We start from the raw sequence: 144,179 nt of genomic DNA, 5'->3' as shown, positions 1-144,179 counted from the left end.
TTGGAGCTCTATTTAGAACTGTCGTACTTATTTACATTTTGCGGAAATTGACAAAGAATGTTTTCGATACGAAAATTTTTTCGAGTATTGTTGTTTTTTTCGCTAAATTCTGCAGAACTATTGAAATTTTGTACAAAGAACTCTAGAACTATGGCATATCTGTCAAGAACTCTGAAACAAATATACATTTCTGAAAAAAAGGGTGCCAACTTCACAGTAAGTGAAAAGATTTTCTCCTTAAATTACAATTATCTCGGAAACTATTAGCTGCACAAAAAAATGTTACTGGGATTTTCGATAGAACTCTTGGAGCTCTATTCAGAACTGTGCTCAGAACTGTCGTACTTATTTACATTTTGTGGAAATTGACAAAGAATATTTTCGTAACAAAAATTTTTTCGAGTTTTGTTTTTTTTTCGATAAATTCTGCAGAACTATTGAAATTTTGTACAAAGAACTCTAGAACTATGGCATATCTGTCAAGAACTCTGAAAAAAATATACATTTCTGAAAAAAAGGGTGCCAACTTCACAGTAAGTGAAAAGATTTTCTCCTTAAATTGCAATTATCTAGGAAACTATTAGCTGCACAAAAAAATGTTACTGGGATTTTCGATAGAACTCTCGGTGCTCTATTCAGAACTGTGCTCAGAACTGTCGTACTTATTTACATTTTGCGGAAATTGACAAAGAATGTTTTCGATACGAAAATTTTTTCGAGTATTGTTGTTTTTTTCGCTAAATTCTGCATAACTATTGAAATTTTGTACAAAGAACTCTAGAACTATTTCATATCTATCAAGAACTCTGAAAAAAATATAGATTTCTGAAAAAAAGGTTGCTAACTTCACACGACTGGCAGGTTTCCAGGCCGGGCAGCCCGCGTTCCCATGGGGCGCCGCCTACCGCAGCCCCCCACCATCAGCTCCACGACCGCTAATGTGAGATTCCTGCTGGAGGTCGAACGTAAATGTGCGTCCACACCGAAGGTTGAGGAGTCATTGTCCATCAGTTACTCGAAACTACGGTGTACGGTTGAGTTTTCGGACGTTTGCAAAAGAACTCCTACTGAATTTCAACAAAACTACAGTAAGAATTGTCACAGCATATGTATGGAAATATTTATGACTATTTTTAGTAGAGATGAGATGAAAATGTTGTCTTCCTTGTTGACAGAAGGTTTTATTGGCCCAAAGGGAGAATGTCTATGTTTTTGACTATTATTTCTAAAAAAGTCGATACAGTTTATATCTATTGAATATTTTTACGTTACAACGCTTATAGGGACATTCGAGTGGGCCATAACAAGTGATAATGAGAAATAAAGTTGTTTCGGAAAGCGCGCTCTACACTTCAAAGAGGAGCGTCTCCTAACCGCTTTGAGGGCAATCATTTTGGTTGATATCATGCACAGTTAGTGAAACTATTAAATCACTTTGAGAGCAACATCACAAAGAACGCCGTTGAGAGTGTGGCATGCACGAAGAGTACGGAGGCCACTCCTGGGGTCAGACTGCTGCCCCGTGACGTCAACGTACTGCCTCCTTCGTGCTGAGGCCTTCACAATTGGTGCTAATGTGATATTCTGCGAGCTGCAGAAACCAAACTATTCCGTCTAGGGAATGTGTGCGTTCATTATGCCACTGGCTTGACTATTTCACATATTCTGCAGAAATAAGCGTATTTTCCACCTCTGTGTGACTTAAATTATTTCCCATTTCAACACCTCAATTTTAAAGTAAGAGTACCACAATTAGTCAGCCTTGTTTTAGATTTTATGGCATGATGCTAATAGCAGAATTTCAATGGTCAAGTGTTTTGGGCTAAAGTAGAAGAAACGCTTGTTGTTACAGGTGAAGACGATTTTTGTGGTAATAAATATAGATATGTATTCGGAATATTCAACATCTACATCTACATACATACTCCGCAATCCACCATATGGTGCGTGGCGGAGGGTACCTTGTACCACAACTAGCATCTTCTCTCCCTGTTCCACTCCCAAACACAACGAGGGAAAAATGAATGCCTACATGCCTCTGAACGAGCCCTAATCTCTCTTACCTTATCTTTCTGGTCTTTCAGCGAAATATAAGTTAGCGACAGTGAAATTGTACTGCAGTCAGCCTCAAATGTTGGTTCTCTAAATTTCCTCAGACGCGATTCACGAAAAGAACGCCTCCTTTCCTCCAGAGACTCCCACCCGAGTTCCTGAAGCATTTCCGTAACACTCGCGTGATGATCAAACCTACCAGTAACAAATCTAGCAGCCCGCCTCTGAATTGCTTCTATGTCCTCCCTCCATCTGACCTGATAACGATCCCAAACGCTCGAGCAGTACCCAAGATTAGGTCGTATTAGTGTTTTATAAGCGGTCTCCTTTACAGATGAACCACATCTTCCCAAAATTCTACCCATGAATCAAACACGACTATCCGCCTTCCCCATAACTGCCATTACATGCTTGTCCCACTTCATATCGCTTTGCAATGTTACGCCCAAATATTTAATCGACGTGACTGTGTCAAGCGCTACACTACTAATGGAGTATTCAAACATTACGGGATCCTTTTTCCTATTCATCTGCATTAATTTACATTTACCTATATTTAGAGTTAGCTGCCATTCTTTACACCAATCACAAATCCTGTCGAAGTCACCTCGTATCCTCCGACAGTCACTCGACGACAACACCTTCCCGTACACCACAGCATCATCAGCAAACAGCCGCACATTGCTATCCACCCTATCCAAAAGATCATTTATGTAGATAGAAAACAACAGCGGACCTACCACATTTCCATGGGGCACTCCAGATGATACCCTCACCTCCGATGAACACTCACCATCGAGGACAACGTACTGGGTTAAGAAGTCTTCGAACCACTCACATATTTTGGAACCAATCCCATATGCTCGTACCTTAGTTAGAAGTCTGCAGTGGGACACCGAGTCAAACGCTTTCCGGAAGTCAAGGAATATGGCATCCGTCTGATACCCTTCATCTATGATTCGCAAGATATCATGTGAAAAGAGGGCGAGTTGCGTTTCGCAGGAGCGATGCTTTCTAAAGCCGTGCTGATGCATGGACAGCAGCTTCTCTGTCTCAAGGAAATTCATTATATTCGAACTGAGAATATATTCGAGAATCCTGCTACAAACCGATGTTAAGGATATTGATCTGTAATTTGCAGGATGCGTCCTCCTACCCTTCTTATATACAGGCGTCACCTGCGCTTCTTTCCCGTCGCTCGGGACTTTACGTTGGGCAAGAGACTTGCGATAAATGCAAGCTAAGTAAGGAGCCAATGCAGTAGAGTACTCTCTGTAAAACCGAATTGGAATCCCATCAAGACCTGGCGATTTATTTATTTATATTCATCCGAGTGTTTCTCTAACGGCAGCTGTGCTCCGAGAGGCATCCAGTGGATCTGCTTGACGAAGGGTCTCTGTCGCTCTGTTGTCGATGGTACGCTACAGGTAATGAGGATGAATAAACTGGCACTGCCAGAGGAACGCCGCTGTGTCAGCACTACCTTCGCTACCGTAACGCTCCCCCTTAGGCTCCGATCCGTGTCCCTGGTAACGCCACTGTGGATCACTTTAATCTTACATCTCAGATGTACAGCGATAACATATTAAGCTGAGATCAAAAAGTGAAGAACTGTCAGTCGTCCTACTGATCGAATTTATATCTTGTTTACTTGTTTAATCGTCACAAGTACTGCAGAAATGTGACACATATGTGACCACACAGCGCATTTCAGGGCGATGACGTGGTCCCAAGGTGCGGCCGCTTCCAGAGTGATCCTGCAGGGGCATACTTCTAGCGACAAGAAAGTACTGAGCAGAAAGCGTGAGAGAACGTGAGAGGGAGTAGAATGGTAGAGACAGTCCAGGGGCGAGTAAGAAAACAGTGGCTGCCTTTAGGTTGAAAATGCCGTGTCGCTTATTACTTTTACCTTCAGTAGACATGGATAACGTAGAAAAGAGTTACACGTGCCTCTTCTAAACTGCAGACGGATCGCCTGGTAACGTTACAGGAGGATATTAAAAGTTAAAAACTAAAATAAAAGTTTTAAGTACCATCAGACTGCCTAGGCGACCTTCATACTACAATACTACAGAACTCACCACCCAGTAGGCTCCTGCAGGTCATTGCTAACAAAGGTTCGGAATATTTGGGGGCCGGCCGCGGTGGCCGAGCGCTTCTAGGCGTTACAGTTTGAAACCGCGCGACCGCTGCAGTCGCAGGTTCGAATCCTGCCTCGGGCATGGATGTGTGTGCTGTCCTTAGGTTAGTTAGGTTTAGGTAGTTCTAAGTTCTAGGAGACTGATGACCTTTGAAGTTAAGTCCCATAGTGCTCAGAGCCATTCGAACGAATATCTGGGGAAATTCAGCTTGTTAGGAGATTAGTGAGCGTCAGGGAGCTGTCATGTAGGAAGATAACGTCCCAGTCACGTTTTGGGATCAGCAACTAACCATACACATAACTGCATTTCTTCAACATAGCCCAGCAGTGGGGCTCGGTTGGGTTGTTTGGGGCAAGAGACGAAACTGCGAGGTCATCGGTCCCATCAGATTAGGGAAGGAAGTCGGCTTTGCCCTTTCAAAGGAACCATCCCGGAATTTGCCTGGAGCGATTTAGGGAAATCACGGAAAACCTAAATCAGTATGGCCGGACGCGGGATTGAACCGTCGTCCTCCCGAATGCGATTCCAGTGTGCTAACAACTGCGCCACCTCGCTCGGTTGCCCAGCGGTTACTTCAGGTTATGGTACAACAGAAGGTGATAACAGCATTGCTCTGATGTATTTTGGTGAGATGAGGTAAGGAACACCTATGAGACTATAACGGATAAGTCAGTGAGGGGTGTTCTTCTGCTAAAAGTTCACTTTCAAAATATGGCTCTGAGCACTATGGGACTCAACTGCGGAGGTCATCAGTCCCCTAGAACTTAGAACTACTTAAACCTAACTAACCTAAGGACATCACACACATCCATGCCCGAGGCAGGATTCGAACCTGCGACCGTAGTGGTCGCGCGGTTCCAGACTGTAGCGCCAGAACCGCTCGGCCACCAGCGCCCGGCAGTTCACTTTCACTGATGTAGGAAGTGTACCCTTCACTGCTAAGGTGTGTACTAAATAACTGTGCGTTTTTTAAAGTACACCTTTTATGGCCCTTGTGTGTCAGTGCTGCAGACACTTAAGATCATTTGGGGCTTCTAAAGTAAATAGTGGGTAATGAATGAACCGTGATCCTGCTGGAAGTTAGTGTCCCATTCGTGGCGCGTGGAGCAATCTAGGTATACGCTATACATTGGTATCTTCTGTAAAGTATTCCAGCAGAATTTTAGGTGACGGTACACCACACATTTTAACATAATTTCGTCCTTTATAGTACTGCCAGGTGAGCAATGGGAGAGTGTTACATAATGCAATAAGTGAGTGAGGTGGGTTGTCATGCTGAAAGTGGATATCTCGCTGAGGTGAACTTTTGACAGCCAAACAGACAGATTGTATATACCACAAGAGAGCGTTTCCCTTAAATGCAAGAACTGGCAATTACTTTAGAGTAAGATTCCTTGTAAGATGTTAACTAGTAGGGGACCTGTATGACATTGCTAACGAAAATTAGGATAATTTATAAGAGTGGATCCTGTAAGGATGTTTTGCAGCAGCGCAGCGTTATTATTATTATTATTTTTTTTCTGGAAGATTATTTCCAACTCGTGTTGTGGTAAAAGCAGCAGAAATGGGTGGATGTATCCCACACAGTTCTGCATTCCTTCAAGGCTAGTGATACTGCATCCAGCTGCTGTCAACAACAGATTGGCTACTCAAATGTTTTTTCGTTCAGTTGGGTGTTTTTCATTTAAAAGAAACAACCAGGTGAAATTAATCCCTGTGTCCACATTTTCACTCTCTCTTTGGATCTGAGTGAGCATTTGACATGACAGCAGACTCTGACGGTCACGTCTCTTATACGAATGTTAGCGCTGAGTCCCTGGGTCTCAGCGACTGAACTGACATTCTTTTCTGAGCCTCGTTTCCGTCCGGGTGCAGGGCGGCTTCCTCGGAACTGGCTGCACGTCGCCGCCACAGGCAGCCTGGGGCGCCAGGTGTTCAGCCGGTGCGAGGAGGTGGCGTTGCCGGCTGGTGGGGGGACAGGCCACCTCCTCACACTGGCTGCGCACCTGGCAGAGCAGGGGGCTGGCGTGGAAAGCCAGTCTGAGTAGGGACCTAGATCTAGGTAGGTAGGACTCTATGGACATCCTCACACTTTTTTAGTAAAACACAAAACAAACGGATTTGCAAACCTGACGCTATCCTCAAATAATGGCTCTGAGCACTATGGGACTTAACATCTGTGGCCATCAGTCCCATAGAACTTAGAACTACTTAAACCTCACTAACCTAAGGACATCACACACATCCATGCTCGAGGCAGGATTCGAACCTGCGACTGTAGCAGTCACGCGGTTCCAGACTGAAGCTCCTAGAACCGCACGGCCACACCGGCCGGCTCGCTTTCCTCAAAATGAGCGATAAGCTGATAAGGATGTTGGCCTTATTGGAATTTTTCCTTTCTGCATGCTTCAAGAGGAACTAAGGTTTATCGGAATGTGGGTCACTTTTGGAGGAGACACAAGATATTCTGAAGAAAGTCTGTAGAACTCACTTTGAGTCATGAATCTAGGAGTACATTACAACCCTGAACACATGGCTGTCACAGAAACCACAGAGACTAGTTTAGACTAATTACTATGCACACAGAAGCACTTAACCAATAATTCTTCCCACACTTCTGCACATGAATGGAATCAGAGAAAGTGAATGGATGTCCTACTGGCATGCACTTCACAGTGGTTTGTAGGTTATGGATGTAGGTACAGATGAGTAAAAATCAGTTTGGGAGGAACAAGAGTAGTTGATTCGTTTTGTTAGAAGTAAGGTTAACTTACAGGGAAGTTAGGGTCACTACGGGTAGGGTGAGGGTAACTTTGGGGGAGTGAGGGTCACTTTCGGAAGACTGAGGGCTACTGAGAGGAATGAGGGCCACTTTGAGGAGTGAGGAACACTTTTGCAAGACTGAGGGTTGCTATGGGGGAATGAGAACAGTTCCTTTGGGAGGAGTGAGGATCAGCTCAGACATTATTTTACCCTCTTATTACACACAATGCAATGCTCAAAGATTGTCCTGTTTGCCACTACAAGGATGCTGCAATTACTTTGTGTCTTAATATAAGGAGGGGCTGAGGTGAATAATAGCATGGGGCATTGTCCAGCTGGAAGGTTATATGTAATAGTTGGTGAAGAAACGGAAGCAGAATGGCCTTGGTCAGTACTGATCATATAATTCTTCATAATGTGCCCACAGCCTTACTGCGGTGGTAACACTGGCTCTCACCAAAGTTAAGCAGTCGGGCTGCCAAGTGCTGTTGACAAGCTGGGTGTACACAGCGAGGCCAGTTGAGGAGCTATTTGGTTGAGAAATAACGATACTGGTCACGAAAACTGACAGTGGCCAGAGTGTGGTGTGCTGACCACAAGGCTTCCTGTATCTGCATGTGGTCACGCCTGTGGATGACTGGCGGCCCATCGGTACTGTTGAGCCTTCGAGGCCAGTTCGGATGGTGTTTGTTTCTGTTTCTTTCTCACAATGTTGTACTCAAATGTCTTTTAGTGTGTTCGTGTTACGAAGGTGAGGAACATAAAGATGTTTGCCGGGCAGAGTGGCCGAGCGGTTCTAGGCGCTACAGTCTGGAACCGTGCGACGGCAACGGTCGCAGGTTCGAATCCTGCCTTGGGCATGGATGCGTGTGATGTCCTTCGGTTGGTTAGGTTTAAGTAGTTCTAAGTTTTAGGGGACTGATGACCTCAGCAGTTGAGTCCCATAGTGCTCAGAGCCATCTGAACCAACCATAAAGATGTTTGGATCTGAATTTCAGTAGAAGTAAGGAATGGCACGTGTTCAGGTGGAAGTTACCCTATAACCAGCGCTATAGCATTGGAATGAGGCTGGCACTGATGTATACTGTTTACTTCAATGTTTCCTCTGCTGTCTGTATTTTCTGCCACCTTTCCCTGCAACAGGATACCCAAATTAGGTATAGTATTTCACAGGAAGCAAACTGAGGAATATAAGAAATTATTGAGCTTCATTACTGGCGTAGTCAAGCTGGATGATCATGCAAGTTGTTGATGTGGAAGCAGAATGGGCTTGGCTCATCATGCTGACTTCGGTGTTCTCTGAACATAGAGAATATTTTACGTCACTGTTCCCCACAACACTATAGCCAAATATGGCGTTGTAAAGAAGCAGAAACTGTAAGGAAGGATTACACTCAATGGCAGCATAGTCAAAAGCTGCGATAATGTCCAAATAGAAGACCATATCTCACCGGTATTCTAGAAACAGAAGGACATTAGTATTATTTTATTCTCCTTATTACAGTCATTCTGCAACGAGCATATAGATTATTTTATGCCAGTTTTCCACACAGTTTCATTCCCAAATGTGGTACTGTATGTCATCTTATGCAAGCTGAGAACTGTAAGGAATGGCTGAACTGAATTAGAGGGTAAGAAAGATTTGTGGCATTTTTCATGTGTAGGATAATGTCTAACAAATGTCCGCCTGCTTAGCTGGGTGGTGACGTGCTTTCCTCCCATGCAAGGGGGCCTGGCTCGATTCCCGGCTTTGTTGGAGATTTTCTCCGCTCGTGGACTGGGTGTTGTGTTGTCCTCATCATCATTTCATCCTCATCACCGGCGCGCAGGTCGCTCAATGTGGCGTCGACTGATATAAGACTTGCACTTGGCGGCCGGACTTCCACGGACGTCGCCTCCCGGCCAACGATGCCGTTTGCTCATTTCGTTTCATTTTGTCTAACAAATGTTCCACGAACCCAAACCGAATAGGCTCGGTTTATTTCCTTCACTTCAATGTTTCCTCAACGAACACTTGGAGGATTATGTACCGCCGGCCCTGGTGTCCGAGCGGTTCTAGGCGCTTCAGTCCGGAACCGCGCGACCGCTACGGTCGCAGGTTCGAATCCTGCCTCGGGCATGGATGTGTGTGATGTCCTTAGGTTAGTTAGGTTTAAGTAGTTCTAAGTTCTAGGGGACTGATGACCTCAGCAGTTGAGTCCCATAGTGCTCAGAGCCATTTGATTATGTACCACTGCTCGCCTCAAATGACACACAAATGCGTTATTGACTGACACGGTAACGGAGCTGAAGACCGTGAGGAAGTGCTGACCTGATTCTCAGCGTAAGTAAGGGCTGGGGAACTGTACAGTTTTCAGATCTTAGCGCAAGTTGCAAGAACGGAATTAGAATAAGTTTGTTTTATGCGCTCAAATAATTGTCTTTTCAACAAACATAAACGTAGTTTTATGCCGCTGTCACCCACAAAGTTATACATAAGTGAGGTACTGAATCTAACCATAGGGAAGCCGAGGACCACAGAGAAATATGGAGCTCATTTACAGGGTATGTATATAATCTGTCATTGTCGAGCTAGAAGATCGTGTCTCATGTCACAGAATCGGAAATCATAATGCGCTTTATTTCTGCTACTCGCTACAATATTTTTTCAACAGTCATACAGGATATTTCATGCCAACGATACCATGATGCCCAAATGTGGAACAACACGTCACTGTAAGGAAGCAGAGGAAAAACAGGAAGGAGGAAGTGAATTACACCATAAGTAAGGATTGGGACATTATTCAACTTGCCGACCATGTTCCACAATATTCTGGAAACTGTGTGCCCAGACTGTGAAAATTATTTTTGTTTTTGTGATTAAATATTTACATGCTTTTTTAATAAATTCCAGTATTGTTTGGAAATCAGTGCGTAAACTTTTGCATAGGTTCTGGGCCTATCAATTTCGATTGCGTCATAATTTACTGGATAAATATTAGTCACACCTCAGTTCGTAATCACGATTGAGCCTTGCATCCAGTTATTATGACTGCGTGGCGTAAATTCTGTTATAAGCAGTGACCTAGAAGAAAATCATCTCATCATGATAAGTGTCTGTAACAACATATTTTCACACCACACAGTCAAATGCTCACCTGTGAATGACTATCATTAAATATTTATAACTACAGTGGTTTAACAGTGCATAATCACGCACCATTCCTTTATAATATGACTTGAAAATATGTCTTTGTTGGTTGGTAGCCAGGCCAGCTGAAAAAATTAGTAATTTATTGTACACCTAATTGTTTCGATGTAAATAAAATCCCCTCCACGTACGTAGGCTGCTGTGAAATGTTATACTAGAAGCACGAGTAGTTGCTTGACTCTAAAGAAGCGTATTAAAATTCAAATTTGCCGCGTAATGGCGGCCGTCTTGCAGCGCCTGCGATGCTACGTTGTTTCGACTGCCCAGCGTGCTGACATTGCCGTAAATGCTTCCTTATTTGACACAGGACGGTTACAACCACGAAATGAAAGCATTAAATAACAATTTAAGTCAAAATCTATTTCACAGTTAATAACACATTGTAGAGTCGTACAGACCTGGAAGACACAGAGCTATCTTATAATGATGACAAAGACTAAGAAAGAGCGCCAGAGAGAGAGTGTCGAGGAGAGAGGGGTTATCACAGTGTCGTTTCAATTTATGCACTAAACTGTTGGAGTCACAAATGCAAATATACTGTTTCGTAGCACGTTATATCAAGTGTAATGTCACTGGTTTTTTCCAAAGTAACACTTCGTAGAATTAACAACCTTATAGTCCATGTTCGTTTTCTTTTTCAATCGTTATTAAATTATACAGACTTTTTGTCATTAAAGTCACTCAAAACATTATAACGTAACAAATATAAAAGTGTTTGTGACAGATACATATGGGGACACTATAAAACGGAAGCAGATTGTGCTTGGTTCATGATATGCCTTCACTGTTCCCTCAAGAGCAATCTTCGGATGCCACTTTAAGCTGCTACTATTCCGGTCAACATGTAAAGCCGATTGGGTGTCTCACTGTAATGATGCCGAGGAACATAAGGACATATTGACAAATTGAAGTGAATATCTGCAGTAGCAAGGAATGAAGCTTGAAAATTGTGTCCCAGTAATCTCGAAGAAACAGTGTGGTCTTCCTCATGCCGCTCACTTCATTATTATCTCAACAAACTCCAGAGGTTGTTGCAGGCCACTGTTCCTTACAACATGATACTGTAAGCTGGACCTGTGTGTCACTATAATGAAACTGGGGAACGAGGCATAGGACATTGCTGAATATTAGCGTAAGTAATCAGTGCTGTATTGTTTAGTTGGAAACACTTGTTGCCCATGGTATAGTAACTAAAATTAATTTAGAAGAGTACAGTGGTATGTAAATGATGAAACAGTATTCAGCTTAAACGTCATTCTTCGCTCCTGTTGAATTTTCTCCTAGAAAACAGGAATCATGTGAGATTATTGTTATCTACGGGTTGGTACCTCATGTCAATTCTGTATTTCACGAAGGGGAGCTGAGGAATTTTGATGAGAGTTGTAAAGTGTAACTTTGTGACTGGTGGATTATACCTCCAGAGTCAAGTTTACTAAAGTTGCAAGTATTAGAGCAAAATATGCTTCATATTCACTGTGCTCTTCAAGGATTCCTTAGCTAACTAAACAAGTTAAAATAAGTCATTGATCTCTTCATAAGGTACCCAAAAAGGTTTAGCATCTGACATGAATGGTAGTGGAAAACACGTTTAACGATGAGTAGAGAAACAATTTGAGAGAAAAATTGTTGACTGTCCAGCTGGTAGATCAGGTGTCATTGATGTGGTAATGAAAGTTAATTGTGCTTTATTAATAGTGTACAATTCACTGTTTGATTATCAAACAACAGAAGTTATTTTAAGTTAATTTTCCCTAAAACGTATTACCGAAGGTGGCACTACAGTAATAGGTAGTTGAGGAGCACATGCATGGGGATTGAGAAGTGAGACACTGTAATTAATGAGTGGTACATTATCCACCTGAAAAGGCACGTGTCACCAAAAATGTAAGAACTGAAGCAAATTGGGGTTTGTTTGTACTGTACACTTCAATGTTCACTCAACAAACACAAGAGACTGTCTTAAGACACTGTTCCTTGCAGCATGGCAGCTAATGATTCTACTGTAAATCAAACTAACGGAGCTGAGAAGTTATAGCGATGGTGGACAACAACAATATTTTTATTAAATAATGCTGCATGCTGTATCTTGGAGATTATTTTAAACAAAACGGAATGGGCTTTATTTTTTATTGCTCACTTCAATGATCACAGAACAAACTGAATAAGTTACTGTGTAAAAGTGTTCCTTACAACAATGGGCCGAAATTATTCATGAGTTCTGCAGTAATAGATCCCTGGATGGCGAGGCTTGAAACGTGCAATATTATAAGTAAAGAATGGAACTTCACAGACTTGAAAGGTAATAAGTCAGTGATATGGTAGGAATGGAACATAAATGGGCTTTTGTTGTCTTCCACATCTGATACTTCCTGTAGGAAATACATGAACTGATTTCAGGTTAATGTCCACTACAGCGTGAAATACTAAGCAGATCCTGTGTGTCACAGATAGGGAGCTGAGGAGCATGTGTGACGACTGAGAAGACTGATGCTGTAAGTACTGAATCGTGTAGTGCCCTGTAGGCCTGGAAAATTATGCGTCGATGATGTTGTGGGACAGACGCAAAAAAATGTGCTTTATTTATACTAAACACTTCGACACTGCGTTATAAACTGAGAGTTTTACCAGGTTATCGCCCCTACAGTGTATTACCGAAATGCGGTGTTGTTTACCACATGAAAGGTGCTGCATAACACACGTGAGCGTTCAGGAGAGTAACTCCATAATTAGGAGATGGGCACATTGTCTTGCTGGAAAATCGTATTTTACGTTGCGGGAACTGAATCAGAATGGAGTTAATGCTTCATAGCTCAATGTTCGTTCAACACCGGTGTATTTGCTTTCTTGTATTTATATAATTATTTATCACGTTCTGTGGTACCACGTGTGCTACTGATACTTAATCACGAGACTAGGCAGAACATAGCTCACAGAAAAATGAGGAGAAAATATATAAAAGCGGTATTAAGGAGTCAATAAAACACAAAAACAGAAGCTATATGAGCAAGTAGCACATTATAGAGATAACTTCTCAATCACTCTGAGAAAATCCTGTATGGAACAGCTGCAGAGTGCCACGAGGAAACACTTCCTTTTCGATTTGAATACTTGGGGTTTATCACTTAACATTTCCTGTGCTGATGGGAGTCTATTGTAAATGGAGCCTACTGAATACTGGACACTTGTCTGTCCAAATCTAGAGGTAGTGTTACCCGAGTCTACATCGTGCTCTGTCTAATGTCCACTGAATGGTTGTAACAGTTTCTTCTGAAGCAGTCAGCATCTCCTGCAACTATTCCCATGATGGAATATGTGTATGGGGGCGGCGAACTAAAATTCTGAGACACCTAAAAAAGTGGCCTACACGAAGTTTGCACGTTGACAGCGCAGCTTATGCAAGGTCTGAAATGTCCAGCCAGTTTAAATCTGCTTGCCAGACAGACTCGAAAGTCACACTTGCATAGCTAAGTCTGTAGAGCGCTTGCCCACTAAAGGCAATGAAGAGTCCCAGATTCGAGTACCAGCCCAGCAAACAGTTTTAATCTGTCAGGGCGTTTCACATCGCCGCACAATTCGTTGAAGAGCATGAAATAATTCTGGGTATTTGTAATTGACGAGATTAGTATTGTACGTAAGGGAAGAGAAAGTTTCCAGTCAAAACATGACTTGTCGATTGTCTTGTGGCAAGGAAAGAAGAATATGCTTTATTTACATGACAGTGTTCTCTCAACTTACAGAAGAAGCCATTTTACATCTACATCTACATCTACATCTATACTCCGCGAGCCACCTTACGGTGTGTGGCGGAGGGTACTTATTGTACCACTATCTGATCCCCCCTTCCCTGTTCCATTCACGAATTGTGCGTGGGAAGAACGACTGCTTGTAAGTCTCCGTATTTGCTCTAATTTCTCGGATCTTTTCGTTGTGATCATTACGCGAGATATATGTGGGCGGTAGTAATATGTTGCCCATCTCTTCCCGGAATGTGCTCTCTCGTAATTTCGATAATAAACCTCTCCGTATTGCGTAACGCCTTTCTTGAAGTGTCTGCCACTGGAGCTTGTTCAGCATCTCCGTAACGCTCTCGCGCTGACTAAATGTCCCCATGACGAATCGCGCTGCTTTTCGCTGGATCATGTCTATCTCTTCTATTAATCCAACCTGGTAAGGGTCCCATACTGATGAGCAATACTCAAGAATCGGACGAACAAGCGTTTTGTAAGCTACTTCTTTCGTCGATGAGTCACATTTTCTTAGAATTCTTCCTATGAATCTCAACCTGGCGCCTGCTTTTCCCACTATTTGTTTTATGTGATCATTCCACTTCAGATCGCTCCGGATAGTAACTCCTAAGTATTTTACGGTCGTTACCGCTTCCAATGATTTACCACCTATGGCATAATCGTACTGGAATGGATTTCTGCCCCTATGTATGCGCATTATATTACATTTATCTACATTTAGGGAAAGCTGCCAGCTGTCGCACCATTCATTAATCCTCTGCAGGTCTTCCTGGAGTACGTACGAGTCTTCTGATGTTGCTACTTTCTTGTAGACAACCGTGTCATCTGCAAATAGCCTCACGGAGCTACCGATGTTGTCAACTAAGTCATTTATGTATATTGTAAACAATAAAGGTCCTATCACGCTTCCTTGCGGTACTCCCGAAATTACCTCTACATCTGCAGATGCTGTTTCCTACAGCATGTTACACAAAGTTGCTCGAGAATTCACAGTGGCAGAGCTGCGGAAGGTACAGGTAACCGCAGGATGTATCGTCAGTTTGCAGGGATATGATAGGAATGCTCATTCGAAACAAAATGTCTAGTAAACAAGGTCTCTAAAAATGCATACGTAAGAGATATGAGCACTTCTTAATTCGCGACTCTGCAAAACAAATGACTTCTACTGTGAACTCTTTGCTTACCTTATTCTGGGAGGAGGTATTATTGAGCAAATAAGGGAAAAAGTGCAGTAAACACGGGCTCTGAATACATACTTCAAATTATGTGCACTTGTTCGTTATAAGAGGTGTGTTCCACAGTAGCGCAGATGAACAAGTTGCCGTAGCTCTGAAAGTATACACTTTAAATCCCTATTTTGCTTGATTTGGTCGATAGTACCACCTCTCAGATCGTCGAAAGCAGCTTGGATATCCAAAAGGAAGAATTTCTAATAGCTCTTAAGCTATGCGCTTTAGAGCTGATGTTGACTAGACCATTTTTACTTCACGTGATCGTTCCTATGATGTTCTTGAATACTGAGAACTTTTCTTCTGATATATTGTATGTGATGTCTGAGAAGAGGTACGATGTAAGCAAATAATTGGGGTGTGTACAGGTAGAATACCATATATTGCCGATGTGTTAATGAAGCAGAGTATTTCTTATTAATGCTGTACATGGTATTCTTCCGTTCGCAATCTCAGAAGGTGTTTTAGGTTTCGGTTATTTACTCAGTGGCACCAATTTTACGTTCTGTGAGTCACATTGGGGGGCTTGAGAGACGCACATGAAAGTTTGACAGAGCACCAGTGGAGGTGGAGAGCAGTGCAGCGTGTGAGCGGATCTCCAGGAGGGCCGCCGAGCGCCACACGCCTCCAGTACGTCGGCTGAGCCCCGGGCCTTGCAGGGCTTTCTCTACTGGGTGGGGCGTGGCCTCGCCCCCTGCCCGCCTCTCACCTGACTCTCCCAGCCAGCTGCAGAGGGAGTCCACAGCTCGGTAAGTGCTGCCAGCCATTCCCGCTAGAAGAGCCACACACCACGGTGTCCTGTACTCGGCCACAGCTGGCTCTGCCTCTGGCTTGAAACCACCTAATGGAAAGGCAAGGAAATAACATTATTTCTGTAAGGTCCAGAACATCTGAAATCGCATAGTACTTACTGAACAGAATTATGTAGTTGCCTATAAATCAGGTTCCTTACCAATCCTCAGGTAAATTGTGTGATTAGCAAAGAAACAAGCCAATAGCCAAGAAACGTCCATTACTTTTATCACATCACATTGCAGGTATCTGAAGTATGAAGAAGGTGCAATCTTTATATAAGGGGCGTTCAAAAATAAACGAGGCGCAAATCGGTGACTGGAGGGTAATATTTTGGCGTGTGTAACGAGGTGTGGTTCTGACCAGAGCGTGGAAGTTCGTAACCTCTCGCTAGAGGGCACGCGTGCACGTCACGTGACTATACAGAGCTAGCAGCAACATGCATCAGTCGTCCAACGCTGCCAGTAGCATTGTAAACAGTGACATGGATTCGTCAAAAGAAGAGCAAAGAGGTGTTGTTCGTTTTCTGACAGCGGAAGGTGTAGGAGGAACCGACATTCATAGACGAATGTCACTGCATGTCCCTTGCAAGGGTCAAGGTGTGGCACAAGCGCTTCAGGGAAGGATGCGTGTCGTTAGCCGATGATGCACGGTCTGGAGCACCACACAGCATTACCGATGACATCGTCCAGCTGGTGGATGCACTCATTACCCAGGACCACCGAGTGACAGTGGAAGCCATAGTTACCGTGGTAGGATTGAGCATTGAAGTGTTCACACCGCCATGAAGGAACGACTGCACAAGCGCAACGTGTGAGCCCAGTGAGTGCCCCACAGTCTTCAACTACACCAGGAAGCATGTCGAATGGCCCACTGTCTTGCTCATCTGCAGCGCTATGCAGCGGAATGCATTCCTGGCTGGAGTTGAGTCATGGTGTCATCACGTCGAACCAGAATCAAAACAAAGTCTCCAGTGGAAGTATCCAGACCTACCACCACCGAAAACGCCCAAGGCTATACACGCGAGTGCAGGAAAGGTTACGCTGACGTTCTTCTCTGACCAAGATGGCCCCCTTCTAATTCACTACCTGCAGCACGAGGCAACAATGAATGCCCAGAGTTACTCGCAAACCTTGACCACCCTTCACCGAACGATCAGAACAAAACGACCAGGCAATCTCACCAGTGGTGTCATTCTGCTCCAAGACAATGCAAAACCTCATACAGCCAACACAGTAGCGGCAGACATTCAGATGGGAGGCTCTCGGCCACCCTCCATAGAGTCCGGATCTCTCCGCTGTATTACGCCAGTTTTGGTACCCCTTAAAAAGGCTCTGAGGGGCAAACGATTCACCTCGGATCACGATGTCCAGCTGCACGTGCGGAACTGGTTAACATTGCAGCCCCGGGAATTTTATGAGACAACCATTCACCGCCTTGTGTCACAGTGCGACAAGTGTCTGAACAGCCAGGGTCAATATTTCTAAAATACAGGTATTGGTTTATGTAATTATGCCTCCAGCTCGTTTCTTTTTGAACGCCCCCTGTGGAATGTTTTGCATGTAAGGAATAACCAGATTCCCTGTGGAAAAACTTTAGTGCAGCTTCTTTGCAATTACAGCCTCTTCTTTTCTCAAAGAGTATTTGCTCATAAGTTTTCATCTATAGTAAATGTGGTGGCAAAAAGGTAGGCAGACTGTAATATTAAAGCAAATAAAAGTTAAATGTAACAGGAGAATGGTTAATCTCAGGAAATAAGAAACTTAATTCCGTGTTTGAAGAGCTAGTGTCAGTTATTTGGTTTTAATATACATGGCGTGACATTTGAAACTGATTGCCACAATATTTGGCGAAATATTCAAAAAAAAGTTCTAATAAACGTTTTTCACCTCGAAGAGGGACACCGATTAGCATAACGCTCGGCCCTAGGGGTGGGAGGGGGCGGTGACGTTGAAATCTTAAATATAAACCCCTATATTTTACTGCAGATTTGGATTCTCCGTGAAAAAATATGTAGCTTTTGTATGAAACTTTTCTTTCTTTTCATGATAGATGGCGCCGTAATCGGAACACATGAATATGGGGTGACAATTGCTGCAAAACGATAATATCTCACAAAAATACACAATGCCTCTCACAAGTGTTTCAGAGCAGCAAATTTTCGAAATGTTGACCATTGTTTCTAATGCATATTGCAGCTCTGTGTCTGAGTGACAAACCGACATGTCTCTGTGCTAATGTTTGCACATTCACTGCGAATTCATTACCGCATATCTTCGGGGGTTGTTAGTACATCCATGTAAATTCTCTCTTTTAGCCATCCCCACAGGAAAAAATCGGCACAAATCGAATTGGGTGAACGTGCAGGCCACATTTGAGGACCTTCTCGTCCAATCCATGTACTCAGATAGTTTCGATTTAAAACTCCTCGGGCTAGTCGTGATTAATGCGCTGGGCATCCGTCGTATTGAAACCACATATCCAATTTCGTATCACGTGGAACATAGCCCATTAGTATGGCTAAAACATTATCCCTAATGTCGCTGTACATTTGACCAATCACATTACCTTCTATGAAATATGGGCCAATTACCTGCGTACCTAAAATACCGCACCAAACGTTGGCACTTAATGCACGTTGATGTTCAACCTGCCTTACCCAACGGGGACCAATAATGCATATTATGTCGATTCACTTGACCACGATTCGTAAAATTTGATTCTCAGAGAAAAATATCTGTGAAATAAAATTATCATTGACTGCTAGTTGTTCCTGTATCCAGTTGCAGAAATTCACAAGATTGTGAAAACTGTCACGATGCAGTTCTTGATGCAGTGATGAATGAAATGGGTGCCATTTGTGTGCATTCAGTATGCGTAGGACACTTCTTTGCGAAATTCCTGGACGTCCCGCAATTTGCAGAGGACTCATGTGAGGATTTGCAGCTACCGCAGCTAAGACATTCACTGTGTTATTTTCGATGTCACAGGCCGCGGTTAGACTCTTTGACTAGGTCCAACACTTCCCGTTTCAGTAAACAGATGGACAACACTGCGAAACGTCGTTGCAGACGGAACATTCCTATCGGGGAACAGAGTAGCATACCTTTGACGTGGTTCCTCAACATTTCTCGGAGCCTGAAAGTAGGCGGCAAATATATCGACCCTCTCTGCAATCGTTGACATCGTGTAACAATTGCTGAGAGATGTGTTCAGTCCGAATTATTGAAGTAACATGCAAAGTCTGACCAAGGACTGAGGGCATGATCGCGGTCTGTACGTCATTGGATTGTGGGAAGTGTCATATGATAGCGTTATCAAAAATATACTTCGACTGTCCCAATAGGATGTGTATTTGTTTGAGATAGTATAGTTTTGCGACAACTGTCACCTCATTTCCGTGTTTGCCAATTACAGCTCCATATATCATAAAACGGAAGAAATGTTTCATGCAAAAATTACATATTTTTTACGGATAATCCATATCCACAATAAAAAATAGGGGTTCCTAATTAAGATTTCAAAGTCACCTCCCCCCCTCCCCCTCTCGCCCTCGGGGGTGATGCACGGGGTGCGGTCGAGTATTATGTTAATGAATATCCCACTTCGAGGTGAACAACGTTTATTACCAATCTATTTTAATACAATGTGTATTTCGACCAATATTCCAGCAAAAAGTTTTAAATGCCTCACCCAGTGTACAAGGACTTTGATTTGACTTGAGACAACGTGTGGTACGAAAACTCGTACTAGGTGAAAAATTAATATTAGAAAAGGGGCCATCTGTCTGTGCTACGAGCCTGTTTTCGCAAATAACGACCGACGCATTTGCTTCTACAGGTGTTTCACAATGTTTTGACGATTTAAAATATAATAATAGGTAAAAAGACGAGGGCTAGTAGAAATCCTTGGCTGACAGAATAAATATTGAATTTAATTGACGGAAGGAGAAAATATAAAAATGCAGTAAATGAAATAGGAAAAAAGGAATACAAACGTCTCAAAAATGAGATCGACAGGAAGTGCAAAATGGCTAAGCAGGGATGGCTGGAGGACAAATGTAAGGATGTAGAGGCTTATCTCACTAGGGGTAAGATAGATACTGCCTACAGGAAAATTAAAGAGACCTTTGGAGAAAAGAGAACCACTTGTATGAATATCAAGAATTCAGATGGAAACCCAGTTCTAAGCAAACAAGGGAAACCAGAAAGGTGGAAGGAGTACATAGAGGGTCTATACAAGGGAGATGTACTTGAGGGCAATGTTATAGAAATGGAAGAGGATGTAGATGAAGATGAAATGGGAGATATCATACTGCGTGAAGAGTTTGATAGAGCACTGAAGGATTGTAAGTAGGCTGTTTATATTTTCTTATTGGCAACGTTACGTAGCGCTCTGTATGAAAATCACTGGCTGTGCTGTGTGCAGTCTGTGGCTAGTTTGCATTGTTGTCTGCCACTGTAGTGTTGGGCAGCTGGATGTGAACAGCGCATAGCGTTGCGCAGTTGGAGGTGAGCCGCCAGCAGTGGTGGATGTGGGGAGAGAGATGGCGGAGTATTGAAATTTGTAAGACTGGATGTCAACTATGACTATTAAGGTAAGTACATTGTTTGTTCTCTATCAAAATCTTTCATTTGCTAACTATGCCTATCAGTAGTTAGTGCCTTCAGTAGTTTGAATATTTTATTTAGCTGGCAGTAGTGGCGCTCGCTGTATGGCAGTAGTTCGAGTAATGAAGATTTTTGGTGAGGTAAGTGATTTGTGAAAGGTATAGGTTAATGTTAGTCAGGGCCATTCTTTTGTAGGGATTATTGAAAGTCAGATTGCGTTGCGCTAAAAATATTGTGTGACAGTTTAAGCACAGTCATGTATAATTGTTCTAAGGGGACGTTTCAGGATCTAAGTCGAAACAAGGCCCCGTGAGTAGACAACGTTCTGTTAGAACTACTGACGGCCTTAGGAGAGCCAGTCATGACAAAACTCTACCATCTGGTGAGCAAAATGTATGAGACAGACGAAATACCCTCAGCCTTCAAGAAAAATACAATAATTCCAATCCCAAAGAAAGCAGGCGTTGACAGATGTGAAAATTACCGTACTATCAGTTTAATAAGTCACAGCGGCAAAATACTAACGCGAATTCTTTACAGACGAATGGAAAAACTGGTAGAAGCCGACCTCCGGGAAGATCAGTTTGGATTCGGTAGAAATGTTGGAACACGTGAGGCAATACTGACCCTTCGACTTATCTTAGAAGAAAGATTAAGGAAAGGCAAAACCTACGTTTCCAGCATTTGTAGCCTCAGAGAAAGCTTTTGACAATGTTGACTGGGATACTCACTTTCAAATTCTGAAGGTGGCAGGGGTAAAATACAGGGAGCGAAAGGCTATTTACAATTTGTACAGAAATCAGATGGCAGTTATAAGAGGGACATGAAAGGGAAGCAGTGACTGGGAAGGGAGTGAGACAGGGTTGTAGCCCCTCCTCGATGTTGTTTAATCTGTATATTGAGCAAGCAGTAAAAGAAACAATAGAAAAATTCGGAACAGGTTTTAAAATCCATGGAGAAGAAATAAAAACTTTAAGGTTCGCCGATGACATTGTAATTCTGTCAGAGACAGCAAAGGACTTGGAAAAGCAGTTGAACGGAATGGACAGTGTCTTGAAAGGAGGATATAAGATGAACATGAACAAAAGCAAAACGAGGATAATGGAATGTAATCGAATTAAGTCGGGTGATGCTGAGGGAATCAGATTGGGAAATGAGACACGTAAAGTAGTAAAGGAGTTTTGCTATTTGGGGAGCAAAATAACTGATGATGGTCGAAGTAGAGAGGATATAAAATGTAGACTGGCAATGGCAAAGAAAGCGTTTCTGAAGAAGAGAAATTTGTTAACGTCAAGTATTGCTTTAAGTGTCAGGAAGTCGTTTCTGAAAGTATTTGTATGGAGTGTAGCCATGTATGGAAGTGAAACGTGGACGACAAATAGTTTAGAGAAGAATAGAATAGAAGCTTTCGAAATGTGGTGCTACAGAAGAATACTAAAGATTAGATAGGTAGATCACATAACTAATGAGGAGGTATTGAATAGACTTGGGGAGAAGAGGAGTTTGTGGCACAACTTGACTAGAAGAAGGGATCGGTTGGTAGGACATGTTCTGAGGCATCAAGGGATCACCAATTTAGTATTGGAAGGCAGAGTGGAGGGTAAAAATCGTAGAGGGAGACCAAGAGATGAATACACTAAGCAGATTCAGAAGGATGTAGGCTGCAGTAGGTACTGGGAAATGAAGAAGCTTGCACAGGATAGAGTAGCATGGAGAGCTGCATCAAACCAGTCTCAGGACTGAAGACCACAACAACACACGGCCGCTCCAGGATACATTGCTATCTCCCGTGATCCGGTTTGCGGAAGAGAGTAGAACCGTACATACCACGACCTCTCATGGAGACCTTCTGTATACTCCTTCCACATTTCCGCTTTCCCTTCTTTCCTTATGACTGGTTTTCCATCAGAGCTCTTGATATTCATATAGCTGCTTCTGTTTTCTCCAGAGGCCCGTTTCATTTTACAGTAGCGGTATTTGTCTTTCCATAGTGATGCACGACTCTAAATCCTTACAAGAAACTTATTTCTCAGAAATATCAACGGATAACCGTATTATTTGCACTGTGCAATCATATTTGCAACACTAAAGCATATTTAGAACATAGATGTCTACCGTCACAAAGGTTTTTATTTACTATGTAAATGAAATGTAGAATGAAATGTGCCTACTCTCAATTGCAAGAACAGGCACACTTAATATTTGTCGACTATAGCGCCATCTACGACGAATGAGAAACAATGGTTTGAGTAAACCGTACGTATACTCTGGCGTAGAATCCGAATATACAGTTAAGAACCAGGGTTCCCATAGTGGCCGCCGATAACGGTTTCCTTATACCGGCGGACCGGCAAAGCTAACCCCCACTCGGTCGGGGGCCCGCTGTACAAGTGCGCTCCGCGGGTAGCCGTTGTTGCAGGCGCTTGACGTAGAGACAGTAAGGCATTCCGAATCCTGTACTCCACTCGCGAATCAGAACTCGTGGCGTCATGCCGACATGTTTCTGACGATGAAACGCAGCACTTGTGTTTATTTCAGTATTTTTACAGTTTTCTGGAATTTAGGTTGTGATGCACGAGCGATCTGTTGTTTTCCCCAACCTACGTTAGACAGAGGCGAAGATTTGGTTCCTTGTTGGCGAATCCTTGAAAATTTATCGTAATGTTTGCATTTCATGAAATAAAACTTCCTTATTCTTTTTTATCGTTCTGCGACGTCACGTTTCATTTGTGATTTGCTGATCAAAGAGAAGCGATCACAAACCACAATATTTTTGCTCTATTCAAGTCTGCAGCGCCGGCCGGGGTGGCCGAGCGGTTCTAGGCGCTACAGTCTGCTAGCGCGCGACCGCTGCGGTCGCAGGTTCGAATCCTCCCTCGGACATGGATGTGTGTGATGTCGTTAGGTTAGCTAAGTTTAAGTAGTTCTAAGTTCTAGGGGACTGATGGCCACAGGAGTTAAATCCCATAGTGCTCAAAGCCATTTGATCCCAACTCTGCAATGCTTTGTCTGGCTGTCACGTGTTATTATTTGCCTGATAAGAGGCAAAGCAACGCATGGGAGGTCTTTGAGATCCGTCGTGTTCTCTGCGGCTTGTTGTGCAGAAGAGACGTCGCAATCGTGCTTGCGCATCAGTCGTGTCTTACGTGACCAAAGAATGAATGATGCTGATTGACTGTCACTTGCCAACTTCTTTATCTGACGTTCAAACGACACAATTGAAGTGCAGTGTAAATTTTTATATGCGGCTTATAACGACGGCAGAATCTAGATTTTATTTGTGCCATTTCCAGTGCAATATTTGCGAGAATCGAGGTAGATTTGTTATTAGAGCACTGAATCACGTCGGAATTACATTTGTGGCGGCATTTGCTAATTATATTTGACTAAAACCTATAGCAAATATTATTTCGTTTAGGCAGATACTGCTACAGAAGCCTTATCCGTTACTGATTGTAAGTTACTGTTTGGGAATTATCGGTAGCCACTGACGTTAGATTTACCGACATTTTAGCATGATAAAGTACTGAAAATCTTGAAGACTTCTGAAATGTCGTGTATCATTTAGACTACATATCGTCATAAAACGCAAATTTGAGTACCAAAACTATGAAATTGCTAACTTTAACTTCGCAAACAGGTAGATCAGCACAGCAACTGTCCAGTTTGCTCCCCGCATCCAATCGCAGCACAGGACGCGTGATGTCACATAAAAGTGACTGTCTTCACACGTGAGGGACAGGATGATTAAACAAAAGTTCCACGAATATTATGAACAATGCGTAACCCGAAATCTGAGCTCCAAATGGCTCTCACTTTCGTGACACTGAAGTATGTGTGTGTGTGTGTGTGTGTGGTGGTTACCGTTTTTATACTCGTCTATCACAAAATGTGCAACGGAATTGAAGCACCGTATTGAGGACCTGCCCAAAACGTCTCGTGAGTAGCGAGATCAGTTGGCTGAATTGTCGGGAAATGTGACGTTGACGGATGAAGAGTGGCCGGAGCCAAAACAGTTTCAGAAAAAGGCCGCCATTTAATCGAGAATGTGTGGAAATCGCTCTGAGGCACACATCGATTGCCCATAATAACGGAGTAAGATCGCTGGTGACTTACGAATGTGTACAATGTTTCTGGGTGCTTTTAATTCTTCACGTGTTCTGTCCACCAGCAGAATATTTGACAGTGTGGTGTCTCACACGATACTTGGGCTGGCAGTAACGCTACTGTACCACTGGGTGCTCATAATCTGAAGTTGAGCCACTCACAGGGGTCCAGTGTGGACTGCAACTATTGTATGGCAGCGAAACTTGGTATACTAAAGCCCCCTTGCGGAACCGATTTACACTGGAAAGAAATTATTTCCGATTATGGCCACCAAATGGCTCTATGAACGGAAGAAAGACGTATAGAAATGTTTCCATATGTAATGGATTGGCAACGGAACGTGGGCAGGAAGGGTCAAACAAGTGAGAAGGGCAGATGTAGATCTTGTTATTAACCGCCAGTTGAACAATTTGTTCAGTATGAGCACCGAAGACTTCGGCGAGACGTTGCACAACGACAGATTCGCACCTGGTAACTAAAATCGGAACTGATTTCCTCCGGCGCAGACTGGTTTCGCATTAACGCCTCAGCATACCTGCCAAGTTTCGTTGCCATACGATAATTACAGACCACAGTGAACTTCGGTGAGTGGCTGCATTTTACTTACGACCACCCGGTACTTCTATGCCTCTGCTGAAGAAAAAAGCGATTCGCGAAAATTTCGCTTTCGCATTTGTGGCCCATTTGGTCATAAACCATTTAGTAGTTAGCCAGTTAAAAAAGTCTTCAGTTGTCTGAGTTCCGTCTTGTTTCACCTTTTTGAAGCATCAACACTCCTTAAGTTCTGCAAATACCCGTCTTCCCAGTACAGGCAACTGGAGCAGGTCGCAGCTACCGATAGGGGGCGTCGACATTGCCCCGTGGCGTAATGATGTACTCTGTGACGTCATATATACTTACGGATACAACAGAACGCGGTGATGTTTACATGGCTGCTATATTACGTATTTTTTCTAATATAGGTTGTGGTGGAAAAGTGATGTGTTGCATAGACCGAGGTCTAGCCTGGGTTGACAGGTTACAGTACGGTTGTCAGTTAGCGGAGCCAAAGAAATTGAGTGTTACAGTAACGATAATTATTGCTGTGTCACATATTTCATGCACGTTAGATTTCGACGAGTTATGTCCGTTTTGATGTCGTCATGGATCGAAACACAGTTGGAACGGCAGGTTCAGTATTTTTCAGCATTGGGCACAGTTCGTAGCCAGCGTAAACGTACGTTTACACCTGTGTAAATTTGCGTGTGCACAAGACGGACGCAGACTCTGCACAAAGAGGCATCGGTGCAGCCAGCCTCGTACGCCTGTTGACACGTGGGCGCGGGCAGTCAACACGTCCCTTGCTGTCCCGTCCACGGTTTTGTTTCGGTTGCTCTGTTTTGCTGCGTCGCACTATTAAGTCCCAGTTTTTTGCGTGCTTTCAAATTTACGTTAACCAAATGGCCGAGTGGTCTAAAAAGGAACAAATGGATCTGAAGAATATTATCGTGCATACTTATGACGCGAGTTATCGGTAACATCTAGTGTGACTTCTGAATGATATAATGGATAATCGAGTTGAACTTTTTACTGCTAATGTTATGAGGAAACGTGCTTTCCAATGCAGTGGTAACGCGTATCAATTACTAATGGCCTTTTGAATAATATTCATGTTGATTTGAGACACACTATATAGTGCCCGCTATCTATCGCTGCATTCTCGAAAACAAACAGCATGAGAAACTAGGCTGTAGTAAAATTATAAAGATTACAACTTAATTAGAGCAGTCAACCACGAATATGATATGCAAAGATTATTTACACAAAACCATTACCGGTTTCCGATTTTCAAAAACAAGTTGTTAGGTGGCTTTCAAAAGCATTACTTGCGATAACCTCCATTTAAAAGAATATTCGTTTCTGTGCAAAATATCAAACCTTCACGATCGGTTTTTGTCTGGAAATGTGAAATTATCGACTAAATTTTCCCATGCAAATGACATCGGAGCTTTGTGTTCGGGCACTACATTACTAGATGAAAGGCAACAGTGAAATCAGCTACAGAATCAGTATGCCTTAAATGAAAAATAAACAGGACGCAGGATCATTCGTGAGTGGTAACGAAAATGATGTACATTATCGGTACAAGCCAGTGATATAGTACAGGTCCATCTGCCCTTTAAAGAACGTTAGGTCAGTTACTGTGGCACTTCGTATCTTGTAATCGGTATTTCAGATAAGGAAAGCAGCCACTCGTCACTGATTCTGTAAGTAAATTGTCAGCAAGACGTGAATTGAAAATTAATGAATAGCAGCACTGACAGCTCACCATACGTGTTAGAAAACACTATGATATATAAATTTCTCATCATTGTTTTGCAGGAAGAATAAAGCCATTGAGGTATTAATTTTTCATTCTTGAGGCTGCACAGTAAGAAGTTCTACATTTAATTACGGAATTCAAACACACGCTACCTATTAACGATAGCTGTGTCTTGGTCCATGAGTAAGTCAGTCAGGTGCGAAAGTGCTTTGGGTTGCATGTTCGTACTTAATGAATAGTGTACTGGAAAAGAGTAATAAAAGTCGGGTACAAGTAGGCATATACTCACCATTTACGTACATCATCGTTGACTGCTTACGGCAAGATGGCAGATACTAATGTACGCAGTATAAATAGTAGCATTGGAGTGACTACATAGTTTTGGCAGTATATGATTAGTTAGTACAGAAGTGCTAGTACATTTTGTGAATGAAATATTAGGCGCTGCGGTGATTAATTGGAGATGCACAGAAGTACTTTGATTCTTAACATTATCAGGAGAATCCTTGGAGGTAGGTTTTGTGTGCAAATATTATCTATATTATTAAAAGAATTTGTAAATACAACATTGTCAACCTTTCCGACTAATAATTAAGAGAAGTTTTGGCGTCACATGAAAACAACAACGGGATCGAAATCATGAGTTGAGTCGCTCAGTGACCATACCGTCACAGCAATGGAAGACGACACAGCAGGCGAAATACAGGGCTACCAGTAAATCATTCACTGGTTTCCAGAATTCTACATTTTCCGAAATATTTCTCGCCTCAGCGAGTTTAGACTGTGCCGAACACCTGATCTTACGAATGCAGCGCTTTGCGAAAATGCCGAAAAGGCGAGAGAAGAGTTATCGTGTGTTGGAATGTGCGGGATATTTGACCAAATGTGGCAGCTTCTGCCGTGGAGGAGGGTGAGTGAGATTTTTGTACAAAGAAGTCAACAGCAGCGACAGACCGCGGACTCTAAATACCGCAGCAAAGTGTGTGGAAGACCGTGCGTCGGCTGTTAAACTTCGTACCGTACCGTGTGCAGCCCGTACAACAATTGAAAGCAGAGGGTTGCGGCCGGCGCCTTCAGATTCGCGCCACAACGGAGGGATCACTGGAGGATGAACCTCCATGCTGAACCTCCATGCTGATCTTCGGCGGCGAAGCAACCTAGAATTTATCTGAAAACTTAATCTCCGCAATATGAGTGTGGGCGCATGAACCAGATTCGCAGATGGTTAATGTTTTCTGTGTAGTGTCACAGACAAAGCTGAATGGGCCGTTGTTATTATGTGAAGGAACTACAACGATCCTCAGGACGCCACACTCTCACATGGCGGAGATAAACATTTTCAGATAAATGCAAGGTTGCTTCGTTGCTAAGTATGAGCACGGGGACGAAATGTCCATCCTCAACCGGTCCGCACATTGTGGCGCATTTCTGAAGGCGCCGGCCGCATCCTTCTGCTTTTAATAGTTGTGAGAAATGCAGACGGCGCGGTTCGATGTGTGACCGCCGACGCACGGTGTTCCACACACTTTGCTGCGGTGTTTAGAGTTCGCGGCTTGCGCCTGCTGTTGACTTCTTTGGAGCGTGTACAGAAATCTCATTCACCCCCCTACACGGTTGCAGCTGCCACATTTGGTCAAATATTGCGCATATTACAACACGAGAAAGCTCTTATCTCGCTTTGTCGGCATTTTGGCAAGGCGCTGCATTGTTAATGTGAGGTGGTCAGCACAGTTTAAACTCGTTGAGTTTGCTGTTATATTCATGGTCCAATCATATTGGTACAAGCAATATTTCCGAAAATTTAGAATTCTGGAAACGAGTGAATGATTCACGGCAGCTCTGTATTTCGCCTTCTGTCTGTCGTCTTCCGTTTCTGTGGTAGTATGGTCACTGAGCGACTCAACTCATGGTTTAGATCCGCTTGTTGGTTTTATGTTATGCCCAAAGTTAGTTCAATTTTTAGTCAGATCTTTTGACAGTATTGTATTTACGAATTCTTTGAATAACGTAGGAATATTTGTACAGATAATCTGTCTCCAAGAACACCCCCTACAATGTTTACAAACAAAATACTTCTGTGCCCTTACTATTAATCACAGCAGCGCCTAATATTTCTTTCACAGAACGTGCTTGCACTTTGCCCCTTCCTGACCACACAGAGCCGACACTGAAGGTACCGCCTCTGATGCCAGTACTTACACTGTGTACGTTACTGTCCGGAATCTTTCCGTAAGCAATTAACGATTACGTACGTAAATGGTGAGAATAGCCTACTTGTATCGGACCCACAATACTCCTTTCTGGTACACAACTTAGGTATGTATAGTCATGCTCAAAAGTATCCGAACGAATCGAATTGCATTTCGCCTAATTCGCATGCAACCCGCATAACGCAGCTGTTTAGCAGGTCCTCTAATAGCCTCTCAGTACAGTCGTTTGACCGTTGAAAGTGGTTCCAACAAGTCACCACTAGGAAACACTGCTCTGTATCGCAGTAACTCAAGATGGAAAGTAATACCACGATACTACAAATATCAGGGAACCCCCTATCACATATAAACTGTCCTTAACGCTTGTAAGCTCACATTTATTACACTAAATGACATACCTCAAATGTTACCACTCTCATTGTTACGTCGGATAGGTAATGCACGTAGTAAGTTCGTCATATTCATGATTTTTTCTTGAAAGTAACATACCGTACTTATTATTTAACGCAAAATGGCATTAAAAATTTAAGTTATTCACGAGCAGCTAGTTGAGAATATCTATGATCTTCAAATGACACGACGAACCGTCTAGTTCTGCATATGGATTCAAACCCAGGTCATGTAGACTAAGCAAAGATTTCGTGACAGACGGAAACTAACAGTCATTCCTGACTAGGCGTACAGAGAGTGATATACCTTGATTTTAGACAGTATCAGTTAGCAAATATCAACTATAAATTACATAACGTAAACATTTTTAACGGACGCGGATTCCTACCCAGCATCTATCGTCCTTGTTAACGAACTACGGGAGATGTTAAATATTGCTTCTTCACATGTAACTTATTTGAAATGCCGTGACGTGAAGCTTTGTGTTGGACTGGGGTTCGAACCCAGAACCTACTCTCAACAACATTTCTCCTCATACTGTCACCCGCCTACTCCTGTTCCGCTCGCGAATGTCGCGTGGCTGGGGCGATCCTCGGCAGGGCCTCTTATATTGGCTGCAATTCCTCAATTTTTCTCGTCGTCGTCATTTCGCTGCAAGCCTGAAAGCCTCGAGGAGACGCGTTGGCACGCCACTTTTTCAATTACATGCCACACGTCCTATGGATACATTCAGTCGAGACCGTTCATAGCGACATCACTTTTAACGACTTATTGGCTATAACATCGAAATCTAATGGTTCTATCTAAACCTTACATGAATGCTGTATTTAGGCTATAACACAAGAATCTAATGGTCTCATCTAAACCCTATATGAACGCTGTATTTATAAAGTCCCTTAGGACGTCTCTTTTTGCGACTTACCGAATAAAACTACGTATTTTTGTTCCATTTTCTGACAAATGTATCGGCTGTAAGATCCAATGTTAGTTTTTTTTGTCGCTTATTTGGGGAGGTAACTCTTATTTTCAAACATTCGATTTCTGCAGATTGTTGGTTTCAAATCAGGCGTCACAACGAATACATCGTCAAATGCAAAGTGAGTACGTAGATCTTAGATGCTAAAAGCAAACTAATGTAACAGATTAAGTTAAGTAGGGCAGTATATTGTAGTATGTGTTACTGTACAGCGTATAGTTCAGAATCGCTAACAAGAGATCCATTTTTTGCATTCACATGACACAATTGTATCGTCAGTTATTTTCCTAACCATTTCAGGAGTGAAAATTTTTTTGATTGATCCAGATACTTCTTTCCCAGCTGTACTTCTTCGCTGAGGTTTATGGGCCAAGTTCGCAGAACCACTTTTACGTATTCTTGGAGCTGCTCCTGGATACAGTCTACCAGAACTTGTAGCATATTGGGAGTGTTGTCTGTGTGCATTGTTTCTTCATTGCCCCCACCCCTCCCCGTATCTTCTTTATTTTTATTCTCTTCAATGTCTATATAATTCGACTCGAAATCCCTTAACTCTGATACTTGTTCGTCTGTTAGATGTTAAGCGAAAATTTCCGCCTCGTTCAGGTCTCTATGACTCATTGTAGAAAATCTTCCTCAAAAGAAACACGTTTGCTCAACTGTGACAAACTGCTAATAATAATGGTTAGTCTATAAATCAACCATGAAAATGAAACTAAGCAACTAGACATTCAAGAATGCGCCATCAAACTGGCATTCTTGGTTGCCAAAAGAAATTTAGACCGAATTAGAATTGCGGTCGCAGGTGGCGTCAACCCAGTGCAAAATATGCCCTTGGGCACAAAAGTTAAAGTTTTTTTTCATTTCCCATTTTCAAAAGGGATGATGGGCGATCTGTTATGTTAAAATGTGTGGATAAAAGTCGTATTTCAAGATCGCTATACTCCTCTACTGATTACTAGTTTCAGATCATTGACGAGACTTCTTCAGATATAAAATACAAAAAGGTAGCATAAAAGAGGGCAACTATCGCATAACACGTTTTATGTTTAAAATTCCTGCATCATTTTCAGTTTCGTGCAGGCCTATGAAATTCTTTTAAAAAATTGAACAATTTTTTTTTTTACTTTATTCAGAATGGGTTGAATGTGCGGAAGCCCATTCTGAACAATTAAATTGAGTGTGTGCGCAAAGCAGGGGATGTGTTTCCAGGCTGTGAGTCTTATAGCTGCCACAATATTAGCAGCATTGTCGCTAACAACACACACGACTTTTTCTTGAATGCCCCATTCCCTTGTGACATGTCGCAGTTCTTCGGAGAGTTTTTCTGACGTGTGCCTTTCGTCGTATTTAAGGCACTGTAGGAGGGAAGGCGCCAGCTCCAGGTCTTTAACGTAGTGTGCTGTCACCGACAAATAACTCTCATTTGTGGTTGAGGTCCACCCATCAATTGTCAGCACAACCGCTTCCGCAGAATTTATTTTGACTCTTACAATTTCTTTCATCATGGCGTACTGTTGTTGTAGTAGTGTAGTGGAAATTGTCCCCCGAGCTGGCATTCTGTAAGCACCATTTAGTTTGGCTACAAAACTTTGGAAATATTTGCTTTCCACTATGTTGAAGGGCAAATAATCCTTTACAACAATCTCCAGAAGTGTGAAATCTATCTCTTGATTTCTTCTGTTCGAAAGAGGTTTCGAAAAATACGTAGGTAATGTCCTGTGTTATTGATGCCTGCTGTCTGATGATGATGTGATACTGGTATTTTCTGGCACCGACTGCTGTTCGCTTCTGACAATTGCTGGTGTTGGTTCCGGATTGTCCGGGTTATTTGTCCAAGAAATATCGGAAGATGCAGGAGCAGGGGGCGCTAAGCGCCTGACTGACAATGCAGCACTCGAACATGACGCGCTAGATTAAATGTATTTCCTTCTTTATATGAAACACACTTAGAACAACAGCTGCACTTTGATTTCCCATCACCTAAATCTCTGAAGAAACACCAAATTCCACTGCTTTTACGTGATCGCGAGTTGCTAGCCATAGTATAAGAGAGTGTTGGGACGAGACGGCTGATAACCCGAGGAGAATTCGTCGAGTGACCCCTCGGTTTCCGGGCTCGCGCCCCTCCGCCAGGCCCACCAGACTCCAGGAAGCTGGAGAGAGCCTTTAATCTCCCCTGCACAGCCGACACAGCTGTAAGACTAGGCGACAGTGGTAAATGGGAGAATGGCGATGTTGAACAGCTGAAAAATTTTTTTTTTGCCATAGTCTCTTTCATGGTTTCAGACCACCCTTTCTCACTTCTCTGTCATTTCCTCACTGACGCAAAATTTCCGCTTTAGTTTCCTGTTGCAGTTTCTCGGGCTCGCTCTTTGGCCGGCTTGTGTCCTCACTCATTCGCAGGACTGCACAAAATGAGGTGCCACTTCCCCTTGCGCAGTTCTCATTTATGCCCTTATTTATCTAAGATTGCTGTAATTTTTCAGAGAATCCAGCGTAACTGGACTGTCTGTGCATATTTCTCGTGAGTCGTCCTGAGCTTCTGTGCCTATATCTGGAACAAGCAGCATTTTCTAAAATATATTTTCCAGTTCCTAAAATTATTCTCTGTTCCGTGGCTCGAAATGCCTCGATAATGCCCACGCGTAGCTCATACATGTCAACAGTCACAGTTACATTCATCATTTCCACCGGAAGATAGCGATGGATTTGCAGGTATGTGTGCAAACTGAGGAAGTAACTTAATGAACCATGATCGCTGCACCTCAGAACTCTGACCATGCTGAAATGACGGTCGAGTGGAGGATGATTAAACTTTGCTATCAGCACACAAGTGACTGCCCTTTTCCACTACTATAGACATATTCGTAAGGTACAAAGAACGAAATACAAAAGGACTGACACGTCAAAAAGAGTGAGAGGTAAAGTATTTAGTGCTCGTTCCACAGTATCTAACATGAAAAAGTGCTCATAACTCATAAGGCATGCATTTTAGAACTTCGTTTACTGGACCGTTTCTCTCTGATCGCCCTTTATAGAAGTGTCCTTCTTATTCTACTGAACTGGCTAATGCGCTATATTGCAGTATCAGTAGCTTCAGAGACATTTAAGCTTGCCTCTCCATTACTTAGTACTTACGTATTCCACTTTTTTGCGTATTGTTTCTTCCTGACTAATGTTTCAAACTTCAGTCTACTCTTCACCACTATTAAATTGTGAGCTGAGTCTATAACTGCTCCTGGGTATGCCTTACAATCCAATACCTGATTTCGGAACCTCTGTCTGACTGTAACGTAATGTAACTGGAATCCTCCTGCATCTCACGGCCAGCATGTTCTCCAGACATAAACCCTAGCGGACATGGCTGGGACAGATTGAAAAGGGCTGTTAATGTGCGACGTGACCCACCAACCACTCTGAGGGATGTACGCCGAATCGCTGTTGACGAGTGGGACAATCTAGACCAACAGTGCCTTGATGAACTTGTGGATCGTATGCCACGTTGAATACAGGCATGCATCATTGCAAGAGGACGTGCTACTGCATATTAGAGACACCGTTGTGCACAGCAATCTAGACCACCACCTCTGGAGGTCTCGCTGTATGGTGGAACAATATGCAATGTGTGGTTTTCATGACCAATAAAAAGAGCGGAAATTATGTTTATCTTGATTCTATTCCAGTTTTCTGTACAGGTTCTGGATCTCTCGGAACCGAGGTGATGTAATACATTTTGATGCGTGTATCTACAGGCAGATAGGATTTGCAAACCTTTTAGCATCAAATGCTAAGCATTGTCCTAACAGAAAGCCTGAAGGTAGTACTATTTGACCTCCACTTACAAAGTCAATACCGACTTCAGTTGCTCATATCTCTGTTTTAAGTATGTGGGTATTTGCAAGTAACTTGAACCCTTCTTAAGCTGTTTAAATGTGTGTTTATATCGTCGAAATTTTTTGACACTGTACCATACTGGCTCTATTCACTCAATGAGTGAATATATTTACTGTATGTATGATTGAGGGTTTGCAGAATAGTATGACGTATTTATCATATCTGTAAATATCTTGCATAATATTTGTTTTGCACTGGTGCTCTTTCAATGAAAGACAAATACACATTTTAAATAACTTTGTTTATTAACATTTTATACATGCACAAAATAAAAAAAACAATTGTTGACACATTTCTTATTATTCTTTCTATCTTATATCCCTACATTATTCTTTAAATAATTGGTTTTTTTATGCTATAAATTCTGCTTCCATTGTGTTCAATCCAACAGGAGTAACGACGTATCTCCGTTCTCTGTCTGTAAACCAGGCTCTACAGTTTCAATATTTATGGGATTATAGTAGCAGCCCTTGGTGCTGCAACCATACATATGTTTACATATTGTTCTAAATCATCTTGCATGCTACATTCACTTACATAACATACAACATCCTTTAGTAACGCTTTCACATATACTTGCCACCGTATTTGTCTGTTGCAATCCGTAGTGCACTGCATAACCAATACAACTTCACGACACTTTTATACAGGTCGATAATGGTTGCCTTATTGCTACAGATGTTCATGTGAAGAGGAAGTTGAAAAGGATCGTAGTCTGTTGTCATCAACCTCTCAGTTTGCTTCATCGGCAAACAATGCTCGCCCTAACTCGTATCTGTAAATTGTGTTTTACATTATGACGGACATCCTCAGTTTCTACTATAACTTCACACTCACGATCTCATGCTAATCCTACATTTACATGTTTTGAATCATAAGCTGACATGTATGTACTGGTAAATAGTAGCATTCTGAAATGAACTGAGAATATCATAGAGCTGTATGGTTTATATACCTCTCTGCAGTATAGATGACCTCGAAATCCCAAGACTTAATGCAATAACATGCAAAAATTATATAGCACGACGACAGGGCAGTTAACACACTTTCTAAGCAGTGAAGACATAGTGAAAACGATACTGTGCCACGACTCTCGTCGGTAAGTACTATTTCAGTATTTACAGTCCAGTTCACTTCAGGATACAGAGACCAAGACCATGGGAGAAGCATAACTGATAAATCAATTGTAATTGTTTGATGAAATTATGACATACACCTCAGGATCCAGAAGACAGCCCCTGGGTAATTACATATGCTGATGATTAAGCATGCACATAATCGAATCAGCACGTGTGAGGATAAAGAGATCTCTGGAGTTATCATTAGATTTGATCATCATGTGACGTCACAGCAGCGGGCAGGACATGCAGCTGCCTCAAGGGTTTTGCAACATGTGACCCTGTTTCTGTTATGATAATACTGAGGCCATTGAAACTGGAATATTTAGAAAGCGACATTGAATTGTCTGTAAAAAGAACACTCACCCCATGCTTAAGATAAGCACATCAGCCTTCTACACTGCTAATCCATTTCAAGATCCTCTACTGATGTCTGGGGAGATCGAATCCTGTCTGCATGAATGGGTCCTTGACTAGATGCTTGTTGACTATTGATGACGGATTCCACTGAATTGTCCGTAAATGGTTGACAATCAAAGAGGACACAACGAGGTTTTCTGCTGCGCATGATGAGGGTTTCCTTGATTTCAGGTGTTGATGTTCTGCCTGTGGAGCATCTCGATGACTGGCCAGCTGAGGACTCTTCAGAATGTTCTTCCAGACCCTTAGGAGAGCTGGTTTCTTAGAGCTGGGGGTGGGATGATGCTGAGAACAGGAAGTCTTAGAGCGATTGTACTTTGAATACATCCCATAATACCTGATTCAGTTGGACATCTATCTTCTTAGTATGAGCACTATTGATCCTGATCGAATAGTAATCTTCAGCAACAGAGCACCTATGATAGGGTTAGAGCTATGGATCTCAAAACACGAGCATTAGCTCCCCATAAGATACCACCAAATTTTTGAAGACTGTTGTTTCTCGTTTTGACTTTAGGTGCTACTTGTAAGTCAAGAGTTCTATCTAGCGCTGTTCCTGTGTATTATGGTGTAATGCAGTACAACGAGACTTGGTCTCTGAATCTGTCTTCTGCATAGATGTGATGTAGATACAATTATTTTCTGTGGATTTAGGTGGAGCCACTATTTCTTGATGTATACATCTAGGACTTCAATATCAGTGGATAAAGAGGTTTCAGCATCATAAACGTTGAGGCTCTGAGCCACCAAGCAAATGTCATCAGCATAAATCAGTTTTTTTGAAGACTTTTGGTAAGCTGTGCATGTACAGACCAAAGTGGTAGTGGACTCAGAACAGACATTTGAAGTAAACTATCATTTGGTTTAAGTACCCTGCATCTGTCATTGTGAGAATGGATATGAAATGCTCTATTGCTGAGCATGTTGTTAAGTAAGTCCTTAAATTTACGACACAATCGTGAATTTCTAAAGAAGTGCTTCTCACCAAGCAGGGTCGAGAACAGCTGATAGGGCCAAAAAGGCAGCTACACTTACTAATTTCTGCTCATACTCATTTTCGATATAAGTAACTAGAGAGAATGTCTCTTCCTTAAATTACTTTCGCTTCTTAAGCTGGGCTAGCGCCTTTATTCTTAACGAAAGAGTGTGTTTCGATTGTTACTATATGTTGAGAGTTGCACTCTAAACTTTGTTGGTGTATGGTCTATGGAAAATGTGGTTCATTAGTCAGCATGGTACGTTTTCATTATTTCTATTTGCTTATTTCTTTAATATCTGAAAACAGTTTACTATTCACATTCACCCGATAGGTACTTCCCAATTACTTACACAGTTCCAAGATATGCTATTAGATGATGGCGTTCAAGCCTACAGAATTCATAGCCACATTGTATTTACCATGATTGGCATATCATCACGCAATACTACGTAACTTTGTTGAATTTGGTTAAATCTAAGGCAATTCCCTGTTTATTTACAAGCTAACAATAGTTGATTGGCAACCAAAACGTGTAATGAATGGTAAAGCAATGTGTTTTTGCGAACAACAAAATTAAAAGGTTTCGTAATTAAGTTTTAATGTTTTAGAAATTCATAAGATCACTTAATGCAGCTCCTGATAAGTCAGGTCTTAATAACATGTGATTAATGTCAAGATCATTCGTCGACTACTTCAGACTGACTTTGTTAAAGAATGTCTGTTTCTGAGTTGCTGATCCCAATTACAGTCACTGTTGACAGGGGAGAGGTGAAAATGAAAATATTTGAGTTTAGTACAAGCAGCAATGTGCCTTACCAAACGAGTTAATCTTTGAACGGAAATGCGCTTAATGATGTAGTGACGCTGTTCATCTTTAATCTGAGACTCTTATTTGGTTTGGACACAGCGTGTGATCCTGGCGGATTGGAGGACGATGTTATTCTTACAGCTGAGTCCTGGCATTCGCCTTATGAGTGGGTTAAAACCTTCCTTTAAAAAAGCATCACCTGCGATTGTTTGTCGATCGTTATGGCATTTTGTGTCCTGTTACATTGTACTAGTAGTCTTTAAGACTAATTCTTAGGAACTAATCTCTAGTATGATACGAAGGGATTTGTAACATAACCGTGTAAGTCAGAGGTAAGTGCCATGTTACGTAGGAGAAACTGCTGTCTGAATGGTGTAGTGGTCTATGTCTTTGTATAGTCAATAGCATAGCTACAACATATTTAGAATTTCTGCTGTCATGACATCACATATGTTTTGTTTTTTGCTAATTTAGTTATGTCAGTTTTATCTGACTGAAGGTAATATTACAGATAGGGAACTGGTCATGGATGTAAATGAGGTGGGAGATGTAACTGTGCGAGATCAAATTTGACAGTGTTCTGAAATATCTAAGTCGAAACGAGGCCCAGGGAGTAAACAGTCTTCTGGCAGGATTACAGGCAGCCTCGGGAGAGCCGGCCACGGCGGAGCTCTCCCACCTGTTGTGCCAGGCGTATGAGACAGGCGAAGTACCCACAGACCTTAAGAAGAATGTAATGTTACCAGTTCCAAAGAAAGCAGTTGCTGGTAGGTGTGAAAATTACTGAACTATCGATTTAATAACTCGTCGTTGTAAAATACTAACACAAATTCTTTACGGAAGAATGAAAAAACTGGTAGACGCTGACCTCAGGGAAGATAAGTTTGGATTACCGAGAAACGTGGGAAGATGCGAGGCGCAACCTGACCAAATGGAGGGTCGGTTGGTAGGACACGTTCCGAGACGTCGACAGGTAACCAATTTAGTTTTGAAGTGAAGTGTGGGTGAAAATCGTAGGGGAAGACCAGGTGGTGAATACAGTAAGTAGATTGGGATGGATGTGGGCTGCAGTATGTACTTGGAGATGAAGAGGCCTGCAAGTTATACAGTAGAATGGAGAGCTATTTTTAAAACCAGTCTTCTCACTGAGGGGCGCAACAACATCTCTCTGTGTTATAACATCTTATTTTCCAGTTGGCGTATTTCTTCATTGTTTATAACAGTCAGAGTACCTCTGAAGATGACGTGAGGAATACATATTTATTTAAAGTAGGGGTAGTTGAAGATCACAGGTTGGTGCTGAAGGATAGATTTCGTGGATCCACTGTATTTTAATCTACTCGACTTGCTTAGCGAAGATTCCTGCTTGTTTGTGAAGGGGCTGACCTGCTCGTTAATTCTGCCGCATGTCGGGCCCTGACAACAGTACGCAGTGTCGTCTGTGTACAGGGCTCTTCTTTCGTTCCTCGACCTTTAGCGATGTCAGCCGTGTTGTTGGTGTGTAGCAGTGGAGACGTGACTGTCCCACGTGGCGTCTCTGCTTCTGGCTTAATACTTGTCGAATGGTGATCACCAAGCAGCGCTTGTACTTACCTGTTTCCAGCAACGTTTTTAGTAAGTTGCACACTTTGGCATGTGAAGTTCAAAACTAGCGTTTCAAAGAGCAGCCCAGCATGCCACAACCAATTGAAGGCGCCTTCGCCGTGCACGAGAAATCGTGCTGGCGTTGCGCCTGCCGTGTTGCGTTCAGCCTGCGTCGCTCTGCTGCTCAGTCCTGGGACCGGGTCGCCTGTGCTGTGGTTGCCGCTGAACCCGGCTTGTTCTTGTGCGATTATATTGCTCTATTCCTTTAATATTTTTAGCCTGTCTCGAAAGCTTTCCCTGTCACTGAGAGCACGGTAACCTGTGATTTGGTGTTGTTCTTTGGTCTTTCGGGTTGGGAAATCATCTTGATTTTATCTTGCTTCTATTTTAGAGAGACTATTTTCAGTTTCATGGCCGCGATGAAGAAACGTCTGATGTGTTTGAGGCAGGTGTCTTGTGAAAGGAGTGATTTATTCTGTTATCTTGCAGTGCCTCCAGTCTCTGAGCTGCTTTCTTTCCATTTCATATTCGTCAATCTTATAAAGTAGTGGATGTTAAGCGGCTGCATTCGGATTTTCGAGTATTATTTCTTCGTCGGTTTCATCGAATTTTGGATACCGTGGATGACCGTGAATGTTTTTCTAGCACTTTGAGGAACTTTTTTGAGGTCGAAAGTAATGAATGACATTCTCATCTGCTATTAAGGATGGCTTTTCACAAATGGTGTGCTATGACCTGTTGGAACTTTTTTCCAAAAACTACTGCTATTGTGGGACCTAATTCTTGTGATTACCTCGCGCATCATTTGGTGGGTTTCTCTTCTTATTAGGTCATTGAAAACGTTGAAGCCAATCGTAGCATATCCATTTGGTTAATGCCGTATGGTCTATAGAATTTCCCTACTGTTTATTTTTGTTTCTTATGTACGTCAGGAGTCTTTCTCTTTGTTATTTTCTTCTTAGGGTAGTTTTAGGTATAGCAGGGTGAATTGCTTACACTTGTGTTTGGTGATTACAATGTTATAAGGATTGGTTTGAATAGTTGATTCGTTAGTTTTTGTGTTAAAACGTATCAATCCGAATTTTTCGACTATCCGATTTGGTGAGTTTATGATCGTTTTAAGTTTTTTCCTAGTTTTTGTGGTTCACAGCATAATAAATGTGCGGTATTCGTTAGCTATGCAGTCGACAAATTCAGTGTAGCTTCAGAATCTGGGTAGCTATGTTGTACGTAGTATATGTTCTAAGATACAAGTGACATAGTGATTGGTAAAAGGCGGCGAGTCATTTCTGAGTCTTGCGTGATTCAAAATTGCTACAACAAGTTTAATATCTTTCTTGTTAAATTTTTCAGCAAATATCGCAGATCTAGTACTGAGTCTCCTGTTCCTTTAGCTGGGTAAAATGAGAGTATATAATTAATGAGATCAGTTGGCAGTTCCTTGGCAGGATACATCATTGTGGTGTTTTATATAAAAGACTCTGAAGCATGTATCTCAGATTCTACTATGGTCTGGTTTGCGTGACAGATACAGTTATCTAGATTGATTTCTCTACCTGCTCATGGGGTACGTGCTGCGACTATAATACCAACTTCTTTCGCTCTTATTATGCCTTTAGGGAGTTTGTTTTTAGAGCAGAAACCCAGTGTGTTGACAATGCAGATAGTGGCAATATCTTTCTTAGACTTGAATGTGAAGGTTAATTCTTGCTTCCTGGTGTCTCAGGCTAGGTTGGGCATAGGCCTCCTTGTCTATCAATATGGCGATATAGACGTGGATCCGTGTTCGCCCAAGAAAGTAGTAGGAGCTTTTTAGAAACTGCTGTTATTATTTCCCTTCTTGGACGAAGACCGTGATAGTTTGATCAATGCGCTTAATGTTTTCAGTTTTGTTTGCTGAGATAGGCTGTTTTGGTCTTTCTTTGCGATTCTCATCACTATTAACGTTATCAGTGTTGCAGCTCCTGCATTTTGGTGCTTCTTGTTTCGGGTCTATTTTGCAATTAAAAATTCGATGTGCTCGACTACGTTCTTCACATTTCAATTTATATCGCAGCTTTTCGTGTCTTATTGGAAAGTGTTGCAATATGGACGTTGCTGTTATTGAGGAGGTAGTGTTTAAATAGTCCAACCTTGTGAGGTACACAGTGCATTCTGAAATGGTGAACAAGTAGCTTGTTAGTTGGTTCTTTGTAACTATACATGACTGGAAGGAATAACGGGGAATTTTGATTTAGTTTCCCGGTACCTTTAGGTCCCCTTCAGTTTTTTCGTTTGTTGTATCACGGTCAAAATTGGTTATCACAAAGGCGAGCGTGAGTCTGTGTGGTTTCTCTTTTGCTTAGTGTTTGGCGTGCGGTGTGATTTCTGTTATTGTTGCTTCAGATCGGTAAGTAACTCAAACTGTTCTCTCGGGTTTCGATATCTGATGGGTGTGTTGTGATGTTGGCAAATTTTTTCGGATTTTTTGTGAACGACTTGGTGGCCCAGGCAACTGTTTTAGTGCAGGTTACAACGATTTGGCGGTTTCTTTGGCACCTTCTTAGTTTATAGTTTATTGTAGGGTTTGCTAAAGTGCCATAAGTTGTGTTAGATGTGCTTTAACTCTATCTGCATCCAACCAGTTGTAAACCTTGTTCTTCGTGAGATGTATTTGGATGAGTGTAAACTTTTTGTAATTGGAGTATCGTGTTTTTGGCGGCTTTGCCTGTTTACTTCGGGTTTCTTGTCCGGGTTTTCGGCTAGTTCGCGTAGCGTTGCGTTTCTGGAGATCTGCTGGAGACAGAGTTCTCTACTTCAGTCTGGTGCGCTGAAAACTGTTATTGCACATCGGAAACAGGACGATCCATAGTCCCCACGCCCTGCTTGAGAACGCTCGCAATCAGTGTTGAGTTCTGTGCCTTTAGCCTCGGCAGATGCGAGTTGGTCGTCCCTGTCTCAAAGTGTGGCGGTTGTGCAGACTGCTGATCCTAAGTCTGAATCGCTCTGACAATGCTGCGTTTGACGACAGTGGCGCGAGTTACGCATGATGCACTTTGCAGGGGACATTGTCTGAGTAACACGTGTGCTGTCGAACAACTACGTGCATGTAACAACAGTTCAAGCAGTTTCGGCTGCGAGAATGCTTGTCCCCAGATATATCAGAGAAAGGCTCTTAATAGGTATATCGGTTGCAGAAGTTAATGCTTGATACCCCACGAGTGAAGGGGTTGTAACAGGTGATTCCCTGACCACCCATATCTTCTCGCTGGTTCGCCTTTTTGAAGACCAGAACTTGACAGCAGCGGCTGTAAGCAGCAGCAGGGAGTGGCCAGTGGTGGGGCTTGCAGTCCTCTCCTACTCCTGATTGGCTGAAAGGGCCACGTGTAGAAGGATTTCGTGGAGAGGCTCGGAGCTCGGGGAATCGAAAGCTGGCCGTCGGCACCCGTGTGGCCGACGTGGCGGGTCGCGGGCGCTCTGGAGCGGAGTTTGGTGTCGCGACGCACAGTGTTCTCGAGTTTCCAAACGCCTTCTCGTTTGCGCGCACCCATTACCGCTTAAGAACTTTCCTGTCGTTATCTGCGAATGTGGCATAGTAATTAGTGTGGGCGTTTACGGCGAATTGTAGCTCAGGGGAAACTCGGTGATGTTAGCTAAGTGGCAGTGGTGCTCCAACTCAAGTGACTGACTTGGCTGGGGGTAATTGGATAGCGATAATCTCAGTTTTTTATCCAAATCTGGGAGTAATGTTTTTTGAGTGACCGTCTTCCTGTTGAGTTTGAACTGTGTATTTCGTACAGCCAGTCGAAAGTAATTTCCTGGGCTTGGCTGTGAATGTTCCCAGTACTGCGGTCGTAACTCGGGATCTTGCCTGGGGGTAAGTAGGTAGCATGAGGGCCGTTAACTACTGGCTTTCGAGCGATGAGGTTCGATACTTTCCAGCGGCTCGGCTGGCGACCACTGTGTCGGGCTGACTTTACGCGTGTCCCGGTGGTGCAGGACGCTTGTCTGGGTGGGCCGCTAAGCGCCCCCAGTGCGCCCCGTGTCGACTCTGGCCGCCACCACCTAAAGAGAAGGCCGCGGCGCGCTCTTGTGGCGTCACGCAAAGCGGGTCAGGATTGGCTTGGCGCTGCGCTGACAGAATCGAGGCGCACGGCCTGCAAATCCTCGTCAAACGGTTTTACAGAATGTGTTGAGCTGCCGGCGCCCCCCTGCGGCCAGGCGGGCTGCACCCGGCACCTGCCTCCCTCGTGGCGCTGCGGCCTCTGGTTCCACTGCGTCCAGTACGGAAATCGCGGTTAACACTGCGGACACCTGCTAAGTGCGCGATGATGCCTGTACTTTCACAATTCACGAAAATATTCCACGTAGTACTATTTATCACAGGATTTTCAGTCGGGCTGGATACTAAATTCACACAGACACTCCTTTACTTTGCTCACTCAGGTTTTATTTGAACAAATGGGAGATCGTCTATGGATTACGAATCACAACAATTTCGGCGTACTGTGTGCTTCTAGTGAAGCTACTATGGCACATGTTTTCCAGGACTCACAGTACTGGCACAAGTTTATCCTTCCACAGTACTGTTTCTGTAAATACGCCTTTAAGTAATGTTCCTCCTTGCTCAAGAGTGGCACATGGAACATTAACTTTTAACATCTGCCATAGTACCCTTACAAACCTCTAGCTTAACAAATCACCATCTTGTCTCACAAACCCAATAATGCTAATCTCATATAACTCTGCCATTCGACACTTTGCGTCCACTTCAAGCCACATTTCACACAACAAGTCATCTGTTACTTTATTACCATACCTGTTTGAGCCACTCTATGTAATCGAACCACTAATAAGCTGAACAAACCCATTTACACTTTCATGCACACACCACTTCAGTCATTGGCCCCTCTCTTTTGATTTTATAAGTACCTGAATGTCTCTTGTCATGGTACTTGAATTACAAATCATGTAAAAGTACATCTTTCACACACATATGGAAAGTTTTCTTGTTTCAGACAATGTTATATACTAATATCATACATTATACATTAATAAAACCGACAAACTGTAAAGACAGATCCTCGAAGGAAAACGGAGAAAAAACGTCCTACGAAGATGTGTCCAGAAATGCACCATCGCCACGGTAGATGACACTGACGAACGGGAATTCCTCCGACAACGTGCTGCGTTTTCCTTGTACATAACAGGCTGTGTGATTGACGCAGCCTATTGTATACACGAAGCATTTCCCAACAATTTTAGTAAGTAGTGCATTACAATAGGTAGAGAGAGGCTACCACTCACAAATAAGCACACAGCTATAAATGAAGGAGACGTTAGGAAAGAGAAGTACTGGCTGTACGATATCAGATTTAATGACATTTAATATTGTCATACCAGGTAGAGTCCATTTTTATTGCTGGGCTTAATGCAATGTAGTGTGGAGACAGTTATTTGCGAAAAATACTGAAGGAGGCTACAGCGAGGATTCTGAAAAGGGAGACTGTTCATTGTTTCTCCTGGCCAGATTCCTCTCGGCTGCCGAACACAGCTCTAGACCTGCAGGGATGTTGGTTGGGTTCCACCAAAGAAGTATCCTGTTCTTCAGTATGGGGAGCGTCGTTCCATTGCAAACGAAACACACAAAGAGCACTGGTCCTTGCACCATCGTAACTAGATGCATATAGTACACTAACTGCGCTATTCCCTGAGCCTGGTGGAACCCAATTCTAATAATAATTCCTGTTCCACTTATTATAATGGCCTTAACTGACATAAAAAGACATTGCTTCTTTGAGGCAAATTTCTTGTTATCAACAATTTTGAGTTGCCGCATGGAGCACCGAGTACGTAGGTACATGTATCCAATCAGTCCCAGACAAACCAAGTTGAATGCCACAGACAGTGAAATCCCTGCAAGGACTACTATACGACTGTAGATCAGGTAATATTTACTCGTCTTTTCCAAAGCAACAGCTGCCACACATACTATACTCCACGGTATAAACACACACAGCACCTCACGACAGAATAACTGGCTTAGTTCAGCAGGTAGTAGCTGGTCAGGAAGCCTGAGATGGCGAACACAAGCATACATCTGGTAGCAGAATGAGTTCAGCCAGATACAGCTGAGAAGTGTGAGGGCGCTGTCTATCAGCACTGCTGTAGGTAAGTCAGGGACGCCTGCCATACGATACACGACCTCAGAACACAGGATCTGGGTTATGCACGTGATCTGAAAGGACAAGAATATCTTTCCAGGCAAGTTGCGTAACTGGGGAAGGTACAAGTATACTCCGGCAGTCGAAAAACGGAAAATTATATTTACCAGTACAAATGAGATTTCTAAAGGCTTCAAGCTGTCGATTTTGAATTCCTTGTATTTCAAGGTGGCGTTGTTCAAACTGTTTTTGTAGTTCAGTGTTTGTTCTGTTACCTTTTGATACAGTACACTGCGACTACTATGGTATAATCCAGAAACGGAATTAGTGAACGTACAATTTTGGGAAATCCTAATGGAGGAAAAGTCGCGACACTTTAGCAACAGAATAGCTCTGGAAACAGAGCAGATGGCGTCTGTAGCGTTCGACTGCAGACATGATTGATCGTCGGGACTCTCGAAATAGCAGCGAGCATCGTGCACGGACTGTATCATGCTAAACGGGACGTCCTGACAAATGCTGTACGAGTTGACCGCCATCCAGGCCAGCAGGCAGAGGTTGACGTTTATCCTCTGCGTGTAGGCCAGGTAGCTGGTGACGGGTATGTGGGGCGACCTCTGCACCACGTCGTCCCACAGCTGCTCGCGGCACTGCTCGCGCTGCTTCACGGCTTCCAGTGGCAGGTCTTCCAGCGGACACGTGGGGTGGTCCAGGGCGTTCACCAACAGCTGCACGCAGTCAGTGCCCACGGAGAGCGTATCGTGGCTTCTGTCTTCCAGCTGCCACTCCTCGTCTGCAAGAAAACGACAGCAAGTAGGTGGTGGCCGTACACTGCAGGCAGCTGAATCCAAAGTCTTCTCTGGATGACGAGCCCGGGCGTCGTTTACCCACATTATCCAGGTTCAGTTACCCAGAAGTATGTAAGGCGGCATGTCAACACAAAGTAAGAGTATTAACAAAAAAATGGTTCAAATGGCTCTGAGCACTATGGGACTCAACTGCTGTGGTCATAAGTCCCCTAGAACTTAGAACTACTTAAACCTAACTAACCTAAGGACATCACACTCATCCATGCCCGAGGCAGGATTCGAACCTGCGACCGTAGCGGTCTTGCGGTTCCAGACTACAGCGCCTTTAACCGCACGGCCACTTCGGCCGGCAGAGTATTAACAAAGACAGGTATCATTGTTACTATGCACGTCTATTTCATCTACAGGGTGCCCAAGAAGTCCCTGCATCGCTCTTGACATAGTAAAAATAAGGAAGTAAATAGGTTTTATTGATAGTCCTGCATGGAAAAAAACAATGTTATCAGAATTATATTTTTGTTTCAGCACTGCAGTCTTTGAGTTCCGAATCCATCTTGTAAAGGAGGGATTAGTGGAAGATTCGTGGGTTCATGAACGTCCGCAGATAGGAAAAACTATGTAAGGCATGATGAGACCATTTGCCTCAGTCCCCCTCGTAAAGTAGCCATGCCTGATTGAGATAAATGTCCTGTATTTTTAGGCTGTCTCAAAGACAGACCAGATATTGGAGGCAATAAAAAGTGACAGGAAACGTGTGTCACCCACTCTTAATCAGATGAGCAGTCTCCAATGAAAATCATTTGCAAAAGAGCAGTTGGACTTCAAGCATCTTCTTCAACAATGCACGACCACACTGAAAAAATACGAACACGAAAGGATTTAGGCCCATGTTTGTTACTGAATTATCTGACAGTAGTGTGGAGCAACGATTTGTAACCTACCGTACTTTGTTGTGGCGACTTGTGCCATGTCTCGCTCAAGACTGTTGTTTACTTATAAATGTGCCATATACCACTGTTTGCTCAGGAAAAATATTGTTTTCTTGTCTAAGGAAAGTACCCATTATCAGCAAGAGTTGGAAAGGAACCTACCTCACCTTATGTGGGCCATTGTGTGATCAGAATACCTGTTAGGACCACATTCTTTTGAAGCTTACATGAATGGGAACTTCCATTTCTCTGTACAACAGAAGTTTTCAGTATCTCAGCTCCATGACAAGGCAATCACGGATCTTGTGTGGTTGTAGAAGGAAGGAGCTTGAGTCTCGTGTTGTTGTTCAGCTGTGTGGGTTTCTTAATGAACAACTTATTCTCGGATTGTATTTGGTTCTGCAGCATTTAAAGCCACATTAAAATGGTTACCACGAAATCCCAACATTACCACCTCAACAACCTTTTGAAATCGTCATGACAAACTTTTGATCTTACCACGCAAATAACTGAATATGAAGAATAATAAAGCCTCATGTGGCTCAACGTTGAAAGATTAATGGAAAATTGACACAAGTGTTGAGGAAGTCTTTCTAAGCAGAATTACTAGAACGATCCGCAATAAAGCAAGGGGGACAGCGAGACACATAGATATCTGAGGAAGGTGTGATCGTCCATACACTGATCCGTTGGATACGTATTTTTTTTTATATCTAACTACGTCCATATAGAATATACTCTTTTGACTTAACTCCATAGGCGTCCTGTACATAGAAATAGGATGGAGGGTGAATTCTCGTCTTTGTGATATTTCACTTTCCTCCGTGAACTTAGTGACCCCATCACGCAGCGTAAAAAAAAAAGTGATGGAGCATATTTGTCACCAGTTAGTTTCGTTAGCACGAGATAGTCGAGAAATAGCACAACAAAATACAATAACTGACGATTTTGGAAGTACCTTTACCACAATGAACGATTTACTGTTAATACTCTGTTTGCATACATTCAAAAACACGCAAAAATGTAATTACTTCGTCTCATTCGTACCTTGTGTAATGATAATGATGCAGCAATAAATGCAATTGGGATATATATGCCTCAGCTGCTGAGTGGATGAATGTGGGATTACAACTCCAGAGATTTGGGATTCAGGCATTGCTCCCGAGATTCCTTCTGTCACTTATCTCTTCTTTCACCTCTGATTTATGGAAATCGAAAATTTTGGAACTGTAGAATTGTTCGGAGACCCAATAATTAACTTTGTCCCACAATTATTAACTGGGTAAGTTAGTTCAAAAGTAGGAAGACGGCGAGTGACGACAACCTGCAGTAGGAAAGCACTGTGGTGACCAAACCAGGCTTCACCTTGATGACGGCTTTACCTACTGCATTCTGAGAAGTCCTGATGGTCGTTTTCCTCGAGCACTATTCCTGTTCAGAGTACAAATCAAAGGAGAATGATATTGATATGCTACACATCATCCAATGTATACAGGGTGAGTCACCTAACGTTACCGCTGGATATATTTCGTAAACCACATCAAATACTGGCGAACCGATTCCACAGACCGAACGTGAGGAGAGGGGCTAGTGTAATTGTTTAATACAAATCATACAAAAATGCACGGAAGTATGTTTTTTAACACAAACCTACGTTTTTTTTAAATGGGACCACGTTAGTTTTGTTAGCACATCTGAACATATAAACAAATACGTAATCAGTGCCGTTTGTTGCATTGTAAAATGTTAATTACATCCGGAGATATTGTAACCTAAAGTTGACGCTTGAAACCTCCGACATTCAGTTGCGTCTTGTAACAAACACGGGCCACGGTTGGCGAGCAGCATCTGCAGGGACATGTTTACGATGACGACCGTGTTTACGAGTGTGGCTGTAGTGCACTGTTGTGGTTTGGTCTAGCTGTCGCAGTGTCCGCATGTAGCGCTTGCTGCTATTGTTATTCTGCATTCGTCTTCGCACGCAGACCAACTGTAGTACACCGTGTTACCAGACGTCTGTGATAGTGTAGTGTTGTAGGAACTGTGACCATGGTGTATTCGAATTCTGAAAAGGCGGAGATGATACTCATCTATGGCGAGTGTCGACGAAATGCAGCTGAAGCCTGCAGGGTGTATGCAGAACGGTACCCGGACAGAGAGCATCCAACGTGCCGCACATTGCAAAATAGCTACCGCCAACTGTATGCAACAGGTATGGTCGTAGCACGCAAACGGGTCCGTAACAGGCCCGTCACAGGAGAAGCGGGTGCAGTTGGTGTGTTAGCTGCTATTGCCATGAACCCACACACGAGTACACGGGACATTGCGAGAGCCGGTGGACTGAGTCAAAGTAGTGTCATGAGCATACTGCATCGTCACCGCTTTCACCCGTTTCATGTGTCGCTACATCAGCAATTACATGGTGATGACTTTAATCATCGAGTGCAATTCTGTCAATGGGCATTAACAGAGAATGCGTTGCAGTTCTACCTGTTTACCGATGAAGCGGGTTTCACAAACCACGGGGCAGTGAATCTACGGAACATGCATTACTGGTCCGTGGACAGTCCTCGCTGGCTCAGACAGGTAGAGCGACAGCGACCGTGGACTGTAAATGTATGGTGCGGAATCATTGGCGACCACCTTATTGCTCCTCACTTCATTGCAGGGGCCCAAACAGCTGCAACATACATCGCGTTTCTACAGAATGATCTGCCAACGTTGCTCGAAAATGTCCCACTGGAAACGCGTCGACGTATGTGGTATCAGCATGATGGTGCACCTGCACATTCCGCAATTAACACTAGGCTGACCCTTGACAGGATGTTCGATGGGCGTTTCATAGGACGTGGAGGACGCATAAATTGGCCAGCCCATTCTCCTGATCTTACACCTCTGGACTTGTTTCTGTGGGGTACGTTAAAGGAGAATGTGTACCGTGATGTGCCTGCAACCCCAGAGGATATGAAACAACGTATTTTGGCAGCCAGCGGCGACATTACACCAGATGTACTGCGGCGTGAACGACATTCATTACGCCAGAGATTGCAATTGTGTGCAGCAAATGATGGCCACCACATTGAACATCTATTGGCCTGACATGTCGGGACACACTCTATTCCATTCCGTAATTGAAAACGGAAACCACGTGTGTACGTGTACCTCACCCCTCATTGTAATGTACATGTGCTTCAGTGAAAGAGACCAATAAAAAGGTGTTAGCATGTGGACGTAATGTGCTGTTCCAGTCTCTTCTGTACCTAAGGTCCATCACCGTTCCCTTTGGATCCCTACATAATTCGGTGCTCTCCGATACACACGATCGAACAGCGGAGGAGTGGTACTCAAGCGTCAACTTTAGGTTACAATATCTCCGGATGTAATTAACATTTTACAATGCAACAAACGGCGTTGATTACGTATTTGTTTATATGTTCAGATGTGCTAACAACACTAACGGGGTTCCATTTAAAAAAACGTAGGTTTGTGTTAAAAAACATACTTCCGTGCATTTTTTTGTGGTTTGTATTAACCAATTACACTAGCCCCTCTCCTCACGTTCGGTCTGTGGGATCGATTCGTCCGTATTTGATGTGGTTTACGAAATATATCCAGCGGTAATGTTAGGTGACTCACCCTGTAAGGTTCATTGGCGTGTTGAGCGCAAATGTATACCCAGTAAGACGAATAAGTTCTGAAAGATTCTTATACACAGGCACATTCTGTGAAAGGCCGAATGCACGACTTTGTCGTAGACACTCCATTTTCTTTGTTATTCATTCCACTCCCACCACATTATCGTGTGGTGCGCAAGCTTCGGACACTTTGCTCCTCTTCAGCCTATCGAAGTTAGGCCAGTATAGCTTTTATGGGAGAATGAATAAAATGATAGGTTTCAAAAAAATAAAAGCCATAGCGTCTCTACATAAACACATGTACATTGAAGTTGATGATGGTGCTATGGTGAAGATAAGGCTCTTTCTTCTGGCAAGTCACTGGCAGTCAGTTCCCAATAACTACTACGAGGGTAATACAGTATGATGCAGGTGCCGGCCAGAAAGGGTGTATGTATTCAAGGTGTTGGAGTGGGCTGGGAAGTATGATTGACAAGTTGATGAGGGTAGAGGGAGGTGTGAGGGAGGGATGACAGTGGTCAGGAGGCTGGAAGCGGGATCATCTACATATTGAAGAGGCGTAGACTATAGGATTATAGCTGGTTGGAGTAGTAAGTGTCTACATACTATTCTGGAACAGGAAGAACCAGCCAGCTGAAGTTCCGCTCGAATAGGATACAGAAGGGGCGGGCAAGTGAAGGATGGGTATGACGTGTTGGTATAGGCGCACCAGAAGCCTAGGAATCCAGAGGATAGGCGAGAAAAATTGCTTTTGTTTCCCACGTTTATGGGACGTTTACAATTTGTGACAAAGTCTGAGGAACCTCAGAAGAGAGGGCAATGTAATCAGCTGGTAGAGGTTGCGTCTGAGACGGCGAATATGATACAGAATGCAAGGTGTTCTAAGACTGTAAGGAATGGTAAATTTTTGAGAGAGCTGAGATCCAAGCTATATTGGCGGAAGTAACACTGGGGAAATTAAGGTTTTTGGAAAGACGAAGGAAGAAACAAGATCAGGGGTTAACGTCCTGTTGGTGAAACAGCTATTAGAGCATAACCCAGAATTGTGAAGAACAGGGAAGCAGGACAGCTGCGTCAATCCATAGGAACCCTCGTGTCATTCACCTTAAGCTGTGTAGGGACATCACAGAGAAACTAAATTTGGTCGAAAATCAAGTTTGTAGCCACCAGCTTACCTCAGCATCGCCTTGTTCAGTGGGTTTTTTCCAAGTACAGAGGATGGCTGGATGATGGAATCCCCACATTGTCGAGTTTGCTGTTTTCTTAATTTGAGTTTGTTGTAAGCTGGGGATGCGTCATTATTCCAAGATATGAGAAAGTGAGAGTCCTCTGCCCATGTCAGCAAAGAGGAATGGAGCAGCAGGTCCACCGTCTTACTGCAAGCGCTTATCTTCCTCCACATAATTGGGCACTGTCCTTGCACTGTGAGAGAACTGTGACTCGGAGTTATCTGTTGAGAGTACATGACTGTAATGGATGCGTTAAGAGCTTAACATCCACATCTGACACACATGTTGTTGTCTCATGCTTTTAATAAATTTACAAGTAGATAGATGAAACAGTCAATGATCAGAACGCCTTATTGTTTGGAAAGCAATACACTTATCTTTGGCTCCTCGTGGCTGTGGCTGCGTGAACACGTGTGGTATTAATTGGGGTCCAAATACACAGGAGCTGCTGAAAACACTGAGCGGCATTACAGTGCAAGTCTGCACATGATGAGCACTGAACGTTTACTACAACTGTGCCAAATATGTGTCTGTTGTTGCCCATCGACTCTCTGTACGTGCATGCTTGGCCTAGGCTTGACTGAGTGAAGTTACGCCGGCACTGCACTCTGAAGGGAGAAATTCGTCGCTTCTCTGCAGTCGTCATGGAACTTTTGATGCCCTCGTAGACAGAACAGAACTCAGGCTGGACTCTGGGAGAACTCGTACCAGGCACTGGCAGAGCTGGAAATACTTGTCGTGTGTGGCGCCTCGAAGCTACAGGAGGAGTGGCTTACTACTTCTTTCTCATAGGCGGTGGCGATGCTGCTTAGGTGTACAGCATCTCTGCTTTCGATTGACGATTTGCTGCAGGCGAGTATCGTCGACACCACATGTGTCACCTTCAACAGTGTCACAGGCGTCATCAGTGTATCATGATACACTGAGGAGAGGTAGTGTAATGTAGAACACTGACATGAGGTCTGGTGATGAGAAACTTTATGCTTCAATTCCCCTCCCATTACTGTGGAAATACCAGCAATGCAAACTTCTTCCATCACCTGGATTCGAACCAGCTTACCTTTGAAGAGAGTACCACCACACAGTCATGTTTATGTGTGCCATGGTGGAAGTTAGGGTGAGAGAAATGATTGGTGGTGTTTATTGTAATAATTCCTTGGGTTTTTAACATAAGTGATTTTGATGTAGCAGAGGCTACACCAAGAGGTGAAGTTACCGAGGCAGATGGAGATATGCTGTTGAGTAAGATCTACAGTAACAAAAGAAGCATGGTGTGCCAGACAAGGAGCTATACAGTAAACATAATTCATTGGGACACCTGGCACTTGCCAGTTTCCTCCCAGAGATCCGAATGTGCGACTAGTGCGGAGTATTTCGCTAATGGAGGAGTCATCGTACCACTTTTCAATATCAGGCCACATGTCCTGTGGACAGACACCAGTGGTTCCCATTACCTTCTGCATTCTCATGCCTTTGAGCACTGCTGACTCTTCAGGGTTTTAGGAGCAGTGGAAAAAAGTTCCTTGAAGCTCTATCCGCCCATCCATCATTACTGATGATTTTTATTCTAAATTTAAGCAGTAGCGAGGTTCGAACCTGGGTTCCATGACGTTTTGATTAGTATACAAAGACCCTTAAATCATAGGTGAGCCGTGGGATATAAACTTGCATACAGTATAATATCACACAACTTGACTAGAGCTAGTAGGAAATAAGAGGTTTTTTTTTTTCCAGAGGTCGAAAGTAATGGAGTCATGAGCAGCCTCTCATAATAATTTCCTGAAATTGTAAGGCGTCGTGATCTCCTTCATTGCTTACATATTCCGCCCTCACAATCATATTCTGCACATCAAGGCGCTTCATTCGAGCCCAAACTCGATAAGATAAAGTCAGTATTGTATGAATTCATGTAAATGATATGCAAATAACTAATAAATCGCAAGTGCGCACTGTGGTTGAAATACTCGAGGCTGGCGTACACACATACATTCCAGACTCGATGGTCACAGGAGCTTTTAGCTCGAGAGAGGCAACTGCACCCCAGGAGGCCGGTCCCAAGCTATCTACGTCGGCCAGTGACCGCCTGTAGAGCAGACAGCATTAGCCCGATTGAAAGGACGACCCCGTGTTCGGCTTAAAAGCAAATTCCGCTACATTGTGTGGGGGCGGTTAGCCTACGCATTCTTTACACATAGCACGCAGTTTCAGAGATTTTCACAGGGAGACAGCAAACGCCAAACACCGATACTACAGATTTCCGGATTGGTCGCCTTAAACAAAACGTCATTCTCCCGTTTTAGAAGAGCAATGCTGATTGGCAGACGATATTTCTGACGCCTTGAGCTGAAGGAGTAATGGAAGAGATCGAAAGATATACCCCTTCACGTCTGGCGTGCAGAGGGGGCCATTCCGTTGTCGCTCCTGGAGCGAGAACACGTAACGAGAGCGTGCGCGCTCGTACGTGTACTCAAAGAGCGAGGAACAAGTCTCTCCTCAGTACTGCACTGGGAGAGCACCTCTGTCGAGAGCGAATCGAAGTGCAACTGTATATTGAGTCCTTGCGATTAAGCGTTGTTCACTGTCTTCACCGCCACACTTATTGTGCGATGTGAACGGACTGAGTAATAGTTAAACGCTTGCGAGCGAATTTTTGAGTGGCATCGCGGTGGACTGGTTATCTGACCGGTGTACCACGCCAATAGACTAGGAGCGAATAGGAGTCCTTGACTTCATCAAGGCGCAGGGAGAGTTTGATTGGCGAAGGTCAATCCAGATAGAACGAGAGTTATCTTATTTGTCGGCAGCGAGCGGCGCAGACAGCAGTCATCACAGCTACAGCTCTTGCGACCCCCACATTTCCTCCACAACAGTACCCTTCACTGCATATCACACGTGACAGCCTCGACCGTACCTAGCAACATTCTAACCGATAATTATTCAAGTTGAGTAGGTGCGGCTCTCAGCCATTCTGCCAAGTCAATAACAATCTGAAACTTTGTATAGAAATTTCATTAGCGAATCCTATCCTTAAGAGGTAACTTCACATTCTGAAAAGAACCCACAAATAACGTGTTCAATTCATAACTAAAAGTGCTATTGTGATTTCTCAGAATTTTTGCAAAATAAATAATAATTTTCGTTACTTTCATGTTTTTCTTACACTAACTAGCACTACTCCAGTACCCAAGTATCCCACTAGTTAAGTAAGAAATTTTGTGAATTTTATGTGTCATTTCCTTACAGTGGACGACTCCAGAAGATATTTATTGCTGAAAGTTTTTCAGGCATTTCTCTTTAGAACGTTAGGAGTGTCCGTCTGACTTCTGTAGTGGTGTGGGGGTGGAAATTGCATCTTGCAGAGGCCAAAGGGTAAAGGGTACATCTCAGATTAATCTGTTACGCAGAATGACAGAATAGCACCAACCCACACACTCACAAAATGTGTGACTTTATAGTCTTGTGTTGTAAATGCTATATTTAATTCGTTTTGTGGCGTTATAGACAAGTATTTTAAACTGGGACCAAGAGATATGGTGGTCGTATTTGTGTGACACTGTATGTACTGAATTGTCGAGCAGTCATTAGATACAGTGAGTATATCTTTAAGATATGAAGCACTGAGTCTGGCTTGTTGAGGTTGTTTGGTAACCTGTGGTTGTTATGGATGAGAGGAGAATGAATCCTTTTTCAACAGATTGTTCAGTTTATGGAAAATGTGGCAGTGTTTTTGTTCATGTGTACCACCATTCCCAGGGTTTCTGCTCTGCAGAATGAGGTGCTGGTATCAGGATGTCTCACAAGCACCCATTGGCAGTACCATCTAATTGTATGTTGTAGCAATTATCTGTGCTTTGTAGAGTGTAGAGTGACTGGGACTGTGTTACGAGACTGTAACAATTTTCATTAAAGTATAGTTGTAGCATTGAGATAACATGTGAGTGATGAAGATCTCGTTGGAGCTGATGGAACAGACATATGGATGGAATGCTATGCTGCTGCTTTGTCTTGATGTTTTATGCGGCGAAACAAGGTTAGGTATAGGTTTTAAGCTGATGTTTTGGTGTGGCTGAAGATAAAGTTGGATTGCTTTTTGGAATAGGTGACTTGGATGTTAAAATGGAAGGTGGCTGTGGCTGTTATCGTCATCTGTTGGACGATATGTGGACGTTGAAAGAGAGTGAATGTTGTGGAAAACAGTGGTTCTAAACTGGATGTTAGGGATGCGACACAAAAAACTGTTGGGATGATGACGGTGAGCTCGACTGACGGTGTAGAAAACTGTGGATCTGAACTCAATATCTTTGATGGTGAGGATGCAATGCATGTAGTTGTTGGGATGCGGAATGTAAGTTTAGTGTCGTGAATAATGCGTTTACTTTATACTTATTAGATCATTCGAATTGAGGCTGTGTAGATGATGCAGCTGTGCAAGGATTGTACATTTGGCACAGTTAACATGGGTGGTTTTACGAACTTCCAGTATGCTGCAGTAGTTTGGGTCAGCAACTTCTGGTAATCAGTGAACGAAAAACCGTTCCAAGTTTTTGTTCATTCGATGAGTTATCTGTATGCGCTGTAAATATTCATTGCACGTTATTGACATCTTCGGAAATGCCGTTTTCGACTATGTTATGGTGATTTAAAAATGGGTCTCGGTCCGAAACAAGTCATCGAATGAATAAAAAATAAAAATTTGCAACTTGGACGGGTTTTTCGTCCTACTGATGGGTGTTGTTGTTTGTAACTGGGATAGGTCAGGTGGATCTGCGATACTGGGTCAGATAGTCGTCACACAGGAAGTGTTTGTGAGATCTGTAGGCTTGGATTTGCGATTTAGTTGATTTTACACAATGGCAGCGACAACAGATCAGGGCTCAGTTCCTGATACGTTGGTCTGTTGTGGGCAAGCATCTAGTTCTGCTGGACAGTGATGCGTAAAGAAGCCGGCAGAGAAGCTCCACTGTTTTAATAGTGGCGATGGCAACTCTTTCAGACAGGGGCGTTGTAGCAGCCTGCTGGATGTTGCAAAACATTTCGAACATCGCCACGTGCTCAGAAGAGATTCGCACCAGTTTCTTTCCCCCCCCCCTCCCCCCCCCCCCATCTCGACCGAACTGCCACGACCTCTCCGATCTCTCTGGATTATCACGACCACTTTCCCCTGAAGATAAAATGGCTCTGAGCACGATGGGTCATCAGTCCCCTAGAAGTTTTTTTTTATTTAATTTATTTATTTATTTATTCTTCCGTGGGACCAAATTAAGGAGAAGTCTCCATAGTCATGGGACGAGTCAATACATGAAATTATAACACGATATTAGAAACAGATAAAATGAAATATAAAAAAAAAAACATATTCAGGTGACAAGTCGTAAACTTAAATAAAGAAAATCAACAATGTAACACTGGAATTTGCTTAATTTTTTAGCTCTTCCAGGAGCTCCTCGACAGAATAGAAGGAGTGAGCCATGAGGAAACTCTTCAGTTTAGACTTAAAAGTGTTTGGGGTACTGCTAAGATTTTTGAGTTCTTGTGGTAGCTTATTGAAAATGGATGCAGCAGAATACTGCACTCCTTTCTGCACAAGAGTCAAGGAAGTGCATTCCATATGCAGATTGGATTTCTGCCTAGTATTAACTGAGTGAAAGCTGCTAACTCTTGGGAATAGGCTAATATTGGTAACAACAAACGACATTAAAGAAAATATATACTGTGAGGGCAATGTCAGAATTCCCAGACTATTGAATAGGGGTCGACAAGAGGTTCTCGAACTTACACCACATATAGCTCGAACACCCAAAAATACCCTTTTTGAATCAGAAGAATTACCCCAAAAAATAATACGACACAAGCGTATGGAAATATGCGAAGTAGACTACTTTTCGTGTTGTAGTGTCACTTATTTCAGATACTGTTCTAATGGTAAATAAAGCAGCATTTAGTTTCTGAACAAGATCCTGAACATGGGCTTTCCACAACAGCTTACTATCTATCCGAACTCCTAGGAACTTGAACTGTTCCGTCTCGCTTATAATATGCCCATTCTGTCTGATCAAAATATCGGTTCTTGTTGAATTGTGTGTCAGAAACTGAAAAAACTGAGTCTTACCGTGATTTAGCATCAAATTATTTTCCACAAGCCACGAACTTATTTCATGAACTACGTTATTTGATACTGTTTCAATATTACACACAAGATCCTTCACTATCAACCTGGTGTCATCAGCAAACAGAAATATTTTTGAATCACCTGTAATACTAGAAGGCATATCATTTATATAAATAAGAAACAGCAGTGGCCCCAGCACCGACCCTTGGGGAACGCCCCACTTAACAGTGCCCCATTGGGACTGAACATCACTACCACTCTCAGTATTGCGGGGAATTACCTTCTGCTTTCTGTTCTTAAGGTCAGAGGCGAACCAATTGTAAGCTACTTCCCTTACTCCATAATGGTCCAACTTCTGCAGTAACATTTTTTGGTCAACACAGTCAAAAGCCTTCGTTAAATCAAAGAAAACACCTAGCGTTCGCAACCTTTTATTTAATCCGTCCAAAACCTCACAGAGAAAAGAGAATATAGCATTTTCAGTTGTTAAACCATTTCTAAAACCAAACTGAACATTTGACAGCAAATTATGTGAATTTAAATGCTCCAGTAACCTTGCATATACAACCTTCTCGATAACTTTAGTAAACACCGATGGCATAGAAATAGGTCTATAATTGTCAACATTATCCCTGTCTTTTTTCTAAGAGCGCTATATGATTCCTTGTTGGGACTAGGTTTCTATTTAGTTCACCTGCTATATTCAGAAAGTGATTATTAAATACTGTACATATATGCGACTTATCAGTAACACGGACATTCCCACTACGCACTGATTCTTTATCCTCGACCTGTCTCTGCAGACTAGCCACTTCCTTTACAACTGACCATGTGGTTTTAATTTTATCCTGAGACTTAGCTATTCTATCTGCATACCACATACTTTTTGCCTTCCTAATAACATTTTTAAGCACCTTACAATACTGTTTGTAATGGGCTGCTGCATTTAGATTTTGATGGTTTCTAACGTTTTGATATAATTGCCACTTTGTTCTACAAGATATTCTTATCCCTCTAGTCAGCCACCCAGGCTGCCTGTTTGTGCTAGTACCCTGTTTTGAACGTTCTAACGGAAGGCAACTTTCAAAGAGCACGAGAAAAGTCTTGAGAAAAGCATTATATTTATCGTCTACTGTATCAGCGCTATAAACATCTTGCCACTCTTGTTCCTTGATAAGGTTTACAAAGGTCTCTACAGCAACTGGATCAGCTTTCCTAAACAGCTGATGACTATTTAACACGTGTTGCAGCACAAAAATCTTTTAGAGTTAAAATTTGTGCATCATGATCTGAAAGGCCATTCACCTTTTTGCTAACAGAATGCCCTTCTAGTAATGAGGAATGAACAAAAATGTTGTCTATGGTTGTTCTACTGTTCCCTTGCACTCTCGTTGGAAAGAATACGGTTTGCATAAGATTATATGAATTAAGGAGGTCTACCAGCATCCTCTTCCTTGCACAATCAATTATACAATTAATATTGAAGTCACCACATATAATTAACTTTTTGTATTTCCTATAAAGTGTACCAAGAACCTCCTCTAGCTTTAGCAAAAATGTTGTGAAATTGGAGTCTGGGGATCTATAAATAACAACAGTTAGAAGTTTAGCTCCGTTAAATTTAACCTCACCTGCACAACATTCAAACAACTTTTCTGTGCAGTACTTTGAAACATCAATTGACTCAAATGGAATGCCGTTTTTCACATACATGGCTACTCCCCCACACCGCAAAGAGCTCCTCGAAAAGCTGCCAGCCAACCTGTATCCTGGTAAAGGAAGCCTCTGAATCATCTCCTTATTTAAGAAGTGTTCAGATATACCAAGTATAAGTTAGAACTACTTAAACCTAACTAACCTAAGGACATCACACACATCCATGCCCGAGGCAGGATTCGAACCTGCGACCGTAGCGGTCACGCGGTTCCAGACTGAAGCGCCTAGAACCGTACGGCCACACCGGCCGGCCCCTGAAGATATCTTCAATGTAGGGCTTAAAGTTAGCTTCCAGACAAACAGCTAGTGGTCCATAACTCTGTAAGGTCTTGTCCCTGCTCATTCGTTAATATCTTGCCGCCACTCGTGAGGAATTGAAACATCAACTACAGCTCACACGTTTGTTCTCGGTGTCCATAACAATTTCTGTCATAATTATAGACATGCTGCAGAGTGCAGCTCAGTCTAGCAACAGATGGGGTAAGAGTCTGCTTGTTTGGTAACTTGCTAACAATGCGTATTTCCTTTAATCTGCCAGTATTATTCTTATGGTTGTCTGCAGTAAATTATCGGCGACAGCCGAAATTTTGGAAAAGCCTTTTTTCTCAGTATTACAGTTCCTGGTTCTAATATACGGATATTCTTATGATAACTTACTTCCTTATCTGTTGTGACCCTTTTCGACCACCTTAGTTTCTTAATTTGTCGGCTTACTACCAATGAAAACCCTGCAAGTTCGATTGCCTGAAGCGGCCAAGAGTGACAACGGCAGGCATAAATAATTTTTCCGCTGAGAGAGCACAAGCCCACTGTCCTACTTTCCTCTCATTTAAATGGAGTTACTCCCTGCCGAACAAGAAGCTATCAGGCAGGTACAAAGAGAGAATTAAACTATTACAACTCGTTTCATGTCTGGTGCACGATGGATAGGTGATCGAGTAAGAGATAAAGTCCAGCAACGAGAATAAAATAATAAATTTAAAAAATATTGTGATTCGAACAAATAGAGTTGTTTAGCAGACAGGTGCGATAGCTGTGTTTCCTCAGTCCTACTACAGTTCATAGTATTAACACTTCTAAGGATAATATTAACAGCGTATCTGATACAATTAACTGTTCAGTTACAAATCGAAATATTATTCGTCAAACAAAATTAGTAAATACGAACAGTATCGTGCTAGGAGCACACATGATAAATTTAGATCACTACACCAGTTACAGTATTGACAGAAAATTAGCTTGTCTGTAGCCGTTATGTTTCAGAGACCATTCGCCATTTTTAAAAAGCCTTAGACTAGGTCTGAAAAAAACTACATGTACAGAATTTTAGAGTGTTTATAGAAGATAAAGAGGAACACTTTTTTATATGAGGCACGTGTCGCACACGTATGAAGGTCTTATCTGCACTGGCGTTCAGACGGTGTTTAAAGTGCTGTGGGATGGGCACTGTTTTAGAGGTGCTGCGTGCCTCCTACGGGAGGGAGACGAGACACTGGCAGACACCCCAGGTGAGGTGGTTGCCTCTTAGGCTGAGGCTGCAAACATTATTTGTGAGACACCCACTTGTTTCGAGTGTGTTACACAATCATTAGCACCCAGCTGGCACTTGAGTAACGTCTCTAAAACATCACACCTGTCACATTTGTGTCACATAAAATTTGTTCTTTTTAATCTTCTCTAAACACTCCAAAATTTTGTCTACGTAGTCTTTTTTAGTCCCTGCATAATGAAGAAGTCAATAATACATCGAAATGAAGTAGTTAGCTTGTCATAGATCCAGACGGAGAGTTGCCGAAGAATCGAAAAACTGACTTTGGAAGAGCAACAGAGATCATACGTGGCGTGCGAAATCACGCAAGAGCTAAAAATATATATTCAGAAGGGTATTTGAATCTCATTCCTCGAACAACTGAACAGTTGTCAGCGCATAACCCTGAAGTGGCCGGGTCCCAGTGTTAAACTTACCTACAATCTTCAAGCTATCTACGTAGACTGAATCGATGTACTCAGCTGTAGTGGCCCAGTAGACACGATGGAAGGCGTACAGATCGTCAGCGAGGCTGAACATTTGCGACGCCTCTGGCTGCCGCTCCTTGCACAGCGCACTGAAGTCGTCGTCAGAGGAGAGGTTCCACGGCTGATAGCCCAGCAGGCGTTCACTCAACAGCGGCCGCCTGTAGCACACAAGGTGCGAGGTTAAAAGTTAAAAACCTATAATGTATAGTTTATGCAAGAGCGTACAAGTATCCAAAAATGTGTGTGAAATCTTACGGGACTTAACTGCTAAGGTCATCAGTCCCTAACCTTACACACTACTTCACCTACATTATGCTAAGGACACACACACACACACACCCATGCCAGAGGGAGGGCTCGAACCTCCGCCGGGACCATCCGCGCACCCCATGACTGAAGCGCCCCAGACCGCTCGGCTAATCCCGCGCGGCTAAAAGTATCCAGAGCGGATTTCCACTCAGCAGTGGATTAGAAACCTCCTGGCAGATGAGTACTGTGTGCCAGACTGGGACACAAACCTGGAACTTTTTCATTCTTTAAAGGATGCATTGTAACACAGCAAACAATCGCAAACCCATTGGTCTTTTTAGCATTTTAGCGCATCGACATTTCATCTTTAGATTTCGGAGCACTTGAGTGAGACACCGATCATAACTATTTCTTGCAGGTCATCCACTCCGTTCTGTGCTGCTATATCGTTTTAAGTGGTTTCAGGCACAGCAAACAGCAGAGCTGCAGCGCTTGCCGCAGAATACCTCCTTTCTTTAAAGAAGAATTTCGTATGCATTGTAAGAGAGTGAACATGTGATATTTATGTTAAGGATATGAATCACTTGTTCAAATGAATTATAGATGATTTTAGACGCTGACATGTAGACATGTCTGTCATGAGCTGAAGCAAAATCTTCCACATTACCACTTGAAAATGGCTCAAAAGGCCGAAACTGCAATTGTAAAACAATTTCTAAAGTCAATGGCGAATATGACGTCCTTATAAAAATAGACATCGAGCTAGGCAGGGAGGAACCGAGAGCCGCCGTCACAGCCTTACTTCCGCCAGTACCTCAGCCGCTGCCTTCCAGCCGTCACAGAAGCTCCCCTGCACGGCTGCGGGACCAGCGCTCCCGGAAGGATGGGCACTGCAGTGACCAGAGGCCTCGGGAGTTGCTTCCTGGGCGAATTCTCACTCTGCAGTGGAGGGTGCAGTCACTTGAAACGTCGGGGATCCGACACACGGCTCTGACCTGCCAGGGAGTTTCCTATCTGCTTTAGGTGATGTGACATCTGCGATAATTCTCCGTAAAGACTGTATGACAGCTGAAAGCAGAACTCCCACAGGAAGAACAGCTCTATGGACAAACGTGAATGTGCCGTCAAGCAGGTCCACTTATTCCCTTTCAGCTAATCCGACGGCTAAGGAGAGCGCGATATGATGACTGAAGCTATTTGAAATCCGTCTTTGCAAATACCAAACATGTGTTTTTATTTCACAATACGTGTTTTGTTTTACTCATTATCAGTTGTGGCATTTTTATAATGTTTCTGCTTACATACGGCAGTGTGCATCCCACCATCTCACACTGCAATGCTTGACGTGCAGAAGTACATGTCTGCTGACGTAAAACTTGACAAAATGACGCTTCACTATTGCATACAAATGTTTGTTTACTTGGCTCTGAAGCATTCGTTCGGTCTCGTTTCGTGAGTGGCTGGTGCGGGTCTCTCGTTTGGCAGTGGAAATTATCATACAGAAATTGTTGGCCTAAGGTCAGTGTTCCGTACATCGATTCGATGCATCTGTGTCAGGTACATCTTATGATGAGAATGGAGCCCTCAGAATCGGGTATGAGACAATTTTTTTCCTGATTAATCTACGACTGCATTCCCTATAGCCCATCAACGATGAAAAGTTTCCATACTGCCAGATACATTGCACAACAATCATTGCTCCCTCTACTCCTTGTAGTATCTGTTACTTGAAAACAATGTTGTCAGTTAAAGCATGAAGCTGCATCATAATGAGTTCCGTGTGATGTCTGGGTCCCCAGTTTGACCGGAAAGCAGTCCCTCCCATAATACATGTGGGGCCATGGAGCTAAGGCTGGCAAATCATTTCCACGCTACGTAGAGCAGCACGCGGTTCTGCTTGGAGGTACAGTACCACACCTACTCCACTGACAAGCTGGGACTCAGAATCCGTGCCGTGATAAAGTTTATCGTTTGCATGCCACAGATCCAGGAAGTAGATGCGTCCTGACAATGATCTGAATAATCATTATACTGAGATTTTTTTGGCAAAGAATTTCGGGAAAGGGCTGTTTTTAACGCAATGGAACCGTTCATTTCATAAGGCAACCAAATAAAGTATTTAAGTGGAGCAAGGAGGTGAACATACGGGCGTTGTGGCCGAGCGGTTCTAGGCGCTTCAGTCTGGAACCGCGCAGCTGCTACGGTCGCAGGTTCGAATCCTGCCTCTGGCATGGATGTGTGTGATGTCCTTAGGTTAGTTAGGTTTAAGTAGTTCTAAGTTCTAGGGGACAGATGACCTCAGATGTTAAGTCCCATAGTGCTCAGAGCCATTTGAACCATTTGAGGTGAACATACAATCTCCACTAAAATGGTAAAGAAGGCCCGGAAACTTCTGGGCAATTTGCCTATGTACTACACAGCAGTAATACTACAATACTGACTGCCATATTCATTTTGGGGGAACGTGCGCTGGCACACAGAGTGGCGAATCCACAGAAGACGTAAACAATACTCGCCACAGGGACGTGGAGTGTCGATAAGCGAGGCAGACCGCTGCCACGGAAGGCAATCGTCGTCAATCAGGGTACAGAGGCAGAGTCAGTGTGCTATAGGCGGCTTTGGCTTGTAGTGCTGGAGCCGTTACTGAAGGTATCATGCGAGTCCAGTAATGAAGTGGATTGGAGGAATTTAGAAATGACCGACTGTAAATGGCGATACGTGAACTACAGAAGAGGCACGAAATGGTGCGCTGCCTGAACTAGGAGGGCGGTACCTAAGCTGCACCACTGCCGCTGGAGCTCTGTGACCACGCCCTCCCCTCATGCGTCTTTGATTATCGACTTTGTACTGACATCCAACAGAAGGTAAACACGCTGGGTCAGATGAATAAACAAGACGACGCTCTCTGGAGAAGATTCTCGGGGAAAAAGAACATGCTCTGAGAAAGCTCTTACGAGCAAAACATTCGAAGCCATAATCTCTGACGAGAGGGTTCCTTTTTCTCACTACCTCTGCTCCCTGCTGAGTTCTCGGTGTGTGTGGTGTGCCGTGTCCGGCACAGAAAGCACGCGCAGTGTCACGTGTCATTCAGCTCGCTCAAACGGGCGACATGTCTGGAACCGGCACCAGTGTGTTCAGGCAGAGTTGCACTACGTTTCACTTTGTTTATGTGCGGCAACAAATTATTAAGACAACTACGTACAGTTTACGAAAATGTATTTACTTGCTATGTTACGGAATTTACAACATGTGGAAAACTTTTCAGTTATAGATGTTAGGTGAACACATTATGCGAACGAAATCATAAGATTAAATGACACCAAATCGGAACTCTGTCACAGTTCCCTTGTTGTTGTTGTGGTCTTCAGTCCGGAGACTGGTTTGATGCAGCTCTCCATGCTACTCTATCCTGTGCAAGCTTCTTCATCTCCCAGTACCTACTGCAACCTACATCCTTCTGAATCTGTTTAGTGTATTCATCTCTTGGTCTCCCTCTACGATTTTTACCCTCCACGCTGCCCCCCAATGCTAAATTTGTGATCCCTTGATGCCTCATAACATTTTCTACCAACCGGTCCCTTATTCTCGTCAAGTTATGCCACAAACTCCTCTTCTCCCCAATTCCATTCAATACCTCCTCATTAGTTATGTAATCTACCCAACTAACCTTCAGCATTCTTCTGTAGCACCACATTTCGAAAGCTTCTATTCTCTTCTTGTCCAAACTATTTATCATCCATGTTTCACTTCCATACATGGCTACACTCCATACAAATACTTTCAGAAATGACTTCCTGACACTTAAATCTATACTCGATGTTAACAAATTTCTCTTCTTCACAAACGATTTCCTTGCCATTGCCAGTCTACATTTTATATCCTCTCTACTTCGACCATCATCGGCTATTTTACTCCCTAAATACCAAAACTCCTTCACTACTTTAAGTGTCTCATTTCCTAACCTAATTCCCTCAGCATCACCCGACTTAATTTGACTACATTCCATTATCCTCGTTTTGCTTTTGTTGATGTTCATCTTATATCCTCCTTTCAAGACACTGTCCATTCCGTTCAACTCCTCTTCCAAGTCCTTTGCTGTCTCTGACAGAATTACAATGTCATCGGCGAACCTCAAAGTTTTTACTTCTTCTCCATGAATTTTAATACCTACTCCGAATTTTTCTTTTGTTTCCTTTACTGCTTGCTCAATATACAGATTGAATAACGTCGGGGAGAGGCTACAACCCTGTCTCACACCTTTCCCAACCACTGCTTCCCTTTCATGTCCCTCGACTCTTATAACTGCCATCTGGTTTCTGTACAAATTGTAAATAGCCTTTCGCTCCCTGTATTTTACCCCTGCCACCTTCAGAATTTGAAAGAGAGTATTCCAGTCAACATTGTCAAAAGCTTTCTCTAAGTCTACAAATGCTAGAAACGTAGGTTTGCCTTTTCTTAATCTTTCTTCTAAGATAAGTCGTAAGGTCAGTATTGCCTCACGTGTTCCAAAATTTCTACGGAATCCAAACTGATCTTCCCCGAGGTCGGCTTCTACCAGTTTTTCCATTCGTCTGTAAAGAATTCGCGTTAGTATTTTGCAGCTGTGACTTATTAAACTGATAGTCCGGTAATTTTCACATCTGTCAACACCTGCTTTCTTTGGGATTGGAATTATTATATTCTTCTTGAAATCTGAGGGTATTTCGCCTGTCTCATACATCGTGCTCACCAGATGGTGGAGTTTTGTCATGACTGGCTCTCCCGAGGCCATCAGTAGTTCTAATGGAATGTTGTCTACTCCCGGGGCCTTGTTTCGACTCAGGTCTTTCAGTGCTCTGTCAATCTCTTCACGCAGTATCTTATCTCCCATTTCGTCTTCATCTACATCCTCTTCCATTTCCATAATATTGTCCTCAAGTACATCGCCCTTGTATAAACCCTCTATATACTCCTTCCACCTTTCTGCCTTCCCTTCTTTGCTTAGAACTGGGTTGCCATCTGAGCTCTTGATATTCATACAAGTGGTTCTCTTCTCTCCAAAGGTCTCTTTAATTTTCCTGTAGGCAGTATCTATCTTACCCCTAGTGAGACAAGCCTCTACATCCTTACATTTGTCCTCTAGCCATCCCTGCTTAGCCATTTTGCACTTCCTGTCGATCTCATTTTTGTGACGCTTGTATTCCTTTTTGCCTGCTTCATTTACTGCATTTTTATATTTTCTCCTTTCATCAATTAAATTCAATATTTCTTCTGTTACCCAAGGATTTCTATTAGCCCTCGTCTTTTTACCTACTTGATCGTCTGCTGCCTTCACTACTTCATCCCTCAGAGCTACCCATTCTTCTTCTACTGTATTTCTTTCCCCCATTCCTGTCAATTGTTCCCTTATGGTCTCCCTGAAACTCTCTACAACCTCTGGTTCTTTCAGTTTATCCAGGTCCCATCTCCTTAAATTCCCACCTTTTTGCAGTTTCTTCAGTTTCAATCTGCAGTTCATAACCAATAGATAACACGAGATAATTTTGGCTAAATACGGCGCACAACTGTCTGCTCGCGTGGCAAGCACGTAAGCGCCCCACCATGCGTTCCTTACGAGTAACAGGTCGCTAGGTTTGCAATAAACCAGTTATTAATTTTTCTGGTAACCCTACTTATTCCTAACATCACACTATATAAGACTTATGCTGTGAGAAGACATGAAGGTGAACGTCTGGAAAAGTCAGCGACACGGTTGTTTGGTGTAGGCCTACAGCTAAATGTTCTCGTACGTCAGCCTGAAAACTTGGGTCTACTAAATAGCAATAAAAATGTTTCAATTTTCACTTCTTTTGAGAGGTAGTCCGCAGATAATGTTGTTATTGTCAAAGCGATATAAACTTCTACAGCTCCTCAATTCAGCACTTCGTTGGGCTATATATTTCTTTTTCTGCCTCCCAAGCAATATGAATTCTGCCATCACTGCCAAAATGTAGGTAAAACTTAACAGAACTTACTCAGCCCGAAGAATGCTACAGATCTCGCTTCAATATTTTCCGGTTGTGAGAAGCTCCTCTAGTTTTGTTCACACGAAATCGGAGAACGTTTTTTGTTTTGAGCAACATCCCTCACCCTTTTACTCGCGATGAGCACATTCCCCTGCCGGAGTATATTCTCTGACTCGCTCACCCTTTTACTCGCGACGAGCACATTCTCGGCTGGAGTATATTCTCTGACTCTCTTTACTCATGTGAACCTCAAAATGTCCTCCCAAAATTTCCAGTACGAAGTATATCCTCCGTTTTACTGACACGCCCCACTATACTTCGCCAGCACCTCAGCTCTCACCTGGACTCTCCCAGTGGTTCTTCGCCGATCATCTCCCACCCTTCGTCGTCGTCCTCATTGCTTCACCACTCACAGAGAGCCGTAGTCTGGCAGCTCCTTCGCCACTGCCTCCGTCACATGCTCCACCACCGTCGCCGCCACCTGCGCCACCGTCGACTCCCTCTCCAGCAGCGTCGCTGCCTCTGTCGCCAACACCGTCGCCAGCCCCAAACCGCGGCCCGCCCCATCGCCCCCACCACTGCCGGTGCAGGAAGTTCCAACCACATCCACCACCACTGTAGCTTCGTCACCGCCGTCGTAAACTCCTGTCAATGTCCTTATCTACACACAACTGGGGCCACCTATTACACCACAACCCTCATGCATGCAGTCATAAGACCAAACAAATGAAATAGAACGGATAAAACCTCACGATTCCAAATGAAACCAAGCCAAAAATGATTTCACTAAATTTACGGACATGAAACCAATAATTCCTCTCAACTATCATCCTTTGTGTCTACATCTACATACATAATCCGCAAGCCACCGTGCGGTGCGTGGCGGAGGGTACCCTGTTCCACAACTAGTCGTTTCCTTTCCTGTTCCGCTCGCTGACAGAGCGAGGGACAGACGCCTGTCTATATGCCTCCTTAGGAGCCGTAATTCCTCGTATCTTGTCTTCGTGGTCCCTACCAGGAATTTATGCTGGCGTCATTAGGATCGTTCTGCAGCCAGCTTAAAGTGCCGATTCTCTAAACTTTCTCAGTTGTTTTCTTCCAAATGAGTGTCTTCTTCCCTCCAACAATTCCCTGCTGAGCTCCCGAAGCATATACGTAACACTTGCATGCTGATCGAAACTCCGGTAAGAAATCTACCTGCTCCCCCTGAATTGTTTCGATGTCTTCTTTCTATCCGACCTGGAGCAGATCCCAAGCACTCGAGCAATGCTGAACAAGAAGTCGCTCTGGCGTCCTACACGGGGTCTCCCTTACATACGAACCACACTTTCACAAAACTCTCCCAATAAACCCAAGTCGACCGTTCGCCTTTCCTACCAGAATCCTCACACGTTTATTCAATTTCATCTCGCTTCGTAACATTACGTCCAGATATTTCAACGAAGTGACTGTGGTAAGCAGGACACTTGGAATGCCGTATCCGGATCTTACGGGTTCGTTTTTGCTACTCATCCGCTTTCGTCTACAGCAAGAGCCACCTGCCATTCATCACACCAACTACAATTTTGTCATCTTGTGTCAACCTGCAGTCACTCAACTTATTCCATATGCTCGTTCTTCCGTTATCACCCCGCAATGGGACACCGTGACAAATGCTTTCGAGAAATCTAGAAATATGGAATCTGCCTGTTGCCCTTCATCCATAGCTCTCAGTGCATCATGCGAGAAAAGGAAAAGGTGAGTTTCACAGAAGCGATGCTTACCAAAACCGTGTTGATTTGTGCACATAAGCTCCTTAGTCTGAAGTAAGTTGATCGAACTGAGAACATGTTCAAGCATTCTGCAGCAAACAAGTGTTAGGGATATTGGTCTGTAATTTTGTGGGTCCGTTCTTTTACCTTTATTATACACTAGAGTCACTTGCACCTTTTTCCATTCGCTTGGTTCTTAGAGCTGATCGCAAGATTCGCGGTAAATGCAAGCTAAGTAAGGGGCCAGTGCCGCACACTACTGTTTATAAAACCAAACTGGCATTCCACCTAGGCATTGCCACTTATTTATTTTCAGCTGTCTCAGCTGTTTCTCTACGCCAGCGGTACTCATTACTATGATTTCCACACGGGACTCTGTGCGATGGTCAAACCATTCTCCTGCGTGAACGATTTCTTAAACGAGGAATTTTTAACTTCGGCCTTCCTTTTGGAATATTCTAGCGCCAAAGCAGACTGGTCAACGTGTGACTGAATAGAAGCGTTAGATCCGCGAAAAGATTTTGCAGAGGAGCAAAACTTTTTCCGGTTCTCCGGTGGTAGCTGTTGTATGAATCGCGCACAGATCTTTTCACAGACGCACGAATATCTACAAATATTGCTGTCCTCATTTGCGCGTTCTCTTTTGAACCGAGAATGTAACAGCATTTTGTTCCTCAGCATTTTAGGAATTTTGTTATTAAAGCACGATGAGTCTTTTCCGCCCTTGATCCAATAGTAGGCGCATACTTTTCCGGATCACGATTTACAATCTCTTTAAACTTTAGCCATAATTCCTCTATGACCATAATTCTGGAATTAAATGATTGTATTTTATTGTCTAATTCAGACGCTGACAACTGCATATCAACTCTCCTAGCGTTCTTGACTGATTTACTGACTTTCGTAACCATAGTTGCTATGATGACATCATGATCACTAATCCCCATCTCTACGCTGACGCCATCGTTAAGGTCGTGCCTGTTTGTGCTGGCTGACGAACTAGCTGCTCAACAGTTTTCGGAAAACGTGTTCAAAAGTCCTTCACAAGACTGTCTGTCAGCACGACCTGCAGTGAATCCACAGACGTCCCAGTCTATACTCGGTAGGTTAAGGTCACCGCCAGCTAGTGTCGCGTGATCTGGATATTTATGCAATGCTGACTATTTACCTTCTTTGAATGGCTCCACATTTGTCCCAGCGGAGTCGGGTGGGTGGTAAAAACATCCAACAACTGATATGGTTTCACCTAGTCCTGTTATGTGCGACCACGTAACTTCACTATTGCACTCAAATTCAACCTCAGTAAAGAGAATATTTTTTGTCAACTGCAATAAACAGTTCCCCTCCTACGGCGTCGAATATGTCTTTCCGATAAACATTCCAAGACTAGCTAAATATCTCAGAGTTTTTTTACTTTGGGTCTTAGCCAGCTCTCAATTCAAGAATAATTTGGGGCTGAGAACGTTCATGGAGGAGAGTAAATTTGGGAAGTATGTTACAAATACTTCGACAGTTGACTGATAAAAGTTTCAGAGTCGAACTAACTTTACTCTGAAAGCTATCTGATTTCCCTAAATGTGTACCAACTGGCGAGTGTTCATGAGAGTACCTCAAACTACTGGCTACCCTGAAACCCCCCATGTACTCTCCACAAGTACTCTGCTATCCGATCAGCTGCTTCCTTTGTGTAGTGCACCCCTGTCTTGAAATCTACCCATCTCCGATTTTCAGTTCACCTTCCCAACCACTGTTACCTTCATTCCCACTGCCTGACACAATATCGATAGTTTTATCCCGTCACACTATCTGCATGTGTCTATACACAGTGAACCAGTAACCCACTCACAGTTCAATGACAGATGTGGAGTAGCAAACCAAAAATCCCCACACAATAAACATTGTGGAGTAACAATACCGTTCCTCAAAAACAGCTCCAGGTGGCTACAAATCATGTTCAATCATCCTGCATAATACTTTATCCTGAGTGTGTATTTTACCACCCTGACCGTGATCTGTGCTACTGCCTGTCTCTGTCATCATCCTATAGCACATAATTTCGTTCCTCACACTGACCACTGCCTCTCCACGGCTGTATACCACATCAATTCCCATGATGAACTTAACTGTAGATGTCGGTTGATCACCGTCGTTTTAAAAGAGCTAGTCCATTTCCCAGACACACTCATCCCAAAGTGACTCCCCTACAGACATGTTCAGATATAACTGCAGAAGTCTTTCATCCTATTGATAGCAATCACGACTGAGTCTAATTGTCCATCCTAATCCATGTTCTCCACCTCCATAGCTACCCCACAATAAGCCACCTGAAAGAGTCCAACAACACCGCCACAAGACCTGGGGTGTCTGCTGGGAGCTTACCCATTCCCACATAGGAAGCCACCTGGTCACCCTCCATAGTGCCAACATATCTCCTACACTACTCCATTCCACGGCCCCATATGTCAACCACTCGTGAGACTATTCCGCTTTCCTCCCGCTCGCAACCTCCAGTATTTACGCTCTATGCTACGGACTGATTTAAACACACCAAGCACAGGACAAAATATAAGAACGATGGCCATCCGCTTCCTTCCCTCATCGCTTCTTAGATTTTTCTTCCATCTATTGAGATGAACATGACTTGTGGCCTCTTTTCCTCACCGACTGGATGCCAGTATCTGGACTAGAGTCGCTACTACATGGTATTACCGTAATTTCTCCCGAAGTGTTTTTTTTTGTCCCGAATAAGACGAGGACACGCTCACTTTTCGCGTCAGGTTCCACATCATTGTTTCCACAAATTATGAAAACTTCGGAAGTATCTGTAACCATCAATACTTTCTCTAGTAAATGCAGTAACACCAGTTATTGTGTCAGTTTTCTCTGCTCGTCTGTTACGTAATACGTGGCACATTTTAAGACACAATACGAATCAAAATATCGAAGGCTAAACGGAGTCAAAAAACTTTGTAAATCACAAGTTTCTGTAACCATGTCCTTCACTACTGTCTTTTAGTGTTAGCTCTTTACTCCATTCTGAATTAAATGATCCCTGTGTTTTCTATAACTTTAATGAATACTTCCATGGATAAAAGTGAGATAAACTCCAATAAACCATAGTGAATACGACAGACATTTGAGTGTACACTGGCTTATACCTGAGTATCAAGTCCCCTGGCCCGTCCTTGTCTTCTTCCACCTCGTAGTGCTCCACCTGTTTTCTGACGAATTGCAAGTCCTGTACCCATCCGGTTAATTTCGTGCGCAGCATGTCTTTCACACGTTCCATGTCCTTAATCCAACCGTGGAGTTGCTGATCACTTGCGTGGTTACCCTGATACACACAGAAAATAGTTCAAATTACTTTCATAACATCCACAAGCAGCAGCCTGTCTTAGTATACAGTTACATGTAGCACTATTACATGACACTGAAATTACTGCCAGCGCATGAGTGTAGTACATTCAATTTTGTACAGGCATAAAAACATTAATGCACAGCAGATGCCTAGGGGGGTCAAACTGTGACATCCGATAAGAGAGGTGCAGGTATTTCTTGGTAGCTGACATTACAGACGTCTGAATGTATGAATGTATACTCCCGTGACGATGTATCCAACTGAAATGTTCTGGAGCTGCCAGCAGCGTCGAGTTCCTATGTGTAAAGCCACATGGCGTGGCTGGAACTCTGAGGAGATTCTATTCAAACTTTTGAACGATTTTCGAAAATAGAATGCCCAGACTGTTGACAAATCCGTCAAAATCCTACTCGTTACCAACGCTGTGAGAAACCTGAACACATGTTATGACCTTCCACAAACTCAACGATAGACATCAGCCGCTCCATATCTGAAACATTATCTGAGTTAGTTGTGCACACGGGAAATGTCAGTTTGTTAGTTAGTGTGTTGTTTAACGTCCCGTCGACAACGAGGTCATTAGAGACGGAGCACAAGCTCCGGTTAGGGAAGGATGGGGAAGGAAATCGGCCGTGCCCTTTCAAAGGAACCATCCCGGAATTTGCCTGAAACGATTTAGGGAAATCACGGAAAACCTAAATCAGGATGGCAGGAGACGGGATTGAACCGTCGTCCTCCCGAATGCGAGTCCAGTGTGCTAACCACTGCGCCACCTCGCTCGGTATGTCAGTTTGACTCAAAATTTTTTGTATCGTTTGTGTATTGCCTGGCTGATCGCTTTTGCCGAAAATTTGCATTTGTTGCTCGGCATCTAACACGATGTCGTCTGTATCTGAACACGTCTCGAATATTGCAGATTTGAAGGAATGTATTGACTGTCCGAGTGTTAAGATCATTTTTTCTGGACCATTTCCGGGTACGAAGTTCACATTTATATCACATATTAAGGTCTATGCTACTTTGGCGTTGTACAAATTGTAGGCTTCTAAATCACGGCAATAAATATATGGCCATTTAAATTACATATTTTCATACGTGGGCCGGCCGAAGTGGCCGTGCGGTTAAAGGCGCTGCAGTCTGGAGCCGCAAGACCGCTACGGTCGCAGATTCGAATCCTGCCTCGGGCATGGATGTTTGTGATGTCCTTAGGTTAGTTAGGTTTAACTAGTTCCAAGTTCTAGGGGACTAATGACCTCAGCAGTTGAGTCCCATAGTGCTCAGAGCCATTTTCATACTTGAAAAATCACTCACAAAAATCCATAAGGTGCTCCCTGTTGATTTAGAATCATGACATTTTGGAAGAAGCCAGATTTCACAGTGCAAATAAAGGACAAAATCGTGCAAATAAAGGACAAAATCTTAAAATCCGTAATTGGTAACTGTATAACTCTAGAAAATACTTTTCGTATTATTTTTTAACAGTCTGTCTATTTGTCTGTCCATCTCTTAGGAATCTTTTTCTCTGGATAAGTTCTGGGTATCATGTTCAAATTATGTCACATACAAAGGTATATCGACCCTTGGCGGCGTAAAAACTGTAAGCTTATAACTGACTCCAGTCAACAGATAGGGCCGTTTATGTCTCGTGTTTTGATAATCGAAAACTCACTCATCGAAACCTATATGGTGCTCTCCATTGACTTGGATTCGTGAGATTTGGCAACAACTAAGTTTTCCGGTACTAGTAAAGCAAAAAATCTGAAACTTGTTAACTTGTAATTATATCACATAAAAATTTCGTTTTCGATTTGGACATACATTGTATTCATGACCTGTTGAAAGTATAACATACGAACATTACTGCATCCAAAGATAAAATTTATGTTGTATTCATGATTTAGTACGTACACAGAAATGTGTTATTAAATCTTCTCTCCCAACATACATAAACTAAAGTCCTCTGCTTGCTTGTTCTTGTTTGTTTGGGCTGGGCTGAGGAAATAACATAGAATTTCTGAATCGATCTTGGTATTCCTGGGACCAGTATCTTGCCAGTAAAGTTACAGAGTCTCGATAACAGGCAAAAATCATTGGGAATCTCGATTTCCAGGATGGGGAGTTTGTACAGAACCCTTAGTGCGTGAGTCCCTCTCGCACTCTCCCATTCTGTTTTCCTTTCTTCTATCTACCCTAGCATCACCCAGTATGTTGTTCTGGAAGGTGAGTTCTCACCACAGAGATGGGTGCCGTCGGGAGTGTCTGAAGGAAGTGGGACAGAACTGCTCTTGTTCTCTGTACGTGGAGTCTCCAATCCTTTTGGGTCACACTGAAACAGGTGACAGTGGTTCCGCAATAGATTATATTGAGATAGGGAACCAATATTCGAAAGTGCATATTTATTGTGTTAAGGACATACACAGCAATAGATTATATTGAGATAGGGAACCAATACTCGAAAGTGCATATTTATTGTGTTAAGGACATACACAGCATACACCACCTAACAACAATGTAGCTCATAGTAATTCTTCAAAGCAACGACTGTCAGTCTGAATGAATGCATGTATTGCAATGATGCCTGCAGTTCTTCACACTCTGGCAAAGATCTCGGGTGTCCGTTGTGCTCTCGAACAGTAGCATCTGATAAACAGTGTACACACCTGACCACCAAACGGACCTACTGTGCACAACTAGGCTCGTAGCACTCAAGCATCGCAGTGGCGCATTAACCTGTGCCGCAAACACACCACTGACCCTGCTGTCAGCTGTCCATTGCATCAGATAGCTTGTGTCGTGTTCATGGTGAGGTGTGTTGCTGTGTACAGCGCACAATGAGTAATCAAAGATGAAATGTGCAAGCACTGCGACGAACGGATTTTGAGCCCTATGTCTGCTTGTGTCAATCCAGTATCGTTCACAGCGCTGTACTGTCCAACTTCATACAGTTCGTATTGTTTGTGGATGAGGCCTCATTCAAGCGTGATGTTGTTTTCAAAAGCCAAACAGGTAGATCTAGAATGAGGACAACACCCACGCCACCCATATCGGAGGCCAACAGCAAAGATTCTCAGTCAAGGTATTTTAGGGCATTATCCAAGATCATTCCACTTTGATGTTAATGTTTGCAAGCACCTGAAGAATACTCACACTCATTGGAGGACTGGAAAGGGGGGGGGGTCCTCTCTGATGGCCATTGGGATCACTGAATCTTACAACCCTAGACCTCATTCTCTGAGGTTATGTACAAAACACCTGTAGATACAGCTGAAGACCTGCTTACCAGGGTCCAAGCTGCCTGTCTCCTGGTACAACATTGTTGCTCACGGGCGAGGCCTCCACGACGGGTGCGGCCGCTTCATGTTTAAAGATGATTAAAGGTGTGGCTGTTGTCACACGCAGCGACTCAGTCTGTGTTTCGACAAGTTTCTACACAGTTGTCACTTCCGCCCAGCTGCTCAGAACAATAAAGTGTGACATGTCTTGGAAGACAGTAGCGTAATTGACTCGATTCCACTATCGCAGTAGCCGCCACGATACAGGAATGACCTGTGAGGATATGCTGACATCACTCCGAAACTGTGATCACAGAGAGCGCGTCATGCAGTCAAAGGTCGTGAGGTGGTGGTATGAATGTGGGATATTTTCAAGAACACTGCCATCCTGAATTTGGAATCATTCAACTGTATGTCAGTCCGACACCTTAGGCAAGTGTACGGTGGTGGAGAGAAAAACGGATTTACTTGTGTCGCAGATATGTGCAAATATTATTTTCTTAATAAAATTTTTGTACTTATTTAAATACTCCCGAGCTCATTTTTTACAGTTCTTTTGTCAGCTATGTTTATTTACCAGGCGACATCTACACTCTTTTTGGAGAACTGTCGAGATGATTTCCCAAGTTTCTGCAATGTGTCACTCAAAACGTAACCGATCAGCAGCTACTTGTAGGCAGCATATTCCATTTCGTGCATTTCTGTCACAGCACAATCCCACTCGTTTAATATGTGGAAGTTCTTCTTCTTACGAGAAATAAACCCGTTTGTGCTGCCTTGCGTCCCCGCTTGGTAAGTAATGAGAGTAGTAGCAAGTTGAGAGAGGCATGTTCAAATGTGTACCAACACGCTGGGCACTGTCGCAATGCGCTATGTGTAAGTAATGTTAGTGGGGAGAGAAGAAGCGTGATGAATGGCGACTTGAATTGCTGATCAGCGCACGCTGCGTGGCTGAAGGGTTTTGTAAACAGCCCTGCGGAGGGCGACCCGAGTCTTTCTCTCTCTCCGACTGCCAGCCAGCCCTGATATCGGAGTCAAGCGCTCGTGCGGTATCCGTGACGACGATGGTGACTGCAGTCGTGGCCACGCACGTTGGATAACAATGATGACGCCGCACTGCTGTCACTGTTTACCGACGACGGTGTGATGTCATTCATCATGGTCACCTTGGCTGAGGATGAAAGCAACTATACATATTTTCTATACTGTTTTTGTTTATACACTACTGGCCATTAAAATTGCTACACCACGAACATGACGTGCTACAGGCGCGAAATTTAACCGACAGGAAGAAGATGCTGTGATATGCAAATGATTAGCTTTTCAGAGCATTCACAGAATGTTGGCGCCGGTGGCGACACCTACAACGTGCTGACATGAGGAAATTTTCCGACAGATTTCTCATACACAAACAGCAGTTGACCGGCGTTGCCTGGTGAAACGTTGATATGATGCCTCGTGTAAGGAGGAGAAATGCGTACCATCACGTCTCCGACTTTGATAAAGGTCGGATTGTAGCCTATCGCGATTGCGGTTTATCGTATCGCGACATTGCTGCTCGTTTTGGTTGAGATCCAATGACTGTTAGCAGAATATTGAAAAGGTGGGTTCAGGAAGGTACTACGGAACGCCGTGCTGGATCCAAAGTGCCCCGTATCACTAGCAGTCGAGATAGGCATCTTATCCGCATGGCTGTAACGGATCGTGCAGCCACGTCTCGATCCCTGAGTCAACAGATGGGGACGTTTGCAATACAACAACCATCTGCACGTAGAGATCGACGACGCTTGCAGCAGCATGGACTATCAGCTTGGAGACTGTGGCTGCGGTTATCCTTGACGCTGCATCACAGACAGGAGCGCCTGCTATGGTGTACTTAACGACGAACCTGGGTGCACGAATGGCAAAACGTCATTTTTTCGGATGAATCCAGGTTCTGTTTAGAGAATCATGATGGTCGCATCCGTGTTTGGCGTCATCGCGGTGAACGCACATTGGAAGCGTGTATTCGTCATCGCCATACTGGCGTATCACTCGGCGTGATGGTATGGGGTGCCATTGGTTACACGTCTCGGTCACCTCTTGTTCACAATGACGGCACTTTGAACAGTGGACGTTACATTGCAGATGTCTTACGACCCGTGGCTCTACCCTCTCTCTGCGAAATCCTACATTTCAGCAGGATAATGCACGACCGCATGTTGCAGGTCCTGTACGGGCCTTTCTGGATACAGAAAATGTTGGACTGCTGCCCTGGCCAGCACATTCTCCAGATCTATCACCAATTGAAAACGTCTGGTCAATGGTGGCCGAGCAACTGGCTCGTCACAATACGCCAGTCACTACTCTTGATGAACTGTGGTATCGTGTTGAGGCTGCATGGGCAGCTGTACCTGTACAAGCCATCAAAGCTCTGTTTGACTCAATGCCCAGACGTATCAAGGCCGTTATTACGGCCAGAGGTGGTTGTTCTGGGTACTGATTTCTCAGGATCTATGCACCGAAATTCCATGAAAATGTAATCACTGCCTAGAATGTCACTGTCACTCTAGTTCTAGAATAAAATATTTGTCCAATGAATACCCGTTTATCATCTGCATTTCTTCTTGGTGTAGCAATTTTAATGGCTAGTAGTGTAAGTGATTCTTATGGGTTCTACTCCTTCTTTTCTAGGTGTGAGCAGGCGTTACTCGCTGTGGGATCTGAACCCAGCAGCTGATAATGATGATGACGATGATGATGATCTCTGGGGAACGACTTCGATTGTTCAGAGGCAGATATCGCTTATTCTACAGTATTAAATTTTTTGTTTGTTATTTTTGGGATGCTCTAGTTTGTAGACGTTCTCAATGCGAATATCGGTGTTTAGACACGAGCACCAGCTACTAGTTCTTTTGCACCTGTGTTTTCGTTTGGGTTTGTCCGTATTCTTTCAGACACATTCCCCTGCCGACGTCATACACCTCCTCTAGTACCCATGCTGGATATGCCCTTAATGACAAACATCCCCACTGATGATGAGTTGTTGGAAGTGTATTCCAGTAATGAACACAACAACAGTTTTACTTGTAAGTACTCAGAATTTATTACTATTATTATACGAATACGGATTTTTATTTCTCCTTCCTCAGATACTTATCAACTGCGTCTCTTTCTCCTTCTCGTGTGCAGAGTTATTAGGAGTTCGACGTGTTGTTGAGGGGAAGAGCATTGTCCAAGTTAGGGGGAGAGCTGTCGTGACGTCATGGGGTGAGTCGGTACCAGAGTGGTGAAACGCGTACGTTTCATAGGCAGCGATGGCGAGCCACAGAATCTCTGACCAGAGAGCATGTAGTCAGTTCTGTTGCGAGAGAGTAGCAGTCGCGCGACAGTTCAGTTCAGTTGCGGTCCATTTGCGATCGAGTTACAAGAGAGTTCTGTTGCGAGTTAGCAGTTGGGAAGTAGTAGCGCGTCCGAGATGACGTAGTTGCGGTCTAGTTGCGAGAGAGTTCAGTTGTGTGTGAGCAGTCGGCGGGCGTCGACATGGCACTCTGGTCAAGATTCAGGACGAGGTATATTTTTTTAATAAGGTAAAGAAGCAGCATTGCGCTCAGCTAATAATGTATTGTAATTGTAACTAATTTGTTCATGAATCGCCCCAATAATAATTTTGTTTTCAAACCAAGCACTTTAACAAAGAATCCTTTTTTGAAAGAATATTTGCCTTCCATTTCCTTAAAGAAAAGTTTCCCTTAAATTCAAAATTTTTGCAATGAATTTCCTCCAAGCTATGGCAAAAAATAAGAGCAGATGCAGTTTTACTGAGGTAAGAATTTGAGTTTAATTATTGCACAGGGCCTAAGATCGACATTTCGGTCTATTTGTGTTTTCATTGTCACTGAGATTTTATTATCACTGAATTGACTTTCATTTTTTTGTGAGAAACTTATACTTGGGTCAGATAGCTAGTTTTTATTTAATTGTCATTGTCATTAAATTTATTTGTTGGAAGGTTGCATTAGGTTCTATTCTGGCTAACATTCAATTATTGTGTTTAAAATTTCTCTGGGGAGGTTACACTTAGCTCTATGTCCATTTGCATTTTTAAATATTGACCTTTTAAATTTTTTGTGGGGAGGTTACACTTGGCGACCCTGCCAGGATCGTATTTCGTTGAGAATCTTTTGAAAAACAGTCAGATATCTGCTCTTATTTGCTTAAATATAATTAGCATTTGGCGCAACGCTTTTACTAATTTTGTGACTTCCTTTCCTCAGATCATCGGCAATTCGTTGCTCTGTTGTATTTTTGTTTGTTGTTTTTGCATTGTGTTTATTTTATTTGTGAATAATTGTGACTACTGTAAAAATGCCGCGAAAGACTATGAATAGTGTATCGCGAGGTATTATGAATGAATTTACCGACTTAAACAACTTCACCGATAGTACTTGTGACATGCAGTATAATGATGACAATCCTGCGTTCCAACCATTAATAATGATGTAGACCTTAATGATGAACAAACGAACTCGATTGTGTCTTCTGTTGATTTGACGACAATCGATGACGCGGGGCGCCCTTTTGTAATGAGCGCTGCCCAGCTTAACACACCGGTTTGGAAAATTCAAATAAACTACAGGCAAATTTTTCTAATGAGAATGGACAGTGTACGGAAAGTACGACGGATTTATTTAATTCCGAAATAGTGACTGACAATGTACATTCGAGTGGCAAACCTTTTTGTAAATCTCAGAATAACCAAATGGTTACAGAAAGCGAGACAATTCCAGATCCACCATTAAACAGCACAGTGAATAGAGTAGGTAATAATGGGTTGGATCAAATTATGGCAATATTGCTATAACAACTTAATGAAAATTTCAAACAACAGAATGAAAAACAAAGTGAGGATCTCAAACAACAATTTAGTGAACAGAACAAAAAATTTGATAAAATTGATGAAATTAGTGAAAAATTAGACAACAATGACGAAAATCTCAAACAACTTAGTGAACAGGTCAAACAACAGAACGAAAAACAAGACAAGCTTAATGAAAAATTAGACAACAATTCCAGGCAGCTTAGTGAACAAATTAGAGCCGTTGCCGCGCAGTGCCATGACACTAAGGAACAGTTACGTGAGGAAATTGAGGCTTGTTCAAAGAAAAGTAGCGAAGAAATTAGATATGTTGCTCAAGAATTAAGGGATATGCAAACTGTTACAACAGAAACACTTAGAGAAGAAATTAGCGCAGTCGGTAAACAATGCTCTGAAAAAGCTACACAATTACGCAACGAGTTTAAAGCAATGACGGTAGAACTTTCGAGCACAATGGATGCAAAGATATACGCGAAATTCGAACAACAGAACACTCAAATTAACGAACGTCTTAGTCTTCACATACAAAACAGTGATACGCGTTTCCGTTAATTTATTCAGGATCAAAATAAAGTAAAACGTCAAGTAATGGAAACAATCATTGCACAGAGACAAGAAGACAAACGTAAAATGTTTGCGAAAGCAAAAACATATGTAGACAATAATATTGCCACAGTGTCCGACGAAATTAATACCATCAAACAGTCGAACACAGAATTACGTGATGAGATTTCTGACCTTAAATCGAAAACAGACACCTACACAACAGATTTTCAAACAGTGACCGACAGACTCGAACAATTAGAACTAACACAGGATTCCGATGTCGTCAAAGCTGACGTTAAAAAACTGAACGAAACTACACGTAAGTTGCAAAAACAGATTAATGCCTCCGATTCTAAAACCGATGATCAGGCAAAAATACTGACTGAAAAATATGATGAATTGGCCAGTCGTATTGATGCTATTGAAAGTAATAATGACAATAAATCAGACGATACTGCACCGGTTTCATTTAATCAAACACCTGAATTTCAAAATTTACAGCAGACAATTAATGAGATTGATTCATCTAATAACACGTTGCGTAGAAAATTGTCAAGCTTACAGCAAGAAGTAACAGAGATGAAAAATATTTCAGTTAATAACACATCACAGCAGGCGCCACTTTTCGAACATTTGACGGACTCACGCAGCGCGTATAATTTGGGTAATCTACAGAGAGTACGGGACTTAGATTCCGAACAACCACAGTTCAACAGATTCTCTTACAATCCTGAACCTGTTCCATCACATAGAGACGATAATTTTGATTACAAACATTTTCTGTCAGTTAGAAAATTTAAAGTGTTTACGAATGACGGAACACAGATTCACCCACTGGATTGGATTCAACAATTTAGCTTTGCTTTTCCACCGACTTGGCCCGTAACACACAAACTTGAATTTATTTGCAGTTTTTTGGAAGGCGAACCGGCAACTCGTATGAGACCGATCGCGAGGCAATGTTAATCGGTAGAAGAGTTTCAGAATGCCTTTCTGTCAACGTATTGGTCGAAGACGACACAGCGCGGAATTAAAGATCAACTAATTAGTTTGCCAAATTATGAGAACTCGAATTTTCCCAGTGTGACGCAATTTTTTGAGCACATGGTGCAACAAAACCAGTACCTAAGTGAACCGTACAGTGAATCTGCACTCATTCAATTATGTACACTCCTGGAAATTGAAATAAGAACACCGTGAATTCATTGTCCCAGGAAGGGGAAACTTTATTGACACATTCCTGGGGTCAGATACATCACATGATCACACTGACAGAACCACAGGCACATAGACACAGGCAACAGAGCATGCACAATGTCGGCACTAGTACAGTGTATATCCACCTTTCGCAGCAATGCAGGCTGCTATTCTCCCATGGAGACGATCGTAGAGATGCTGGATGTAGTCCTGTGGAACGGCTTGCCATGCCATTTCCACCTGGCGCCTCAGTTGGACCAGCGTTCGTGCTGGACGTGCAGACCGCGTGAGACGACGCTTCATCCAGTCCCAAACATGCTCAATGTGGGACAGATCCGGAGATCTTGCTGGCCAGGGTAGTTGACGTACACCTTCTAGAGCACGTTGGGTGGCACGGGATACATGCGGACGTGCATTGTCCTGTTGGAACAGCAAGTTCCCTTGCCGGTCTAGGAATGGTAGAACGATGGGTTCGATGACGGTTTGGATGTACCGTGCACTATTCAGTGTCCCCTCGACGATCACCAGTGGTGTACGGCCAGTGTAGGAGATCGCTCTCCACACCATGATGCCGGGTGTTGGCCCTGTGTGCCTCGGTCGTATGCAGTCCTGATTGTTGCGCTCACCTGCACGGCGCCAAACACGCATACGACCATCATTGGCACCAAGGCAGAAGCGACTCTCATCGCTGAAGACGACACGTCTCCATTCGTCCCTCCATTCACGTCTGTCGCGACACCACTGGAGGCGGGCTGCACGATGTTGGGGCGTGAGCGGAAGACGGCCTAACGGTGTGCGGGACCGTAGCCCAGCTTCATGGAGACGGTTGCGAATGGTCCTCGCCGATACCCCAGGAGCAACAGTGTCCCTAATTTGCTGGGAAGTGGCGGTGCGGTCCCCTACGGCACTGCGTAGGATCCTACGGTCTTGGCGTGCATCCGTGCGTCGCTGCGGTCCGGTCCCAGGTCGACGGGCACGTGCACCTTCCGCCGACCACTGGCGACAACATCGATGGACTGTGGAGACCTCACGCCCCACGTGTTGAGCAATTCGGCGGTACGTCCACCCGGCCTCCCGCATGCCCACTATACGCCCTCGCTCAACGTCCGTCAACTGCACATACGGTTCACGTCCACGCTGTCGCGGCATGCTACCAGTGTTAAAGACTGCGATGGAGCTCCGTATGCCACGGCAAACTGGCTGACACTGACGGCGACGGTGCACAAATGCTGCGCAGCTAGCGCCATTCGACGGCCAACACCGCGGTTCCTGGTGTGTCCGCTGTGCCGTGCGTGTGATCATTGCTTGTACAGCCCTCTCGCAGTGTCCGGAGCAAGTATGGTGGGTCTGACACACTGGTGTCAATGTGTTCTTTTTTCCATTTCCAGGAGTGTATTTCTAAATTGCCACGATAATTAAGAGTGTCACTTTTAACAGGTCAACAAAAAGAAAATATTTCGGCATTCAGGGATCTGCTGCAGCTTTTAGAAGTGCAGCAATCTGATTATTCTTTCGTAAACAAAAATTTTTCATATAACAACCAAGGTCAGCAAACCTACAGTAATTACGGGCAAGCACGTAGTTTTAATAGTAAAGGTAACAGACGCTTTAGGAACGACAACCATCAGAACTTTGATAGCAGGCAAAATTTTAACTATCGGTATCGTCAAAATTATGAGCAACAGGAACCACATTTTAGTAACAATAGACGTTTTCCACCACAACAGCATGAAAGTCAGCCGGTTAGCATACCTAACCAACAATGGAATGCACAAGGTCAACCAGGCTTTAATGTTTCGCCGCGTGCACGTAAAGTCCCAGGTACAACAAATTGTAACGCACGGCAGCAAGAAAATAACTACGTACAGAGAAGACAGTATTTCAATTCCTATCGCAATGCACCGTATAGGAATGACTATCACGACAGACGTAAAAACAATGAGCACAATTATCAGCGTACGTTTAATAACAGTAGGTCTTACGAGCAGCAAAATGATCAGCAACAACATATTCTCATGAATGAACCCGATAGTAGGTATCATCCAGAACGTAATACGTCTGGAAGAAATAGTAGAACAGTTCAAATAGTCGAAATGCCACAGAATCGTCCTGACAATAGTAACACGTCAGATAGAATTTGACTAGATACAGTAAAGATCGCATCTTCAAGTAACACAAGCTCTACTTTTGACACGCAAAATGTTGTTCATGAAAATGTTATTACTTTCGACGACATCCGAGACACTCTTTTGCAGGAAAAACCAGTTGTTCAAAAAACCATTTCACATCCTGTCATCGAAATTAAAATTGGTTCATCGAAATTTTCAGCAGTAATCGATTCCGGATCACCTATGTCAGTAATAAATGAAGAAACTTTTAACGAGTGTAACAAAGAGAACACCTATCCCACATTACCTTTAGGCAAAACGAAAGTAAAAGGAGCAGTATCGAGTAAAGGAGTAGACGTTAAATTACAGACGCATTTATAATTTTGAATTGCAGGTCACACATTTCACTCAAATTTTTGGATTGTTCCTTTATTGACAACAGACGTAATTTTAGGCACTAATTTTCTCGTACAACACGATGCAGCGGTTGATTTTCAGAATTCCTATTTAATGTTAAAAGATGAAAGTGTGCAATTGGCTTTAGAATTTCAGCACTCACTATCTGCAGAAGAACAAACAATTAACCGCACATAGGTCATTTCCGCAACACGTAACATACACTGTAATTCCACATTGCTCACGGATACGTACGTACATAACTATAACACTCCAGACGAAGCTGACTACGACGTTATGCAGATGATTTCCGATAAAGTTAAACAAAGCAGTGCAAATACAGATGACGAACGAACGCAATTACACAAAATTATTTTACAGCAAGCTCCAGTTTTTGACAACATTCCTGGTACTATGTCCGGATTTATGTACGAATTTCAAGTCAAACAGCACGACACATTTAAAGCAAAGCATTATCCCATTCCATATATCCACAGAGAACAAGTTAAAAAAGAGTTGCAGGATATGGTTGACCAAGGTATTATAGAACCAGCAGTTAGTCCGTACATAAACCCGCTACATATTGTTAAGAAAAAAGATGGCTCACTTCGCCTTGTACTTGATTCACGTCACATTAATGACATTATTATTAATGAAACAGATCGACCACAGACATTAGAAGAACTACTACAGAAATTTCACGGTACAGCTATTTATTCTACATTAGATTTGAAATCGGGATTTTGGCAAATTCAACTTCATCCGAATTGCAGAAAATATACAGCTTTTCTCTGTTTTGGCGACTGTTATCAATTTTGCAAATTACCATTCGGCCTAACTATTTCTTCTGCAGCTTTTATTCGCGGTTTGAACACAATACTTCCGACAGAACTTAAAGACAGAATTACGACGTACGCAGACGACATTCTTATCGCAGAAGCTAACTGGCGTGAACACAATATGATTCTTGAACGACTGTTGCAAACTTTTCGTGCACAAGGACTCACAGTTAATCTCAGAAAATCGCATTTTGGTAAAACTTCTATAAAATTTCTTGGACACGTAATTTCAGCAGAAGGCATTGCGCCTGATCCGGAACAACTTCAAGCTCTACGTGACATTACTGTTCCTACGACGAAGAAACAATTACGCAGTTTTTTGGGATTAATTAACTTTTTTCGTAAATTTATTCATCACTCTGCTTTAGATACACCTAGATTATGCCAATTAACAGGTAAAAACAGTATTTGGTCTTGGGATATGCAAGCACATTCTGAATTTGCGAACCTGAAACGTGCTCTGTTGAATGCACCACTTTTATCGCACCCAGATCTTACCAGAAATTTTTCCATTGCCACCGACAGTTCTAACACTGCTTTAGGCGTACATATTTTCCAGGAAATCGAAGAAGATGGCTCTACAGTAATCAAAAACATCGCATTTGCAAGTCGCATTCTGTCGCCTGCTGAACGAAATTATTCCGTTACAGAACTGGAAACATTATGTGTTGTATGGGCTTTTACGAGATTCAGGCATTTTCTTTATGGCAGACATACCACCGTTTACACAGACCACAGAGCGATACAATTTTTACTTTCGGCTAAATTCACTCACGACAGATTAAGCAGATGGAAGTTGTATTTGCAGGAATTTAATTTTACAATAGTTCACATTCCCGGCACACAAAATGTTATAGCAGACGCACTATCGCGGTCTCTCAGCAACAATCAGCAAGACGTATACACCAACTTCTGCAAAGCAAATTTCAGTCTCATGTACATTCAGCAAGTTGCATTTGAAAATTTTATTTCATCGTCACTACAGGACATAGCACAAGAGCAGAATAAAGACAACGTGTGGAAAGAAATTAAACACCTTTGGCAAGATAAGAATAATGTTACGATTAGAAACTATTACACTGTACGCAATGACATTCTATTTCGCCGCTCTCATCCTGACAGCAACAATTGGTTATTATGCATTCCTGACGAACTGGTTAACAAATTAATCTGGTATACTCATTTAAGCTACGCACATTACGGAGCCAGAAAATGTTTTCTTATACTGAGACAGAACAGTTATTTTACAAACATGGAAAAACGTATACGACGAGTTTCAGCGTCATGTAAAATTTGCCAGAAAGCTAAGTCAGACACAACTTCACACATTCCTCCATTATATCCCATTATACCTGTTAAATTAAGACATATGGCCGCAGTAGACATTTTTGGTCCGATTCCGAGAACTTATAGAGGTTTTTGCTACATCTTTGTCGCTGTTGAACTCACTTCAAAATTTGTTACTTTCACTCCGTTACGCAAAGCTACTGCTAAAAGTGTTTCGAAAGCATTTGTAAAACATTTTCTATTTCATGTAGGGCATGTGATGTGAGTAATTTCCGATAATGGATCACAATTTCGTTCTGCTACATGGACACACATGTTACGAGCTAGAAACATTTCTCCGATCTATATATCCGAGTATAATGCTTCTTCGAACCCTTGTGAACGATTAATGACAGAAATTGGTAAACTGTGTAGAATATACTGCCACAAAAGACATATTGATTGGGACACACACATACTCTCATTTCAAGATGTAATTAATTCGATTCCAAATGAATCCACTATGCTATCTCCGTCTGTTATACTGAAAAACGTTGAACCACCAAACAAAATTAAAGAATTAGTAACATTTCCTACATCTCGTCGACTACGACACCATGAAATAATTGACATTGCGCTGAACAACATCAAACGTGCCGCAGAGCGCCGGAGAAGACAGCAAAAACAGGTTTGTACACGCCGAGACTTTCACATTGGACAGAAGATATTAGTACGTACACACTATTTATCCAGCAAATTAAAAGGTAAATGCAGTAAATTTGAACTTCTATACGCAGGTCCATATCGGATTCGCAGCATTCCTCACCCCAATGTTGTACACGTCGAAACTCTGAGAACCAGAAAATCGAAAGGCAACCGCCATTGGTCAAACATAAAACCCATTATTGAGTGAACATACTTTACGATTTATCACGCTGTAATGCTATTTGCTAATTTTTATGAACATTTCTGCAATTATATTCACATGACTACTAATTGATGATTATCGTATTTTTTCTTGGCAAGTGCCCGGCAAGATAAGGTTAGCAGGTCGCTCTTCTTGTCGTTACACATCAGACCGTGCATATTTTTCGAGATGAACTTACGCATTTTATGAATAATTGTGCAATTCTATGTAGTGACGTATTAATTTACCAAATTCTCTCTCCATTAAAGTCTTTAATTATTGCCTGTATTAACTACACTACATACAAGCTTAACACAACGAACGTCACATTTTGTCTTTTTTATGTATGTACGATTGTTTTCATGTTTTGTTTGTATGCACTGTGAAATTTTTAAGGTATAACACACCAGTTGACTTTGACATTTTTTTTTGCCCTTTGATATCTCAACAACGTGTCTATTTTACATTTTTCTTCTTTTTTCTGCTGGATTGTGATATTCTCTGTACATTTTTGCCTTTGAACACTGTCTATGCTTTTGACATATTACGTTTTCTGTCATGTTATGCTGTATGCTTAATTGTGTCACCATTAACCAGTCATTATTTAGTGGGTATATGATTTAAATGCAAGGCATTAATCTTTGTTCATCAATTTCAGAAAGACATGGTGCGTAAAGGAAATAAATTTAAACAGAAATGGGAATTTCAACTACGGAATAGATGAAAGAAGATACAAAAACCTTATGAGGACGAGTAAAGGGATTAGAATTAACAAGCATTAACAAGAATATACTATACACATCGCAGAATAGCAGTCTTAACTAATTTTTTCTTTCAGAATACAAGGCAATTGATGCAAGCTGTCAGACAGAACTACACATCTTAGTTTTAAGTGATGAAATATGCTAGAGATAAGGAATAGTTGTGTAATGAATAGTGAAGTGATTTTTGCAGATGATAATGAATACTGATGAAGAGTAATGATGAAGAATATGCTATTATGAATAATGAAGTTTTTCTTTACAGGTGATGATAATAATGAAGTTATGATAATATGGATAATGAAGTTTTTCTTTACAGATGAGGATGATGTTGAAGTTTATGCATTTATGCTATGTAGTTATTTAAGTATTTGTTGCAGTTTGCTTTGACAGCAGGTGTTATATTGCATAGTAGGATGACTGAAGGTTTTGGAAAGGACAGCTATAGAACACATTTTTTTATACACATTTCACTACCTGTTAATTCGAAGTTCACTACTTTTCAGCATAGTCTGCGTTTCTTCTTTCAGCTCAATAATCCATTTTGTATTTTTTTTCAGGAGAAGCTTTTCATGATACTTACTAAACCTGTTACTTATTATACCTGTTCTAGTACTTGCATTTTATTTTTTACCCATTTGTGTCTATCATTTATAAATGTGATCACATATACAGCCTTGTTGCATAACCTTGCTACAGCTGACTCATGACGAATGACGTTACCTATCCTCATTTGCAGCAATAGGTCAAAAGCAAATATTGTTATGCCTCAGCAATTAATTATCGATCCCAACGCAATGCATTGCTAACACAAAAAAAAAAAAAAAAACAAAAAAAAAATGTATTACCAGTCCCAAATAATGTTACTAGTTTATGATAATTCTGAATAATACTGATCAGCTCTGAATTGTATGTCACTTGAGTAATGACTTCTTAATGATAAAAAAAAATATACTAAATATGCTTTGTAACTGGCTAATAACTGCCACTGTTTATTGTAATGAGACTACTTATAATGCCCATGATTATTAATGCTATGATTGTAATTAACTGATTTTAATAATGACTTCTTAATGATCTGAATAATACTGAATGATGAACAATGTTTTATACTATTCAATACTTGCTGGCCACTGAGTGCCGATAATTTATGTAACTAAATGAATTAGCTCCTGTTTTCAATGATGACTTTTCATGTTCTACAACTGGCCACTGAGTGCCAATAATTAATATAACTAAATGAATTATGACTTTTCATGTTTTAGTAACTGTCCACTGAGTGCCAATAATTAATATAACTAAATGAATTATGACTTTTCATGTTTTAGTAACTGGCCAATGAGTGCCGATAATTAATGTAACTAAATGAATTAGCTCTTGTTTTCAATGATGACTTTTCATGTTTTGGTCACTGGCCAATGAGTGCCAATAATTTGTATAACTCAATGTATTATGCTAGGCCAGTAATTGACTCTCCTTTTCAATCAAGAGTTCTGATGAACATTATTCTGTCATACTAAATATGCTTTATAACTGGCCAAAGACTGCCGCTGTTTATTGTAATACGATTACCCATGAGGCCAATAATTTAATTTTATGAACATTATTCTGTAATACTAAATACATGGTACAGAAATGTTTAATAACTAGGCTATGAATGCCGCAAACTACTAATGTAATTACTAATCAAGACTTGTCTGTTACTTAATGTCTTCACCTTCTGACCTAACTACCTGGAATTACTGTAATATCCATATGTCCTGTCAATCCTCCTGATCATGGAGCACTATATTTGGTTTTTGCACTAATTCTACGTTGGTGTGCCTTGTAAGAGCGTGGTGTTGACACGACATGCTGTCCACCACCGTGAGCGATGAAGACGTTATTATGGTCCCACTGTTTGGTGTACCTGATGTACTGCCTAAATGATCACAGGAAATATTACTACGACATTTCAGTGTCTTGGATACGCTGATAAATACTAATGGGAAAAGAACTTCAAATTGTCTCACTTGGTGTTGTACTCCTGTGGAAAGATATGGACTTTCAGTGCAGCTGCGTGCAACCTAAGTGCTACAACCATGATGCAATCCTTCCTATTCCTTCCTTAATTCTTGTAAAATGAAAAAATCATATACAGTGCGTGTGTATTTTTGCCGTTTATTAATATATTTTCTGATTTGCTGATATATTCTCAACTGCACTGCATGTACACTTATGTCACTTGTCAAAATGATTTTTTACCTTTGTGTTTATTTGTTATGAAACTGCTAATATGATTTCTACTCATTCTGTATACCTTTTATGATATGTTCAATACTTCTTTATGTAAGCACTTATGTCATTTGTTAATCATTGTATATACATTTCGTCATTTGCTGATATGTTCTGAGCTGCAGTGCATGTACACTCATATCACTTGTCAACATGATTTTTTGCCATTCTATTTATTTGTTCTGAAAATGCTAAAGAATTCTTCAGTGCGTGTGCACTTTATTATCCATCAAATAATTTGTATATACATTTTTCTGATTTGCTAATGTGTTTTGTACTCACATTTTGTCTTTGTCTGAAATGTTTTGTACTCGGTGCATGTGCACCACATTTAATTCATGTACTACATCTGAATATTTTGTAAATTGTAAAAGTTAATTAGTTAGAAAAAAAATTTTGCCGCGATTGCCAAGTCCAAATGACTCACCATCGCTGCCAAATTTTTGCCCCCCCCCCCCCCCCCCAGTGGAGGGTTATGAAATGCGTACGTTTCATAGGCAGCGATGACGAGCCACAGAATCTCTGACCAGAGAGCATGTAGTCAGTTCTGTTGCGAGAGAGTAGCAGTCGCGCGACAGTTCAGTTCAGTTGCGGTCCATTTGCGATCGAGTTACAAGAGAGTTCTGTTGCGAGTTAGCAGTTGGGAAGTAGTAGCGCGTCCGAGATGACGTAGTTGCGGTCTAGTTGTGAGAGAGTTCAGTTGTGTGTGAGCAGTCGGCGGGCGTCGACATGGCACTCTGGTCAAGATTCAGGACGAGGTATATTTTTTTAATAAGGTAAAGAAGCAGCATTGCGCTCAGCTAATAATGTATTGTAATTGTAACTAATTTGTTCATGAATCGCCCCAATAATAATTTTGTTTTCAAACCAAGCACTTTAACAAAGAATCCTTTTTTGAAAGAATATTTGCCTTCCATTTCCTTAAAGAAAAGTTTCCCTTAAATTCAAAATTTTTGCAATGAATTTCCTCCAAGCTATGGCAAAAAATAAGAGCAGATGCAGTTTTACTGAGGTAAGAATTTGAGTTTAATTATTGCACAGGGCCTAAGATCGACATTTCGGTCTATTTGTGTTTTCATTGTCACTGAGATTTTATTATCACTGAATTGACTTTCATTTTTTTGTGAGAAACTTATACTTGGGTCAGATAGCTAGTTTTTATTTAATTGTCATTGTCATTAAATTTATTTGTTGGAAGGTTGCATTAGGTTCTATTCTGGCTAACATTCAATTATTGTGTTTAAAATTTCTCTGGGGAGGTTACACTTAGCTCTATGTCCATTTGCATTTTTAAATATTGACCTTTTAAATTTTTGTGGGGAGGTTACAGTGGTCATGCTGAGTCACTTTTCTGAGATGCAGGAAAGGGAGTCCTGTAAGACACTCAGCTGTATGCTCTGCCTTGATTTATGTTCATAAGATTTTGATCAACTTATTGTGGGGTCCAGTTACATCTCTGTTCAAAAGTATATACTGCTAACAAAAAGCATGTCCTAATGCCCAGAATCATGATGAGAGGAATTTAAATTGATTTCCATGGTTGCTTCTCACTAGTGATAGAAATTAACCAAAAAATACAGTGCATACAGATACACAACAAACACCAGATGTCCACTGACGTTCTAATTTCTCGTGTATGGCCGGATGTAGGAAAGCCATAAGAAGAAGACAAACATTAACACGCTGTGTGGCACATCGACAAAGAAGTCGACCGTAAATTAGGTGGTCCCCTCTTCTTGTCCACATTAGCCGAGAAACATCCAAAAAGTGTAGACCTGCTGCTAATCTCTGAAGACGATAAGCAACACAATGTTTGGATAAAATGCATGTCCCACCTACGTTCCTCTTAAATGAAAACAAAAAAGGTGGAAGATATTTTTGCTGTAGATGTCTCAAGTCGTTTACCAAGAGCATGTATCTAGAAAGACACCTGATTGACTGCTAGAGGCAGGAAACAATAGGTGTTGAAATGCTTATCAAGGATAAACGGTTCTAGAAGTTTAAGAATGCCTCTCACCAACACTTCTGTCCCTTAGTCGTTTACGTTGATTTAGAGCGCCTCCTAGCTCCTGTGGTACACTGTGAACGTGGTGCCTCTGCCTCCCATATCACTGTCACAAAATGATGCATACGATATGTGGCTACCCATCAAGTTCTGTGCACTAAAATTAAAATCTTATGTCAAGGGAATAGGGCGAGATGGCTGCTCACTGAGCTTGAAAGTCTTGTACGGGATGTTTATAACATTTATAGTGAAAACGTCCTCATGACCAACGTGAAGGAGAATGATGCACTGTACAAGCAGGCAGCTGATCGTTATACCTGGGGACTGTGACTGGACAGAGGTGAGGAAGCTCCCTGTAGAGACTGTTGCCACGTAACGGGGAAGTCCCAGAGTGCAGCTGACAACCCATGTAACTTTAAGTACCAACTGCCACAGCACACAGCCATCTTTTCCACAATTTCAGCGAGCATGATGCCCACTTTCTAGTTCAGCACTTTGACGAGTCTGGGTAGTAGGATGATAAGATCAGTGTCATTGCTGACACCGTTGACAGATACATGCCGCTTCAAAGAGGATCACACCACTTCCTGGATTCACAACGCTTCATGCTCACGTCTCTTTAGAAATTTGCTGAACCAACGCGTCCTGGAGATATTCTTAGCAAAGGGAGCCACTTATCTCGATGATGTAGAGTTTCAAGAGTTTCAACTTGTGACGGAGAAGGGGTCTTTCCATACGAATATCTGGATTCTCTAGTAAACTAAGAGGCATTTCCATAATGAATGGAAAGAACGGGCACTTGGTGAATGAACAGCAGGACTTCGGCATCTCTGATTTATCAGAACACGTAAAATGATGAACACCATATACATCTGACCGGCAACATCTTCGAGAAGCTCTGTAGCATATGGCTGAGATTTCGTGGGGTGCCATGGTAAGAAAGACACAAGCCAGCAGCGAATTCTTGACCAACGTTGAGATGCATGTCTTCCTGGAACATGCGATCCACGAGTGACTTTGCCAATGTGTGCGCAGGTATGCCAAGGCAAATAACTTGCAAATAATTGAGGGGGAGTACAGGTTGTCTGACGATTTCAGTTTCATCCAGTACCTGGATGTAAACTGTCTCTAAAGGCAAACCATGCAACAAAGTCTTCCTTTTCAAGGGCTCTCATGGATGTCCAAAGGGGAAATCACCAGACTGAGGAAAGAGATGAAATATGTGGCTGCTGATGATGCTGTTGAGGGATATATCCTAGAGGTAGAGCTGGACTATTCCACAAGTCTGCATGACAGACACGGTGATTTGCACAGCCTGAAAGACTTTCACGTTCAGGGACTTCAACAGGTGCCTCCTCTAGGGCACTGGCGCTGCACCACAAATGCTTATCAGGAGACCTTTCGATTGAGGTTATATACTGAGGTATATACTGCAATTCCAGCTGGAAGCAGGGGTGTCCTATCACGATCACAAGTGGTTCATCGGGGGGCATAGGTGTGGAAATCTGCTGCACCCAGACTATTTACTGATGCGTCTGGGTGGGTTTATTTGTTAGTAAAAAGGTAAAAAGGTGTTCCACTTGACTGGGTGTGTGTGGAATATTTTGATGAGCTGTTTGTCACAGTTCTGACTGCATGCTTGAGATTATGAATGTTTCATTGCACACTGCGTGCGTCCATGTGTGTGTGTGTGTGTGTGTGTGTGTGTGTGTGTGTGTGTATGAGAGAGAGAGAGAGAGAGTATATTTCGTGTGGAACATGTACAATATGCATCCGTGTAAAGAAAGTATTTTATATGTTTATGGTGCGTGCCTGTGTGTGTGTGTGTGTGTGTGTGTGTGTGTGTGTGTGTATTGTTTTTGAGCTGCCATTGCTGTTATAAGTATGTACACACTGAAAACTTCTCTCTCTCTCTCTCTCTCTCTCTGAGTTACTAATAAGAGTTTAATAGACATTGGAAATTAAAAAATTACCTTATTCACAAAAGATTGTGTATATTGTAATGAATCAATTACGAAATAACAAAACTGTTACGTATATCACAAATCGTATATCACAAATACGAGAAAAAATGGAAATTAAAAAGTTTTCAGTTGTTTTCACAATACAGTTGTTCTTCTTTTTCATATTTTTTGAATGAAATACCTCCTTTATCTGTTTTATATTGATGGTAGGAGCCAGAGAAAAAAGAAATCCTTTTCGAATACAATATTTTTTAAATTTACATACATACATACATGGCCGACCAGTTCTAGACGGTATGGCGATTTATCGCCTCCAATTCGTATTTGCGTAAGTGCAGCTTTGCGGATGTGCGCCAGGAATACTCCACGCGTTTACGCGCGTGTGTGTGTGTGTGTGTATGTGTGTGTGTGTGTGTGTGGGACGTGCGTCACGTCCTCGCTGTGACAGCATGCGGTTAGCGGTCAGCGGGCAGCTAACATCCCGTTTGCGGTCTGAGCCGCTTCGCGCTTCCGACAGCCAGGCCGCGGGCGTCACAACAACACAGGGCGAGGGAGGCCAGCGAGCGACACGGGCCGAGTCCACACAGTAGGGGGTCCGGCGTACGGCCCAACCCAAAATCACTGTAGTGGTGACACGTGGCTGCAGTCGACTCTTACCGGTACGTCGATAAGCAGTATAGAAAACGAAAAATAAAATTCAGAATTTCCTTCGTTGTGCAGGAGCAGTGAATTGGAAGGTGGTGCACACTTTTGTGTCGGCACCTTCCAAAACATTGAATCCGTCGTCCTTGCAATGGCGCCACTGCGCTTTCTGCCATCTAGACCTAATCTATGCCGGCCGGTGTGGCCGAGCGGTTTTAAACGCTTCAGTCTGGAACCGCGCGACTGCTACGGTCGCAGGTTCGAATCCTGCCTCTGGCATGGATGTGTGTCATGTCCTTAGGTTAGTTAGATTTAAGTAGTTCTAAGTTCTAGGGGACTGATGACCTCAGTAGTCCCATAGTGCTCAGAACCATTTGAACTAATCTGAACATACATACATACATATTTGTGCACAGTATTGTGTGAGAGCCCAAAATCGTAAGCTGCGTCGTTACCTGGGCCACAGCACGCTTTGCCGTACTACTCTGCAGGGCTGTAGTGAAGAACCACGAGAGGAATTATCTCGAATACGAATACCTCAAGACTGCTGCAGCTGTCTGAAGACTCAAGTTTGATTCAGAAAGCAAAGTGCGTCTTTAAATCGAAACTATCTGTACAACATTGGTTTCACGGAATAACTTTTCGCAATTACACTTTTCCTAAGCAGGTGCAGTGTATGATCAACGAAGCGTATCTGCACCGCAAATGTAATAAAGAAGTCGTCCTTTAAACATTCTCGCAAGCTGTGAGGTACTAACTCTACAAAATATTGGATACGTATCAGGTAAATTGCCTTTGCTGCAGTGAAATGCATAGATGATGGTAACGAAAACAAGATGTAATGACAGGACATGATACGATGTCGGCAGAAACCATTCTTAAATGCGGAACCCGCAACTATCAATCTTTGAAATTACCATCAAGCAAACATCCGTAATATTTATAGAAAAAAGATTTAATCTACCCAGAACCTTCTCAGGTCACTAAAACAGGATCGCCTAATTCTCTTCTCAAAGGATCCAAAATGAGGCTCACACGATACTTTAGGGCCTGGCACGTTGCTACATACGCCACAAAAAGTTACACAAAGACACAGATCATACTGCGTCCTTTTGCTTTCCATGTATACTACTGTCAGAATCCAAACAGTCATAATGCACAGTGGCCATTCTATGTGTTAAGGTTGGGTTGTTTGGGGAAGGAGACCAGACAGCGAGGTCATCGGTCTCATCGGATTAGGGAAGGACGGGGAAGGAAGTCAGCCGTGCCCTAAATCAGAATGGCCGGACAGGGGATTGGACCGTCGTCCTCCCGAATGCGAGTCCAGTGTATGTGTTCACATAGCTTTTATTCTCGGTAGTGGAAAAATCACTGGTGGTAGTGTTCATAAATCACAGACAGAGAATTCAGACTCGATAATGGTTCCAGTTAGGCCACAGCTTTTATTCTCGGTAGTGGGAAAATCACTGGTGGTAGTGTTCATAAATAACAAACAGAGAATTCAGACTCGATAATGGTTCCAGTTAGGCCACAACTTTTATTCTCGGTAGTGGGAAAATCACTGGTGGTAGTGTTCATAAATCATAGGCAGAGAATTCAAACTCGATAATGGTTCGAGTTAGGCCACGAGACACGTGCAGAAAGGCTAACGGCTAAGATGAATGCTCTCAGAAAGCAGCATCCGGTTTCACGTTAGTCTGACAGAGATTTTCATTGGCCTTGACATATTCATAAAATGTTCTGGTTGTGACTAGTATCGCAGTGCCTTTAACAAAGCCACTCGCAGACGCAACACGCGCTAACTGGTGGACCTCAACTGCAGATTGATGCTGATGGTGACTTGAAATGCCACACTCAGACTCTAGACCACTCCCCACTAAATATGAAGCTAACATGCTTCAGCTTGTAAAGCAGGATTGGGTGCAAAGTTATCTGAATCTGTTAAAGAAGTAGCTAGCGCATACGAGAAAAGAAAGATACAGACGATTCTCTTCGATCTCTAACCATTCCGAGCTTAGCCTCCCTGCATCATAGCCCCAAAAGGCTCACAGAAGTAGAGGTTGGTTCAGAATTCTTCCAGAAGGTTAGTATTAGAACTGGAGAGCCAAAGATAGCTACAGTGTGAAGAAGGTAATCTGGGAAACAGTCTCCAAGAACTGGCCAGATGGTGTGTGTCAGTTTCTCACCCCCTGTACGTATAATACAGTTTATAAGAGGAGGAAAAAACTCCACTTACCATTCGTTCGAATGCGAGGGGAACCAACAGCTGCGAGGTTTGCGTCGCACCGAGTGAGAGCAGCTGCGCCAAGTCCCGCCAGTAGCTGGAGTGGCGTTCCCGGAAAGCAACCACATGGGCCTGCAGTTCTGCACAAGAGGGGAGACGACGGACTGGTGAACAAGCCAGTGGATCAGACTTCTGTAGGAAGCACAGCTTTTACTTTCTGCCCCCACAAAGTGTATGCAGGTAGCATTTACCTTTTGAAACTAGATCAATATACAATGTCAGTAATCGTATGAGTTACAGCACGGACATCTTGACCAGACGTTACAAAGTTCACATTCCAGCGACAAATTTAAAGAGCACATCAAGCAAAGAGAGAGGAGTACCGTCACCTAACGTAGATCCAGTAATAAAAATAAACCTAAGGGTAGAAGTATCAAAATATCTGAAGAAGTGGAAATATACAACTATTTCAAAAATCACCCACACAGCTTGCCCAACAATAAGACAGATTTAAGAAATAAGAGACCTCGAGATAAATTCCAGTCAGTTTTACGTGCTAATAATAGAAAGTAACATTAATGAGGATGTATAGTTTGGCTATTTGACTTTGACTTACTGACAAGCATAGGACGTAACGATTTGCACAGAATCGTGTCTATGCTGGTTTTATAATATGAGTAGTCTTTACTATGTTTCCCGTGAGTTGTATGATATGTATGGAAATGAGGAAGAATTATGTCCACTCATAAACTTTTTATATTTAGGATGTATTTATTTTAACATAAGTAATATATTTTAGTAATTCAGTAAAAAATTGAATAAGGTGTTTTGCAAGTGTAGCTGAAAAAGCCATTCTCCGCCTAAACTTTCTAAGGACCATGGAAATGTATGACTACATTTGTACTGGTACAGTACCTTACATACTAACAGTACATTTTACAATTACATGATGATAGACATAATGTTCTGTAATGTGTGACATGTATCCCATCACATGTTTTTATCTCTTTTTTTGTACTCCTTTTCCTTTTTATTTGTCCACCGGATCAATTCAAGTACGAAAGTTGTTGTGAATGCGATTTATAACGTGTGGTACAAAGAATACACATGTAAAATTATATATATATATATATATATACACACGTCAGAAGATTTGTAAATTTTGACACCTCCAGTGGCCCGATGGAAGTGATGTGCTGTTTTTAGCATTTTTTGTAATATAACTGCGTCATGTATGGGATGATAGTGGCGTTCTATATATGCCATCTGCACTTCACTTTTCGGTTATTGCTGTATACCTGTATAAAGGGCATAGGATCGAAAATGTAGTCGTGAAAACAAATAATGTTACAGTTAATGGCAGACACAACGTCTTTAAGAAAAATACTGCATTGTTTTTATGCCTGTGTCAGATTTTTGGCATTTCGTTCTTATGCGAGCCTATTTTCAGTACAAAAAAGACATTGCTACAGATGGAGAATGATGTGTGTACACGATGTTTGTTCTGTTCCTAATGCTATTGGAATTACTCAGCGCAAATCGCAAAAGAGAAAGTCCAAAGAACGTGCATCTTAATGACTTTGTAAAAAAAACGAATCATCGGCATGAGGGACTTGAGAGCATCGTACCGACACATTACACTCGCATCTGGCTGTAGGGCAACGACTGCAGAATGTATGGCAACGGGTTGGGAGAAGTTCACCAGCCATCACAGACAGACCGATGTAACCTGGGTTGAGATCTGTGGCTGCCACTGACACCACACCACAAACAGCATAGTGTAGGGCGTTCTGTGGTGTTCAGCGGCGGGAGTCGCTTCTGCCTGTGGCGGTCAGGTCGACGCTGCACTGTCCTCAGGTGGCCTCGTGAGACGTCACGGGAAGCAGCGGTCGTCGAGATGCCTACCTCTGCAGCCCACAGAAACAAACAGGGGTTAGGAAGACTCGCGATCAAATCATGTGGAAGGCATATGGAACAGTTCTTAGGAATTTCGAAAATTTTTCAGAAATTTGGAAGCCAAATTATTATTCAAACTGGTTCGCAAGATAAACAATCAGTATCTCTTGAAAATATCATTCACATAGTTCTGTATGTTCAAGAACACATAAGTGCGAGGACATCCGCACAATTACCTAAAGAGCTCTCACACTCAAGTTGCTGACAAGAATATGTATATAAGAGGAAAAAGTAGATTGAGGAAGTGCTAGATGACGATCAATTTGGTTTTAGGAAAGATAAAGGCATCAGCGAAGGACTTCTCAGTTGGCGATTGATGGTTAAAGCGAGACTTAAGGAAAATCTAGGCATGTCCATAGGATTTGTAGTTAGATAAAAATCGTACGATAATTTAAAATGTTGCAGGATTTCCGAAACTCTAAGGAAAATGGGTGTAACCTCTAGGGAAAGAAGGGTTACGTGCAATTTGTACATCAAACAAGAGGATAAAGTAGGAAGACCAATAACAAACAGATTAGGTTAGGAAAGGTAAAAGACATACATCTAATCGCCCCTACGATTCAATCTGTACATCGAAGAAGCAATGACGGAAATAAAAATGGGGTTCAGAAATGGAATTAAAATTCATGTTGAAAGGTTATCAGTGACAGGAATACCTGATGTCATTGCTGTTCTCAATGGAAGTCAGAGGTAACTGTAGGAAGTGTTGTAGAGAATGAACAATCTAATGGGTAGACTCTACGAATTAAGACTAAATGAAAGAAAGATTAAATTAATGAGGTCTAGCAGAAATCAGATCAGTGATCAACTTAATGTCAGAATTGTAGACGAGGATCAAGACGAACTGAAAGAATTCTGCTACCTTGAGGAGAAAGTAGCCAGCTGAAGTGGCCGTGCGGTTCTAGGCGCTGCAGTCTGGAACCGCGAGACTGCTACGGTTGCAGGTTCGAATCCTGCCTCGGGCATGGATGTTTGTGATGTCCTTAGGTTAGTTAGGTTTAACTAGTTCTAAGTTCTAGGGGACTGATGACTACAGATGTTGAGTCCCATAGTGCTCAGAGCCATTTTAACCAAGGACAAACTAACTCATAATGGAAAAATGAAAGAGAACATAAAGAGTAGAGAAGAACATTCAAAGAGGATGTTCATGGCCAAACGAAGTCAACTAACATCAACTGTCAGTTTTCTAACAACGAAATCAAACAATCATTGATAAAATTATTTAATAGGATAGATAAAAGAATCGACTCACGAAGCAGCGGCAGAGAACACACATAGAAACTGTTGTGATTGGCAAGCTTTTGGAGCCAGTGGCTCCTTCTACAGGTAAAAGGGTTGAAACAGAAGGAAGAAGGGTTAAGGAAAAGGACTGGACAGGTCTAGGAAAAGGGGGAAAAGGGGTAGACTTTGGGAAAGTCACCCAGAACTGCGGGTCAGAGGAGACTTACCGTACAAGGTGAGAAGGAATGTTGGGGACCGCATTCAGGGAGCTTAAAGGTGGAAGATAGGGGAATATACAAGACAGAGATTACTGCTAAAACATTGATCTCGAGTTAACAAGAGTGTGTCCTCCTATAATAGCCCTGTAACTGGCAAAACATATTCTATCAAAGGGAGAGCCAGCTGCGAAAAGATACAAGTCATATTCCAGCTACTGCGTAAACACTGTTTAGCCTTCTACATAGGTATGACTACCATCACATTATCAATTAGGATGAATGGGCATAGGCTGGTAACTCACAATATCCTGTTGCAGAGCATGGTCTACAACGTGACATTCGTGACACCAGCGCCTGTTTCACCACATGGATTCCTCCCCCAGACACCAGTATCTCAGGACTCCGTAGGTGAGAACTAACTGTACAACGTGTCCTTGGTTCTCGCCATCCAGCTTTCTATCACTGTAACTACTCTTTGCTTCACTCCGTTTCAGTTTCCTGCATCTTTCATTGTCATTCCCATCTATTTTTCACCGCCCCATCCCACCTCTGTTATGTACAATGTGCTTACCTTCTCACTCTTAATAACTTGTGATCAATGTTTTAGCAGTAATCTCTGTCGTGCATATCACCTTGTCTTAAGCTCTTAGGTTTTCAAATCTCGTCCGATGCAGTCCTCAACAATTAGTCTTCCCTTCTCATCTCGTACAGTAAGTTTCCCCTGACCCACAGTTCTGGGTGACTTTCCCAAAATTTACCCCTTAAGTTTTGAGCACAGTATTCTGTGAAAGTGAAACATGGACAGTGGGAAAACCGGGACGGAAGAGAATCGAAGCGTTTGAGATGTGGTGCTAGAGAAGAATGTCGAAAATTAGATGGACTGATAAAAGAAAAAATGATGAGGTTCTCAGCAGAATCGGTGAAGAATGGAACATACCAAACGCTTCGGTAGGAAGATGGGGCAGTATTTTGTTCTTGGTCATGCAACCTTATTGTTTCCTCTTGTTTCTTGTACGTATCACCCGTATTTCTTTGCAACTTACTCCCATTTTTCTCAATATTTCGAACATCTTGCAGAAGTTTACATTTCCGGATGCTTTTTCTAGGTCTATAGGGTCTATGAATGTGGCCATTTTATTTTCCAAGTTTTGTTTCTCTTATCAGTCACAATATCAGACGTACCACCCTCTCATGCTATTAGCCTTCTGACAGTCAAAATGATCGTCATCTATCATATTCTCTATTATCTTTTCCATTCCTCTGTATATATTAGTCCTGTCGACAAATTCCATACATGAGGTGTTATGCTAGTTGTGCGATAGGCCTGCAAGTTTCTGCTCTTATCTTCATGGTTGTGTCTAATGGTATACCACCATTCTCGTATATTCTAGACGCCAACTTCAATAATTCTTGGTTGACACTTTCGCCAATGATTTGCTGATCAATTGCTGTGTTTTTTTCTGTTTCCCAAGGTTTCTTTTCCGTTAGTTCCTTATATCTATCTTTGTTTGTCCAATTTCTACGATGCCCTTTTCATAGGTGTCCATTTCTGTTCAAATGAACTGCCTGTGTGGTATTCATCAACGTAATACCTACAGCCCAAGAGAAATTCAAATGAATTTCGTGATTGCTTTGCACTTTAGTGTCCCACTCCTTTCCGCATTTTGTTCTTCCAGACCATTCTCTTAAACTTCAATCCACTCTTCATCGCAATTCAGTTGACATCTGAGCTTATATCTGGCCCTAGGTGTGCCACACAATCGAAGAGCAGGATTTAGAAAACGATAGATTTTGACTTCTAGACATAGATAATCGGATAATTGTTCCCATAAATACAGATGTACGAGTATTAACAAGAGTCTCGCCAGGACGTAACCTCAGATGGAACTTTCCTGTGCCTCGATCCTTTTCGAAGCATACCTCCCGTGGGGAAGCGAGAGTTTTCTATAGCTACCGACGGTCGCGAGTTAAAACAAAGAGCGACAGAGGGAGAGAGAAAAGGAATCCCCTCTCTTCCACTCCGCTCCAAGGCCAAACGTCGTGTGCAATCATGACTGTTTGTACTGAAGCCACAATGTTATGTAATTGCAGTACGTAAAGTTTAGAAATTTTTATCATTATGTAATTTGTTAAAAGAAAGGCGAACAAACATGTAAAAGTAATGCATCCACAGTTTGAAACAGTTACACTGCTTTACATCTAAGTCAACTTAAAGATGCAGAGCTACAATTTTTGTAGTATGTGTATTCTGATATAAAGCATAACATGTGGAATTTATGAAACCCCATACATTAATTTCTGTCATCAGTGATAATACCTGCTACAGTTGCAAAATTGTACATCAGCAGTTGATTTTATCACTGGGATGTGTATCAACAGTTGTGCATGTCCCATCAAGAGAAACGTGTGTTCTTATGTGTCTCCATTGTTGTTGTTGTTGTTATTAGCAGAAGTAGTATAATTATCACTACCGTGTGCTGCCCGTGTACTTCGCATGTCGTAATGTTGACTCATTGAGATGTCAGGTTATATGTAAGAGAGTGCACGAATGCCTTAATTTTATCAGGTGGAATAAACGCATAAAGAAGTAAATAAATGTGCACAATGTGCCAAATTCCGCTACTTTTTTATAACGCACATTACACTATTGCCAAGGGCACGGGCTCTGTCGTTTCTTGCGACTCTTAGTGTCTGTTCTGCTGGGGTTGGCATCGTGTAGTGGATCCCCGTACGCTCTGTAGCGTATGGCATTAAAGGTCTAAAAATTTCGTAAAAGTTACAGTACCTTCCTACATTGTCACTTTTATCACAACGACAATGAATGGGAGTCTTAAAACGTCACGTGTCAGAGATCTGTGCTGAAGTTTAGTGAGCGAGCAGTCTAGATCGCATCACATCGCATAGTGATTTTTTAATCGGGACCTGTGCGCTACCTTCATGCTGAGTACCCTGGGGACGCTCCCAAGACAGCAGCCGTGTTGACAGACCGCGTGGACACGCTCCTGGCTGGACGACCGAACACTCAGCCGTCCTGCCGCATCCCGACATGCCCGCTAAGCCATCCGGTCTCAGCCTCACAGCAGATGTCTGGCTCCAGCGTGTGGACAGCGGCGGTCTCAATGTCCCTGCGATCTGGCGGCTCTACGGGACCTGTTGAGTGACGTCAGCTGAACACGACACAACTGGAGAGACTCGTGGACTCTCTTTGTCGGCCAACTCAGGCCCTTGTCGAGGCTAGAGGCGGTGTGCTCTACTCCTGTGTCAGCATGATCTCTCCTTATCTGACATCAAATGAAATCTGTCCTCAACCTTCATGTTTATTACTTGTAACCTTCCACGTAAACATAACTCGACCTTCTTTTGTAAGGAGAAAAACGTACACTTGCAAGATCTCAACCCTAGATACCAAACACCCGCCCTCTCTTAAAATAAAGGGCCATACTTAAGATAATACTCATTTCAGACGTCTTGAATGCAGAGTTTTTAAAGTTCTGTAGGTGCAGGTTGCCTGCCACTGGCTCCGCCCCACTGCAGCTGCCTGATGCACGAGTGCAGAGTACTGTGCAGCGGGGTGACGTCCAGAGCCCTCAGACCCGCTTCATGTCGCAAGTGTGGGAAGACGTGTGTCGAGCCGCTCACGTCTGCCCCATGTGTTTCGAAACTTTGTTCTTCAAGTAGAACACATGTTATTTAACGTGAAAAACGGGTAAGCAATATGAGCAGATAGTATTTCAATGCCATGCGCATATATGGTCAACACTGTTTAGCAATATTTTAGGACATGTTCTGCAGCAGCTTTTCATAAAACACACACACACACACACACACACACACACACACACACACACACACACACACACAGATCTCTGTTACGGACAGAGGCAAGGTGAAATCTGACAATATTACCTCTTCAAAGCAAGCTTCCTAAACAGTCAGTTCGTGATTTTACGTCTCCGTCGCATTGTGCCAATGAAGTTGTTTGACGAAAATGATCGTGGTGAAAGGGTATCGTCATCATTGTCACCACCATCCTCTCATAAAGAATAGTCTAACGTCAATCAACTATTCTTCTCTCCATTTAACGGGTCTTCTCTATGACTGCCGCAACTAAATCGCAAGGTACAAATAGTCGCACTCGTGTAAGAGTTAGTCGAATAACCACATATAACGACGCTTACCGGTCACAACTGTCGCGAGCTTTGACGTTTAAACGTGGCAATTTGACCGACACTGTATACTGCTCCTGGAGGTGCCACACTGTCGCTTGTCGGTTCACCGGCACTATAAACGCGAACCTCTTACTCACCGTACCGTACAGAAGTTCGAGCTCCGACAATGGGCGAACGCAGCGGAGAGTGCCAGAAACAAGTGGAACACGGGCGTTAAAAAGCTATGTGGTGAGAAGGTCTTAACTGCGTACAGTCATAATCGTGGCCCAAATCTCCGCGCGACATAGACAGCTGGGGCTCACACCTGGCAAGTGTGCGTTTTGTATGTGAGACCAGGTTGGTGATCTTCTCTTGTTAGATGCAATCGGTTGTGATTAGACAACTGTTTCTTTTCTCCAGTGTGATTATTATTTAGTTCTTATGTTTTTATTTCTATGCACTGTCATTAGGACTGAATTTTCAAATGTGGTGCAACTCCATCATCATGTGTTCATACGCATCGACGAGAGTTTTTATAGAATACCTAAATGAGCACATTACACTTTATTTAACAATAACGAACTTCCAAATAATATACTCACCAGATTTATTCCACCAGTTAACCTGAAAATGACGCCGCCTCTCACATCTCACCCTGCCGGCCATGGCTCTTCTGATGCGTCGAACAGCATGCGCTGACTGCGACAGGATATGATGCCTCAGATCATCCGCTTGCAGCGTTGTCATGTTCCATTCCATGTTGTTCAACCTTTCAAAATAAAATGGAGTCAGCTTATGTCACAGATGATATTCTGAAACTTGACTGCATTTTGTAGACTAGAATAGTGAAAACTAAACTGAACTTGCCCTTCTCCAGATTTTACGTTTCCCATTGATAGAGGTCGCCAGCCCATTAGAGACGAATCGAGGTGTCACACAGGAATTGTTGCGTACATTACGGCTGGTATGCGAGTCTGCTAACATATTCTGGCGAACTGATCATTTCTGATGAAATAGAAGAATTCACATACAAACATGCAGCCAGAACTATGATTGGACAAGCACAGCAGACCGCCTTCAAAGGCATGGAGTGGGCGCTCCCCCACAACATGGCTCACCGTCTGCTCCTTGGCGTCATAGTCACGAGCAGCACTTCCACTATAATACCACGTTTTCAAGACGTTGCCATGTCTCTCCTGTGCCATTTGGATGAGGTTGAATCTTGGTCTTTCGTGACAAGAAAGACCATACTGCGCTACCTTACTCAGTTGGACTGAATACTTATTGCACCCTGTCTTAGGAATTAGTACCTTGGCATCCTTGATTGTGAGATTAGCAGGGACAAAATTTGACAGAACATGCAACCCCTAAGTGGGAGCTGTTGCAGCAATGTCATTAATAGTCGACATGGTTCCTTACGTCTTAACTGTATGAGTGCCATTCTCCCACGCTTTAGCACAATATGCGACAGCTCAATAACCAAGAGAAATTGCAGCGTTGTTTTGTTTGTCTACATTTGCTTCCCAGTTTTTTGCAGGAATGTAGTGCAGTTGATTTAGAATAGAACCAAACGACTTTCACAGGTCCGCGCAGTGCTGCATAAATGACAGTGACAGGAAGAGGGAGGCACCAAGGTAATTAAGGAAGTGGCTGCAGGAAATTTTGGTCCTATCCAGGGGCACATATGACTGCCTGTGTGCCTCTGTATCATGGAGGTAGAACTCTGTGGGCTCAGTTCCGCTTGTGTTTTGCTGGAGTCTCTATCTGTAAAAGTACTCCCTCAGTTTGCTGTCAACTTGGAGGCTTGTCGACACAGTCAGTAAGTAGCCGGTTCCACTAGATGAATGTGGTCACTAGGCGACCACAACAATAAACAACTACCTGGGACCTTGGAGTGCGAAGAAATTGCCTAAGGGGACACGTGAAACGGAACCTGGATCAGTGGAGTGGGCTTGTGTTCACCGGCGAGCACAGGTTTCGAACGTCGACTGGGGCTCGTCGTACAAGGCTGTGTAGGTGACCAGGCACCGGTGCAGGTCTCTATCCATGGGTTCTGCTGCGGGGCGGGACTGTCGTATTTTGGGCTTGTATTATGGTAATATCAACAGGAGCACGAAACAGTATAATGGGAGTAGGATTCTTTAGGAAGGTAGAGCAGAGAGTGTGTTACAGTGAACAGTTCAGTGATACAGTTACGCTTATCACAATAGACAGCAAACCAACACCGACAACGATAGTTCAGATACTACATGCCGACGTCGGAAGCTTAAGATGACAGAAAAAGTATATGAAGGTACTGAAAGGGTAATACAGTACGTAAAGGGAGATGAAACTCCAATACTCATGGGCGACTGGAATGCAGTTGTAGGGGAAAACGTGGAAGAAATGGTTACTGGAGAATGTGGGGTTGGGATAGGGAATGAGAGAGAAGAAAGACGAACTCAGTTCTGTAATAAATTTCGGCTAGTAATAGCGAATACTCTTAGTCCCAAGAGGAGGATGTATAATTGGCTGGGTGATATGGGGAACTACAGTTAGATTACATCATGGTCCGACAGAGATTCCGAACTGATATAGTGGATTGTAAGGCATACGCAGGAGCAGATATAGACTCATATCACAATGTAGTAATGATAAACAGTACGTTGCAGTTTAAGAGATAAGTCAGAAAGAATCGATACGCAAATGTGTCAGTTACAGAAGTTCTAAGGAATGACGAGATACTCTTGAAGACCTGCAAGGCAATGGATACAGCAACAAGGAATATCCCAGTAGGCAGTGCACTTGAAGAGGAATGGATATCTCTGAAAATGACAATAACAAAAGTTGGAAAGAAAAACATAGGTACAAAGAAAGTAACTGCGAAGAAACCATGGGAATTAAAATAAGTAACTGAAGTATTTCTTTTATTACCCATGATGAAAGAGGGAAGTTCAAAAATGTTCAGGGAAATTCAGGAATACAGAAATGCAAGTCCTGAGGGATGAAATAGACAGGATGGGTAGGAAAGCTAAGACGAAATGGCTGCCTGAAAAATGTGAAGAAATAGAAAAAGGAATGATTGTTGGAAGGACTGAGTCAGCGCATAAGAATGTCAAAGCAACCTTGAGTGAAATTGTTAGCAAAGGGTGGTAACATGAAGAGTGCAGTGGGAATTTCACCGTCAAAAAAGGAGGAGAAAGTGGATATATGGAAAGAGTACATTGAAGGCCTCCATGAGGAGGGAAGATTTGTCTGATGTGATAGAAGAAGAAAGAAGAGTCGATTTAGAAGAGATAGGAGATCCAGTAATAGAATCAGAATTTAAAAGAGCTTTGGAGGACTTAAGATCAAATAAGGCAGAAGGGATAGATAACTTTCCATCACGATGTCTAAAATCATTGGGGGGAACTGGCGACAAAGCGACTACTCACGTTAGTGTGTAAAATGTATGAGTCCGCCGACATACCATCTAGTTCTCGGGAAAATATCATCCACACAATTCCTAACACTGCAAGAGCTGACAAGTGCGACAATTATCGAACAGCTCATGCATCCAAATTGCTGACAAAAATAATATATTGGAGAATGGAAAAGAAAATTGAGGATGAGTTATCAATTTGGCCTTAGGAAAGGTAAATGCAACAGAGAGGTAATTCCGACGTTGCTGTCGGTGATAGAAGCAAGACTAAAGAACGATAAAGTTACGTTTATAGGATTTGTCGACCTGGAAAAGGCGTTGACTAATGTAAAATGGCGCAACGTGTTAGAAATTCTGAACAAACGGGGGTAAGCTGTAGGGAGCGACGGGTAATACACAATATGTACAAAAGCCAAGAGGGAATAATAAGAGTGGATCACCAAGAATTAAGTGCTCGGATTAAAGAGGATGTAGGCAGGGATGTAGTGTTTCCCCCGTATTTTTAGTATGTACATCGATGAAGCAATGATGGAAATACAAGAAAGGTTCAGGAGTGGGATTAAAATTCAAGTTGAAAGGGCATGAATGATACGACTCGTTGATGACATTGCTATCCTGAAAGTGAAAGTGAAGAAGAATTACATGATGGACTGAATGGAATGGACAGTCTAATGAGTACAAAATATGGATTGAGAATAAATGGAAGAAAGACGAATGGAGTTGGAAGTAGCAGAAATGAGAACAGAGATAAACAAAACATCAGGATTAATTGTCACGAAGTATATCAAATTAAGGAATTCTACTACTAAGGCAGCAAAATAACCGATGACAGATGGAGCTAGGAAGAAATCGAAAGCAGATTTGCACATGCGTAAAAGGCATTCCTGACCAAGAGAAGTCTATTAGTATCAAACATAGGCCTTAATTTGAGGAAGAATTTTCTGATAATGTACATTTGGAGCAGAGCCTTGAATGGTAGTGAAACATGGACTGTGGGACAACCGGAACAGGAGAGAATCACAGCATTTGAGATGATGTACTATAGACGAATGCTGAAAATTAGGTCAACTTACAAAGTAAGGAATGAGGAGGTTCTGCGCAGAATGGAAGAGGAAAGGAATATGTGGAAGGGAGACAATGATAAGACATCTGCTAATACATCAGGGAATGACTTCCATGGTACGAAATTGGAGAATACATCCAGCAAATAATTGAGGACGTAGGTCGCAAGTGCTGCTCTGAGATGAAGAGGTTGGCATAGGAGGGGAATTCGTGGTGGACCTCATCAAAAGAATCAGAAGACTGGTGACTCAAAACAAAAAAAGGAAAGGTCTCTAACGTTTCGTCTCCAAATGCTGGAGACATCTTCGGAGGCTATAAAGGCTCAGGCAGCAGTTTGAAACTTCTATAAACTCTACAAGCTGAACTGTTTGTTCGGATCCCTGCCACAGTCGGGCTGTGATGTCATCAGACGGCTGCTTAAGAGCGCAGAGTCACGAGTGCGTGTGTTGTCGAGCTTCTGCTGGGGAACACTTGGCGCTGGTTTCTGTATTCGGCACTGAGGCCAGCAACTAGTCTAATTTCTCTCATTCTTCTTTCCGTTAAAGTTGCTTTCGTGCTTTGGAATTTGAATGCCCTCTCTGTAAATTCAAGCACAGTAATATTGGTTCCGTATCGCAGAGACGAATTTTTAGTTTCCCTGGTCCCAGTGGATGTTCTGCAACTGCCGATTTATTGCTATTTCGCAGATGAAAACTGCTCTTCTGTTCCTTAAGCAAGAAATCTTTACTTCTCTTTGCACTACACATGTGTGCTTGACTGTGTGCGCAAGACAATTTATATATTCCTCCTGTGGCAAGTGCTGGCCGTACATTCTTTACAGTGTTCGAAACATTCACGCCCCTTCGTAATTGGTATAAACACTGCATCAATACTATGTATTCCTCGTACTCTGATCATGTGAACCATGACTGCTTTTACGAATGGGAGTAAATCTTTGGTTCTTCTTCATGAGAAGCTCCATACCTTTATGGACTTATTGCCCTATTTATCTCTTTCTCAGATTAATCATTTATTCTGAAAGTAGTGTTTAAATGGTCGGAGTGTTCCTCCAACTACTGTGGTGACACATTATTTAAGCCCAGCCCACCAATGTTCTCATTACTGCTCTTTTCAGTTTGGGACAATGACTGGAATTTTTGTGAATGTATCCACATGTATGAGTGAGGTTTTTGCAGACCTTCTGTGCCTAACATATGTGGATTTTCTAAGTAGCCGTACATTCTAAAATATTTCAACTTCTTTCTCTTTTTCTATACTGGATTTTATATTATAACTAATATCATTCGGAAAGTTTAGAAATTCTGTGTTCTTTTTGTCCATGAGGCTATATAACGAAGTATGAGTGTCATCAATATAACAAAACCAACGATAGGGATTTTTCTTGCTCGGCTGATGAGCTGTTCCTTCCAGTTTCACAGCAGGACTTCTTTGGTTTTAATTTGTGGTACCCTTTCAGCACATGAGTTCGTCTATGCTGTTCTACACCCCGTTTTGCTGCCTTCAAGGTAAGCCATTCTTGGCTAACTTTTTTTCCAAAATAATGCCCTCTCGCATATGGGGAGAGTTTCTACTATTTGTTTTTAGACTTGCCAAACCCTACCTTGGCCAGCAAGGTTGCCAGACTTCTTCCCAATTGAGAATAATTGGTGCAATATAGGCAGGGACGTCCTACCAGGTCGGGATTTTGATGATCTACCGCAGCATTTGGACAAAATATGGCATGATGTTGCTCAGGGAGACATCCAACAACTCTGTCAATCAATGTCAAGATGAAAAATTGCTTACATAAGGACGCATTATTCACTTACTTAACTTGTTAAGCTTCCCTCTTGAATAAGTCATCCACTTGTTTGTCTGCTCATGTACAGCACAACTACAACTGTCTGTATCTTTCGGATATTTCCTTCACGGAGTGTTCCTTTTTTTTTGTTGTCTAAGAGTGTAAATTCCATATGTGACATCGTTTTATTAAGAGCAACTATAGTAAGCAGTAATAGAACGTCTAAGTGGGCTAATATCTGATGGACATGAAGGATTCTATTTTTTGTATAATGAACTGAACCTTTTATACGTCTTTTTTTGCTACAGAGGTCTGTAGAAGACTGTCCAGGTATTTGGCAGTCACGCTTGTCGAACAGTCCATAGCGCTAACAACTGGTCTTAATGGAATGACGGGTTTGTGAATTTTAGGTATACCACACAATCTTGATGGGACCAGTTCTGATTTAGTAAGACATTTCTAGTTGGTGAGAGAAATCGAAGAGGCTTTTACTAGCTGATCCGTTACCCTAAGTACTGATCTTGACAGATTGCTTTTAATCTCACTGTACCTTCGTGGTTGTAATACAACGCAAGTTTTTCTGCAGTAGGTTCATTATTTCATGAGCATTGTAGCGTTGCCCTTATCTGCTGGAAGCTCTAGAATACATCAGAATTGAAATCTCGGATGGGTCTCTTTCCACAAGTTAGTGTTGTGTCATTGTTTATTGCCTCTGGTGGTGCCTCCACATTTAGGAGACGAAGTCTTAGGCACAGAAAGATGCCATGGACAGTGGCCGAATACCCATTAAGCAAAATTCACCAGTAGGTTGTATTTAAATTAGTTATCAGTACGAATACAGGTGTTAGTGTTTGTAGTAATTACGAAGTAAACTAGGAGTGTAGAAATGGGGTGGGCAAGACATTGGTTCACGGGCCATGCCCAGGCACATGTGCATTTGGCTCATTATATACATCTCCCCAATTAACATTTATTGAATTTTCTCTGAAGTGCTCAATAAACACTGGGTTGAGCAACCTTACAGTTTCATTTCATGGTTTCTGAACTGTACACCTTGCTGTGTTTTCTAATTTAATCAATTGTACATAATGGGCTGATAATCCATTTATCAATGGGAAAGCATGTGTTAGTTTTACACCCTCTTGCTGTACAAATACATTATCTATTAGAGCGCTACTGCCTTGAGCTATACGTGTAGGGAAATTGATAGCTGATTCTATGTTATATGCAATTAATAACACTTACACTTTTCCGATCTGAACTGGTTAGAAAGTTTACTTAGAAATCATCACAGATTAACAACTTCCTGTTTTTGGCTGACAGACAGCGTAATAGGTCATCTTCATATGCTAACAGATCATCTACTTTATTTTTTATTCCCCTGATATTCTGATGAAGTAAGTTGATACTACCCTTAGCTTCATCCCTATTTACTGTACATGAAGCTTCTGTTATTCTATTTTTCTCGAGTGTTGCCTGTTTGGACTTTGACCTTGACATAAGAAACCTGTCTACCTGGTCCCATTAACCACAGGGGTCACCCTCGTGTGACTGAGGTTCCCCCTTACAGTGTCTGCTAATAGAGAAGCTGACTTATCTTTCCCCTTCCTATTCAGGTGCAGGCCATGCGTAGTGTGTCCTCACCTACCAGTAGTATCAACAGGAACGTCGCGTGTGTGAGGTTTTGGCGGTATCTGGAATTTCCCGCTCCTCCACTACTTCAGATAGCAAGCCAAACTGATTAACTAACTGAATTTCGAAGTTTTTTCAACAGTTTCTCTTTTTGCTTCTACCTTTCCCGTCCCTGTTTATTCCCTTAGCCTACATAATTCCAAGTCCTCATTCTCTAATTCAGCCTCAAGGGCACAAATTTTTGCCTCCTTTTCAGCGACTTTTCTGTCCTTTCTACATAACGTACGTTGCCATGGAGAGCGTCTTATCTACCCAGTTTCCTCGCCGCTACATTCGCCCCAATAAACTATAACCTACACAGTCTTCACATCCCCGCCTTCAGATTTCTACAGCAAACATTGCATTTGCTAGACATGTTTTGCCAGAAAAATTTACACAAAGGAAGAGGATAACTTGGCACAAGAGCACTGATGTTACGTAACCTGTTTTAATACGCAATGAAGCGCTAATGTAAACAAACTTTTAAAAATTTCAAAAACTTTATAAAACTACCCTTGTAATTCTTTCTAGGCCACAACGTATTCTTCAAACTCCGTATTTCCTTTAACACCAGTGATCTTAGGGAACTTCACTGTCTTTGTCAGAATCTGTCCGTTCCAGAAACGCGATTTTCTTTTTAAATCCATCCCCATCAAATGAGGAAAAAGTTACCTTGCAGTGCATTACTGTGGGCAGTGTGCAGTCAAGTCCAGTTAAAATGTGAAATCTGCACTAGATTGCACATGTTTTAATTTTCGTTCCTGCATTCCTTTATTAAACGCTAGCAAGTTTTAAGTCGTTCCAGGTATGTCTCTCGACATAACCTACGTACTTTGCAGTACGATATGAAGTCTCCATAGGAATCGTTGAGTTTCACTGAAAACCGTCGCAGCTGAAAACGGAAGATGCGTGTGACTTCAGCAATTATACTATGCTTTCTTCCAATTTCGCTATGTGCCAAAGGCCTGCAAATTTAGCACAAAGTGGTTTTTGATGTACAAAACAAGGAATTTTGTTTGTCGACATCCGTGATTTTATCCTGTTTCATTGCCAATAAAATCTTTAAACTCTTTCTGCATATTCCAGAATCCGAATCAAGAACAGTTCTCCACATGAGTAACCTAGAGGCAGATATCCTCCGATTTGTGAGGCAACTTAAATCACTTAATAACAGCAAGTCTCCCGGTCCGTACTGTATACCAATTACGTATCCTTCAGAGTATGCTGATGCAACAGCTCCATACATAACAACCTTATACAACCGTCCGCTGGACGAAAGATCCGTATGAAAAGATTGGAAAGCTGCACAGGTTACACCAATATTCAAGAACGGTGGAAGGAGTAATCCAGTAAATTACAGGTCCATATTATTAACTTCGATATCCAGTAGGATTTTGGAGCATATATTGCGTGTGAGGACTATTAACTACCTCGAAGAAAACGGTCTATTGACACACAGTAAAGACGGATTCAGAAAACATCATTCTTGTGAAGCGCGAAGTGTTGAGTGCTATCGACAAGGATTTCGAAAAGGCCTTTGGCACTGTACCACACAAGCGGCTTGTACTGAAATTGGGTGCTTGTGGAATTTCATCTAAGTTAGCTAACTGGGTTCGTGGTATCCTGCCAGAGAGGTCACAGTTCCTTATAACTGACAGTCATCGAGTGAAACAGAAGTGATTTCTGGCGTTCCCCAACGTAGTGTTATAGGCCCACTGCTGTTCCATATCTATATAAATGATTTCGTAACAATCTGAGGAACAATCTGAGATCAAAAAATGCAAAAGGATTTGGAAAATATATCTGTATATTTTGGAAAGTGGCAATTGATCCTAGATAATCAAGTCCTCCATATGAGTGCTAAAAGGAATCTGTTAAACTTCGGTTACACGATAAATCACTAAATCTAAAGCCCGCAGATTCAACTAAAACCCTAGGAATTATAATTACGAGCCACTTAGGTTGGGGTTGGGTTGGGTTGGATTGTTTGGGGGAAAGAGACCAAACTGCGAGGTCATCGGTGTCATTGGATTAGGGAAGGATGGGGCATGAAGTCGGCCGCGCCTTTTCAACGGAACCATCCCAGCATTTGCCTGGAGCGATTTAGGGAAATCACGGAAAACCTAAATCAGAATGGGCAGACGCGACTTCAATTGGGAAGAACACATAATGTTGAGGGGGAGGCAACCCAAAGACTGCGATTCAATAGCAGAATATTTAGAAAATGTAAGATCTACTAAAGAGATGCTTGTATGCCCTCTTTTGGAGTACCGCTGCACAGTGTGGGATCCTCACCAGATAGGGTTAACGGAGTACAATGAGAAAGTTCAAAGAAGAGCTGCACGTTCTGTATTACCCCGAAATAGGGGAAACAGTGTTACTGACATGATACAGAATTTGGGGTGGACATCAAAAAGGCGTTTTTCATTGCGGCAGAATCATCTCACGAAATTTCAGTCACCAACTTTCTCCTTCGAATGCAAAAATATTTTGCTAACGCAGACATATTTAGGGAGAAACGATCGTCGTGATAAAATAAAGGAAACGGGAGCTAGCAGGGAAAGGTATAGACATTCGTTTTTTCCTCGCACTGTTCGATATTGGAATAATCGAGAATTGTTGTGAAGGTCATTCGATGAACCCTCCGCCAGGCACTTAAGTGTGACCTGCAGCGCATCCATGTACATGTACATCTAATGTCGTTTCACAGTAGATATGCACTACCTGTAACGTATATGAATTGAGAAACCTCTTCGCTCTCTTCTGTCACTGCCACTCATTTTCAAGAATCGCGACGGTAGATCGCTCGACTGCCTCCTTCGTGCAAACAGCCACTGGCCCAGCGAACCTCCACCGTACCGAGATCACACAGCGAAGGGTAGACAGCGCTGACAGCGCGAGTCTGCCGAACTCGAGAGACTTGTGCCGGCCTGAAGACGCCACGCCGCACCGCGACGCCGGATGAAGCGCCGCGCTCTTCCGGGCGCCTCCGAGAAGGACCGAGCGGAGCCGAGCGGCAGGCAGGCCGGGCCCGCGCCGCCCGTGGGCCAGACACGCTGCACGCGTGACTTGTGGCACGGCGCGGCCGGCCGTGATTATGAGCCTCTACCCAGCTGCGGCGAAGTCATTCAGTCAACTCCTGAGGCGTCACCGGTGGCCACAGGTTGGATGTAAGATGTAATACTTCACGTGTGTTCGTTTCATATATTCCAGGAAAAAGATGTCCATTTTTAAAAGTGACAAACAGCAAGCGTGTAAAACACAACGCATCAGAATACCACATATTAAAAGCATAATATTACCAAGGAATACAGCAGTATCAAGAGCCATCAACTAGAGATAATCACAGAGAACACTGCAATATATTGAGAAATGTCATTAGACCAGCTGATAGTATCAGCTGTGTGAGTAATATGTACACATCTGAGAATAACATCAAATTACGCTGGTATATAACGAGGACAATGCCAGGCGAGCAGCGGAAATCTTCGGTTATCTGTTTACTGAATGCCGTAGTGTGAAGGCGTTACTAACGTTAACGGGATTTGCAAACGTTTAAATAATAAAGTCTTGTACGTCGAAGAAAGTTCAAACTCCTGCGCCTCACTCACTCAAATTGCTTGTAACACCATTTTTAATGTTGGCAACTAAAGGTAAAGCTGAAGGATGCAAACTGTAAGGAAATGGAAGCAGTAATTACAGAATAAATAACAGTGCATGTGCTTGAGATCATATATTATTTGGGACAGTATATATTTCTATATCATGCACTACCGCTTTTGCGTCAGTCACCTAGCTCGTGAAATTTATTTTTTCCTGTGCGAAAGTAAATATTTAGTCGTAAGGTTGTAAATATAACATGTTGGTAATATCTAAATCACCTTCCACTTCCATACTCTACAAACCCCTGCGAAGTGCGTGGTAGAGGGTTTTTCCTGCAGTAGCACATACTGGACCGTCTCCCCGGCCACTTCGCTCCTGTGCGCCCTGTAATTAGGGTGACCTCGTCTTTGCCGGCCCTACGAGAGCGACAGCCAGGCGTCCGTCTTGTATTCTCAGATTCTTCGCTTCATACAGCTTCTTGGAATGTTGTGAGTAGGTATTCATCTTGAGGTGATTTCTCTACATGAAATCTCAGTTTTTTTATCTCGTCTTTGATTTAAGAACAAAAATTTGAAAAGATTCAACCTTGAACAAACACGGTTTCTTCTCTTTTTGCCGACACGTATTTCAGCCATATTTCATTATCACCAGCGGGTTTCCTTTATTCTTCTGCAGAGTAAAGAGTAAACTGTCGCATTGGGATACGTTTACAAACAAGTAAAGGAAGTTTTCAGTCTTCACTGCAGTTTAACTCTCGATTGAGCGCGACTATGCATAAAACGCGCCAACCGCAAATGGCATTGTCTTGTCCAATTCTCTGCGTAATAAATAAAAAAATTGCATTGATGTTATAAAATTGCCAGCCGTACCTATACCTTCATTACAGCTTCAGCCAGCTCAGTGGTAAGTTGTGTTGTCACACGTCCAAGTGAGCAGCAGAAACGTAAAATAAAGAACGCGTGTGCCGTCTTAGAATACAAGGTACACAACGCGCCCAGTCGTGTAAGTGGCGTTCCTTTCACTCTCATCTCGTTACCTTCTGCCCACAAGCGGGCCCTGCCACCCTGTACAGGCCACAACAAAGCTGGCCGACAACGAGGAGGCTGCGTGGCCACTCGACGAGGATCCAGGGTTCGACACCGAATCAGGCAAGAATATTGGCGATGACGCTGAGGAAGAAGAGGAACAGTTGGCCACACGACGTGACCGAGGTTCGGATCCCGAACGGAAACACAATTCAGACGATGACCGCGAACAGTCGCTCTCCACTATTTATATTTTTATTAGGAAAGAGAAAAATGAAAATGGAATCAATTATGCGCTAATGTAGTCATAAAAACAAAAAGAAAGAATATTGTAAAAATATTTGCTGGGTCAGGAAGTGAATCCAGAAAGGTCATAAGTGAAATGGACAGTACTTAGTCTGGAAACGATTGACAAAATGTTAAGTACACACTCTTCTGTACTCAGTCTAAGAAAGAAAGTGTACAGTATTCAAGAGAAACGGATGCTAAAAACACTACAGAAGAAGAAATAACGGCATTACTGGGATTGCTTTACCTCTCTGGGATTACGCAAGCCAGCCACACTAATGTTGTCGAACTGTGGAAAGCAGATGGCAGAAATATGGAGATTACAGGAGATGTGATGAGCTATAGAAGACTGCTGTTCCTTTTACGTTGCATCCGTTTTGACGACAAAAGCTCAAGACAAGAAGGGAGAGCAACTGATAAACTTGTTGCAATAAGGCAGTTATTACAATGTGACAAATGGAGGGGTCTACATAGTCGATCAACTGGGAAGAGCGTATTCCATAGCATGGGCCACAAGAAGATGGCCACTGGTCGTATCCTATTCTGTAATCAATATAGCTGGAATAAGAGCTCAAATCATTTTCGACGCAAATGAGGTAAATCCAGAAAAGGAGCATTTTCGTTGAAAGGCTTAGCATTTTCCCTTGCGAGGCTTCAGCTAGTCAAAACAGATAAGGTTGCTTCAGTTCCTGTCAACGTAGCAACTTTCCTAGAGAAATTCAAAGATCCGTGCGTTAAAACAATTGGGTAGCCTGCCAGCAAGAAAAGAGGACGGTTTGTGACATGTGGACGAGAGAAAAAGGAAAAGCACCTCTACTACCTTCAGCTCAGACCGCAGCTTTCTCTAGCAAAAGGCATAGGAGAACAGCGCTTACATGTGAAAAGTTTCAAGTAGTTCTCGAAATTCGTAAGACAGTTAACAATGCATATAGAAAGAAATTTGTGATAAATGACACTGTCCATCTCGAAGGTTAAGATCTTATCCAGATGTGATTAGGTACATGCGGTGCTTTTGCTGTGAGGTAGTACGTTTGGACGTGCTGATAGCCAGTAAAGGAATATTTTAGTGAAATGGTTTAAAGAGTTTACTTCAAAGGCCCAATGAAATCTTTACAAGTTTTCTCCCAGAGCAACTTACGCTGTGCCTACGTGACAGAAGTTGCCCGCCTTCCATGACTGTGGCAGTTCTGCCCAGTTGAAGCTGCTGACAAGAGACGCCTTGAGCCCTGTGCTGAGACTGCTAGTGAATTCACGCCATCGGTTTTACCCAGTAGCGTGTGTGGGATACAGGTCACGTGTGTGGACACTGGAGCACTCTGCAATGCAGAACACGGTTGCTTCCCTCTCTCGTGATCCAGACCTCGAGCAGAACAGACTTCTTGGGAGACGTTCCACGAACGGCCACCAACATCAGTTAATATGAATCGCCTCCCCTTCCGTTGCCATCTTCAATTAGTAGTTTGGCCTCCTAGAATGGCCTAAACCTGGTAACTTCCGTCTCTGGGCGCGCTCCTTGCACAGTGTGCCCTGAAATATATCCTCTTTATTTTAGCTATTTTCCTGTGCTGTCATTCGACGGCAGCCTCGGATGCCCACTTATAAATCCTGACAGCGCGACCTCCTGTACGTTGTCGTCGCGAGCAGAATCCAACATGTCCCCTCCTTCCCTGACCATGTTCACTTTGGTACAGACAACTACACCGTCTGTGCAGTGACTGTTAACTACGTCTGCCAGGTCATTAATGTCCGACATGTGCAGCAGGAGCCCCGCAGCTCCCCCGCGACACGCCTGCCCGTGACCCTCGTCGTGCTGCCCACACATGGCCGAGCCGTCGCTCCTCGGGCCTCTACCGCCACAGTCCTGGAAGGCGGCCCTCGCGAGCTCACGTGACGAGTGTGGAGAGGGTACTGACACCATCAGCCGGTCTGAGCACCCTCGTCCCGGTTCGTGTAGCAGGTGTAGTGCAATTTTATTCCTTCGAGGATCCATCTTTGATGAAAACTGGGCATCGGTAGCTTCACACGTTGACAACTGTGGACACCCGTAAGTCTAGTTTAACGAGGATGAGCAGCCAGTTGGCCGTGAGGTCATGGAAGGAATCATCTGGGCATTTGCCTGAAGTAATTTAGGAAGATCACGAAGTAACATAACCAGAACATCTGGTGGGAATTACACAGCCAGCATCATCCTGTATACAAGGTCAGAGTGATAGAAGCAGCGATTTGAAAAGCTCTTAAACTGTTTGTCAAACAAGGATACCTGATCCGTCTATTGTGACTTATGCTTGCTACTGTTCGCCCAAATCATTCCAAACAAATGACAGGAACATCATTGTCATCCTCATAATCGTCATATCAGCCTTTTCCCGCATCATGTGGGGTCGGCGTTGTTTTGCTGGATCCTTCTCTTCCATAAATTCCTATCCAGTGCTTCTTCTCTGAGCCATCTTTTCTCCCGTAGGTCTCCTGCTACCTTGTCTTTCCACCTCAGTTTCGGTCTTCCTCTTCTCCTCGATTTTTCGATTTCTAGGTCTTCAACTCTTCTCCCCGCATAGTACTCCCCTCTTCTCTGCACGTGTAAATACCATCTCAGCCTACTTTCTTGGATCTTCTTCCCTATGGGCTCCACTTTCACTGTTCCTCTGGTGTACACTTTCCTTAGTCTATCCTTTCGTGTCACTCCACTCATCCACCTTATCAATCTCATTTCAGGCACTTCCATCTTTTTCTCTTGGACTTTTGTGATTGGGCAAGTTTTTGCACTATACAGCATCGCAGGCCTCACCACAGACTTGTAAAACTGCAGCTAACCTTATCACACAGTACTCAGCTCAGTTTCCTCCAGTTCATCCATAACTATTTATCCTCTGCTGTATTTTGACCTCCAGTCCTCCATTACTTTTTATGTAAGAGCCTAGGTATTTAAATTTCTTGATCATCAGTTGTTCTCCTTGCAGGTTAATATATAGATTTTTCGCATCCTTTGTTGGTTTTTCCTCTTCCCGGCATAAATCCAAACTGTTCTTTACATACGTCGGTTTCTAGACGCACCCTGCTCTCAAATATCCTTTCCAAGATCTTCATTGTGTGGGACATCACTTTTATCCCTCTATAATTGCCCTTATATAGAAGCATACTGCTTCTCCACACATGCGGCGTTCTTTCTCCTTTCCAGATCTTCTGCATTAGATCACAGAGAATATCAGTACCGTGTTCTTCGAGACTTCTCCATGCTTCTATTGGGATTTGGTCAGCTCCTAGGGCCTCCCATTTTTCATTTTCTTCATCGTATGTTGGACTTCTTTCCTACTTATGCTTTGGGTCATTCTTTCATTTATATCTCCATACTCATACTTCTCTCATACATTTTCCTCATTCAATAGCCTTTGAAAGTACTCCCACCACCTATTCAGGATTTTCTCAAGGTCGTATAATACTACACCTGATTTATCCTTTATCGGCCTCACTGATGTTATATCCTTGGTCGCCTTATCTCTTGCTTTAGCTGTCCGTAGGAGTTGCCTGTCGTCCTGTCTTCTTTCCAGCTCCTCATACGCCTCTTCCAAGACAGGAACAAGCGTACCAAAATGCCGTGGCTGACGTCTTATCATTCCGAGAACGAGGTGCCGGAGAAAAGAAAATGTCAAAACTGAAGCTGTGAGTACATGTCGTGAGTCATGTCTCCATAGAATAATTTTATTTTGAACTTTTCCAGATGGTGTTTGCATACCAAAAAAGGTAACTGTGAGTCCTTCTGGATGCAAAACGATTTTGTTGTTTAGTTATTTATTCTCCAATCTAGTTTCAGCGACAAATGTCGCCATCATGAATGGGTCATGGGGTCTTTATATCTAAAACATGCAGAGAATAGCATAGTTATAAAATACTGTAAAACATTATTATATGTGTACTGTTTGTTTTATAAATACTGTTTTCCGTGAGTACTTTCATAATACCTTATTTATTATACAGTACGGCATGGTTTTAAGATTGTTGTTGGTGTTTGGGGCATATTTTCTGTGTGCCTCTGTTGCCGTTTTTCGCGGCATAGGTTATGTCATCTGCAACTGTATGAGCGGCTATTACTAAACAAATACAAAAACATTAACTTATGTATGTCACCGTTACACAGTTGGGATTGCCGTAGTGTTGTGGATACAGTTTTGATGTGTACTCGGTTGTTACATAGTTTCGCGTGTACTTACGTTCGCGGCACGGCTTTCAACTAGTTTTACACACAGAAAAACGTAAGTTTCGCACTTCGTTCATAATCCAAAACTTTACGCCATCTTGCCACTAGCATGTGTCGCGAGAAATGTATCGCATGTTACAAGAACGCTATGAAAATTGTAGCGGAAGTTCTGTTCTTCGTTTATGTCTTTTTGCGTGTGTGTGCATTCTGTTATGTGTAGATCACTTTCGATATTAGTAGAGGTACAGTTTTTGTTCATTGGGTGTCTTGCGAAAGTGGAATGTGTGCTGTCACTTTTTAGGACTCTGTGTACTTCGTTCCGATATTTTTGACACTCCATTTATATTTAATATATAAATTAAAAGTTTTTTTAAAAATTTGTTTATGTATTATTTTTGTTTCTCCTATGGGTTAGGTCTGATAGCAGTTACATGTGAACTGGTATATTCCAGCATGCTGAATTTTTCTGAGATTCTTTTGTCTGGTCTTAGCCTTTTATGAACTATGTTGTTTGTTTAGAATGTTACTGGGATCCCTTGCTTTTTCAAGATGTTTCCAGTTCTATGTGATATTTTATTACTGTATGTCAGTGCGTACCATATGTTCCCGTTTCCTGAAGTGATGTGGTCTGCTGTGTTGTCTGTGTGTTTGGCCTGTGGGTTTTCAGATTCTTTTCTTGTGCTTTTGAGTGGGTGGCCACTATTTTTATGTTTCATATTTACCTTGCTGTTGAGCTTGTTTATGATATCTGTTTTGTAGTCATTTCCAACAGCAATTTGTTTGATTGTAAATGGTTCAAATGGCTCTGAGCACTATGGGAATTAACTGCTGTGGTCATCAGTCCCGTAGAACTTAGAACTACGTAAACCTAACTAACCCAAGGACATCACACACATCCATGCCCGATGCAGGATTCGAACATGCGACCGTAGCGGTCGCGTGGTTCCAGACTGTAGCGCCTAGAACCGCTCGGCCACTCTGGCCGGCTATGTTTGATTATATTTAGTTCCTGTGTGTACTCTTCAGTTTAAGGCGTGTTCTATTTATCCTGTGGAGCATGGGTGCAAAGCTGGCATATTTACTGAATGTATAGTGGTTGGATGAGATATAGGTAGCAGTGGTTGTGGATGTGGATTTTCTGAAGATGGAAAAATAATGTTGGTGCTTGTTTCTTGTAACTGTAAGATTCAAGAAATTTAGATTCTTGTTTTTTTTTTCTCTTTCCTTTGTGAAGTGGGACTGAGGTAGTACTGTGTTGATGTTACTGTGTAGCTCTTCAACTGTTTTGTGTTTCATCTATAAGCCAATTATGTCATCCTCGTATCGGTACCAGTCAATTATTTTGTACTCATCTTGTTTTAAAAAGTTGTTGAATATTGTGTTCTCTATACGATCCAAGAATATGCCTACTAATTTCCCATGGTTAGCCCCTCTTTATGCAAACAGAAGTTGTTGCTGAAAGTGAAGTAGTTTTGTTCAGTGATTAGACTAAGAATGGCTGAGATTTTATTTATTTGTCTTTCTGGGAATTTCTTGTACTTTAGCTGTTGTTCTATAGTGTTTATAGTTTCTTCTGTGAGTATGTGTGTGTGTACATGGATGTAATGTCAGAAGATACAAGTTTTGCTGTTGGTGGGATGTTCTTAATTTTCTCTATTATGTCTTCTGGCTTTTTGAAGCTTCTGTTGTTTGTGTATGTGTATGATTTCTCTAGGAATGTGTACATGTGTCTCTCTGAAGTCCACCGCTGGCCTGACCTGAATGAGAAGTTTGTGGACCTTTGAGAGGCCTGTTAAGAGTGGAGCTTTAGGACTCCTTTGTATCATTCTTTTTGTCTGGTTCTGTGTGAGGATGCGTGTGATGCTTTTTATTAATGTCTCTGGGTTCCTTTGATATCTTTGTGTTGGATAATCACTTAGGTTGGTCATTTCTTTCTATCCCAGAAGTTTTTCTGTTTATACCAACAACAACAGAAGAAAATTATTATATACAAAAAGCAATAGTGGAAGGGAAAAACGTAATAAACGGAGAAACAACACCTTTCAACGACACAATCTTCACTGCTCTGAGAGAACTGACGAACGACACACAACAGAAAGCACACACTTGCAAAAGAACCACTCGCCCATCAGACAGAGACACATTAACGAGGAACCGAAGTCGTCAGAACTCGCGCTTAAATTTTCATAACCTTCTTGCAACGTGTGATACATTTCTCACGAGACACGCCAGCGGCAAGTTGGCGTAACGTTATGCATTATGAAAGAAGTGCGACGGTTATGTTTTTCTGTGTATAGAACTAGCTGCAAGCCGTCCAGCGAACATGAGTACACGAGAAACTATGTAACAACCTAGTACACACCAAAACTGTATCCACAACACTACCGTAATCCCAACTGCATAACGCTGACATACGTAAGTTCACGTTTTCGTATTTGTTTACTAATAGTCGCTCACACAGTTGCAAATGACATGATTTATGTTGAGAAAAACGGCAGCAGAAAACCACAGAAAATATGCCCCAAACACCAACAAGAATATTAAAACCACGCTGTAATGTATAATAAATAAGCTATTATGAAAGTACCCACAGAACACAATATTTAAAAAACAAACAGTAAACATGTAATAACGTTTTACACCGTTTTATAGCTGTGCTGTTTTCTGCATGTTTTACATTGATGGCGATATTTGTCTCTGAAACTAACATGGGCAATGAATAAATAAATAAATGAACAACAAAAGTATTTTGCATCAAGGCGGACCGACAATGTCCACATTGTTGTTCATATCTCGGTACTACAGTTGGAGTGAGAAGTGTCCGCAGAAGGAGGAGGACTGGGTTTGAGTGCCAGTCTGACACACAGTTTCCATCTGTCAGCAAGATTCAGGTTTCAGATTAGTGAGAAATAACGTTATTTCTGTTATCATTACAATTGTCGTAGTTATTTTTCGTTGTCATTGTTAGTTCGAAGACCGGTTTGATGCCGCTCTCCATGCTACACTATCCTGTGCGAGCCCCTCCACTACTGCAGCCTGCATTCATCTGAACCTGTTTGCTGTACTCATCACTCGGTGTCCCTCTACAAGTTTTTCCCCCCACACTGCTTCTCCATTACCAAACGGACGATTCGCTGACGTCCCAGGAGGTGTTCTGTCAACTGATCCCTTCTTTCAGTCAACTTGTGGCATATTTTTTACTGTCTCTAATTCGATTCAGTATCTTCTCATTAATTAAACCATCCAAACACCTATTCTTCAGCAGTTTGCTCTAGCACTACATCTCAGTACCTCATATTCTCTTCTTGTGTCAGCTGCTTACCATCCATGTTTCACTTCCATACAAGACTACACTCGTGACAAGTACCTTAACAAACGACAGCGTAAAGGTCAAATTTATGTTTAACAGCAAAAGAATTACTCTTTTCCAGAGATGTTTTCCAAGCCCTAGCCAGTCTGTATTTTATGTCCTGTCTACTTCGGCTGCAAACAATTATGTTGCTGCCTGAATAGGACAACTCATCTACTTCTTTAGAGTCTTCCTTCCTAATCTAATTACCCTTCTGAATGTGACAGGTCAACGTTTCCGCAATCTTATTTGCTCGCTTAGTAAGATATGGATATGTTGAGATGTATTTCACTACTTAATACACACATCAAAAAATAGATTGCATCACCTCGGTTCCGAGAGTTCCGGAACCTGTACAGAAAATTGGAATAGATATCAATATACACATCATTTGCGCTCTTTTTATTGGTCAAGAAAACCACACGTTTCACGTTGTTCCACCATACAGCGAGACCTTCAGAGGTGATGGTCCAGATGCTGTACACACTGGTACCTCTAATACCCAGCGGCACGTCCTCTGGCATTGATACATGCCTGTATTCGTCGTGGCGTGCTATCCACAAGTTCATCAAGGCACTGTTGGTCCAGATTGTCTCACTCCTCAACGGCGAATCGGCGTAGATCCCTCAGACTGGTTGGTGGGTCACGTACCGCGCTGCACGGTGTCGTGGTTCCAAAGATGGACTTCGCCACGGACGTCGGGAGTGAAGTTGCGCATTATGCAGCCGATTGCGCACAGTTTCAGTTGTAACAGGACGTCCTGTGGCTGCACGAAAAGCGTTATTCAACATAGTGGCGTTGCTGTCAGGGTTTCTCCGAGCCATAATCCGTAGGTAGCGGTTAACCACTGAAGTAGCAGCAGCCCTTGGGCGGCCTGAGCGAGGCATGTGATTTGCAGTTCCTGTCTCTCTGTATCTCCTCCATGTCCGAACAACATCGCCTTGGTTCACTCCAAGAAGCCTGGACACTTCTCCTGTTCAGAGCCCTTCCTGGCACAAAGCAACAATGCGGACGCGATCGAACCGCGGTATTGACCGTCTAGGCATGGTTCAACTACAGACAACACCAGCCGTGTACCTCCCTCCTGGTGGAACGACTGGAACTGTCGGATCCCTTCCGTCTAGTAAGCGCTGCTCATGCACGGTTGTTTACGTCGTTGGGCGGGTTTAGTGACATCTCTGAACAGTCGAAGGGACTGTAACTGTGAGACAATATCCACAGTCAACGTCTGTCTTCAGCAGTTCTGGGAACTGGGGTGGTGCAAAACTTTTTTTCATCTGTGTATGACGGAGACATAACCATATATGACAGAAAATGAAACTAAGTAAATGAATTATCGTTCGATCATCGACAGAGCACGAAAATAATATCACAACGGAAACATTTTCCCAATGTTGTGCAGATGTTACGAATTTAATCGCAACCCATCATATCTCAGCATAAGAACATGAATCCTAGTCCGTGATTATGTAAGTAGTAGTTGCAGAACATCAGGAACGTTTTCCTTTATGATATTAAAACGGCATTATATGCAATTGGAAATTTGCGTATGTTCAGTGAACAGTACACATATGCCTCTAACAGCAATAACAACACTTGGGTGGCGATCGTAAAACGATCTTTTGTAGAAAGAAAGTAATCTACCGATTATGGTACACCATTTATCAGTGAAATTAAAAACGAACAACGTGTGCTTGAATCACCAACTACAAAGTTATTTCCCACCTGATGCTTATCATAGACGAATTAAGTGTTGGCTAAAAGTGTACAAAACGCAGACCTTCTGGAAAGCATGAACTAATCTCATCAGAAGAAATCCTATGCCTCCACTTAATTGAGCACAGAGGTCGCTTTGGAGGGCTGGATGCCGTGCTGCAGGGGAGGGACCAGGCGGTCACGTGACGCTCCACCGTTGACGTCAGCGGTGACGGTGACGGTGACGTGACAATCCGGTGTGTACGTGCCAGTCGCTGGCGTGGGATCAGGGCGGTCACCTGCGTCGAGAAGTGGCAGAAAGGAATTTTTGCGTTTCGACATGTCCACGACCACACCACTAGTAAAGTTACACGATCTGTTGGTCTATCAATGTGGACTGTCCAAGTATCTGCAACGAATGGTGAACCACTCGTAGTGATGTGAGGCAGTGGCGTAAAAAGATCCCAGCCGACAGGGCTGTTGACGAGTGTCACTCCAAGTGACCGGCGATCGCTTTCAAACCAGACGCAAATTGCCAATGCCTGGCAAAGCAGCTCCATCTGGACCAGCTGCCTAGCAATCGTTCGGAAGGCGGCTGCACGGACTCGACATTTGGAGTCAGCGACCGCCGCTTACACAGACACACACAGCTGCGGGTCTTGAGTGGGCCAAACCACACAGAGACGGACAGTGGCTGGGTGGAGGTGCGTCACACGAGTCGCGCGATTTCGCCTCTTCTGAAATTATGGAGGTGGCGATGGGACCGACGGCCTATAGAGGATGCAGTTCAAGCCACTGGTGGTTCCATGGTGTCATACGGGTGTTTCTGTCACCGCGACTTGGATTCAGTCACTACGGTCAATGTAAACTTGAACCAGCACGTTTATTTCAACATTGTCGGTGACGAAGTGTTGCCCTATTCTCTGGACTCTTGCGTTCTAGAAGATGACACACACAGTCGTGTTCCCAGGGCTGCGTGCATACACTCCCGGTTTCACGAACACACAGGCGCCCTACAGCACCTCGAGGCGACCACTAGAGAACCCGGTCTCAGAGCCGCAGACGTTGTACGGTACTGTCTGGAACAGCAGCTAAGACGTGGCAGCCGACGTCTCCACACACTGGTAGCTCTGCGGGATCTGATGCAGCAGTGGGAGGCCTCGGGCAGATGCTGCGTATCTGAAGAAACTTTCGGAACTCTCTTCCCCGCCGAGTTGAAGTCTTCGAGGCTAGAGGCGGTAATACTGTGATGCCATTTCATGATCCTTGAAGCAAAAGTTGGCTTGAATGTGACTGTCTTACTATAAGTTAATGATGTATGGAAAGAATGGGAATCATGCACCAGCTAGTTGTACTTCACAAGTTTATTCGAATCCTTACCTAGGTTTAAACAGATATAAACCTTTCTTCCTTGGAAGAAGTAGTAACGTGTGTAAACTTATTGTGTGAAAAGAGAAAACAGGTCATAAAGCTCAGTCAACACTAAAATGACCCATATAAATGCTAAGGTATAGCCACATGGCTTAATGAACAGTAAAGCAAGGTAAAAGTGTGAATAAACATCTGACGTGCCACTGGTTGGCTGTTCGATTCCTATGGCTTCCGTAATTTTACTGTTACTGGCTGCTGCCATTTAGAGATTTTAATTACGTATATACAGCAAATGTTGTGGAGTATTTTGTAATCTGGTGGTGCAGGGTGTTGGCTCTATAATTGCTTGTTTCGAAAAGTAATTAATTTAGCCACTTGCAGTGTTTATTGTTCTCTTTTGAACTGAGTTACAACTAACCACGACATCAAGCTACTACTGTTGTCATCTCAAACGACACTGTAATTTTATTGATTTTTGATAATACGGTTGGGAAATAGGGATATAAATTCAATTTTAGTAAGGCTAGCAGTCTCGATCGCAAAAGCTTTTGTTGTCAGTTGCCGCTTTCAGTCTTTGACTGTCATCATCAGATCATTTACTGTCTGCTGTAGCGATATGCGGAGACAGCGAGCGGAGAGAGACGTATGCCACGAGGCACATTCCATTGACTGCTCGGTGGAAAGTGTCAACAGAAGAGGCGGCGGCAGAAGCTATTAGCGCGCTTCCTCTTTGGGTCTCACAAATGTGCCCTTATTGACAGATAGTTAGTATCGCAAAATAGGAAAAGTAGGTGACAGCATTGAGAATAAATTTAAAGAAAGAATTAGTTGTACGGTTAGTAGTAATGGCGTCGAGTGGTCTACATACCTCGGTACACAGCGGGAGTCGATACAGTCGTCAGCGATCAGGCAGTCGAGCTCCTCGAGGACTTTCGCGGTTTGGCGCCACGTGAGGGGGCGGAGCTGCGCCAGGACGCCGGCGCACCACCCTCCCTCCCCCGCTCCACCTGCTGGCGGCGGCGGCAGTCCGGAGCCCCAGAGGCGGGCTGCCAGGCGCCGCGCAGCTGACCGCACGGTGAGCGGCTGCTCCGGGCTGTCGCACATTGTGAACCCCAGTGGCCAATCTGCAAAACGTTCTTCAGTCACCTCGAGGTCTGCACTCTGACTCACGAGCTTCCACGGGCTACTCATATGCACATCAGTACTAGCAGCTACTGAAAGTGAAACACTAAGAGAACTGCAGCGAACGATAATCGACACGGCGTGAGGTGTGCTGCACACTTTTACAAGCAAAAGGTCAACAAGTCAGCTGGCTGTCAGCACGGCGGCCACTGCTGCGGCTCGCCTTGACGAGGAAGCGGGAAGAGCTGCGCCGACAGTACAACACTGGACACTGTGCCGTCATTCCGTACGAGCCGAAGTTCTGACTGCCGCATCGGTGTGGACGGTCCGTGCATCGAGGCCCTGAGCAGAGCGGAGAATGCCACGTTGCACTCTCGCCCATCTCACGGGGAGCCACTCGGTATACAATACGTAACTGGTTACACTGATCGCAGCTGTTACGTTTCTGAGTCCTTGAGACAGCTCGCTTGCGATATTTTCGACATCCTTTCAACAAAATAATTTAATGTCGCATGTCAGCCATGCTCCCCAGCTTGACAGAGTTAGCACCGCTACCACAGGAACGTGCGATGTACCTGGCTAGGCGCAGACAGTAATATTTAAGTGAAAATCACACTTATCGTTAACTGGTTTGATTGGCGAGATTGGGAATAAGACTTATGGACCCGTGCTCATATATCTTTGCAGAACGGCAGAGAAGAAACAGTCTCACGTTGGTGTCAGAGCTGGCAGTGCGGGGCCGGAGAGTACACTCCAGGCTGGCCGAGAGGCAGCTGGGCTGCAGGCGGCAGGGCGCTCCGGACTGGAGCGGCAGCCGGTGGGAGCCTTTCCTGGTGACTTCAGATCTCCAGTCCAGGCTGGGCCGTGAATGACGACCCCGGGCATTCTGTACTCTCATCTCCTGGAGCGCCGCACACTTAGCCTGTCTCATCACAGTCTACCCGCCAAGTACTGCGTCACAGTCAAATAACTGCAGCCTGAAAAGCTGGAATTCCCAATGATCTAATCGGCATACCACTCTCCTCTCGCTTCAATCTGTGGGATCCGCCTCCGAGCTGTATTTTCCTCTTAGCTGTAGCCGTGTTTACCCAGGGTATCTCGTTAGGTAAGTAGCAGAGGCGCTGCCATTCGTTGTTCTGTACACTTCCGAGGCAGTAGTTGCACTTCTGTCCCCTTGTACTTGTGTGCGAACGTTCAGCGCTTACGGAGCAGGGAGAAAACAAATGTAATAGCTAAGTACTCATCAAATGTTGAGATCATTTTAGAAATAATCGAACAGAAATTGTCGACCGATATGCAAGTGCGGTTGACATACGGTTCCTCGCCGCAGATAAAGCAGCAATGAAGGCACTGAGTGGCAGAGAGTGGCTTTGCACTAAAAAGCGCTGATCTGTTCTCACCTGCCAGAAAGTTTACGGCAGAATCTCTGGACACACAAAAGGTATTCTGCCTGCTCATTCCCTCACGAGGGACTCACGTCTTTTTGAGCAAATGCGTGATAAAACCCTCAGTGAGTTAGACTGCAAAATGAAGCAAAAGGAAGGAAGAAAGCGTAATGTCTCTGTGAAGGAACAGACGGTTAGCCCGCGCAGCTACACTCGTCAGATCCGCCCAGCTGAGGCTACCTCGGCGGTGAGCTGACCTCGCCGGTAAACATTCTGAAAGTTCCGTACCTGCCCAGTGAGACTGCTAATTCTGATGACGTCTCTCGCCGTCGGTGTGGCTACCGGGCTGTAAACATACAAACAGTCGCTTCTGATGGGACTGTGGGCAGCTGCTACTGTTAACCGAAAAATTTGGATGCCATTGCTGTATGTCTATTGTAATTAACCACTGCGAACGTTCGAGTAATGCACACCTGATATCAATGAACATAATTGACTCGTACAGAGGGAAGTCCACGCTCCTGACCCAACACGGAGACCTCCGCCTCGTCGTGTCTGAGGGCCGACTGACTCACTTGGCGCTCTCCGTAACCTGCGACGTAAAATTGTACGACTCGGTGTTTCTCGTATATTCTCGCGAGAGCCTGTCCCCGCCAATTGTGTAGCGATACCTGAAGCTTCCCGTACTGGAATAAGGCCACAGTTACGACCAATGCCTCAGGGACTTTCCCTGACAATTTCTGTCACGAAAGGAAACTACTCCTATTGCGATTGAGCGAAAGTGTGTTTACGGCCGACTGGCGCGCCTCCCCCACGTACTCCCCGACCTGTGTGTCTGGCTGCAGGCGGGCCGGCCTCCCACGCAGCGGGCCACGGGCCCCACCCCCGCACTGGGCGACTCGCGCCGCGGGCCGCTCGCGTTCTCCGGCCGTGGGAACACACTCCGCCACAGCCTGGAACCTCCGTAAGTCTGGAAACTCTACAAGCCCCAGAAAAGAGCTGGTTGTGCAGATTACCAGTGAATGTAACAATCGTTCACCGTTTCTGCCTCGTATGAGATCATTTCTTCTCCATCTTTAATTTTTATCGTGTGATATTTTATCTGGTTCAAATAGTAAGTGAATGACTGAAAGCATTTCCTGGGATTGCCAAAGTTCACTTTCTCTTCTGAACCTCCGCGAGTAAGTTTATGGGCATTCCTACAGCAGACAGGAGTGATGGGAAACATCGCCAGTAATATACTGGCGGAAAAAAATAGCAGCGCAAAAAATATAATTAGTATGAAGTAATGAAATTGCGGGAGTACATTTCTCTAGATGAAACACCTTAAAGCTTCGAAGGGCATTATGAAATTCAGAGGCCGCCGCCTCAGCTCGAGTTAAGGCAAGCGTAAACAAGCCGAGGTAAGGCATCCTCCAGGTGTGTTAATGTTAATGGACGTAAAAGCAACATTTGCATTGCCTGCTTCACTCCTACCAATAACCCATTTTGTTTTCCGTGTTTGCTGTTAGCTAAGGGTAAAGGCAAAAGCTGTACATGCCTTGACATGTCAGATCTAACGTCCTTCGACGCCCCACATTTTGCCTACCGTGCTAACAAAACACTGGCTGCAGATGCCAACAGGGGGAGGGACTGGAGCTATCAAATGATGTCGACAGCACGAGGCTACAGAGCGTAGCTGAACTGCTTAGTTGACGAGTAACTCACGATAGCGCTACAGTGCTAATGGTGTTGGTACAAAGCAGAGCAATGGCAACGATAAACAAAGCAAACATAGCGTTATATCTTCAGTAACAGTAGCCGAAGTTGAGACTCCGTCAGAAAGAATCCCAAGAAATTTCGCTGAGTGAGAAAGAAGTGGCGGATGAAGGATTAGCCTTTCTGCAGATGAGTCAGTGGAATGTGTGGTGTCGTGCCAACAATGTACAAAAGGCGTATAGTGTTGATGATACGTGCACGGCAATAGAAAGAAAGTGTTACTGAAACAGGTGTGGTGTAGTTCATCGACACTGTCGGACAGGGAGCCCCAGTTCCCGTTTCCAGTGAAACGTACTGAAGGACAGTCGTTGTACTAGGAGTTGGTACTAAACGTAATTTTGTATTTGGAAAACCATCCGTGGTATAGGAAAACAACAATCACGAATATACACTACTGGCCATTAAAATTGCTACACCAAGAAGAAATGCAGATGATAAAAGTGGATTCATTGGACAAATAGATTATACTACAACTGACAGTGATTACATTTTCACAGAATTTTTGTGCATAGATCCTGAGAAATCAGTACCCAGAAAAACGACCTCTGGCCGTAATAACGGCCTTGATACGCCTGGGTATTGTCTCAGAGCGTGCCCATGCAGCTTCAACACGATACCACAGTTCATCAAGAGTAGTGACTCGCGTATTGTGACGAGCCAGTTGCTCGGCCCCATTGACCAGACGTTCTCAATTGGTGAGAGATCTGGAGAATATGCTGGCTAGGGTAGCAGTCGAACATTTTCTGTATCCAGAAAGGCCCATATGGGACCAGCAACATACGGTCGTGCATTATCCTACTGAAATGTAGAGTTTCGCAGGCATCGAATGAAGGGTAGAGCCACGGGTCGTAACACATCTGAAATGTAACGTCCACTATTCGAAGTGCCTTCAATGCGAATGAGACGTGTAACCAATGGTACCCCATACCATCACGCTGGGTGATACGCCAATAAGGCGATGACGAATACACGCTTCCAGTGTGCCTTCACCGCGATGTCGCAAACACGGATGCGACCATCATGATGCAGTAACAGAACCTGGATTCATCCGAGAAAATGACATTTTGCCATTCGTGCACCCAGGTTCGTCGTCGAGTACACATCGCAGGCGCTCCTGTCTGTGACACAGCGTCAAGGGTAACCGCAGCCGTGGACTCTGAGCTGATAGTGCATTCTGCTGCAAACGTCGTCGAACCGTTTGTGCAGATGGTTGTTGTCTTGCAAGCGTCCCCATCTGTTGACTCAGGGATCGAGACGTGGCTGCACGATCCGTTACAGCCATGCGGATAAGATGCCTGTCATCTCAACTGCTAGTGATTCGAGGCCTTTGGGATCCAGCACGGCGTTCCGTATTACCCTCCTGAACCCACCGATTCCATATTCTGCTAACAGTCATTGGACCTCTACCAACGCGAGCAACAATGTCGCGATACGATAAACCGCAATTGCGATAGGCTACAATCCGACCTTTATCAAAGTTGGAAACGTGATGGTACGTATTTCTCCTCCTTACACGAGGCATCACAACAACGTTTCACCAGGCAACGCCGGTCAACTGCTGTTTGTGTATGAAAATCGGTTGGAATCTTTCCTCATGTCAGCACGTTGTAGGTGTCGCCACCGGCGCCAACCTTGTGTGAATGCTCTGAAAAGCTAATCATTTGCATATCACAGCATCTTCTTCCTGTCGGTTAAATTTCGCCTCTGTAGCACGCCATCATCGTGGTGTAGCAATTTTAATGGCCAGTAGTGTATTTTGAAGAAGTTCGCAGAAATATGACCGTTAGTGCATAAGCAAAACTACGGTTATTGAACAGACAAGACGCACTTGTCACAAAAACTTATGTTTTCGCGTTTCGAGGATGCTCGATACAATTTATGGGATGTAGATGCTGGTGACCTACTACGTCATCCACATCAAACTGCGCGCGACATACATATAGTGATTTCAAGAGAAGCGGTGGATGCTTGCTTAACGTCAAACTGTGCTACAGAATTGTAGGACAATGAAATTTCAAACGAAGCTTGACGATGCGCAGCATACTACGGAATCGGCCCAGAAATTTGTAGGGGCGTGTTCAAACTTACCCTATCGTTGAGTAAGGAATTTGTTTTCAACTGCAACCAATCTGCATTTGAAGAGGAAACACATATGAAAGGGACCCTGGAAATTAAAGGTATCAAGAGAATTCTGTCAAGATCATGGAATATCAATTCGTATACAATTAACTGACTCTTTAACCGGATGGTAAATATGCTGGAACGCTATTCATTGCTCTGCAAGAACTAAGAGTTGCTTTGCGCCCCTTGATTCTTTCTCATGTGAGTGACTTTGGCAAGGGCAGTAGGGGATATTTACATCATAGCAAGCAAGAGTGGGAGAACGGGCGTTAGATAACTGCAACTGTGGTATGAACACTGCATTTGGGTAATAGCTCGTCAAAGTAAGTTGCTATTGTTTGATTCGTAGTCTGCGTATAAAAGTCATACTCCTAAAGAACAAACTATCGCTCCTGGAAAGTGTGTGACATTGCAGTTCATACCACCTGGAACCACCAGATGAATTCAACCTCCACATGTTTGTCTTTTCTGTGCGTATAGAACATATTATAACACTACCTGCAGCAACGCCTTAAAGGACAGCCAGTTTCACGATAAGCTCCACGACAGGCTGTTTCGCATTCGGTTGCACGCCATCACTTTCCATCAGTTCTCGTCACCCTGTTACTCCAATGTGATTTCTGTATGCATTCTTCAAGAGTGGATGCCTTGCACGCTTCGTAGCTGCCAAGGAGCTCGTCTTTGATCTCGATGGTGCGAACCTTTGTGGTAATTGAGACGCGCCATTTTTTTCGGTTTCCATGGTCAAAGTTAATGGTTTGTTTCTAACATTTCTTGGATGTCGACGATGTCCATTTTGTGAGGTGTAATACATGCACCCCATAGAAGGTTTATCTCTGCGCATCCCAGACTCTCGTTTTCTGTGGACATGGTGCGTCATCACCAGTTAATATTTTTCTGATCATAATTTTCACTTTCGAATAAGCCTTACTAAAGACTGTTCCTGCGACGTCGCACTTAACAGTTTCCTTGTAAGTCATCTAACAGAGAAGGTTAAGAAGCGTGGGGAATCTATTGGACATAAGAATGCTTTTTTAGCATTATCAGTCGTTGGAAAAACAGAAATTATGCAACATCTTAGCTTTCAGGCAAAATACAGAAAGTCAGAACGGCGATATAAGACAAACTCGCAGTGAGTCTGAACTTGCGCTACGTGTACATGATGAAACAGTACAATCTAACAGTCCTAGAATACTTAGGGAACGGGTAAACTTCACTTCCGCGTCAGCTGCGGATGTGAAAGAGCACGTGAACAATTCTGCTGTCTTTTAGGTGCACTCAGTGGTATGCAGAAGAATTTATTGGACTGTACGCTAGATGTGTGTCAGGACGAAGATAATGCAGAACTAGCGAAAACAGTTTTTGTGTCTCTGTTAGCAGATGAAACATCTGATGTAGCTTCTAAATTTCAGTTACTGGTAGTATTTCGTTTTCTGTTATCTGCTGAAGAGCCGGTTGAAAGATTTTGCATGTTTTCAAATCAATCGCTTATCAGTGCTACCTCCTTGGCTGATTCAATTAAAGATGTACTCGCCGATGTTGTCCAAGAAACGAAAGAAACCGTAATATCTCAAATTTATGATGGCGCCAGCGTCATGCGTGACCGTCATACAGAAATCCAATCAATTTTAAGATAAGGGCATAATTTCGTGTATTACGTACATTGTTATCAACACTCACTGAACTTAATTTTTGCCCAAGCGACAAGTCGAAACAAACAAATGAAACCGTTTTTCGGTACTACTGCAGCGGTAGCAATACTTTTCTGTCATTCACCTCGAAAAGTGGCTGTTCCAGATGCAGTTGTGAAACAAAGAATCCCACATGGATCAGCCATTACATGGAACTTTAAATCGTGAAAAGTGCTCACAGTTAATGTGAATAGAGAGGACACTCCAGAATGTCTTAAACACATTGAAGATACCAGCAGCCAGACAACAAATGTAAATCAAACATGTCGTCTAAGGATAAAACTCTATAACACAAAAATTTCCTTTCGGTTAGGGATATCTTATAAAAATAAGTAGCTGACAAACCCAGCAATGTACAGGAATTCATTTGGCAATTTTCTATGAGAAATGAAAACAAAAATTGAACTGCGTTTTTCTGTAATATCGAAAAAATTTCATTTATATGTATTCATGAAAACACTTAAAATTACGAAACGAAATATGCATAATTTCCAGAAGTGTAAGCACAGCTTCTTTTCATGTCTAGACCGCGATTCTGTAAACGTCTGCGTAGACTCTTCACAGCCCTACAGGTGGCTAATGTTTTCGCCTACAGCCGTTTGCGCTTCGCAGATGAAAGATGATGAAAGCTCTGCCAGGTATCGGGGATTTCTCTTAAGTGGACTCGACTCTGTGTGCGTCTCAGCTCTAGCGAATAAATGTATTAAATGACGCGGCATTTCTTCACACAGCTCATCACTCCTGACGCCACATCTCCTGGTCGTTGCGTCATGCAATGACACGACTTTGCAGGTACATTCCCTGGTGTACGTCGGTACTGTGTGCAGAATGTACTGCGAACAGAGGTGGTGGGGAAGAAGCAGTAAATTTAGACGTCATGCACTATGAGGCAATTTGTCGCCCATCTCACTGTTTATGACGTTATGTGTCCTGAACCATGATAGATGAGTAATTATTACCCCCACAGCAGTTCATTTTTGGCAGTAAGAGATCTGTGTAGCAAGTTTGGTTGAAATCGGTTCACGAGGGGATGTGGAACATGTGCAAACCACACACGCACACACACACACACACACACACACACACACACACACACACACACACACACACACACACATACATACATATATCCATTTTTATAATACACTCCTGGAAATGGAAAAAAGAACACATTGACACCGGTGTGTCAGACCCACCATACTTGCTCCGGACACTGCGAGAGGGCTGTACAAGCAATGATCACACGCACGGCACAGCGGACACACCAGGAACCGCGGTGTTGGCCGTCGAATGGCGCTAGCTGCGCAGCATTTGTGCACCGCCGCCGTCAGTGTCAGCCAGTTTGCCGTGGCCATCGCAGTCTTTAACACTGGTAGCATGCCGCGACAGCGTGGACGTGAACCGTATGTGCAGTTGACGGACTTTGAGCGAGGGCGTATAGTGGGCATGCGGGAGGCCGGGTGGACGTACCGCCGAATTGCTCAACACGTGGGGCGTGAGGTCTCCACAGTACATCGATGTTGTCGCCAGTGGTCGGCGGAAGGTGCACGTGCCCGTCGACCTGGGACCGGACCGCAGCGACGCACGGATGCACGCCAAGACCGTAGGATCCTACGCAGTGCCGTAGGGGACCGCACCGCCACTTCCCAGCAAATTAGGGACACTGTTGCTCCTGGGGTATCGGCGAAGACCATTCGCAACCGTCTCCATGAAGCTGGGCTACGGTCCCGCACACCGTTAGGCCGTCTTCCGCTCACGCCCCAACATCGTGCAGCCCGCCTCTAGTGGTGTCGCGACAGGCGTGAATGGAGGGACGAATGGAGACGTGTCGTCTTCAGCGATGAGAGTCGCTTCTGCCTTGGTGCCAATGATGGTCGTATGCGTGTTTGGCGCCGTGCAGGTGAGCGCCACAATCAGGACTGCATACGACCGAGGCACACAGGGCCAACACCCGGCATCATGGTGTGGGGAGCGATCTCCTACACTGGCCGTACACCACTGGTGATCGTCGAGGGGACACTGAATAGTGCACGGTACATCCAAACCGTCATCGAACCCATCGTTCTACCATTCCTAGACCGGCAAGGGAACTGGCTGTTCCAACAGGACAATGCACGTCCGCATGTATCCCGTGCCACCGAACGTGCTCTAGAAGGTGTAAGTCAACTACCCTGGCCAGCAAGATCTCCGGATCTGTCCCCCATTGAGCATGTTTGGGACTGGATGAAGCGTCGTCTCACGCGGTCTGCACGTCCAGCACGAACGCTGGTCCAACTGAGGCGCCAGGTGGAAATGGCATGGCAAGCCGTTCCACAGGACTACATCCAGCATCTCTACGATCGTCTCCATGGGAGAATAGCAGCCTGCATTGCTGCGAAAGGTGGATATACACTGTACTAGTGCCGACATTGTGCATGCTCTGTTGCCTGTGTCTATGTGCCTGTGGTTCTGTCAGTGTGATCATGTGATGTATCTGACCCCAGGAATGTGTCAATAAAGTTTCCCCTTCCTGGGACAATGAATTCACGGTGTTCTTATTTCAATTTCCAGGAGTGTATGTATGTATGCCCAACGTGAACATCTAGTACAGCCAATTTCAAAAATATACCACTGGTCGCGTCTCAATAAAGCAAGCAGCAGCATCATTCCGAAACGAAATTTTTAAAATTAGAGACAATGTTAATGATATCACAGAAGAAACAGAGGTTTCAATTCTGCAGCCACTTTTTGCCCTCTAATTTACTCAAACACCACTTCTTTCTTTCATTGAAAAATTAGTGTCCTGAAAATGTTCTATCTGCTCTTACGCAGTCCTATCAATTTTTTAAGTAAAGTTGAGTTAAAAACAGAGCTACAGACCATTTATTCTCGAAATATGTTTCAAGAAAAAAAAACGCAGGAGCCCTTATAAAGTTTGTCATTGAAAATATTCTGCAAGAACCTTTTGGCGACGTCAGGAATCTGCTGAAATCAGCGGCTGCTGTCCCATGAGAAGCTGTGAAGCAGAGACGTGTTTCCGCACGTTGTCGCGGATCAAACAGTTTCTTAGAAGTACCAGAGATGAAGATAGGCTGTCTCATCTTGCCATGCTATCTATTGCAAAGAAAACGATTCACAGGATTCCAAATTTCAATGACAGAGTCATAGATCCATCACGATAAAGGAAAGGAGGATGGTCTTTTTCTATACGTCTACAGCCGATTCAACCCTACGAACGTTTTCAGGCTCATTGTAAGGTAATTTTAGAACTACAAAAATATTTTCCTTAATTTAGGAAATTAAACAGTTCGGAAAGGTAAGTTGTACAGCGCAGTGAAGGAAATGAACTCCGTGCCAGCCACTTCAAGCATCAGCCACCGATGTCTGTGCTGTACCGCTAAGGATACGTCCTCTGCACCGCGATGACACAATGGCGAATGTTAATTTCTGAAGCGCAGAAAGCAGTCCACCATTTTCTCTTATCACTCGGAAGTTTCCACTCCTCATTGTGCTTAGCAACGATCGAAATTTTGTTCTTAGTTTGTATTTCATTTTCTTTCTTATCGATGTATCGCTGTACGTTAAGTAGTTAAGATCCGTTTGACATCACTATATTCATTGTGAATTGTTTTTTATTGTAATATCAATGTCCACGATTATGTATAATACAGAACTACGGAAAATACGTAAAGGGTGCTATTATGACGAGGTACGGCAGAAATTATGCAAGAAGGTGCTTTGGTTTTAAAGAATCTACTCGTTGTACTTCGCAACATCTTACTTCTATCTATTCCCACACATATGAAAAACGTTTTGGGCTCAATTCGCAAATATAGATGCTTAATTTACCGTCTTTCCAAATCGTACATTATGATATTTTTCACATGCAAAAGGTTATTACAAAGTACATTGACCGAAAAGGGTGAGAATGAAGTGCAGTTTGTCCCCAAGGCGGTCCTTCACCGTCAGGGAGAAAACGTATAACCTTTGATAAGAGCATATGAAAGCCAAGGTGCCCGTGCGTGAGTGAAAACTGCACTGTGCATAACGTCTTGTCAGTCTGTACTGCACGAAAAAGCACTTACCTTCATTAACACAGTAGTCCCATCCTATCAAATCTTCAACGTGACTGAGTTCAGAGATACTGTCAGAGACAAGAACATTGTTGAAGTGCCAGCAGACGCAATCCAGCACCGAGTAGGTCTCGTTTGCTGCAATCAGAGCTGCCAGTGCGGCAATTACGCCCGCCGGCTGCATTGTCCGCTGTCGATACTGAGGAGCCAACAGAAGCAGTGCGCGTCGCAGGGAGCGCGCGCTCAATATGACGGCGGGCGCAGCGGAAGTCTGCCGCAGGACGGCCAAACCACTGGAAGCGTGACGCCTCTCATCCAGATGACCGCCGTGTTCCTGTTTGCCTGGTAGCAGTTCACAAAAGTCATCGAGTAAAGCGAAAGTGGTATCTGCCCTTCCCCAAGGAAGTGTTGTAGGCATTCTGCTGTTCCTAATCTATAAAAACGATTTAGGAGGCAATCTGAGCAGCCATTGTTTGCAGATGATGCTCTCTTTTACCATCTAGTAAAGTCATCAGAAGATCAAAGCAATAGCAAAATGATTTAGAGAATTTATCGGCGCGGTACGCAAAGAGGCAGTTGAACATTAATTTTTTTTTAATGAAATTTGTGGTAAGACCTTATGCGATCAAACTGCTGACGTCATCGGTCCCTAAGTTTACAGACTACTTAACCCAAGTTAAACTAACTTATGATAAGGACAACACACACACCCATGCCCGAGGGAGGACTCGAACCTCCGACAGGGGGAGCCGCGCGAACCGTGACAAGATGCCACAGACCGTGCAGCAACCCCGCGCGGCAGTGGCAGCTGATTCTAAACAATGAAAAGTCTTGTGTCATCCACAGACGAACTAGAAGGACTCCGTTATATTTCTTTTGCTCGATGAGTCACACAAATTCAAAGAGAGCCATTTCAGCTAATGCCAAGGGATTAGAATTAGGGCCAACTTAAATAGGAACGATCAAACAGAAAATCTTGAGTGGAAGACGAGCCAAAGTCTGCGTTTTGTTTGCAGGACACGTAGAAGATGCAACAAGTCCACTAAAGAGACTGTCAGCTAGGGGTGCTAGAAGCACGCTCCGTCACACACCGCTTGCTGGCATGCTGAGCATTGTTGTATATGTACATGAACATCTCCCTATACTCGCAATAAGTCACAATAGGGTGCATGGCGGAAGCTGCCTTCCACCACTACTAGTCATTTCCTCTCCTGTTACGCTCTTAAATGCGGCAAGGGAAAAATGACTGTATATTTGCCCCCACGGACACCATAATTTCTCTGTAATAGTGCTTCTTGCGCCAAATGGACGTTGATGCCCGTGAAATCATTCTGCAGTCAGCTACGAATATCGGTTCTCTAAATTTTTTCTGCAGTGTTCCTCGAAAATAACATTGTCTTCCTTACAGGGGTCCCTATTTGGGTTCACAAACCATCTCTACAACATGTGAGTGTTGTTCAAATCTAAAGGTAACAAATCCAGGTGCACATCTCTCAATTGCTTCGATGTCTTTCTTTAATAGGACCTGGTGCGGATCCAAAACACTCAAACAGCACTCAAGAATGGGTTGTACTATTGTCCTATATTCTGTCTTCTACAGATTAACCCTACGTTTCCTAAAATTCTCCCACTCGAAGTCGTGCATTCACCTTCTCTGCTCCATTCTTAAATGCTCATTCCATTTCATATCGCTTTGCAACCTTACACAGAGATATTTCATCGATGTGACTGCTAATGCTGTATTCCAGTATTTCTACGTTTAGATCCAACTACCATTCATCTCACCATCTAGAAATTTTGTGTAAGTCAACTTGTACCGTCCCACAGTCACTCAAGAATTACATCACCCCGTACACCACAGCACCATCAGTTCATCCTGTCTGTCAGATTATGTTCTGCAGCACACCAAGCTGTCTCGAGTGCAGTGTAAGAGGTTCTGTTATTAAGAAATTTTTCTACCACTCACAATTCTTGAAACCTATTGTATACGCTCGTCCATTCGTTAACAGACTGTACTGAGCCACCTTAGCACTTAATCACTGTGGACTGCGAGCCAAATCGCCGTCTCAGGATCTGTCAGTAGTTTTCTTCCGGTGTCGTATTACAGCAGACGTGGGCTCACCCTTCCCTCCCCATCCCAATCCCCCTCCATTCCCCTCCGCCACACTGCTCTCGCCCCATTAAGGATCGTTTCAGGTCTGTATACAGTAGTGAAAAGAACGTTGCGAAGTGCTATCATCAGGGATGGGCCAAAAACCAAATATATTCGATTATACCTATATCTTTCTTCAGCAGGGTAACAAACTCCAGCTGAAATGTATCAGCAGGCCACAGACTACCTTCCAGATTTATCAGACCAGCAGTCTTTCTATTCAAAATGGTTCAAATGGCTCTGGGTACTATGGGACTTAACATCTGAGTCATCAATCCCCTAGAACTTAAGATTAGTGAAACCTAACTAACCTAAGGAGATCACACACATCCATGCCCGAGGCAGGATTCGAACCTGCGACCGTAGCGGTCGCGCGATTCCAGACTGAAGCAATTATTCAGAAACAGTCTTATTCGCA

General features: G+C 43.1%; 1 protein-coding gene and 1 non-coding gene across 3 annotated transcripts; both read right to left on the bottom strand.

Moving 5' to 3' along the window:
• Window positions 1-44,653: 44,653 nt before the first annotated feature.
• LOC126212965 (uncharacterized) lies at window positions 44,654-141,805 on the bottom strand. Of its 2 annotated transcripts, none has more exons than XM_049940490.1 (7): window positions 141,622-141,805; window positions 130,349-130,604; window positions 106,647-106,813; window positions 98,514-98,665; window positions 73,043-73,218; window positions 61,850-62,058; window positions 44,654-46,250 (listed from the first exon to the last, which is right to left on the bottom strand). In XM_049940490.1, exons 1-7 carry the CDS (start codon window positions 141,791-141,793, stop codon window positions 44,773-44,775), a joined length of 2,610 nt encoding a protein of 869 aa, XP_049796447.1. In that variant the 5' UTR covers window positions 141,794-141,805; the 3' UTR covers window positions 44,654-44,772. The 2 variants fall into 2 exon arrangements, with proteins under 2 accessions (XP_049796447.1, XP_049796448.1); XM_049940491.1 differs by having other exon boundaries at window positions 98,514-98,641.
• Trnaa-cgc (transfer RNA alanine (anticodon CGC)) lies at window positions 73,949-74,021 on the bottom strand. The gene has a single exon. It is a non-coding gene; the product is annotated as a tRNA-Ala (tRNA).
• Window positions 141,806-144,179: the final 2,374 nt, after the last annotated feature.

Source organism: Schistocerca nitens, chromosome 11, assembly GCF_023898315.1.
Source record: "Schistocerca nitens isolate TAMUIC-IGC-003100 chromosome 11, iqSchNite1.1, whole genome shotgun sequence".
Classification (NCBI taxonomy): Eukaryota; Metazoa; Arthropoda; class Insecta; order Orthoptera; family Acrididae; genus Schistocerca; species Schistocerca nitens.
Note: the sequence above shows the minus strand (reverse complement) of the source record. Positions and strands in the feature narration are given on the sequence as shown.

Excerpts from the sequence above, each read along its gene's own strand:
- LOC126212965 (XM_049940490.1), bottom strand. The coding sequence starts at position 141,793 with ATGCAGCCGGCGGGCGTAATTGCCGCACTGGCAGCTCTGATTGCAGCA. Across the intron at positions 130,605-141,621 it reads GGACTACTGTGTTAATGAAG|ATTGGCCACTGGGGTTCACA; the intron begins GTAAGTGCTTTT and ends AACGTTTTGCAG. Across the intron at positions 46,251-61,849 it reads AGATAGCTTGAAGATTGTAG|ACGAGGAGTGGCAGCTGGAA; the intron begins GTAAGTTTAACA and ends GTTTTCTTGCAG.